Source organism: Eleutherodactylus coqui, chromosome 1 (genome assembly GCF_035609145.1).
Source record: "Eleutherodactylus coqui strain aEleCoq1 chromosome 1, aEleCoq1.hap1, whole genome shotgun sequence".
NCBI classification, from domain to species: Eukaryota; Metazoa; Chordata; class Amphibia; order Anura; family Eleutherodactylidae; genus Eleutherodactylus; species Eleutherodactylus coqui.
In genome coordinates, this window is record NC_089837.1 from 298,591,923 (window position 1) to 298,736,101 (window position 144,179).

General features: G+C 44.2%; 1 protein-coding gene across 1 annotated transcript; it reads left to right on the plus strand.

Moving 5' to 3' along the window:
- The first annotated feature begins 53,104 nt into the window (after positions 1-53,104).
- On the plus strand, positions 53,105-114,742 carry YPEL2 (yippee like 2). Its single transcript, XM_066591855.1, has 5 exons — positions 53,105-53,187; positions 70,289-70,605; positions 104,726-104,769; positions 105,836-105,944; positions 114,653-114,742. Exons 2-5 carry the CDS (start codon positions 70,489-70,491, stop codon positions 114,740-114,742), a joined length of 360 nt encoding a protein of 119 aa, XP_066447952.1. The 5' UTR covers positions 53,105-53,187; positions 70,289-70,488.
- The last annotated feature ends 29,437 nt before the right edge of the window (positions 114,743-144,179 follow it).

Consider the following 144,179-nt stretch of genomic DNA (forward strand, 5'->3'; position numbering starts at 1 on the left):
CCCCTATTTAGCCCCAGTAGTAATAGTGTCCCCTACATTGGCCCCAGTAGTAATAGTGACCCCAATTGCGGCCCCAATAGTAGTAGGCTCCCTTATTGTGGCCCCAGTAGTGATAGCGCCCGCCATTGCAGCCCCAGTAGTAATAGGGTCCCATATTGCCACCCCTGTAGTGATAGGATTCCCCATTGCAGCTATGCTCTTCAGATTCAGGGAGAAGTTTAGCAGTACAGCTTACATATGAGGCGATTGGGAAAGCTGTGGGCCCCCTTGGAGTCTCAGGCCTGGAGTGGTCACCCCAATCGCCCCTATTGTAATCCACCATTGGCCCCTGCTCTACTCACCCCTGTAGCGATGTCGGGAAAGCCTGTACTGAGGAAATAAGCGTGCAGGAGCTGTGATCGGCATAGCAACGCAAATCACATGACCGGAGCTGGCTTATATGATCTGGGTTGCTATGCCGACCACAGGTCCTGCATGTTCATTTCTTCATTACCAGCTGTCCAGACTCTGGTACAGCAATGAGTAGAGCAGGGACCTAGAACCTCCGTCGGAGCCCCTGACAATCACTCGCAAAGCCCCAAAGGCTCTGCGGAGCACATTTTGGGACACTGTGATCTAAGCAATCATTAATTTGCGTGTCCCACCGAGGACATAGAAAAAAAAAAGAGTAAAACAAAATTGTGAAAAAAGTATCCAAGTAAAATAAGAATAAAAAAAAAATCTTTTCCTTACTCATTCAGTTCTGTTAAAAAAAAAATTGATATTTTATATTGTCGCATTCATAAGGACAAAACTGCGGAATGCTGGTGCGGCGCTGTGCGCGCGCACCTGTGAGTGCAGCTGCTGTGTACGAGCTCCCTTTTGTTGTGTTCTGTTGGGAGTTGGCTGTCTCCCTCTCTCCGCCCCTGTATAATATGGGGAAGACAGTGCCTTGATTGGATATCTCCTTCCTCTTTTCTTCTCTTCAATCCTCTCAATATCCACCCAAGATAGAGAGCCGCATGTACAATATGAAAACAAAAACCCCCAATAGATCGGGGGTGAAATGAAATTAGAATCTGTGATTGTATGCGCTCGTTGAGAGGACAGGATAAGAAAGTGAGTACCCACATTTCTTATTCTATCCTCTCCATGAGCGCATACAATCACAGATTCCAATTTCTCCGCCCCTGGGCGGTGGCTTTTGTTTAAAGGTCGGGCAGAGACTTGCAATCACTGCCATTTATTGGTTTCCCTCAGTGTGCTAGCTAGTCTGCCTCTGTTGGTCTCCTGCTCCTGTCAGCTTGTCTGCTATACTTCCTATTATTCGCCAGGTTTTTCCATCTGCCTCAGTTCAGCTTTATATTGTTCATGTTGGCTATTTTCATCTGCTTATTCTGTTGGTATGCTACGCTTTCCATCCAGGTACACCAGCATCCCTTTTTCGGTTCCTAGTGAGAGTAGGGACCGACGCCCAGTTGCCCACCTGGGGTTAGCCAGGAGTGGAGGCAAGTAGGCAGGGAGAGGGGTTTTGGGTGAGATCTAGGGCACCCAGGCTGGCGTATATAGGGTAGTATACTGTAACACCTGCGTGGTGCAGATTTGGATGGACTGTGTCATACGGACCTTTTGTGTGGCTGTACAGCCTGACAGCCTGAGGAGAGGCATACAGCCTGACAGCCTGAGGAGAGGCATACAACCTGAGCACCCTGCATGGTGCAGAAATTGCATGTTTTATGTGGACTTTGTATCGCTTTTGTTGGAGTGTGCCGTGCCAAATAAAACTGAAGTGAGTTTTACCCACAACTTGGAGTGCAGTGCTTCGCTGCTGCCCCTCCCCTGGAGGACAAACTACCACAGTATATATATATATATATATATATATATATATATATATATATATATATATATATATAATCATCATCATAATTGATACCAATAAGAAGAAAATTACAGTTAACGGTGTAGCAAGTAAATCCTAAAAGAAAAGGAAGAAACACAAAAACTCACGGTGTCCTTACTAAGCCACGTTCTTAAGGAGGTAAACATGACTAATATTCTGTTCCCACAGAAGGTAATCCCATGTTAGAGGGGTCCACTAACAATTTATTCTTCTCTCCCTATTAAAATAAACATGCATATACAGCACTCTTCTATCCAGTGTAAATTTAGAAAAGTGTATATACATACGTTGTTGATTTTCTATGGATTTTGGTGCAGTTCTGCAGCAGATTTGACCCCTTCAGTTGAATGGATGAATTCTGCTCCAGATCCACAACAAAATCTACAGCAAATCAGTGATGTGTAAATGCACCCTAAAAGACTGACAGGGACGATAGTATATGAGATGGAGACTATATTTGTCCTTACATATTCACTCTCATGGTCCCATGTAGGTTGCTTAGTGGTTTTCATCTCCATGCAGGATGGAATCAGTGCTATACTCTGCGCAGAGGTCTGACACATAAAATACCATCATTATTCTAAACAAAAGAGAATACTTACAAACTGTCTATTCAAAGTAAATGTACTAAGTGTAACAGAAGGAAAAGGATAGACCCTATAGCAGATTATAACAGAGTTTGTTTTAACACTTATTTGTTATGGAATACACTTTCCGCAAACAGAGAAAAACTTTCATTAATGGCAATACAAGGGCTGATAACTAGACTGTGTAGAGGACAAATGTAATAGTCCTGATGATCCAGCAAACATCTAACAAAATTCTTTTCACATGTTAAAAAATCTACTTGCAATCATATGATATTGTACTACTGAGTGATTGTCCTTGTCATTTCCAGTATATAATCATCATTAGAAAGGGATGGGATCATGCAATAGACTTTTGTTCCCTCACTCAAAAATTGTCTCCACTGATTAGGCATTATGGCAATCAGCAAGATGCATGGGAGGCATTTCCACTTTTTTTTATTAATGAAAAACATCATACTACCACGCACATATAGCAAAACGTCTTTGATATTGTCCCGACAGAAAAAGAACATTAAACATTTACTGCAGAACAAAATGAATTTCATATAAGCATGATTTCAACTCACATGTGATGTAGTCATGCAGTAAAATCAATTTAAAAACAACTGAAGGGTATTTGTAACGAATTGTAAGACTTAAAGTTACAATTTATATGGTGCCTTATTCAGTTTAATGTAAGTGACTTTGACAATAACTGAAGAAGACAATTTTCAACAAATCTGAGAAAATGCTTTCATTATTTAAAAACAAAAATGCAATTTTCTGGGTAGTCCAAATAAAGTTGAGCACTGTCTAGGACCTTTGAGATCTTAAATTTACTTCTATTGTGATATGTTGTGGCATATTTAGCCATTTCCAAAAGTCTGAGCAGAAATTTGATTGCTTGTTCGGCACCTGCACAAGACAAAACTATTGTTCACTTTTTCCAATCTGAGAGAATATATAATAGGGTTTCCTAATGAATTTAATGTAATCATCATAGCACTGATGTTCCGAAACACAAACATACTTGACTTCAACTCTTCTGGGCAAACTGTGTAGATTGCATCCCACATAACGCCAGCAAAGAAAGGGGCATAAGACACCACAGCAAGGATCCAGATATAAATACATGTTTTGGCAACTTGCATTTCAGCAGCTTTATAGGTCCCATCATGCTGTCCGTGTGATTGCATACAAAGCTTCTGCTTTCTTAGTATTAAAATAATTCCAATATAGGATATAAGAGGGGAAAAAAATGCAACAATGCAATTAGGTATAGTGACGAAAGCCAAATAGTCAATGCAGAAGGGTCCATAGAGAGTAGAAACATTTCCATCCTTTTGCAGACAGTCCCATCCTAATAAAGGCAGGCAGCCAAGAATAATTGCTACTGTCCAAATAATGAACACTGTTGACAAAATCTGGTTTCTGTAAACATTGTATTTAAATTTGGTGCTTCCAGATACGGTCAAATAGCGCTCAATGCCAATACTTACTAAGTTGTATACTGTAGATAAAATGGAAATGGTGTAAGAGACATAGGCAATGAGGATCTTCGAAGTACCCCTTATAGTACTATCAGGCTCTGTTAAAAATTGTAGTGCGATCCAGAAGCCAGATAAACTTACCAGCAAATCTGAGACAGCGAGGTTGCAAAAAAGTATAAAAATACTTTTCGTATGGTCTTTTGAAAATGTTATAGTAATAATCACAGCACAGTTAAACATGGCAGACAATATATTTGTGAGCATTTGAGAAATTCCTAATGCTAGAACCACATTTGGACTCCATATATCTGCGTTAGTCTGGTTTCCAGCAGTGCAGTTTAGAATGTCATTCATGGTCTTTCTGCAATGTGCATACTGCTGCAATATGCTTTAGTCCATTGAAATCATGGCCATTCTCTATGTAAAATGAGTCAACTCAATGCGATTCCCTCATCTTAAACATCCTACTTTGCACAAATTAAAGATTAACCTGTTGTATTTTAAAAGCTATCTACTAAATGGCTCTGCAATTCAGAGTTGCTAAGCTGAGTGCAGACACTATCTTCTAGTAATTTTCCACATTTGACTTTATCTAGGTTATGAGTCTGCCTGGTACATAATAGCAGGAAATTACTGTTTGCTAAGTATCAGACTTGATAATAATAATAACAGGACTAATTAAAAGTACACATTCAAAAAGGAAATCTACAACAAACTAGATGCATCAGTGTATCCATCTCTCCTCTTTCAGCCATCTTAGGGCTCTTGCAGACGTCTGGGTCAGATCCCGCTGCGAGAATTCTTGCCGTGACCACCGCGGCTCACCTCCTCCTGGCGTCTTCTCCGCTCTGCTATGCGCCGGTTGCCGCCCAGCCGGCACATGCGTAGAGCAGAGCCGGCTCATCAGCTGTGACGCTTCTGTGCAGGCCTCTGCAAGGCTTGTACAGAAATAGAACATGCCGCAATTTGTTTACCACGCAAGTTTTCATGCGGTCAAATCGCGGTTGTCTGCATAAGATTGTATTGTCTAATGCAATCCTATGGCAGCGGGCACGGGCGGAAAATTTTGCGGAAAGTCCCGCTGTGGAATTTTCAGCGTGTGCAGGAGGCCTAAGTAATATTCAGTTTGCCTGCTCCCATCTCCACTACCAATTAGAGTAACATACAAATCAAACACTGGGACCCCTGGCGACCAGACATTTATCACCTATCTTGTGGATAGATGAAAAAATATAGATACCCCTTTAAATGTGGTGTGTTTTTCTTTCAGTCTTCTTGGGGTTGTAATGTCACAACCCCAGGAAGACTCAAGTGGAGGTGTGGAGGGCAGAGTTAAGACCTCCTCTACATACATTGTGCAGTAGTACTAAACATAGTGAGTGAGCGTGAATGGGCTTGTCCCTAGAACGACTGGAGTCCCAGCAGTCTGGCCTAAATTAGCCTGCTCTTGCTTGCGCAAGTGGGGATTACAGATTAAATCAGGCACAGCTAATTGTAATGCTGGACCTGCTGCAAACTTCAGCCCCTAGCCTCCAATTAATAGACAGGTACACAGAATTTGTCAGAGCATTTTCCCTATGCGTTGTGAGACACACAAATCTCGCAGAAATATAAACTCAATTCTTTTGAATGGACTCATATACATGAGCGTTGCGGTGCAGGAAAAAAATTGTGGCATGCTCTATCTTTGCAAGTTCTTCGGAACACATCGCCCAATGTTTTCAGTGTAACAGAAAAACACATTACTTGGCATACAATGTGCATGCAACTGCGATGTGAGGTTTCCCATTGAAAATAATGGGAAACACTTGCCAATCCTCCAATGCGGCTATAAGCCATGCTGGAGGATCGCTACCTCACAGGAATGATGGGAGATGTTTTTGACAGTAAACACCTTGAATGCATGGATACATTGCACATGTGCTGGGGCGATATTGGGCCTACTTTCACGGCCCGATATCGCTCTCAGCCGTGTGTAGGAAGCCTTAGCCTTAGGCCTCCCGCTCCCTCTCCGCCCTCGCCACTGTTTGGAATGGGAGGCGGAGCTAAGTTTCCCCCCGTCCCACCCCCTCCCATTGCAAAAAGTGGCAAGGGCCGGAGAGAGGGTGGGAGCTCAGTGCACTGCTCCCGGCCCAGCCCGCCTCCTCCCCCTGAAGAGAGACAGCGTACATTGGCCGGGCGTAAAAACCTGGCCGTTATACGCACGTCGGAATAAGCCCATAGTCAGGAGCCTACAAGGAATTTATAGAGCCCATAGCAAGACTCAGAATTGGAATCCCTGCCCCTCTTAAAAAAAGAAAAAAAATGTTTCAGTATATATAGATTTCATAAGACAACTTTTATGTTTAATCACTTTTTATTAAAGTTTGTGTATATATCAAAATAATCTCTCAGGACGGTATTAGTGCAGTATATCTCCACCGGAAGTATAAAGAAATAGATTAGTTTGGACAGCACCTCAAAATATGTTAATTGGCATATATAAAGAAATCATAAAAGCAGACTTACCCGGTGTCCAGTGAGCTAATTAGCAATGTTTTTTTATTATTATTTCCATTAAAAAATTGTGTGCAATGCGTTTCCACGCATAAATGCGTCTTTCTCAAGCATAAATACATTAATACATGACATACATTTATATTAAATCATAATCACTCATGTGTCAGAAGAGACGCAGGTCGCCGACTCCCACTGTGACGCCATCTTCCGGGTTCGATTGTCAGACGCTGGTGACGTTGAGCGTTTCATTAGGCGCATGTTGCATTGAGTATATTAGATTATTAGGTGGAACGCAGTGTGTGTTCCATTTCTTGCGTGGTGATGTCACTCCGAGGTGTCGACCGTTTCATTATGTGCATGTTGCATTAGGTATATTAGATTATTATTACCTAATAATCTAATATAGATAATGCAACATGCGCATTTGGAAGATGGCGTTACAGTGGGAGCCCGGCGACCTGCGTCTCTTTTGACACATGAGTGATTATGATTTAATATAAATGTATGTCATGTATTAATTCAACGGAAGTATGGGTTGGCCGGGCTGACCTATAGGTAACAGCTAGGTCACGCCTAAAGCTGACAAAAGCTCCCGAGTGGAGACATAGTACACTAAAGGGCCATTTACACTGGACGAATGTCAGGCAAATGATGCCTGACACTCGTCCCTGTGTGTACTCGCTACCCATGCTGCGGCACAGGAGCAAGTATCGCTGGCTCACTCAGCAGGGAGGCGAGGCGGCTGGAGGAGATTTCTCTCCTCACTCTCCCCTGCCCCTTTCCATTCACTTTAACAGCGGCCGTTCAGTACTGAACATCTGCTGTTTACACTGAACAATCATCGTTCAGGATTTTTAAGATGGAGGACCACCTGCAAAACCTACACCAGACTATCAGCATGGCAGCAATCCCAGAACCGCTGAAACAGTACCTCCCCTTTTAGAAGGAGCCCCAGGACTCAAAGTCGATTTGGATTCAATCTGTGAAAATTTTTCACAAGTTGATCTGCATGGACATCGGCAGGACCCATGTCCTCTCCTCAGGACCATAACCACACCAATGTACTAAATACTGTAGGGATCTCCTAACTTGAGGAGAGTCCACTATGCGACTTATCTCAAATTGAATAGCTCCATCCACCAGAACCGGGGCTGGTGCAGATGAACTATTTCCTGAATCAAGAAACTTCTTTAAGAGAGATTTGAGAAAAACATTAGTTATTTTCATAGAATTAGGAATCTCCAAACGAAACAATACAGGATTAATTTTTTCAGTGATTCTGAAAGGGCCAATAAATCAAGGGCCTAACTTGAAGGACTGTTGTTTGAGTTTTATGTTCTTAGTTTACAACCACCTCAAGTCTCCCACCAAGAAATGAGTCCCCTCAGAACGCCTATTATCTGCTACCCGCTTGAAATTTAAACTGTCCTCTGAAGCTTCTTCTGAATAACTTCCCACACTGCCTTGATATTAGAGGAGAACTCATTCTCACCTGGTACTTCCAACACCTTCTTGGAAAAGGGACCAAAACATGGATGAAACCAATAATTACAAAAGAAAGGCAACGTCCCTGTAGATTCCAAAGATCTTATGTTGAGAGCAAACTCAGCTAAAGGCAAAAACACCGACCAATCCTTCTGATTCTCTGAGACAACACCACAAGTATTGTTTCAGACTCTGGTTACATCTCTCAGTTTGTCCATTAGTCTCTGGGTGAGGTTCCCATTCTATGTTGTATGCATTACCTGGTTTGTTGGTGTGAACAGTGACGTGTTTTGTATGTCTATGCAAGTGGCCAGACATGTGCTCTATGTGCAGTCCTGTTCTTTGTCTAGTGTGTGCGAAGAGTGTCGTGTCCTGTGTTTTGTGCATATCTCCAGGTTTCTAATCAGAGATAGCCAGGTACCAGATGAAGACAGTGGGGCTGTCCTTATCAGGACGATTACCCTGCTTTTAGGCATTGTTCTCCACTTTCACTGATTAGCAAGGGACAGGGGTCCTTCCATCTTTACCTGGAGAGGTGTAATTTGTCAGTGCAATGCTGTGTGAGTGTTTGCAGTTTTAAATGGACGCAATCTTGCATCCGTACAGAGCCGTGGCACTTTAGTGCGCCGGATGGATGTAGCACCTATATTGAAAAGAGAAGCCTTATGGGCCCATTAAGGATCATGGGCCCGGGTGTAACCGCATCCTCTGTATCACCTATAGTTACGCCTGATGCCCTTGAGATTGGTACAAAGTGATACTCTGGCCCTTGAATTAGATAAGGTTGTGTAGCCCTGGTCTACTGTCTAGGTTTGCCCATGGCCTTGATAGCTTGCCTGATGCACCACTAGGATTAAGAAACCCCCACTAAGTTGTGTCTTGAAGCACTATCCTAAATGAGCTTACCATAACCTGTTCTACTTTACACATCAACTCACTATCATGGATACGCAGTGCACTCTACTGTGTCAATCAGCAAAAGAAAAACACTAGCTTTCCAGAGCTTACTCTCATCCAAAGTGTTGTTGTTAAAGGGAATCTAATTTTGGAGCAGTGAGGAATTCTAATAATAACATTTTCCTTGTTGATTCTATAAATGATGACTAAACACTAACAAACACTTTTAAAATTTGATGCCATTTAGAAAATCAGGTGATATTCAAGAATAAATCACATTGGACACAGGAGCTAGCATGATTGAATGACATCAGTGTGACTAATGCTAACTTGTTTCTTAATATTTGCTTCTCAAAGATATCAGTTACTGATGGAGACATACATGTTCAGTCATGAGTTTCGCCCACATGCAATTTTTCTGCATGGAGGATGGTAACCAGTAGTGATGAGCAATTTGTGGAATATTTAGTTTGTGTCAGTATCAGGCCGATTTTTTGAAAATCATTGTGAATTGAGACGGCTGATTCCAACTCCCATTAAAATCAATGGGAATAAAAATTTGCGCTACAGAAGGTCGCCAATGCAGCCAATGTCCCTCAAATTGCATAGGGATACAACCACAGATCTGGGGGACACTGTGCTTCAAGTTAGTTAAAATGGTGTACATTAGTGTGGGGGGCAGTTGCACAACAGGAGTGTCACTGAAAACAAAAGAAGGCACACGTAGAATCTCATAGATGAAAAATTGCACCAAGGAAGGTAGCAGTTTTGCTGCTTGTTGTCTTATGCTTTAGAAGATTTTCATTTCGGTTGAAGGAGGAGGAGGAAACATGGCAGAAGCAGGAGAAGGGGAGCAGCACCACCACCAACAGCAACAGCATCTTGAGGGCACAGTGTGGTCGTTGATATAAATTTATGTTCAGTCATATGTGAGTAAAAATCGCCAATGTGCTAATTATTCAGTGGAATCTCTAAGGGAGGTGCAGAAGTCAGGTGAAGTCCATGCCTGGTTCATCTTTATAAGCATTAGATGATTATCACACCTCCAGCTGTGCTGAACACCCTTTCTGATAGTAGACTGGCAGCGGGGCAGGCAAGCACCTCTAAAGCATGTTGTGCAAGCTCTGTCAGCTTAGACACCTAGAAATTTTAAGGGGCCAACACCATATGTGAGTACATCCACATGGAAGCTGACATACTCCTGGACCATCATGGATAAGTGCTGCATAAGACTGTCAGGCTCTGAAAGGCTGAAAAACTATGCCACACCTCTGTTACACTTCCCCCGCCACCAGAGATAGTGGTGCTGCTGCGGCAGCTTCTGGCTCATCCGCCATGAACTGCTGAGCTGCGATCCATTGCAGATGTATCCCCTCAGCCATGGGAAAATACTGTACTCAAGCTGCTTAATAGTCTAAGTCGGTCCTGACAGTGCTGCATCTTGTGATCCCTCTCCACTGCTGGAATAAGATTTGTCACTTTTGTGTTGTAGCAGGAATCAAGAAGGATGGCCACCCAGTAATGATCTGATGTTTTGCTGTGAGCTATGCGGCAGTCCTTCTGCAAGCACTGCAGCAGAAAAGCACTCATATGCCTCAAAGTACCAAAGGGTGATGGCCTACATTCCTCGGGGGCAGACCTAAGAATGTCCTTTGGCTGGTTCCACTATCCATGTATAATAGCTAAAGTTAACGATGGATGGAAGGAATGATGTGTGTGTCCCCCCCCCCCCTCTTGCCTCTGGAGCTGTATTTTCCCCTCTTCTTCCTCCTCTATACTTCTACCATGGATGGAGAAACATGTCAGAAAAGATGACGCCCTTTCATGCCCAAAGCCACCCTCCCTGCTTTCTTAAGTAATATTAGACTATAATAGTAACAATACTCCATGATTGCTCTCTGCTGTTGGGTTAGCCTCTACAACAAATGCAACATGAAATTCTACCTTGAAGGTATGTTAGAGATGAGATGGTTGGGTGGTAGCCCGAACTGTCGCTGCGCCTCTCCCAGATGAGAGGTGGCTGGGTGTTAACGCCGAAGGTGTGAGCAGTTTTGTGGCCTTTTCCAGCACTAGAGATAAATCTGTATAATTGTTTAGGAAGCCCTGCACTATTAGGCTTATTACATGCATCAGGCAAGGAACATGTGTGAATTTGCCGAGGTGAAGGCCTGCCATCAGGTTGACCCAATTGGCCATGCAGATCAATCAACAGCTCTTCAGCTGTGTGGATGCACTGCCCTAGATATATGAGTTTTAGGACAGCATTTTGGTGTTTACCATGTGCACCGCTGTATGAAGATCAGATTTGGTCATGTATGGATATGTCTGTCAATGTGGATGGCGTATGAAGAAGCAGAAGCGACAGATAATGGTGAATGTACCCCAACTCTTGGGGGTACCATGAAACGTGATCCACCACTTTCGGTTTCACAACAGTGTCTGTGTCCACTAGCCTGAAGGGCATTGTAAGAAGCTGTGCAATGCTTGCGTTCAAGCTCTATGCTCGTGGATGGTTGGGTTGTTTCCTTTTTTATGGTCCCATAGCTGTGGCTGGCTGCTGAACTGGGACATGCTGGAATATGGGGTAGATGTTAATGTTCGTAAAAATGGTGGTGATGGTGGCAGCTCAACCTCTTCTCTTCATTTCTCACTCTTGGCTCTGAAGCCTGCAGCCCAATATTCAATTGTGGAGGGGAGGCCTGAAGTAGGTGTGTTACTGCCCCTATACAAAACTGCCTCTCTGTGCTCAGAGGCTACTAGATGAACAGAGAGGAAGACAGAGGAAGAGGCAGCAGAAAAGGGAGCAGGATATGTCTAGGTCATGTGATGCGGACGTCCAATGAAACTGCTGCTCATTTGCAAGATGAAGGACATATTTAGTGATATCAGCAAGGCGTCCTAGCTGCTGATTGGCTGCATGCTGACCACTGCAGCAGGCATCATGGAAAATTTGATTTTCCCTCAATTTTCACCAAAAATCGGTCCAGACTAACAATTCGATTTTGCGAAAATCAGGATGATTTTATAGCTCGGGTGATCAAGATGAGCAACACTAGTTACAGTGGTGGTGAACTTATGGCACGCGTGCCAGAGGTGGCACGCAGAGCCCTCCCTGCTGGCACGCGTTGCTGTCGGCTGCTCACCACGTTAGTGAATACTGGCAGGGGCCGCGGCTCCCTTGCTGGCATTCACTAAGCAGCGCTGCTATGTGCGTTGATCCCTGCCGCATATTAACTTTTTCTTCCCCACTTCTGCCCTAATCAGCAATTCCAGCAACCTGATTGGTTCTTTGGTGAATCAGTCAACCCAAACAACCAATCAGGTTGCTGGAATTGCTGATTAGGCCAGGAGTGGGGAAGAAAAAGTTAATATGCATCCCGGCTACACTGTGACGTTAGTGTGCAGCCAGGATCCTCCTACCCCCTCCTCCGACGTCTCCTACTTGGTTCCGCGAGAGCAGGGGGAGGAGGCGTCCGGCAGCACACTGACATCAGTGTGCACCTGCTATCAGTGCTGCTGGGGGGTGCGCCAGGCAGAGCAGAAGCGGATAAGTATGTGGGTCTCGGAGGGTAATGTGAGCCACTGTGGGGTGTCATGTGCTACTGGGGGCCGCTGTGGGGTGTCACTGTGCTATTGGGGGGCCGCTGCGGTTGGTCACTGTGTTACTGGGGGCTGCTGCGGGGGGTCACTGTGATACTGGGGGCTGCTTTGGGGGGGAGGATTCACTGTGATACTGGGGGCTGCTGTGGGGGGGTCACTGTGATACTGGGGGCCGCAGTGGGGGGTCACTATTACCGCTAGTGGGGTCACTATTATACTGAGGCTGCTGGAGGTGGTCACTATTATCGCTGTGGCTGCTGGGGGTGGTCCCTATTATTGCTGGGGCCTCTTGGGGGGGCACTTATCGCTTGGGCCACTGGGTCACTATTATTGCTGGGACTGCTGGAGGTGGTCACTATAATCGCTGGGTGCGCTTGGGGTGGTCACTAATATCGCTGGGGCCGCTGGGGGTGGTTACTATTATTGCTGGGGCCGCGATGGGGGGATCACTATTACCGCCGGGGTATGTTTACATGTGGCGAAAATGGGCAGGGATGTTTCAAAATAGACAGGGTGCAGATTTTGACAGCTTTTTGGATGCAGAGATGCTCCACAGAAATTTCCACTGAGGACATTCTGGGGTATTTCTGCGTCCAAAAAGCAGTCAAAATCTTCACCCCGTCTATTTTGAAGCGGCCCTGTCCTTTTTAGAACGACGAAGGTAAAATCCTACATCGTGATAAGCCCCGCCCCCTGACGTGTTGGCACTTTGCAGTAAATAAGTGGGTTTTGGGTTGCAGTTTGGGCACTCGGTCTCTAAAAGGTTCGCCATCACTAACTAGTTAGCAGAACAGAACCAGCGCTGGTTTCACTAAAACATGGCATGAAAACAGCATAATAAGGAATACATACTTTTTCTCAGTGCATGTATGAAAAGTCTGATATAACAGCACAGGAATCAAAGCTCTCCACTGCTAGCACTGCTGTACCAGTCTCCAATTGAATGCATGGCATGACATTAATTTTGCTTACTTTTAGAGGGACACTGTTTCATACATATATTCACTTATTAATTATTTATATTTTTATGTATTTCGAATAAGGGCTCCGTTTTAGGATTTACGTACTATAATAGCACTACATGGAGGACCATATTGGTTTTTCATCTGCTCACATAGTGGTAATTTTTTTTTTAACTTTGTTTTCTTTATTAAAGGAAAATTTGCACAGTACATAATAAACATTTTTTCGTCAAATGCAAGTTCAATATTACATATGTATCATGCTGTGCTTAAACTTGCTTGGTAATAATAATAACATTTTTTTATTTTTCCCCTATATGATTTATCCATGTATATGACAATAAACTTTTAACAGTTAAACATGAACTGTCTATGCCGATTATTTAAATTATTGTGTTGTGGGGCTCCGTGTACAGTGGTAATTTTTGCTAGAATTTTTTTCTGCATGCACTTCACTGCACAGTATAAGCCAATTGAGGTTAATAATACAGTATATAATGCCATTTAACTGGTTTGTTAAGTTTGCCAACTCAAACTCTTCCTTATTTGTAAGTTGACAAATTTAACAGGATAATAAATGCTAAAAATAACCTTGCATCTGACAAGAGATCATATGAGCTTGTGGGATGTAAGACTACTATTATCCTTTTTGTCAAGTTAGCAATTCTAAACTAAAAGACTGAACTATGACGGATGCACACCAGTCTCTTCCTTTCCTGTGTTATTCTTAAAGAGTAAGTAAACTTTCTTTCATAAATCAATAGTACAAGCAAATATAAAAAAACTTTGCAACTTATCTTATTAGAGAAAAATGTTCTTCTCTGCACTTATCAGACACTTCTTCCCCTACATATTATCAGTATGTGCATGAGAGTTCAGTACAGGATGGGGGGGGGGGGGGGGGAGAAGTGGCTGATAAGAAGAGAAAGAAGTGTTTTTCTCTAATTAGATACATTACAAAATTTCTTATTTGCTTGTAGCATTGATGTATGAAAAAAAAACATTTAGGCCTCATGTCCACGGGGAAAATCAGGCCCGCTACGGATTCTCCATGGAGAATCCGTAGCGGGTCCCTCCTGCCCCGCGGACATGAGGCATAAAAATAAGAATTAACTCACCATTCGCCCGCTCCGGATCTTCTTTACGCCGCGGCTTCATCTTCTCTCCGTTGCGGCCGGATCTTCTTTCTTCGGCCCGGCGGATGCGCAGGGCACGTCGGTTGCGTGCCCCGCACATGCGCCGGCCCGAAGAAAACAGATCCGCCCGCGACGGAGAGAAGATGAAGCCGCGGCGAAGGGAAGATCCGGAGCAGGTGAGTAAATTCCGATTTTGGTGTCCCGCGGATCCGGACGGCTTCCATAGGCTTCAATAGAAGCCCGCGGGAGCCGTCCCCGCAGGAGACCCGCACGAAAATGGAGCATGGTCCAGATTTTTTCATGCTCCATTTTTTTTAAAATCACTTTTATTGACCATCCGTGGGTATTTATCTATCCGCGGGTGGTCAATGCATCCCTATGGATGCGGATCCGCGGGTAGGAGAAGAGTTAAAATCCGCTGCGGATTTTAATTCTTCTTTTGCCCGTGGACATGAGGCCTTAAGAGTTTGGGTACTCTTTAAGATGCATATTTGGTGTCTTTGTTGATTCTCATCCAAATGTTACCCATAAAAGGTAATCTACCGGAAAACATTGAGGCAGGTTTATTATTAATGTATTTAATTAAGACAGCTAAAAACTAAAGCCCCATTTACACAGGACGACTGTCGGCAAACGATTGCTGACACTCGTCCCTGCATGTACTAGCTCCCGTGCTGTTGCACAGGAGCGAGTATCGTTGGCTTGCAGTAGCGTGGCTGGAGGAGATTTCTCTCCCCACTCTCCTCCGCCCCACTTAACACGGCACCCATTGAGCACTGAACAGCTGCTGCTTACACTGAACAATCATCTTCCATTGTTTAGGCTACATAAAATCCTGAACGATGATCGTTCAGTATAAACAGCAGCCGTTCAGTACTGAACGACTGCTGTGTAAGTGAATGGAGAGGGGCAGGGGAGAGTGAGGAGAGAAATCGCCTCCAGCCATCCTGGCCCCCTGGTGACCGCTCTGTTAGCGATCCAACGATACTTACTCCTGTGTAATAGCGTGGGAGCGAGTACACACAGGGACAAGTGTCGGACGTCGTTTGCCTGACATTCATCCTCTGTAAATGGGGCTTTACAGAGTCAGTAAAATTTATCATAGTAATGCACACTGTGCAATAGATTTGGTGCATCTTCATAAACATGTTAGACATTTTCCTCATCTTTAAACCATGGTTGGCTTACTTTAGACCAGCATTTTGCACCACAATTGTGGCACACACCAGAACGCTATGTACTAACCTACCTAACCTGATATTTCCATTTCAGTGGGTGGTGCTGTCATAACTCCCATGCAGCACACCCGCTGTATTGTGGTCATATCTGACTCCCTCTTCAATCCATCCTGAATGTGGCAGCCAGGCTCATCTTCCTGTCCAGCTGCTACTCGGACGCTTCTGCCCTGTGAATTCGATTCAAACTTACTATCCTCATCCACAAACCTCTCCCCACCACCCTACATTGCTTCCCCCATCTCAATCCACCACCCATCCCGCACCCTTCGCTCCGCTAACTAAATCAGATTAAGTGCCCCTTTACTCGAATCTCTCATTCCTGCCTCCAAGACTTCTCCAGAGCAGCACCAGTCCTCTGGAATATGCTACCCAAAACTATATGGGCAATTCCTGACACACACAATGTAATGCGTGCTCTAAAAATGCAGCTCTTCAGGGAGGCATACCATATCTCCTAAACTAGACCCCTCTTTGAACCTCAGGATAGGTCATCAATAGTTAATACGCTGGCTTCCCCTCCGACCTCTGTGTATGTGTGTGCTAACAGCATGCGCCCACTCAGCTGATCAGTCGGGGTCCTGAGCGACTGACCCCAGCTGATCAACTATTGATGACCTATCCTGAGGATAGGTCATCAATAGCATTCTCCTTAGAAAACCCCTTTAACACTTTCACCTCAACAACTTTCTCACGCAAGTCCTTACAAGTTCCATAGAGAATCTGACCTGTCCATGTAGGCCCTTACAAGAACAAATAAATAAAGGTATAGACAGTCACACAGAGGAAACACTATGACTTGGGGTGGGGCAAAAGAGAATAGAGGGGAAAAAGTACTAGAAATGGTTGTCCTGGACCTAGGGGTGATCTATGCACTCCATAACAACAAAATAAACTACTAATTACCATTTAATTGGATACTCAAGCCAGTTTGAGTGACTTCTGAAATTATGTGTGCCAGCATTAAATGCTCAACAGGTAAAGTCTAGTAGAAATGTTTATGCTTGGCCAAGGCATAAAGTATAAATTCCAAGACAACGGTATCTTATTTGCCTAATATTTTTAAGCACGTAATCTCCTGTTGAAGCAGTTGATTGAAGTACTTGGAAGTGGATGCTATTTGTATGGTCTGGCACCTAGAATGAAAAAAATGTACTGGAGATGCCTGGTTTAACACCAAGAATGGGCTATAAATGTCATAACTGTGTTTGACCCACAAAACATGTCTATATAGTTCACTCATGTAGAGATGTCAACCTGGGAGAGCATTTCACTGTATTATGGTAGTGGCCTTTTGATGGTGTGGCTAATCTATAGCAGGAGAGGGAGGGAGAGAACAAGAGAGAGAAAATAGAGAGAGAGGGAAAGAGAAAAAGAGAAGGAGAAGAGGGAAAAATCATGAGAGGGAGAAAATGAGGGAGAAACAGAGAGGAAAAACAAGAGAGAGGGAGAAAGAGAAAACAAGAGATAAAGCAAAGGAGAAATCAGAGAGAGAGGGAGAAAACAAGAGCTAGAGAGAGGGAGAAGACACAGAGAGAAAAAAAAAATAGCAGGGAAAGGGAGAAAACAAGAGAGAAAGAGGGGGGAAATGAGAGAGAGGCAAAAAATGAGCGAGAGAAAGCAAAAGAGAGGGAGAGAGAGAAAGAGAAAGAAAATGGGAGAGAAAGTGAGAAAGACGAGAGAAAAGGAGAGAGCGAGAAAATAAGAGAGAAAATGAGAGAGAGAGTGAAAGAAAAGCACAAACAGAGAAAATGACAGCAAGAAAGATGGAGAAAACGAGAGAGAAAATCAGAGACAGAGGAGGGGAACAAGAGAGGGAGAAAACGAGAAAGAGAACACAAAAAAGAGTAAGAGGTAGAATAACAGAGAAATAAAGATGGTGTGGTCAAGTCATGTTGCATGCTTGTGTTGCCAAAAATACTTTGGTATGCTTGGCACACGAGAGCATTGTTGACAACCCATTGTGTGATATAGACGATTTTCCAATGTGAAACTACACCTCCCAGTGTGACCTTAACAATGGTAAGGACCTGCTGAGAGGTGTAGTACATCAAACTGGAAAGTAGTGGACCTTACATGTGACGCAATCAAAGCCAGAATACACAATGACACTGAGTGACACGCAGGTGACTTTCTCTGGTCTCCTTTGTTTGTTTTTTTTACCTGCTCCAAACTTTCATGACTTGTCCAGCGAGTTCTTGTCTCTGCGGAGTCTGTGACCCAGACATGTTTGGCTGCATTGAAGACAATAGCATCAGACACTGAGTCACCCCAAAATAGCACCACTCAGTGTGTCCTAGAAGTAGCATAGTACACTGTACCCTCAGAAATAAATAATAATCCCCCTCTCCCCTTTATACATTATACTGCAGACTTTGCCCTCAGAAATTACTTATACTACATATTATGCCCCAGATGTTATGGCTTCCAGAGCAATTAGTTATTCCCCATGTAGCCCTTTCGGTATTTAGGAATCCCCCATTGAGGACCCAATGCAGTAAAATAATATAAAAATTACTATACTCACCTCTTGGCCCCACATTTCGGCTACTTCTATCAGCATTCCAATAGTTTCTGCAGACTTCCCCGCAGCCGGTCACATGGTAAGTTCCAGGAAGTGATCGGAGACCAGTTGGGACGGTTGGGTCTAGACTTGAGTGGGCTAAAGTGCACCCCTAAAGCGTCTTACACACCCCCATGTGCTTTTCAAATCACTGCCACCACAAAAGCACACAGTGCACCTCTACAACCATGCCACCACCCCGTCATGTGCTTTTCACATCACGTCCCCAGAAACACCCTAGGCCTCTTGTGAACCCCAAGAGCCTATACAGTTCCCCTATGATCTTTTCAAATGCTTTCTATCCCAGAAGTTTTCCCTGTACCTCCAGACCTGCTCTCTACCAGCTGCTTCTAATACACGTCTTTAAGCCCAGCAAAGTCATGTGACATAAGACCTCCTGGAGCCCACTCCACTCTACATTCTCCCTTGCAAAGATAGTGTCTGCAGCAGCTAAGAAGGGTGAGAGGTTAGTATAGTACTTTTTTTATTTTTCTGACAGCTGACTGGGGGGTTGTGCTGAAATGCAGCACAAAAAAATATATACTAGAAATGCCCATTCTGTTTGCCAGCACAAGCTTCTAATACTGGCAAATTCTATTTATTAATTACAAGTACACCTGGTCTCATGCTTGTGTATAGAGAGAGCTGTCACTCTGCTTACTGCAGGTGAGGAGAGGTCGGTGTGGCCCATCCCCGTGACTCAGGGGTGCAGTATTTCAGATGAAAACACCCATGGGGCAACAGGCATGCCTGTCCCGGATTCATACTGCCTGTGTATAGGCATCTATAGAGAGGGGAGGGGGAAAGAGACTCCTACAGACGTGGCTGCAACTACCCTGTTTCCCCGAAAATAAGACGCATCTTATATTAATTTTTGCTCTCAAATATGCGCTACGTCTTATTTTCAGGGGGTGTCTTATTTCGCCGCGGCAAATCTGTCTGTGGCCGCTAATCCCTCAATTGGCCAGCTTTGTGGACGAAATTTCTCAGAAATCTCGTCCAAATGCGACAGCAAATCTGTCACGGCAAAGCTGGGAGAAGCCGGTGTTGTGGTGCGGATTCACCGGCCACAGAAACGGAAAAGCGTGCAGCCAGGTCGCTTCAAAACAAGTGGCTGAGTGCCGTGGGTTTTGAAGCAGCGCTTTCCCGGCAGAAATCTCGCTGTTTATCGCTGTGGCCAAACTGCGAGATTTCTGCTGGAAATACGCTCTGTGAGAACCCAGCCTTAAGAATCACACACAGGTTGCCTGACTCACACACAGAGCCATAAAAAAATAAGGGCTGTAAAGTAACGTACCTGTCTGCAGACAGAATTTCCTGTACCACTTGTAAGCAGGGATGGTATTGCAGTTTCCGGCCACCAGGGGGAGCTCATCACAGCAGACATGTACAGCAGGAACAGAATGTACAGTATGGACTTTTCCAGCCAGCAAGGGGAGCTCACAACAGCACACTCGTACAGCACTTCAGGGACAGGATAACAGCAGACTGTCTGCAGATCTACCTATACATCTGGAGGTAGGAGACAACGGGGATGGCAGCAGGAGACAGGCCTCTTGATTTGCTTGCACACTTTACTATGCCTTACTATCGGGGGTGCCTTATATTTGGGACTTCTGCTAATTTCAGGGGGTGCCTTATTTTCAGGGGTGCCTTATTTTCGGGGAAACACGGTAATAGTAAATGTTTTACAAATACTGAAATCACATCTACATTGCTCAGTACTTTTGTAAGGTCATAAATAGGGATGAGCGAGTATACTCGCTAAAGCACTACTCGCTCGAGTAATGTGCTTTAGCCGAGTATCTCCCTGCTCGTCCCTGAAGATTCGGGAGCCGGCGCGGGGCGGGGAGCTGCGGGGGAGAGCGGGGGGGAACGGAGGGGTGATCTCTCTTTCCCTCTCTCCCGCCCGCTCTCCCCTGCTCCCCGCCGCGACTCACCTGTCAGCTGCAGTGGCTCACGAATCTTCAGGGACGAGCAGGGAGATACTTGGCTAAGGCACATTACTCGAGCGAGTAGTGCCTTAGCGAGTATACTCGCTCATCCCTAGTCCTAAATAATGATGCTATTTTCCTGTGTGAGCTATAGCAAGTTAAGGGACAGAATCTACTGTTTTCTATGTGCAGTGTATTAAAGACATTATAACAGCAGTATCCAACCACCAGCTTAGAGACAACTGAAAATCAGAGATACAGCTTGCACAGGGGAAAACTCGTGAGAATGTAGGATTCATGTCATATAATGGCCAGAAATAATGTTATTCTTCATGTACACACAAGGCAGTTTATTCTGAGAAGTCATCTAAAAATGCGGGTAATGCTTTTGTAATGACTGCGAACGTGGAACCACTGTGTCAACCAACCTGATAGGTGATGACCCAGTCCAACATGGCTAACAGCTGACTCTGGTGTACGGAGGTAAGATACTGCATGTATGTGGACGTAGGAAAGAACTAGGGAAGGTACCTTGCCCATAGCTAGTAAAAGGGAGAGGGAAGACCCTAGCTTTAAGCAGGGCTGGCATCCCCATAAGGACGACCCTGCGGTCTTTCTCTAGGTGCTGACTGATCCTGACAGGACAGAACACCTATACAACCAAGACAAACCTATACAGGGAGGAGTACAGAAACAGAAGGATGAACAGGCTGACAAGGGTAAAACAGAGGATGAGATATAAAGGAACTACAAACAGCAGGATACAAGGACGGAAAAAAGAATAAAGCACAGAGAACAGAATGATCACAAGATAACTGCAGAAGCAGAGGTTAAGCAAGAAGTTAGAGAGCTGAACTCACAACATCACTACAGCACTGAAAGAAAATCCAAGGTCAGCTATATAGAGCGGTAATTAGAAAAGGTCCTACAGCTGAGCTGGAAGCCCTGAAGCCATTAACCCTAACAAAGAGAGCAAGACGACGCCCGCATCTGCCAGACACAGGGGAAGAGAGGTTATGCTGTTCTCACACATGAATGCGGCAAAGTGACGCAATTTCAAATGCTGCGCTTTGCTGCGATTTTGCTTTCAGCTGAAGCTCTCTGTGGCTGACAGCATGTTTTAGCACACAAATGGACAAATATAGTGCTCAAAAATCACGGTGCTGGAAATTGCTGTCCAGCGTCGCGATCGAGTGCATGCCTGTGGGGTCCTATTGATTTTAATGGGAGTGTTATACCGTGATTAAGGCAGCATTCAAAACGCTGTGTTAATCACGGTAAAAAGCGCTTGTATGAGAGAGGCCTTAGTCTGAATAGTGGACCTAACAGCTTTAAGGGAACCTATCAGAAGATTCATGCTGTCTGAATCATTAGCAGCAGTGATTCAGGATGGGTACCCATATTGCAGGCGTGTATACTTTATTTTGAAATGCTATGGTGTTCCAGGAAAAAAAGAAAAAAAAAGCCTTTCTTTGAAAATATGCCTGAAACTGTCCTGACTGTATGCTGATCGTGTTATGGACAGCATGAAATGGGTGACAGGTTCATTTTAGGCGTTACAGCGTCCATTCCAATTTGTGGCTTATCTGTGTAATGCAGGCCAGCACATGTCTTCTAGAATGAGACACTCTTTGTAACCACTTTACACTTTGTAACCACTCTAACCACACCCCCCATTGCCTCCCCTGTAGTAATGGTGACTCCTATATTGGCCCCAGTATTAATAGTGACCCCCTATATTGGCCCCAATAGTAATAGTGACTCCTATTGTGGCCCCAGTGGTAATAGTGACCCCTATATTTGCCCCAGTAGTAATAGTAACTCCTATTGTGGCTGCAGTAGTAATAGTGACCCCTATGTTGTCCCCAGTAATAAAAGTGACCTCTATTGCCACCCTAATAGTGATGGAGTCCCCTATTGTGGCCACAATAGTAATAGGGTCCCCCACTGAAGCTGGAGGTTTAGCAGTGTGGATTACAATAGGAATGATTAGGACAGCTGTGGGCCCCTTCGAGTCTCAGGCCCAGGGCGATTGCCCCTATTGTAATCCGCAATAGGTCCCCTCTCTAGTCACCTCTGGAGCGGTGTCTGGACAGCCTGTAAATCATAGAATGGTAGAGTTGGAAGGGACCTCCAGGGTCATCTGCTCCAATCCCCTGCTCAGTGCAGGATTCACTAAATAATCCGAGACAGATATTTGTCCAGCCTTTGTTTAAACACTTACATTGAAGGAAAACTCACCACCTCCTGTGGTAACCTGTTCCACTCATTGATCACCCTCACTGTCAGAAAGTTTTTTCTAATATCTAATCTGTGTCTCCTCACTTTTAGTTTCATCCCATTGCTTCTAATTTTTCCTTGTGCAAATGAGAAGGGCTGATCCCTCTGCACTGTTACAATCCTTCAAATATTTGTAGACAGCTATTAAGTCTCCTCTCAGCCTTCTTTTTTGCAAGCTAAACATTTCCAGATCCTTTAACCATTCCTTATAGGACATGATTTGCAGACTGCTCACCATGTTGGTAACTCTTCTGTGAACTTGCTCCAGTTTGTCTCTGTCTTTCTTAAAGTGGGGTGCCCAGCACTGGACACAGTATTCCAGATGAGGTCTGACCAAGGAAAAGTAGAGGGGGATAATTACCTCATGTGATCTAGATTCTATGCTTCTCTTAATACATCCCAGAATTGTGTTTGCCTTTTTGGCTGCTGCATCACATTGTTGACTCATTTTCAGTCTATGATCTATTCGTATACCCAAGTCTTTTTCACATGTGCTGCTGCTTAGCCCAATTCCTCCCATTCTGTATGTGCTTTCTTCATTTTTCTTGCCCAGATGTAGGACTTTGCATTTCTCCTTGTTAAATACCATTATGTTAGTCGCTGCCCACTGTGCAAGCTTTTTTTAAAATCTTTTTAAATACTCTCCCTCTCTTCCCTAGTGTTAGCTATCCCTCCTAGCTTTGTGTCATCGGCAAATTTGATCAGTTTCCCATTAATTCCCTCCTCCAGATCATTTATATAAATATTGAACAACACTGGGCCTAGGACAGAGCCTTGTAGTACCCCACTTGATACATTTTTCCACTTGGATGTGCAGCCATTTATGACCACTCTTTGAGTACAATCACTCAGCCAGCTGTGAGTCCACCTAACAGTTGCCTTGTCAATCCCATATTTGGTCATTTTTTCAATAAGTATATTCTCCTGTTCTCCAGGAATTTTCAAAGATTATGGCAAGTGGTTCAGCAATTACCTCCGCTGCTTCCTTTAGTATCCTAGGATGTAATTCATCTGGACCTTCACCTGTAAATGAAAGTCCAGGACCTGTAGCCGGTATAGCAACGTGGATGACATGACTGGAGCCGGCTCATGTGATCTGCATTGCTATGCTGACGTTCATTTACAGGCTAGGCACAAATAGATGTAAGGAGCAGCACAAATAGGAATCTTTTCAAGCAGTGGTCGAAACGTTGCAGAATGTTTTGTCAGTGGATTGTTCAATAAAGAAGTTTATTTTGCATTTTAGAAGCGCTTGAAAAGATTCCTGTTTGTGCTGCTCCTTGCATCTATTTCTGCCTGGACTCTTTGGATTTAATGAAGTCCGAATCCATGTACTGCTGGTAATTTCTATATTTCTGTTCATTTACAGGCTGTCTGGAAACCGCTACAGGGGTGAGTAGAGAGGGGACCTAGACCCTCCGTCAAAAGGCTCGAGCCTCTGGTAATTGCTCGCCTCTGGGCCCCTCAGCGCAGGGGTCCAGTCGCAATTGCGACCCTTCCGACCCCTCGCGGTATGCCACTGGGTCTGACAATGATTTGCAGGAATGCTGCCATCCATTAGGTGGCGCTGCAGAGGTATTGTTCCATCTTCCTTATTTGTATATATTTCCCAGAGGAGTTTGCATGGCCTTATAAGTCTCCGCACTCACCTCCTAGGTGTCTCCACACACACCTTCTAGATACTTTCCTTAGGCCGGTTTCACACAGCCAAGAAAATTGCGCGGCGATTTGTGCGTTTTGAGAGGCACAAATATGAACCCCATTCATTTGAATGGAGTCATAATACATGAGCGATATTTTCCCGCATGGCCCCACTCTGCGGCATCTTCTTGCGTGCTGTCGCATTGCAGCCCCATTGCTTTGATTGGAGCGGGTGGTAGCAGCGCCGGCCCAGTTGAAAACAATGGGAGGAACTCTGTGATCATCGGCCAGGGTTGTGACAGGGGATTTTTCGGCACCGCAGTAAAGCAAGGCTGTTTTCACATGTAAATGCCTTGCATCCACGGGGCTTTCGCATGGCGGCAAGTGTGATATTGGGCCATGAATCACACAGCAGTGTGTGGCTAGCCTTAAGGAGAGATGATACCTTCCCAACCTACTTTGCGTTACAAATGCTTTACTCTTAATTTGGATACCACTTGTAAACTTTTTTATACTGTATGTAAATTTCTAAAGCTCCATTATTTTCCAAAGAACTTTCATTTGCTGAAGAATACACAGTATATTTCTTTTTTGCTGTAATGTCTCAGTCAGCGGCTCCTATCAGTGCCTGCAAGAACATGATCAGCCAGCAGAGGGCAGCTCTTTGTTTTGGTATTCTATCTCTCCAGCAAAGTTTGTTTTCCAGAAAAGTTTAGACATGTGATTCACATAGCATCAAGTAGAAATGCTGCATAAGGCCGGGCTCACACAAACATAAGATTACTGCATATTTTGTGTGCGATGTACGCACATGTGATACACAGTAAAATGAAAACAAAGATCTGGTACCATGTTAGCCAGTAGAGCAAAATGTGATTGTTCTCAGCAAGAGAAACGACGTAATCTTGTAGATATGATACCTTTTAATGGCTAACAAAAATACATGATGTAATAATAGCGAGCTTGCGAACCAACACAGGGTTCTTCTTCAGGCTTATGGATTGGATCTGAAGAGGCATGCATATTTATACATACTTATAACATACATACTTATGACAAGGCACAGATATGGATGTGATTGATTCGCACTTAAAAGGAATTCTGCAACAGCAAACAAACTTTTTTTGTCTAGGCACTGATAGCGGAGTGAAAGTTTTATGGTCCCTAAATTACTGTTGGAGGGGGGGGGGAGGTCAGCATGCTACAAGAGGTACACTGACATTTTTAGCTAAACACTGATAAGGGAGTGAAAGTTTATGGTCCCTGAATTACTGTTGATGGGGGTCTTATCTGTATAATAAATGTCTCACACTTCCCATTCACGCATAAATCTTGGGGAATAATTTAACCCAGTATTCAGCGTGTCAAAGGTTGTTATCAATTTATATTCCCAAATTCTTCTGTGGTTTTGTGACTTGAAACCACCCTTCAATATCAAAACTCTCATATCTCCTATGTTATGTTCATGGTTAGAGAAGTGCTCAGCCACAGGCAATTCTCTTTTTCTGTGTTCAATCGTGTGGCGATGAGATCTCATCCTGGCTTTCAGTTTCTGTCCTGTTTCTCCAACATAAAGACCCCCAAGAGGACATTTACTGCACATGATCAGGTACACAACATTGGACGTGGAACATGTGAATGTCCCCGGGATCTTATAGTCCTGCTGTGTGTTGGGGATCCGTATCCTGTCCGCAGTCAGTATATGTGAGCAGGTCTTACAGCTCCTTACATTACAGGGATAAGTTCCTTTTTGTGTGTCAGAGGGTAATGCACTCCTGATTATAAGGTTCCTCAAGTTAGGAGGTTGCCTGTAACACAGAAGCGGAGGGTCCGGGAATATGGTTTTCAGACGGTCATCCTTGTGCAGGGTATGGTGGAGTTTTCTTGCGGTTTTCCTTAGTACCTCTAGTTGCGGATTGTAGGTCACTACTAGAGGCACACGATTGGTTCTTTCCTTCTTGTATTGGAGTAGTTGATTTCTGGGTATCCTGGTGGCTCTGGTGATTTGGTCATCAATTGAGGTGGGATGGTAGCCCTGATTTATAAATGTTCTTTTAAGATGGTACAAATGTTCCTCTCTGTCTGTTGGGTTGGAGCAGATCTGGTTATACCTGATGGCCTGGCTGTAGACCATGGACCTTTTGATGTGTTTAGGATGGAAACTGTCCCATCTGAGGTATGTGGGCCGATCAATCGGTTTCCGGTATAGGGATGTCTGTATTGAGTTGTTTGAAATCTTTATGGTGGTGTCCAAAAAGTTGATTTCTGTATGCGAGTAGCTTAATGTCAGTTTTATGGTGGGGTGGAATGCATTGAATCTTTCATGGAATTTTATTCATTCTTGTTTGGTGTGGGTCCAGATGATGATGATGTCATCAATGTAGCGGAAGTAGGCCAATGGTTTGCTGGGGCAAGAGGCCAGAAAGTCACTCTCCAGTTTTGCCATAAAAAGGTTGGCATATTGCGGTGCCATTTTACTGCCCATGGCAGTCCCCGTGAGTTGCAGGAATTTCTCTTTGCCAAAGGAGAAATAATTGTGTGTGAGAATGAATCTTGTGAGTTGTAGCACTGCATCAGAGGCGACCCCATTGGCCTCAAGGTGTGCCTGGCAGGCAGTCAGTCCATCCTCGTGTGGGATGTTGGAATACAAGGATTCCACATCCATAGTGGCCAGGATGGTGCCATTGGGGAGGGGACCTACGGTTGACAGTTTGTTCAGTAGGTCCGTGGTGTCTTGCAGGTAGCTGGTTGTGTTTCTCACCAGTGGTTTGATGATGCCTTCCACCCATCCTGAGATTCCTTCAGTGAGGGTTCCCACACCTGAGATAATCGGCCTTCCTGGGTTGCCAGCTTTGTGTAGTTTTGGAAGCATGTAGAATGTTCCCACCTTGGGGTTCTCCGGTATCAAGTCCAGAAGTTTTGTGGAGCCCACAGACAGGCTTCTGATGACCCTTCTCAATTTCCTCACATATTTCTGAGTCGGGTCTTGATTCAGTTTGGTGTAGTATCTGGTGTCCGTCAGCTGTCAACGGTAATTCGCAAGCAATCAAATACATTGCCTTATGCTGGTTCGCTCACATTTGCGTGTAAGCATTGTATAATACACGAGCGCAAAACTAGAACGCAGCATGCTCTATTTTGCCACATATGCATAAGAGATGCCATTGTTCTCTAATAGTGCATAATCAATGTCACCCATACGCATATAAATTGCGTACAGGGGCGAAAGCGAGGGATATTTAAACAAACAAAAAAAAAACAGGAAGACTGCGCCTGATAGTGTGTGTGAGATATGTTGTCTTGCGAAGTAAAATATCGCTGCCATACATGGCGACAGACCGGCACACACAGCCGTAAAACTCTGCGTGACTCACACAGGGTTTTACGCATACAGCTGTGGATACCACGTGTGAACATTTTTTATACTGTATGGAAATTTTAAAAGCTCCACTATTTTCCATAGAACTTTCATTTGCTGAAAAATATCCAGTATATTTCTTTTTTGCTGTAATGTGTCAGTTAGAGGCTCCTATCAGTGCCTGCAAGAACATGATCTGCCAGCAGAGGGCAGCTCTTACAGACTAGTTCTTTGTTTTGGTGTTCAATCTTTCCGCAAAGAAGTTTGTCTACACGGGACGAAAGTCATCTAAACAACTGCATGAGCACTGACGACACCGCTAAGGTCGTTAACGCTCGTGCAGAGCATTTAGACAGGCAACGCTTACCACTCGATCACAGACTTCTCGCTCAGCGCTTCACATTCAATTTTTTTTGCATTTAAACTGGATGATTATTGCTCAATTTTGATTTCTGAGCGATAATCTTGCTGTGTAAATGGCCCTTTGGACATGTAATTTGAGTAGCAATAAATAGAAATGCTGCCTATGTAATACAAGTCTTGGTTTGTGTCAATTTTTGTATTTTTTGTTTTAGCTAGTCCCAATTGTATATTATAGTGTCATTCCTCTCTAAAACATGTAGCATATTTTATATGTTGCATGAAAATACTTTCACAGGCCTGTAAGATTGCAGGTGGATATGTGGATGGTGCAGCAGCGCACATACAGAAGTGAACACAATTTTATGCAGCAACTCAAAGAAACATGTATATAAATTCTCGCTCCATAGGAGGGCACAATACGTCAAATGTTGGAAACTCACAGTCTACAATCTCGAACACTTACATCTGGATACAACAGCTGTTCACTGCAGTCTCTAATAAATGGGAAAGATACAGTCTTCAAATTATTTAGCCCCACAGGGTAAATCCCTGATACTGGGGCGTTCATGTTGGTGGCAACAGTGTATGGCACTAAGTCTGCTTGTCTCATACATGGGTGGGCGGCTCAACACTTTAAAGGGATAACACCACAGTGCTTCCTTTCAAGCAGGCACTCGCGGGAGAATGGTCAGCAGCTCATCTGCGTCTCTCCTCCCCGTCATCTTCCACTGGAGCCCTGGATATTCTGGGCCTCTACATTACAAGCCACCTGCTGTGGTAGTAGCAGACTTTTTCTCATACCCCTTGTGGCTCCAACTACAGTGTTCTGATGACTATACATTTTACCTGCTGTTGAGGTAGCCATAGCAGCCCTTTTACCTAGCTCCTCTTGGCTCATTCTTTGGGGCCCCCTGGCCACTCTTTTAGCAGGGAGATACGGCCTATGCCACTTCTATTTTTGGAAACCTCCGCTACTTGCTCCCTCTACAACTGCACAACAACCATCCTTCACTTTAATAACACCCCCCCTACTAGTCGATGTCACTAACAATGCAATAGCCACATCACCAAGGTGGGCAGGTCCTTTTCTTTTGGTCACCTTATTCTTCTAGGTCAATACAGACTATCCTTGTCATTGAAGGGGTGGAGCTCACTGGCATCCATGTCATTGACAGAAGGCAGGGCTTAGAATCCGGTGCTCCATGTACCTGTCAGAGCAGCTCATTCTCTCAAGTCTTCAGCGTTGAATTGAGCAAGTGCCTTCAACACATTTCAGACCTAACCAGTCAGTTTCCACTTCACGGCCGTTTTCCCTACAGCTGCTTCCAGAATAATCTAGGACTACACAGAGACTTTTTGTACTATGCCCTTTTTTCTATAAAGTAATCCAAACCTTAAAAACACTATTTTTTCTCCTACAGGAGAGCACCTAGACGGTGAGGGAGGAGACTCAAATGGCTATGCATGCTCCTCTGGGTAATATGCAAATAAGGGAGATGGAATAAAACCTCTACAGTACCACCTATTGGAAGGCAGCATTCCTTCAAGCGAAAGTCAGACATTTTATACAAGCCCTGTAACAATGACTGGGAATTAAAAGCAAAGCCAGACTCCATGTACATACAGCTGTTTCAGGGTTTTTGCCCTTCATCAGTGGACAGTAGGAGAGTGGCTTTGCTAGTGAGAGGCCTTGTATGGGAGTCAGAAACGCTATCTTTTCTCCTTAGGGAGAGCACCTAGACGGTGAGTGAGGAGACTCAAATGGCCATGCACGCTCCTCTGGGTAATATGCAAATAAGGGAGATGGAATAAAACCTCTACAGTGCCACCTATTGGAAGGCAGCATTCCTTCAAGCCAAAGTCAGACTTTATGCAAGCCTTGTAACAATGAAGATATTAGAAAAAACTTTCTGACAGTGAGGGTGATCAATGAGTGGAACAGGTTACCATGGAAGGTGGTGAGTTCTCCTTCAATTGAAGTGTTCAAACAAAGGCTGGACAGACATCTGTCTGGGATGATTTAGTGAATCCTGCACTGAGCATGGGGTTGGACTTGATGACCCTGGAGGTCCCTTCCAACTCTACCATTCTATGATCGGAAATAAAGCAAAGCCAGACTCCATATACATAGAGCTATTTCAGGGTTTTTGCCCTTCATCAGTATACAGTAGAAGTCCGGCTGTGCTAGTGAGAGACCTGGGATGGGGGGCAGAAACAATATAATTTCTCCTTAGGGAGAGCACCTAGACGGTGAGTGAGGAGACTCAAATGGCTATGCACACTCCTCTGTGTAATATGCAAATAAGGGAGATAAAATAAAACCTCTATCCATGCGTATTGCCCATACAAAGGATGATCTCATGTGATTATCAGCAAAAGCACAAATTCATGCGATATTTAAGCCTCGTTCACACGAGCACTGCGTTCAGTATAGGCGCGCACAGAAAGCGCTTCTATTGGAACCAATGGTTTCCTATAAAAGCGTTCACATGAAAGAATATTAGACGCGCTAAATTCGTGCACCTAACAAAGATAGGACATGCAACTGCAAAGTCGCATCTAAGTTCCGTGGTGCGCGCAAAGATAGGAACTGACCTATCTCTGGTGCGTGCTTTCCATAGATTCCTATGGGAGTTGGATAACATGCACCATCAGTCGTGTGAACGGGCTACTTCAAGTAGCTGGAATTAACCTGTTCACAAGATCTATGCATGCGCAGACTGCTCTCGTCTAAACAAGCCCTTAGCCTGATTTCTCGGTTTATTATTCCTATCAGCAGAAAAAAATGCATTTTGAGGCAACAATGTCTCCTCAGTATTGCTGGAGACACACTGCAGTGTGTGGTACAAAGAGAAAGAACAATGTGTGTGGAAATTGTACCAAAGATACTAAAGTTAATAAAAGTAAAGCAAAGAGAAGGGAGAGTGAGAAATCTCCTGCAGCCACCCAGCCCCCCTGCTGGCCACTCTGTGAGCGAACCAGCGATACTAGCTCCTGTGCAGTAGCACGGGAGCGAGTATGTGCGGGGACAAGTATCAGCCATTGTTTGCCCGACATTCATCCTGTCTAAATGGGCCTTAAAACTATATAACAAACTATTAGGCTGTGCTAAATGCTTATCCTAATAGTTATACAGCTGTGGCACGCCTGGAGCACTTTCCTGTGCCTCTGACTAATATGGTTACCCATCATTATCCCATGATTGCATCTGTGTGGATCTGATGTGCACAGAGGGAGTCTGCAATCTCTGTATAACCACCTAGATGTCGTGGTCGCTATTGACTGTAGCATCTAGGAAGTTAAAGTGGTTTTCCAGGGAAAATAAATTGATTTTAGTAGTTACAAGTACAGTTACAAGCGCCAGCCACTGCACAAGTGTTGAAGCAGTGGCATCCGCGCTGACCCCTATGTATTTGCGGTGCTGTTAGTGGTGATCATGCAGCCACAGGACCCATCCCATGAAATGTCCATCATAGAGGCTTAAGACAAGCCAATTTATGATGTTCATTAATGTTATAGAGGCTTAAAGGGCAAAAAAAGTAAGGTGGCACCTTCCTTAATGTAAACCTCTAGTTTTAACATGTTTTGTGCTTTGTAAAAAATATGGTGGGGTAAGCTATGCACATCGCATAGGCTTCTCCCCTTCTACCGTCAACTTGGCTGTAGCTGGCAGTTTGCTTTCCCCTACCTACTTGTGTTCATACCACTTACTGCCATTTTTGACTCTCCTACAAATTAGTCCTATTTGGACCACTTTGTAATTTTCTTCCAGCACCACTTTGGGTTCCCAATTCACCCCCTGGAAGGAAAGGTAGGTGTAGTTATTCAGCCATCACATGTTTAAACCCACAAGAGAGTGTTCAGTTTGAAAATCCAGAACTTTTTTCTTTTTAGGCTTTTGGAATCTATCCGTGGCATCTGGTGGTATTTAGTCTAGGGGTCCAACCCAAGTCCTGAAGCTGGCAGGAGCATTCTGGCATATACATTACAGAACTTGAACAATTAATGAAGGGTCTTATCTGGAAACTTTCTTTCAAAGTATAGCTGGTAAAGCTGGTTTACCTATTTGCAATGTTGTGGCAACACTTGCAGTTCTTCTTGCACTTGAAGCAGCCCACTATGTTTGGGAATAGCTTCTAATGGCAATTTTCATTCACTTTAGCTCTTTTTAACCTGCTGGGTGCTAGACTACTTTTAAACAATGTGCTCTTGTGAATATTATATGTGCTTGGGGTAGGATGTAAAATAGGGGTCTTGTAACAGAATCAGTCAATATTTACTCAAAATCGCCCAGACCATGCAAGGGATTGTACATTGTAATGAAACTGAAACTAAATTTGTGGGGATCTTGTGTATCTTTTTTACTTTTATTCAAGACTTGGATGTGGGGCTTGTCTCTGGCTCTGTTAAATGCTGACATAATTAGACTATACAGATACTGCTATTCTTAAAGGGGTTGTCCCGCGAAACAAACTGGGGGTATACACTTCTGTATGGCCATATTAATGCACTTTGTAATGTACATTGTGCATTAATTATGAGCCATACAGAAGTTATTCACTTACCTGTTCCGTTGCTAGCGTCCTCGTTTCCATGGAGCCGTCTAATTTTCAGCGTCTAATCTCCCGATTAGACGCGCTTGCGCAGTCCGGTCTTCTCTGTGTTGAATGGGGCGCTCGTGCTGGAGAGCTGCTCCTCGTAGCTCCGCCCCGTCACGTGTGCCGATTCCAGCCAATCAGGAGGCTGGAATCGGCAATGGAACGCACAGAAGACCTGCGGTCCACCGAGGGTGAAGATCCCGGCGGCCATCTTCGCAAGGTAAGTAAGAAGTCACCGGAGCGCGGGGATTCGGTAAGTACTACCCGTTTTTTTTTTTTTTTTATCCCTGCATCGGGTTTGTCTCGCGCCGAACGGGGGGGCTATTGACAAAAAAAAAAAACGTTTCGGCGCGGGACAACCCCTTTAAATGCTGTGTTTAGACTGAACGATTACACTGATCTGCAATTTTGCAACTTTTGCCTGTTGTTTTTAAATAAAGAGGTGTATCAGAATGGATTTTTTTTTGCAGATTCCAAAAATGACCTTCAAAATTTCGTATCATGTCAAGTTTTTTCACAAATGACGAAAATGTGAAAATTAAAAAAAACAACATAATTTAGTTTAATGACTGATATATGACGTTTGTAATGTGTGAAAATGTTCTCTGGAGGGATGGAATGAATGTGCAAAGAATAGATAAACATAAATACATAGCTGATTACGAAAATGAAACTGATTTATCTACATCGCGTAAAGATTTGCTGCCCTTACAAAGCCTAACATAAGAGAAAGTAATCTTGGCACACCTGCATGACTTATACCTCACGCCACGTCTCTCTTCTTTTTTTATAGTGACCGTTCAGATATTTCTTCGCGGCATGTACAGTGGCTTCACGTGGTTGTGTCAATCATCCAGACATATTTTGCTACATATGTGGCTGTTATGCAACAGGAAAACAGAGGCAAAATATTATGCCTTTTTTGAAAAATGCTTATTTTCAATACTTTGGGATTAAACTAGCAGATCAGAACAAAGCGTGGGCTCCTCACAAAGTGTGCCATCCATGTGTGGAGGGGTTGAGGAACTGGAAAAGTGGAAAAAGGGAATCAATGCCATTCAGTGTACACATGGTGTGGCGTAAACCAAGAAATCACATTGACAACCGCTACTTCTGCACAGTGAAGTTCGTAGGCCGTACTAGTACCAGTAAGTGTAACATTGTGTATTCCAATATGCCATCTGCCATGAGACCAGTGCTCCATAGTGAATTCATCCCTGTACCATCCCCGTCCAAAGTCAAGCCCCCAACAGACACCAATTCAGACAGTGATAGAGTGATAAAAGTGATAAGATAAACTAACCAGACAGTATGGAGGATGAAACCCCAGTGCCATTTACCAAGCATCAACTGAATGATTTGGTTCGCGATCTGAATTTACCTAAAGATGCATCAGAGTTGTTAGGATCACAACTTCATGAATTTACTGTGTCCTAATACGAGATTCTCCAGGTACAGACACCGAGAAGCAGAATTGTTTCAGTTTTTTGCTGAGGAAGGCGGTTTGGTATATTATCGAGACATTTCAGCAGTCATTAAATACTTCAACATTAATTACAATTCAGGAGAGAGGAGGTTGTTCATTAGAGATGCGTGAACGTACTCGTTTAATGCAATTACTCGATCGAGCATCGCTTTTTTCGAGTAACTGCCTTATCGGGCGAAAAGATTCGGGAGGCGCCGGGGGTGAGCGGGGGGTTGCAGAGGGGAGTGGGGGGGGGGGGGACAGGGAGAGAGCTACCCCTTGTTCCCCACTGCTACCCCCCACTCCACCACGCCGCCCCCCGGTGCCCCCCGAATCTTTTCACCCGAGTAGGCAGTTACTCGAAAAGAGTTACTCGATCGAGTAATTGCCCTAAACGAGTACTTCACTTATCTCTATTGTTCATAGATGCCTGCAAATCCAGTTTAAAAGGTATTTTATTACACAATACTAACATCCATCCATCCATTCCAGTAGCACATTCTGTAATTATGTACAAAAACCTTACATTTCTGCTGGAAAGTGTGCAGTACAAGCTTCATGAATGGTCTGTATGCGGGGATTTCAAGGTGATTGCAATATTGCTCGGCCAACAAGCAGGCTATACCAAATTTCCTTGCTTTTTGTGTGAAAGGAACTCCAGAGCAAGGATTGAACATTGGGTTCGGAAGCAGTGGCCAGTCAGAAGTACCTTCACACCTGGTGAAAAAAACATTGTTTCACTTCCACTGTTAATCCCTCGAAAATACTATTGCCACCGTTACACATAAAACTAGGCTTAATGAAGCAATTTGTGACAGCTTTAAGCAGGGACAGTAAATGCTTTCAGTACCTTGGTGTTAAGTTTCCATCAATCTCTTCTAAAAAAATCAAAGCTGGCATTTTTATAAGACCCACAAATATGAAAATGGCGGACAGCATATTCGAGAAAACTGTGAGTGAGTGCGAATTGTGACCATGGACTGCATTCAGAAAACTTTTTGGGGAACAAGAAGGCTGCAAATTAAACCATTTTAGTCGACGAGATATTGGAATCCTATAAACTGCTTGGTTGCAACATGAGTATCAAAGTTCTTCATGCTCATCCAAATTACTTTCCTGACAATCTTGGTAATTTTACGGAGGAACATGGTGAGCGCTTTCATCAGGATATTAAAGTGATGGAAAAGAAATATCAGGGAAAGTGGACTGCACATATGATGGATGACTATTGTTGCATGTTAAAAAGAGACTGTACAGACAAACACCGAAGAAAATCCAAAAAGAGGAAATTTCAAGGGGAGCCAAGTGGTAAATGTTAGGAATGTTTGCATTTTCACTCGTTACAAACGTTGTCATATATGAATGTCATTAAAAAATGACGTTTTTGTCATTTTCACATTTTCGAGATTTGTGAAAAAAAACTGACATGATACGGAATTTTGAAGGTCATTTTTGGAATCTGTGGAAAAAATCCATTGCGATACATCTTTTCACTTCAGAACAACAAAATATTGTATATCTGTGTTATCATTCAGACTCATTCAAATGAGTAAAACTGAACGATAATTGTTCAGTTTAAAAGTTGCCAACGACGGAATGACAGACGAGAATCGTGAACTTTTTGCATGTTGTTCTGTTTCAGCCGGCATAAAAACAGCGCTGGCCCGTGCACTGATCGTGCAATTTAAAAACACTGATCGTTCAGTGTTCATCATAGGAATGTGAAACACTGAATGATACGTGAACGAGAATCGTGGAGTCTAAACCAGATGCCCAAGCGTGGATGATCTGGTGATGACGTCACCAGCTTGTTCACTCGGGCAAATGAGAGTTGTCCCATGTAAAAACGGCATTAGTCTTTCTTCAAAGGGAATGTGTCATCAGAAAATGACCTTTTATGTAAATTTAGAGATGAGCGAGCACCAAAATGCTCAGGTCCTCGTTATTCGAGTCGAGTTTTTCGTAAAATTCGAGAGCTCTTTTTGAGTAACGAACCCCATTGACTTCAATGGGAGACTCGAGAATTTTTGCATGGGACCCGCCGGTTGCCGAGCTTTTTTGTTTTCCTGCGTACATGTTCTCTCTCGCTCTCCTCCGCCAAGCCAGCCACAAACTACCGTTGACTTGTGCAGCGTCGCAGCGGGGAGGGGTCAAATCTGACACGTCATTGGTGGGGAGGGGCCAAAACTGGGGCAGGGTCGAACGCGGCGTGATGCTCGCTCAAGTAGCGAGCACCATCGAGTATGCTAATACTCGAGCGAGCATCAAGCTCGGAAGAGTACGTTCGCTCAACTCTATGTAAATCACATTTTTGTGTTAAAATATATTTTTCAACTAATTTTGGTGATTTTCTTTTTAACTTTCAGTGACAGTCTATATTAAAAGCGAAACTAAAATCTTGCATTTTTCACACTGAGCATAGAGCCTAATATTATTCTGTCACTTTTTGTTCAGCAGTCCTCTCACTAACATCACAGGCAGGATTACACTGAAAGGTAATACCTATGTGTAGATAACACAGGATTCACTATTCATAATAGGTATAAGCTGTGACTACCTTCTCCCCTTCCTTGCAAAACTACCTCTTAACAGGTCACAGGACATGTCTAGAACAGTCTCCCTTCTTTCCACTGTGTGAATTGCCCATGAGGCTGCCATAAGGCAAATCTGTTAGAATGAACAAAGAGGACACAATCTCAGATCTCTTGTAGAAGCATGGGCCCCTGGGAGAAATACAAATCATACCAGCCTGATGCGGTATCAAATGATTTCTAATGTATTCAAAGTTGCATGTGGTTTATATATCATAAATGACACCACAGAAAAAGTATATACCTCCAAAACTTATAAGAATACATGATAAGCTATAACTAAAATGATTAACATAAGTTTGTCTCACCCAGTACTACTCACTGATATATAGAAATGGATACATTTAACCCCTTCACTACTTAAACTATAAGCATGCTATATCTTCCTAGTCTACAATCTAATAGCAAAAACAATTAACTGATACATCAATCTACAATTTTCTTAACAATATCTCTGAATTTTCTTAATGCTTTTGAATGTGGCTCAGGAAAGATGACCACCCCCAGAATCATGTAGACAAGAGAATAAATGCTACACACAGAAAATAAAAACAGATTAGAAAACTGGAAAATGAAAATGAAAAACTTGAAAAACAAAGTCTTTAGTGTAATTGCACAAAATAGGAGTCTTCTTGATTGTACATACGGTATATTCTTTTCACACTTCTTATCATGTGCACTTTTGTAGTCTACTGTAAAAGGCTATTGGTATCTGTAGATTTAAAATATGTCTTAGTAGTGATTATATTGTTCTTGTGGCTTAGTACAAGATCTAGATATTTATTAAAATCTGTTGAATTTGGCCCGGAAAAAAAAAGATGTGTGTTCAGGGTGTGTATGAAAGTGGATTCAGGGGCTGATCCAGCTCCATACAATGTGGGTGGTGGCTGTTTCTTACAGCTGACACCCACCCGCAACAGCTGTGATCAGCACTCCTGCTGATCACAGCTGTTAACCCTTTAAATTCTGCCAACTCTGACAGTGGCATTTAAATGCCACGATCGGACTTCAGGAGTCCTGAACTTGCCCCCACAATGAGATCACAAGGTGCCATTTGATTGCCATAGCAGCTGGGGGCCTTTTGAAAACTCCCAGGGCTGCCATTGCAGATTGCCTATCAAGCTATGCGTGTGGTGTGGCTTGATAGATTGCCTGCGAGATAGTGGTATAATGTAATACTATGGTCAGTGTAAAAAGGTTTTATTAAATATTTTAAAAAAGGTACGAAAAGTTAAAAAGAAAAACTTTTCCCAAGACATATTTGGTATCGCTGTGTCCATAAAAGTCTGATCTATCAAAGTATTGCATTATTTACCTCGCATGTTTTGAACATCACCAGGAAAAAAAATACACATCAGAATTGTGGGGTTTTTTTGGTCACTCTATCTCCAAGAAAAAATCTAATAAAAAGCGATGAAATGTCATATCCACTACAAAATGGTACTAATAGAAGCTACAGTATTGTCCGCAAAAAATGAGCCCTCACACAACTATGTTGATGAAAAATGTAAAAAGTTATGGCTGTCAGAAGATGGCGGCAGAAAATATATATTTTTCTTTTTTTATATATATATATATATATATATATATATATATACACACAGTGGGGGAAAAAGTATTTAGCCAGATACCAATTGTACAAGTTCTCCCATTTAAAAAGATGAGAGAGGCCTGTAATTGACATCATAGGTAGACCTCAACTATGAGAGACAACACGAGAAAACACATCCAGAAAATCATATTGTCTGATTTTTAATGAATTTATTTGCGAATTATGGTGGAAAATAAGTATTTGGTCACCTACAAACAAGCAAGATTTCTGGGTCTCACACACCTGTAACTTCTTCTTTAAGAGGCTCCTCTGTCCTCCACTCATTACCTGTAGTAATGGCATCTGCTTGAACTTGTTATCAGTATAAAAGACACCTGCCCACAGCCTCAAGCAGTCACACTCCATACTCCACTATGGTGAAGGCCAAAGAGCTGTCGAAGGACACCAGAAACAAAATTGTAGCTCTGCACTAGACTGGGAAGAGTGAATCTGCAATAGGCAAGCAGTTTGGTGTGAAGAAATCAACTGTGGGAGCAATAATTAGAAAATGGAAGCGATACAAGACCGCTGATAATCTCCTTCGATCTGGGGCTCCACGCAAGACCTCACCCCGTGGGGTCAAAATGATCACAAGAACGGTGAGCAAATATCCCAGAACCACACGGGGGACCCTAGTGAATGACCTGCAGAGAGCTGGGACCAACGTAACAAAGGCTACCATCAGTAACACACTACGCCGCCAGGGACTCACATCCTGCAGTGCCAGACGTGTCCCCCTGCTTAAGCCAGTACATGTCCGGGACCGACTGAAGTTTGCCAGAGAGCATTTGGATGATCCAGAAGAGTATTGGGAGAATGTCATATGGTCAGATGAAACCAAAATAGAACTGTTTGGCTGAAACACAACTTGTCGTGTTTGGAGGAGAAAGAATGCTGAGTTGCATCCAAAGAACACCATACCTACTGCGAAGCATGGGGGTGGCAACATCATGCTTTGGGGCTGTTTCTCTACAAAGGGACCAAGACGACTTATCCGTATAAATGAAAGAATGAATGGGGCCATGTATCGTAAGATTTTGAGTGCAAACCTCCTTCCATCAGCAAGGGCACTGAAGATAAAACGTGGCTGGGTCTTTCAGCATGACAATGTGTGAGGGTATATATATATATTGCCATATGTTCTTTATACTTTTATACCTATATGCAAGTTTTATTCAATTCCAAATGAGAAAAAACGTATATGTCGCCTTACATCAGATATTCCAAGGCTTTGCAAGGCTGAGAGATGTTCTAGAAATTCAGAGATGATACCGAACCAGACATGAAGGACGCGTGTACTTGGCCGTTTTCGCAGAAGCCCATATCAAGATGTTCCACTATGTACATAATTTTCACTGTCTTAGGCCGGAAATCCGGACTTCCCATATATGGAGAATGCATGCTTGGCCGCTTTCTTAGAATTGAGTGGGTGATTCTTTGCACTGGAGTTAATTGAATACGTGATTTTCTGTACATAAGCCAGAGGCGCCAGTATCAAGATAATGACTGTTATATGATTTTCAGTGTCTCAGGCCGGAAATCCGGACTGCCCATATATGGTTATGAGCCCATCACCCCCTGATGGTGATGGGACAAAGGGTATAAGATCTCATGTAATCTGTAATAAAGCACAGCCGAGAGCCATGTCCCGTGTGAGAAACTATACCAGACCTCCGTGTGGTGTTTTCTTCTTATCGCCGGCAGCGGGCAAGTGGGGTGGGCCTGATTGGTGCTGTACTTAGAATTATATTACCCTGACAAATGGCGCAACCAACTGGGGCGACAAAGCCAGAGCCTACAACGCATTCCACCCGGATCCACGCCGCAGAGAAGCCGTCCTGCTGCAAACCGAGCCTGATCAACTCACAGAACTTCAGGGGTAAGGCCGGCATATATTTATGTTGTGTTTTACGCTGAGAGTCTTGCAGCAGGACTGACTATCTGTGGTTTGTGACCGGACGGGTTGGGTTAAGAGTTCTACACGGTAACTCGTGTGGGCTCCGGGTTTGCCGTCATGGACCACTGACCGTGATATGCGCACCAATCGGTCACCCAGAAACTAGTCTGTAGTCTATTTGTTGTTGAAGTCCGTAGCGTTTTAGCGATAGTGGAGATTGTTTGATTGTTTGTTGTATCTGCAGAATTTTTTTTTCTCTTTCTTTTCATTTAGTCTCACAAGAGAAGGGACCCTCAGTTTAGTTTAGTTTAGTTGTTGATGGTTTAGCTGAGGAGAGGGATGCACTCTTTGGGACTGGTTCCATGGAAGAAGATGCCTTCGGTTGTCTTGCCGGTATATAAGGGGCTGACAATTCGGGTCAGAAGGATGCACTCTATGGAGCGTGTTATTATTATTATTGTTGTTGTTGTAATATGCGTAAGACCTAATTAAAGAAGATAGAGCCCCTCAAGGGCTGCCGCCGTGTGGATGAATTTGTAGAATGTAAGAAAACTCTAATGAAAATGTGTGACACCGACCCGCACGGCAGATTACAAAATGGTGTCTGGGAGGAGGTCTTTAGGACCGAGAGGTGCCTTGGAAGATCAAGGTTTGCTAGAAAGTACAGGGAGGAAGAGAGAGAGACAGTCAGAGAAAGTATGTACACATTATTTGTTTAAGAAAGTATCCGTAAGTGAAATGTTGAAAAGTACAGTAAGTGATCAAGAGGGCGTCAGGAGAGTGTCTATTGAAGGTTATATTGGCAGCTAGGTAAGGGAGAGAAGTATGAGAAACAAGCAAGTCGATAAGAAAGTTACAATGCATGTGATTTGTTGGCAAAGAAAGGAGAAAAATGTGTATAATACAAGATGGATAATAGATATAGATATATATGTGTGTGTGTATATATATGTATATACTGTATGTGCAAATAGTTAACTGAGCTTGCTTTTAGATGAGAAGGCTTGTTGACATGTAGCTGCAGTCTTCAAGGTCAAGAAGATAACAGCGAGAGAGAAAATGCAATAACAACCTTGGTTAATGTCTCTGCTTGCTTAAAATGAATTGAAATGAATTTAATTAATTATACTGTCTTAGTAGACAGGAAATATAGCAATTTCTAAAACATATATTCTTACTTATACAGGGGTTGAAAATGAATGTTGCAAGGTCCCAACATATGTGTTAATTATGAGTTCAAATGCAGGGAATAGTTAAGCTAACACAACTTATTCAGTCTGTGTTTCATATTCGTAGAGAGATAACAGTTTGTTTTAAAAAGGTGGGGGCTTTCAGAATTCACTCCAAATTCAGGGTCACAGATTCTAAAATACTTCAGCGTTTAATACAGCATATAATAGCTTCAGTAAATAAGAAATATAGAATATTTCAGTCACTCAGCAAACTTTTTCACATAATTTGTCAAAGATAGCGCTCATTCACAATCTCATCTCAATAGAATTATGTACTTTATAAGAAGATAGCACTCACCTCGGTGTTTTTCAGCTGATGTATGTTTGTTTGTCAAACTTTTTTTGTCTGTGAATCTGTATGTACTGGGACACCTTCAATAGGGGGTGACGGAGCAGACTTGAGAGCATGGATGGATGAGAGTTAGTGACCCGTGTTCGGGCTGTGTGGAATGTGTGATGCAGATAATTAACTGGGGATAAAAGTCCTCCCCATGCATGGGACTTTGCTTGGTTGAGATGTGGACGTGTGGACTGTTACGCTGAAATGGAGCTGAGAAGACGGACACACGGAGCCAATATCGAAGGGGTGGAGCTAGATGATGTAATAGTACGTAATGTTTCATCCCTCTTCTCCACAAGGGAGGGGGTGAGGAGCTTGAGCAGCTAGTAAAAGTTTTTGTTTTGTTTTGTTTTTTTTTCTCCTGTCTCAAATTTTCATAAGATATTGCAGGCAGGATCAGACTAATAATGAATTCACTTAAAGGGATATCACATTTCCAATATTAGTAGATGTTTTGTAGATTATTCTGCCCCGGTGTAACTCATGTTTCTGTTATACATGCTAACATCTTACAGGCCTTATCTGCATCCATCAAATCTTTTTACAATGTTATAATAACTTAAACCCGGCTACTATTTCTTCCAATTGAGTACCCTGGTTTAAAGGGGGGGAGGAGAAGGCATAGGTGATCTAGGTATTGCAAGTCAGCCATTTTTAAATTTTTTGCAAGCCATTTTTAAATTTTTAAATTTTTTGCAACAAGGTTCTGATCTTTTTCAAATAAAATACCAGCCTGATTGTCTAGCAGTGATGCAACAAGAAAATTTAAGTTTTAAAAAAGTTACTGAAAGCCCTTGTTAATAATGCATATTTTGAGTTGTTTTTTATAGATGGTACCCAGGGTGATTGACGACTCCACACTGGATATGCAGTGGTTACACAACAAGATGTCCTAAAAGCAGAATGCCTCCGCATGTCGCAGTACAAGAAGCGGAACTAAAAGCCCTCGCTGAGGCGTGTAGAGTGGAGGAAGGTAAGACGGTAAACATTTACACTGACTCCCGGTATGCATTTGGCATAGCTCATGATTACGGCCCAACATGGAAGGCCAGACAGTTTTTTACCACAGCAGGACAGCCAATTAAAAATGTTGCAGCGGTGCAGTCTCATGGAGACCCTACTTCTACCTGACAAGGTGGAAAGCTCACACCAATTCCTACACCAGAGAAGCAAGAGGCAACGCCATCACAGACCACACAGCAAAAGCAGCGGCCCTCAAGCCGTGGAAGAAAGAAGAAAAGAAGAATTTGATAATAACTTTGGACTTTGACTACTTTGATATGAACTTGGACTTTGACTACACTTGGACTTTGATAAAAACTTGGACTTTGATAAAAACTTGGACTTTGATAAAAACATTGGACTTTGATATGCTAATGACTTTACAGTTACAAGCCAGCAAGGAAGAAAAAGACAAATGGACTAAAAAGGGACGGCGTATGGTGAACAGTCAACAGCACTTGCCTACCACGATCCCTGTGCCCCATGATGGCCCAGCTGACGCACGGAAAGACGCACCTCTCAAAGCAGCAATGATGACGACGCTTGAACAAGGACGGGTGGCTCCTTGGTTTTCTGTAGCTGCTGCATCATTTGTCCAATTTTGCATGATCTTTGCCGTAAGCAACAGGGCAGAAGTAAATGTGCCACATCACACTTGCCTAGACCACTCTACCCATTTCAGGGATTGCAAATTGGCTACACTCAGCTCCCACTTGTTGGGAAGCATGAATATGTGCTTGTTGTTGATTTCTTTTCAGGTTGGAGACCTACCCTGTTACCAAAGTAAATAAGCAGGTAATAGCACAGAAGCTCATGAATGAGGTAATCTGCAGATATGGGGTACCGGAAGTGATTGAGTCAAACAAAGGTACACACTTCACAGGTGAAATAATGCAACACATCATGTCTGTTTTGGGTATATTCCAGGTTTTTCACACACCCTACCATCCGCGGAGTAGTGGGAAAGTAGATACAAAAGACAATGGAGGAAATGGGTAAATTTTGAATTGAGTGTCTTCTATTAGTTTTTCTTTTTCTCCAGGAGGGTACATGCCTCAGTAGCTGAGTTTGGGAAATGATTTTCTTGTTAATGTTGTCCTAGGTTTCTCCAAGGAATTGTCAATAATGCATTCTGCAGTCTCTGCTTTTCTCCCAGGTCCTACAGATGAGTGTCACAATCTAAAACCAGGTGACAGGGTCTATGCAAAAAGTTTGAGAGAGAAACCCGGTTTGAATGTCCTTACCAGATGTTGCTCACCACCCCAACTGCAGTCAAGCTCGAAGGAAAGCCCACTTGGATCCACACTTCGCACTGAAAAAAACTAATGATCCTGCATATCCTTTACATGCTATAATGTGGTACAATTCCTCTAACACACACCTTTGACTACTGTACAGTAGCCCCCTGTTTCAGAGATCAGAACAAAATACAATCAAATGTGCAATATGAATCCTACACTGAGGGTGAGAATCCAACACCGCATCGTGCTAAGAGAGAAGTTGACGCTCCAGGTGGTAACTTTGATCCACATGTACACATAGATACAATAGGAGTGCCAAGGGGGGTGCGAGATTAATTTAATTCTAGAGATCAGGTTAAAGCAGGTTTTGAGTCCTTATTTGCTTTTATCACTGTTAATAATAATGTAGATTGGATGAATTATATCTATTACAATCAGCAGAGGTTTGTAAACTACACCAGAGATGCTTTACAAGGGTTAGCTAACCAGTTAGGGCCCACTGCATCCATGTCGTTCCAAAATAGAGTAGCCCTGGATATGGTTTTAGCAGAAAGAGGTGGGGTATGTAATTTCCTGTTTGTGTATTATCCCTTTGCTCAAAAAGAGTATGAGTAAGGGACTGGACAATGTGACACCAAAATTTCCCTTGTTTGAAAAAGATGAAGAGCCAGTTCCGATAATGCCAACCAGATACGTTACCAGAAGAATGGAGATATGTACTAGTACTGCGCCGCCCCGGTCTCATAAGATGGATTGTCAGTGGACTTCCCATTTGCCTAAGGAAAGTGCAGAAGACCTTAGGTTCCGGCGAGGGCACACCCTGCGGGGTGTTAACTCGTACAGATAGAGGGTATGGATGCCCGGAAATAAGCCCAGGGAATCCATGGCCTCCTTCTGAGGTGAGGTAGGGATCCCTCCCCTTTAGGAGTAGGGACTTACGGGCAGTGGAGAAACCCTGACGCAAGGAAGAGACGACCGAGGAAGAGTGCAAAGTCTGATGCTTGATCTCCATATTAAGTTTTTTAGGGGGGTTTGTGAGGGTATATATATATATTGCCATATGTTCTTTATACTTTTATACCTATATGCAAGTTTTATTCAATTCCAAATGAGAAAAAACTTATATGTCGCCTTACATCAGATATTCCAAGGCTTTGCAAGGCTAAGAGATGTTCTAGAAATTCAGAGATGATACCGAACCAGACATGAAGGACACGTGTACTTGGCCGTTTTCCCAGAAGCCCATATCAAGATGTTCCACTATGTACATAATTTTCACTGTCTTAGGCCGGAAATCCGGACTTCCCATATATGGAGAATGCATGCTTGGCCGCTTTCTTAGAATTGAGTGGGTGATTCTTTGCACTGGAGTTAATTGAATACGTGATTTTCTGTACATAAGCCAGAGGCGCCAGTATCAAGATAATGACTGTTATATGATTTTCAGTGTCTCAGGCCGGAAATCCGGACTGCCCATATATGGTTATGAGCCCATCACCCCCTGATGGTGATGGGACAAAGGGTATAAGATCTCATGTAATCTGTAATAAAGCACAGCCGAGAGCCATGTCCCGTGTGAGAAACTATACCAGACCTCCGTGTGGTGTTTTCTTCTTATCGCTGGCAGCGGGCAAGTGGGGTGGGCCTGATTGGTGCTGTACTTAGAATTATATTACCCTGACAAATGACCGCCAGGGCAACGAAGGAGTGGCTTCGTAAGAAGCATTTCAAGCTCCTGGAGTGGCCTAGCCAGTCTCCAGATCTCAACCCTATAGAAAACCTTTGGAGGAAGTTGAAAGTCCGTGTTGCTCAGTGACAGCCCCAAAACATCATTGCTCTTGAGGAGATCTGAATGGAGGAAAGGGCCAACATACCAGCAACAGTGTGTGCCAACCTTGTGAGGACTTATAGAAAACGTTTGACCTCTGTCATTGCCAATAAAGGATATATAACAAAGTATTGAGATAAGCTTTTGTTATTGACCAAATACTTATTTTCCACCATAATTTGCAAATAAATTCGTTAAAAATCAGGCAATGTGATTTTCTGGATGTGTTTTCTCATGTTGTCTCTCATAGTTGAGGTCTACCTATGATGTCAATTACAGGCCTCTCTCATCTTTTTAAGTGGGAGAACTTGTACAATTGGTATCTGACTAAATACTTTTTCCCCCACTGTATATATATATATATATATATATATATACACACACACACACTTTCTTATATATACTTTTTATTCTGACCCAGAAAAAGTTATCATGTTATTTTTTTAGCAGTGTGTACACCATGTAAACAAGGACCCCCCCCCCATCCTCAAAAATAAAGGCTAAATTGCACCTTTTTTCATTTCACTCCACTTAGAATTTTTTAAAAGTTTTTCTGTACATTACTGTATATGGTACATTACATAGTACAATTGAAAAATACAGCTCATTCACCCAAAAACAATCCCTTAGACATCTACAATAATGAACAAATAAAAAGTTATGATTTTTTTGTAAGTTAGGGGGAAAAAACAAAAATGAAAAAGGAGCAGTCCTTAAGGGGTTAAAATGATTCAGATTTAAAAAGCATCAAACTCTCCGAGTCCTCTCATATAAAAATCAAATCATCTATATAATATTTGTATAATTTAATATTCTCAGACCATCTGTGTTTTGACATGATGTGTTGTTTTTCAAGTTCGCCTTTGTATAAATTCACAGAATTTGGTGCAAACCTCATTCCCATTGTCGTTTTATTTTAGGATAAAATGAATGACTTCTGTAATGAAAGTCTTGTGTTTAGTTTGTATAGTAGGGTTCAGTTCTATGATGAAAGCAATGGCTGCCATTGTATACATGCTATAATATAAGGTAGGATTCAAGGTTAAGGCTGGATTCACACGAGTGTTTTATTGCGGCAATTTAGCGGCTCTGCTAAACTCCCTCCCCCTCTCCGCTGCCGGAGATTAGCACACTAGCTCTGCTTAAGCTACCGCCCCCTCCCCTTGCCGGCAGTCGGCATGGGGCGGATGTTTAACACACTAGCTCCCGCCCCCTCTCTTCCCCAGCAGCCGGAAAGGGACAGAGAGTGGGAGGGAGTTTAGCAGAGCTACACTCTCTCCCCCTGCATGATGGTATTCCGGGCTGCGGCCATCTGAATGGGCGTTAAAACATTCATGTGATTTACGGTCGTGCCATGGGCGGCCGAAAATTGCAGTGCCCATGTGAAGAAGCCCTTATAATGTATCTCTGTAGTAGGATATCAATATAATGGCAGAGGATACTAATTACAGAATTGATGCCTGATATAATTGGTCCACTTGGTGGGTTTTTTCATCTGTATGGAAAAAATAGGTAATCTTGGATTATCTGTTACCCTTTTCCAATCCACAGTCTGACGTCTAAAGACATTCTCATTGAAGGTTGTACAGCTCCGATGTCGAAAGACATCCAGCAGGGTACTCTTACTGTAGAATACTGGCCGCTCTGTTGTCCGGGGCCTCTCCAGCATGTTCCATACTGCAGTACTGGCTCTAGCCAGCAGATGGTGCCATTGTATAATGGCAGAACGAGAAAGCCCCCTAGGAAACCCTGAATCCAAAATTGGATTGCAAAGGGTTAATAAAAGTATCTCTCTTTTTATACATGATAACCTGATTGAACTGGATTGATAAGAGCTCTTTTTCTATCTTCAGTTGGACCTGTTGGAATTAGAATATAGTATTTGGTGTCAGAAAATATCCTCATGGCTTCACCTACATAAACAGAGCAGTCTTGTAGTATTATGCCACCCCCTTATATCCGCGAATTATAATGTCTGGATTATTCAGCAGCATTGTGGCTTAGTGGTTAGCACTGGAGTCCTGGGTTCAACCCCCACCAAGGAGTTTGTATGTTCTCCCCATGTTTGCATGGGTTTCCTCTCACACTCCAAAAAAATACAAATAGGTGACAATAGATTGTGAGCCCCAATGGGGACAGAGCCCAATACCATGTGATATAATATACATGCACTATATAAATAAAGGGGATTATTAGAGCTCAAGTTGTGTTTACGTTGGCACTGTTTCTTGAGGTCTCTACATTCAGTAGTAACCAATATGGCGATAGTTTCAATGTAGTTACCTCTGTGGTGGGTAAGGAGGTGGTAATAGCAGCCGTGTTGGCTCCCTCTAAACCACACATATCAAACACAAGGTTCATGGCCCGCCGACTGTGCATCAAACCTAGCAGGAATTCCACTTACCCAGCCTGCAGCTCCAATCCGGCTGTGGCAGTGCAGAGTCTGTGACTGCTAATTCCACCCCCTCCTGCTATATATTTTTCAATAGGACCATAAATTTTTCAAAAGGACAAAACCAAATGCCTTTACTTAAGAGCCCATGTTCTGCTTGAGAAAGGATATGGCTGGAAAGGGTGAAAATCTTCATTGCATTGTTTTATTTCTTTTTGGAGTTGGGTCGTTTTCTCTTTGGCTTTCCTTTTATATGTAACTTTAAAGAAAGTTACATATAAGGCTACCTGTCCACGTCCCGTGATGGATTGATTCCGCCGCAGGGAAGGAGGGGGGAGCACTGACAAGTCTCCATGATGAGCCTAATAGATAGGCTCACCGCGGAGAATCACAGCATGCCGCGATTTTAATCCCGCGAGTGGAGAATCGCTATGATTCTTTGCTCGTGGATGTCGGGCTATGCTTTCCATAGTTAGCCTGTGGAAAGCTTTTCATAGCGTGATCCATGGGCGATTTATCGCCGTGGATCACGCTATGACTATCGCCCGTGGACAGGCAGCCTAAAAGAAATAGTATTGAAGACTGTTGTGTTTTGGGCGATTTGGGGACTCATTTTGGTCTGTTGCATAGGGGTTGGGATTACTGATGGAGGAAGTTCTGAAAAAAGAAAAGGAATGGTTGGGCTGACTGGATGTGGACGGGTCAGGTGGACACAATGTGCAATTGTTTTCTTGTGTCGGTGGGATTGTACTGTACTGGGATGTGTTGCAAATGATAATAAAAGAGTCTTCTACAGTAGATGTTGTCAGGATGGTGGCTAGATCTAGTTGATGTGCCTCTAATTTAGAGATAATCATGTTATGTGCTCTAGGGGTGGGTGTCTTCCCTTGAATTGTTGCCATCGGTGACATCACAGTCTACAGCTTAGTGGTGGGAATTCTGGCTGTTTTCGGTGAGTCGGGTCTATTGGCTCCAAAATGGCACTTTTAAACCTTCGTTTACTCCTAATGCTTTTCTGCCCTCCTCTCTGCTGCACGTCCCCTTCTACCGATGGCCGTAACAAACCCTCCAGGCAGGAATCCTGACCTTGTCGTGTACACACCATCATTAGTTATGTTGTCAGGACCTCTATCTATACAGCCCTGTTGGAGTTGTAGACGGTGATGTCACCAATGACAACGCGTTATTCTTCATCTGGTGACCGCAGAGAGGGTGGACAGAATGCCGCCGGGTTACATAGGGCGGTCCTTCTGTGAACTACATTTTGCACTGAATTAAGACACTCGCCAACAACTCCCTTAAAGGGGTTGTCAAGTTTTGAGCCTCCCTGCTTAAGAATGTATTTTATTAATATACTTACCATGGCATAGGAGAGCCATTTGGTGCCACACAATCTGTCCCGCGACATTACCTGGTCTTCTTGTAAATACGTCATATGTGCTTCTAATATAGAAGCCTTGGCCTATTAAGGGGACATAACTGATGACATCCAGTGTCGGGGCTTCCTATTGGCTGCAGTGGTCACGTGGGTAAATTACCACAGGACTGCTGCAGAGAAAGTAAGCAGAATGACTGGAGCAGCAGCAGAGTAGTTTTTTTTCTTTTTTTAAATATACATTGTATCCCCCTACACTGCATCTACTAATTGGAAAACTCCTTTGGTGTGACTTTCCTTACAATTTCTGCGCTCACTCCACACACATCGCAGGGTTTTTTTATCCTCTTATGACTGGGAGTATAATAAACAAGGGCATATCAGCACTCCACAGACTGCACTTCCCTGTGTGAAAGACTCACATCAACCTACAGATGCCGTGGTGCTGCTTCTTCCATCACTGCAGAAGGTCCCTGAGCGGTTGTCTGTCAGGAATCCCTCAGTGTGCTCGGTGTATAATGTGCCCCCCTCATTGCTTTAGGTGCTATACCAGCTACAGGGGCAGTGGAATGTGTACATCAATAACCCTAATCACTTCATTATCCTGAAGAGCACAGGTCACCTTTCCAGCTGGGAGGCAATACCCGCAAAGGAACCTGTACCTGGGAGGGGGGGGACACCTGTAGCTAGAGGTGCGACACCGCACAGGGACCTGTAGCTGGAGGGGCGACACCGCACAGGGGCCTGTAGCTGGAGGGGCGACACCGCACAGGGACCTGTAGCTGGAGGGGCGACACCGCACAGGGGCCTGTAGCTGGAGGGGCGACACCGCACAGGGACCTGTAGCTGGAGGGGCGACACCGCACAGGGACCTGTAGCTGGAGGGGCGACACCGCACAGGGACCTGTAGCTGGAGGGGCGACACCGCACAGGGGCCTGTAGCTGGAGGGGCGACACCGCACAGGGGCCTGTAGCTGGAGGGGCGACACCGCACAGAGGCCTGTAGCTGGAGGGGCGACACCGCACAGGGACCTGTAGCTGGAGGGGCGACACCGCACAGGGACCTGTAGCTAGAGGGGCGACACCGCACAGGGACCTGTAGCTGAAGGGGCGACATCCCACAGGGACCTGTTTCTGGGGGGGCCACACCACACAGGACCTGTTTCTGGGGGGTGACATCGCACAGTGACCTGTAGCTGGGGGGGGGGGGGCACACCACACAGGGACCTGTAGCTAGGGGGAGCGACACCGCACAGGGATCTGTAGCTGGAGGGGCGACACCGCACGGGACCTGTTTCTGGGGGGTGACACAGCACAGGGACCTGTAGCTGGGGGGGCCACACCACACAGGACCTGTTTCTGGGGGGTGACACCGCACAGTGACCTGTAGCTGGGGGGGGGGGCGACACCACACAGGGACCTGTAGCTGGGGGGGGGGAGGGTGACACCACCCAGGCACCTGTTGCTGGGGGGTGTGACACCGCACAGGGACTTGTAGCTGGGGGGGGGGGGGGGGGACACCGCACAGGGACCTGTAGCTGGGGGGGGGGGGGGGCGACACCACACAGGGACCTGTAGCTGAAGGAGCGACATCCCACAGGGACCTGTTTCTGGGGGGGCCACACCACACAGGACCTGTTTCTGGGGGGTGACATCGCACAGTGACCTGTAGCTGGGGAGGGGGGGGGCGACACCACACAGGGACCTGTAGTTGGGGGGGGGGGGGTGACACCGCACAGGGACCTGTTGCTGGGGGGTGACACCGCACAGGGATCTGTAGCTGGAGGGGCGACACCGCACGGGACCTGTTTCTGGGGGGTGACACAGCACAGGGACCTGTAGCTGGGGGGCCACACCACACAGGACCTGTTTCTGGGGGGTGACACCGCACAGTGACCTGTAGCTGGGGGGGGGGGGGGCGACACCACACAGGGACCTGTAGCTGGGGGGGGGGGGGAGGGTGACACCGCCCAGGCACCTGTTGCTGGGGGGGGGGGGGTGACACCGCACAGGGACTTGTAGCTGGGGGGGGGGGGGGGGGGGAACACCGCACAGGGACCTGTAGCTGGGGGGGGGCGACACCACACAGGGACCTGTAGCTGAAGGGGCGACATCCCACAGGGACCTGTTTCTGGGGGGGCCACACCACACAGGACCTGTTTCTGGGGGGTGACATCGCACAGTGACCTGTAGCTGGGGAGGGGGGGCGACACCACACAGGGACCTGTAGTTGGGGGGGGGGTGACACCGCACAGGGACCTGTTTCTGGGGGGTGACACAGCACAGGGACCTGTAGCTGGGGGGCCACACCACACAGGACCTGTTTCTGGGGGGTGACACCGCACAGTGACCTGTAGCTGGGGGGGGGGGGGGGCGACACCACACAGGGACCTGTAGCTGGGGGGGGGGGGGGGAGGGTGACACCGCACAGGGACTTGTAGCTGGGGGGGGGGGGGGGGGGGAACACCGCACAGGGACCTGTAGCTGGGGGGGGGGCGACACCACACAGGGACCTGTAGCTGAAGGGGCGACATCCCACAGGGACCTGTTTCTGGGGGGGCCACACCACACAGGACCTGTTTCTGGGGGGTGACATCGCACAGTGACCTGTAGCTGGGGAGGGGGGGGCGACACCACACAGGGACCTGTAGTTGGGGGGGGGGGGGTGACACCGCACAGGGACCTGTAGCTGGGGGGGGGGGCACACCACACAGGGACCTGTAGCTAGGGGGAGCGACACCGCACAGGGATCTGTAGCTGGAGGGGCGACAACGCACGGGACCTGTTTCTGGGGGGTGACACAGCACAGGGACCTGTAGCTGGGGGGGCCACACCACACAGGACCTGTTTCTGGGGGGTGACACCGCACAGTGACCTGTAGCTGGGGGGGGGGGGGGGACAACACCACACAGGGACCTGTAGCTGGGGGGGGGGGGGAGGCTGACACCGCCCAGGCACCTGTTGCTGGGGGGGGGGGGGGTGACACCGCACAGGGACTTGTAGCTGGGGGGCGACACCGCACAGCGACCTGTAGCTGGGGGGGGGGGGGGGGAGGGGGGCGACACCACACAGGGACCTGTTGCTGGGGGGGGTGACACCACACAGGGATCTGTAGCTGGGAGGGGGCGACATCCCACAGGGACCTGTAGCTAGAGGGCAACACCACACAGGGACATGTAGCTGGGGGGGAGAGCGATATAGCATGGGACCTGTATCTCTAGGGGGAGGGGCAATATCACATGGGACCTGTAGCTATAGGGCTCTGGGAGTCCCTAGGAAGGGTTCCTGTGCGGTGTCGCCCCCCAGTTACAGGTCCTGTCGTTGCAGTAGTGATCATGTGTACAGACAATCTCAGGGCTGCAGCATTCAGGATCGCATCAGCAGGAGTTACAACTGCGTTTGGAGTCATTGAAGAGTCAGAAGCGCCAGCACCAGGGCTGCCATCAACAGATGTTGTGGTATAAATACCTAGCAGCGGCCTGGCTCCGCCCACGCAGCCCACCTCCCTCTTCTGATTGGTTCTTCAGGAAAAGGGGCTGCGTTGAGCCGCAGCCAATCCCCGCAGTGTTGCTAGCTGCTCGCCGCTACGTATAGGTGGATTCAGGTGCCACTTGTGTGCGAGCTGCTTCGGTTGTTCTGGTGTAGAACTGCATAGAAGCTCAAATGCAGATCTGGCGTGAAAGCGGCTCCAGCTGCCTGACCATTTCCACTCGGGACTGTGTCTAGCGTCTCCTGGGCTCTGTAAGTGGAGGAGGAGCGGGGCTGGTGTGCTTGTCTGTGCGGATGTACCAGCGGACTAGTGCCGACAGGCTGCTCACGGCGGAGTGCAACTTGTCAGCAAAAACATGCGCCAGCAGACTGCGAGCCGTGCAGAGATCGCCGTGGCCTCTGCGGAGGGACCGCTGCAGCAGTGGCCACGGCGATCCTGTGTGCGACGGCTGCAGGTCACCTGGCTGGCAGTCCCTGCGGGCTGCTGTCCTGTGCGGGCGGCCGCCGGGTGACGGGCTGTGCGGGGCTCCACGCGTATATTACACTGCAGATATCAGCTAATTGGCCAGACACCTGCGTAGTGCCGGCCACACTGGGAGAGCGGGCCTAGCCTGCACCGCGTACCTCTGCGGCCGGGGGGCGCTCAGGAGCTGCACGGAAGTGTCCATGTGGCTGCTGTATTTACTAACACACATGGCGGAGGAGGGCCTGCCGTGCTGCTTGTATGGCGCCTCAGGTGGGAGATCCATGACGTGGGGGAGCTGCTCATAACAACCAATTACGACCCCAAGAGATTGCTGTCTACTTGGTTGCTATGGAAACACCACCACTTTCTCCTTTTAGTAGTTTTCTTCTTTTTAGTGAATATCCCAACTGTGAGCCTGAAGAAACTTATGGAATGTGTCTGTCACTTGTCACACTTTACTTGCCGATGATTTATCGGAACTTTATTTGGCGCAGAAGGAAATGATTGTTGCGGTCTGATCGCAGCAGTCCGTGTAATCGCTGGGGCCCTAACATTAGACACGTATAATATTGTAATGGGACGCTATGGCGTTTTTACACTAAATGATGGTTCAAGTGAGCGAAAGCAAATGGTTATCGTTCAGTTTTAACCTAGCCAAGCGATGATTGCTCACTTCTTGTTTGTCTCAGGGCTTCTTCACATGAGCGTATGCGCCAAAGCGCTTGCCACTGCAGAACGTATTTGTGCATGAAGGAGGTTGGAGGAGGTACATATGCATGTGTCTGCGCATGGTACTGTACGTTTTGCGCACGCAGGTCTGGTTCTCACACCTGACACACTTTTTCCCTTGGTTAGAAAGCTGTCTAGCTGAATGAGGTCCAGATGTGCTCTATGTCCCACATTTTGAATAAATCCCTTCCCTTTGTTTACTTGCGCCCCTCCTATAGACTTCTATGGGAGCCTTCACTGCACAAAACATAGAAAGATAGAGCAGGTCCTCCTTTTTTCCGTGCGCTTATGAGAGCGATCCCATTGGAATCAAAGGGTTCTATTCTTTGTATTTTGCGCGTGTGAATACCCATGCAAACACGGTCATCTCAATTAGCCCTTATGCAGGATTAACAATCACCGTTGACTTGTTCCCTTGTATTTCACCTTAAATAGCACCTTTTTTTTCTTCCTCCAGTCATTCTTATTCACTAATACAGTGGATGACTGAACAAATTAGCAAGTGAACGAGCAACGATGTATCTGCCTGTATAAACCGGCTGCCCGAGCCAACTCGGACGTTTGCTCGCTCAAACGAGAAATCAGCTCACCTAGACAGACCCCCAAGTACACATCTGTATGGGGGGCTTCATTAGAGGCCTCCATCGCAGATCCCATCTAGAAAGATAAAGTGGTGTTCGTGGCAATGCAGTGAGTGGATTCTGCAGTCTGCTTGTGGATTTTCTCTACAATGTACTCAAGCTGGAGGCTGTGGGGCAGCCTAAAATTACTCTGTACAGTCCAAGATGGCCATCGGCAGTGCTTGCAAGAGGGGTGAGACTTAGTGCCACAAGCACTTCCCCGTGGTGGGGGACAGTTTCTGAGCACTTTCCTTCTAACTCTGTACTCGGAGCACCCCTTATCACCAGGCTGGCGGTGGGGTCTTCACACAGTACTACAGGCACTGTAAATCCTGGTGCTGACCAGCGCCTCACTTTCTCCCCATCCCCTCCAGCCACTTCTCTGACCGGAGGGGGTCGGGCTTAGTTGCGGCACTCAAGCTCCATGTCAAGAAGTGCTTCAGTTTAGAGAGGGAGCGCAGAGTATTGCTCCTCCTCTATTGATATGCATGGGAGGGTTGGGAGAGATGGCTGCAGGCCAACAGCGTGTGCGTGAGTGCGTGCGTGCGTGGTCAGCCTTCCAACAATTGACCGTTAGGCTATTTGCACACAGCAGTGTTTGTAATCCAAAGCCAGGGATGGGCGCATAACATGGAAGAGGTGCAAATCTTTCCATTGTACTTTGTCTGTTTTGGACCCATTCCTAGTTACCGCTTACAAATACTAATGCAAAACAAGAATACTGGTGAGTGAAAGTGGCCTAAATAAAAAAATAATGATAGAAACGTGACGATCCTTTTAAGTCCATGACAGGCCGGACTTGTGCAACATCGCAAACGCTGTGATCTACCTCTCCGCAAACTGTTGTCCATGTTGCATTAGATATTTCTGTATTGTGCTCACTTGTATTCAGGTTCTGACTGTGAATGGGTTCTTTTGCTGTGCAAGTTCTGTCTGTCCCAGAATCAGACGGAACTTGTACAGGAAAATTCCCCATGTAAAATATACCCTGAAAGCTATAGCAGGCATATGAACAGAAGAAATATGTATGTTCCTGTGGAAGCCAGCAGCTGTCTACCAGTCATCTGACGGTATTAGTGTATCTTGACGCCACTGGAAGTTGTGGTGGAGTCAAACTGAGTGTTTGACAGGGGATTACCGCCCCCTGATTGGCTGTCTCCCCGTCCTGCCCCTCACAGGTCCTGTAGCCAGCGGCGTCCGGTGTGCAGGAGCAGCTGTCTCCCCATCCTGGACCTGACAGCTACTGTAGGCAGCTGCGGGGTCCGCGGCAGTCGGGAGTTTTCAGCTCTGCTGCTGCCAACATCATTCACGAAGCCCAGAGCGGCCGGTCTTCAGTTTACCCCGCTGCTGTTGTCCCACGGAGCAGTGAGCAGCAGCGTCGCTGGGGAGTGGACTGCACTGTTGTGGAAAAGGAGCACTGAGCACAGCCGGCAGTCGGCACTTCAGTGCGATGTATGGGTGAGCGCTGCAGAGTGTCGGAGGGGTCCTGGTTAATTTCCTGGACAGCAATTGCAGCAGCGGTTTAAGCGCTGCACAGCAGCAGAGGAGAGCAGTGGCTTAGCGGATAGCAATGCCGGCAGCAGCAGTGGGGTCAGGCATATATGTACAACAGCCTTAAAGGGGTTGTCCCGCGAAAGCAAGTGGGGTTCAGCACTTCTGTATGGCCATATTAATGCACTTTGTAATGTACATTGTGCACTAATTATGAGCCATACAGAAGTTATTCACTTACCTGTTCCGTTGCTAGCGTCCTCGTCTCCATGGAGCCGTCTAATTTCAGCGTCTAATCGTCCGATTAGACGCGCTTGCGCAGTCCGGTCTTCTCCCTTCTGAATGGGGCCGCTCGTGCCGGAGAGCTGCTCCTCGTAGCTCCGCCCCATCACGTGTGCCGATTCCAGCCAATCAGGAGGCTGGAATCGGCAATGGAACGCACAGAGCCCACGGTGCACCATGGGAGAAGACCTGCGGTCCACCGAGGGTGAAGATCCCGGCGGCCATCTTCGCAAGGTAAGTAAGAAGTCACCGGAGCACGGGGATTTGGGTAAGTACTATCTGGGTTTTTTTTTTAAACCCCTGCATCGGGTTTGTCTCGCGCCGAACGGGGAGGCTATTGAAAAAAAAAAAAACCGTTTCGGCGCGGGACAACCCCTTTAAGCAGTGCACAGCGGCGGAGGGGGCCCACATAAACGAACCGAGCACTTTACTTGCTCCACGGACACACTGTGGGAAATACAGCCGTTCCTGGACGCCGGTGGCTACAGGACCTGTGAGGGGCAGGACGGGGAGACAGCCGGACAGCCAATCGGGAACAGGGGGTGGCAACCCCCTGTCAAACTCCTTGTATCTTGACTCCACCACAACTTCAGGTGGCGTCAAGATACACCAATACCTCATATGACTGCCATCACGCACTTTTGAGGCCTGCTGTAAAGGTGCCCGTACACGTTGGGCTAAAGATGGTTAAAAGGGTCTGTTTTTAATCAAAACAACCGACTGTCAGATGTAATTTACCAGAACAATTGTTTTATCTGACCAACAGTCCTTCATCTGGAAAGAAGTCAGGCCTGCTTACAATTAAATTTTTCTGTCTGATGGTCATTAGTACTTGGCCTGATGTGTCATTCAATGCTTAGATAAACGATGGTCTGTGAAAAAAAAAATGGAGGAATACAGAAGAGGGGTATGCATGTTTAAGGCCGCCTGCACATGAACTCATTTGCATTGCGGAATCCATGGTTGGTGTCCGCAGCAAACACTGTCCATAGCACGCTATGGAAAAACACTTTCTCCTGCACACTTGCGGAAACAAATTGCGGTTTCCGCAAGCAGAGGAAAAATCACAGCATGCTCCATTTTTGTGCTGTGTCTGCACAGATGGCTTCCATTGTAGCGCGGGAGAAAGAAACATTAAAAAAAAAACTGTACTGCACATGTTCGGGCTCCCGCATTGCGTATGGGTTGCAGGTATCTGCTTTGTTGCCAAGCTCTGGTGTGAGAAAGTTTTTAAAAAAGTGTACTTTTTTTTTTTTCATACGCAGTACAATTTTTGCGGCCGTAGACAGGGTCATGGATTCCAAATTCTGTGGATCTCCTATGCAGTAGATTTGGTGTATTAGAACATACTGTTAAGCCACTCTCGCACGCACCGCTTTTTCCTGCAACTAGCGTGCCGTCCCAAGCGCCACACTTACTGTGGTACAACACTCCCATCGATTGATTAGAACACCACGATTTTTCAAGCACTGTCTGCTCTATTTTTCAGTGTTTTTGTGTTTAACGCACCCCACCACAATGATGGGATTGGTTAAAAAAAAAAAGCGCTGTCACGTGTGTTTAAAAAAAAATGCAGCTCGAAATCACGGTAGTATGCCACGGTTCTGAGTGGTGTTTAAACTGAATGCATGTGTGAGAGCGGCCTTGGGGCCCTTTTACACGGGCCAATAACCGAACTACACTCCATTGTGAAGGAGCCCTAAGAGAGGAATTGGGAAAAAACAGGGCTTCTTCACTAAGGGGTTAACTGCTTGGTTTCTACTTTGAATCTGCTCATATGTCTAGGATTTGCCTATGGCAAATCAGACATGTATTTACAAGAGGATCCATGGCACATGAAAGGCAGAAATCCGTGTGTTGGCCTCAGATTTCTGCTGTTGATAAGCCACAGATCACACTTATATTTTTCACAGATTAAATACGTAATATTATTTAAAAATCTGCCCAGGTTATTTTTTGCAGCACAGGAAAGGAGTTACAAAAATCCCATTCACATGCCTAGGGGACCAAAATGTTAGCAGATTTGCTGAGGGGTTTGTGGGCAGCTGCACCTGCAGTACCACCCCAGCCTGCTACTCTATGGATGGAGCTGTCTGCAATGACGGCTAGCCCAGCAAACAAGAAGGTCAGCAGGGAACCTGAGTGACAGACCCTAAGGCCTCCTGCACATGGGCGAATTTGCACTGCAGAATCCGGAGCGGGCGTCCGCCTCCAGATTCTGCAGCAAATCCAGCCCACAGCACGCTATGACAATACACAATTTCCTGCCCATGAGCGGAAATACATTGCGATGTCCTGCTCATGGGGAAGAAATCGCAGCATGCCGCAATTTGGTGTGGGCTACGCACGGCCGGCTTCCATTGAAGTCAATGGAAGCCGCCCATCCCGTGGCCATTTTGCAATCATCATTGCAGAATTGTTGCGGGAGCCACATCATCGCCATAGCAATGGCGCGGAGTTCTCTCTACTATGTATGTGCGCTGGCTGGCACATCCGCAGCAGAGAAGAGAAGATGCCAGAGAGGTATGCTAGGGTCTCCTGCTGGGCACCGGCTCAGATCCTGCATGCGGGGCCCAACCCGCCTATGTGAAATCACAGAGGTGAGGAAAAAGAAAAAAAACACATTCACTGAAAAAGCCAAAAATACAATACCTGAAGGTCTGCAAAGCAGACACGGTCGCCATAGGCACGATCGCCATAAGGCAGGCACAATCGCCGTAGGGCAGGCGCAATGGCCTTAAGCCCTGAAGATATGTAGTCAGCCAGACAATAATGTGTGGAGGAGCAGCTTGTTCCTGGCAGGCTAATATGCAGTCACCCACTCAACCCAGCCCAAATTGGGGAGGAGTGACTGCATATACTAATAGCCTGCGCGCGGAGTCCTCTCTACTATGTATGTGCGCTGGCTGGCACATCCGCAGCAGAGAAGAGAAGATGCCAGAGAGGTATGCTAGGGTCTCCTGCTGGGCACCGGCTCAGATCCTGCATGCGGGGCCCAACCCGCCTATGTGCAGGCAACTAACTGATCTATTGATGACCTAACCCAAGGATAAGTCATCAATGGTAAATTCCCAGACAACCCATATTTAAAGCCATTTTATGCCTTTGCTATTAGATGTAGGTCTGAATGGGGGAACGTCCTCTGGGGCTAGATTCGCACAGATACATCTATTACGTAGAGATTGGAACCCATTGATTTCAATGGATTTTGTTCACATGTCCATGTTTTACGTGTGCATTTTGGTCTCACGAAAAATGCAGCATGCTCTACTTTTCTGTGCACTTGCGCACCAAAGGTATACACAAGGAGCTCATTGGACGAATTGGCCATTTCAGTCAGTGCATCTTTTACCGCCATGCATAAATGAACATGCCCTGTGGGTGGAAAAAGTACAGTAAAATACATTTGTGCATGCACAAAAAAGTATGTGCAAGTGCGCATACACTTGTGTGAAGGGGTCCTATGCAAACTTCCCATGTGTGCAGGTTGCACCTAAGAGGCCTGGGTGCAAGGCTCATCAGGCAGCACACGGACACCCCCAAACACAATGCATGCTTCAGTATTCGTGCAATTTTATTTGGCTATTAAATGTATAGAACTGTTGAGTTAGGAAACCATCCAATAAGGTTTGCCTAGATGTGGCGGATGGGCCCACATGTTGTGATCACAATGTGCGCTGAGAACCTTTTTATGTGCTTGGTATAAACAGTCGTGCAATTTTATTTGGTGTATGAGTTCTGAGGCATGTGTTACTGTATTCGTCCCAGCCATGGCTTACATGCAGCTTCACTTTTATATCAAAAGAAAATGGAAGTGTTGACTTTGTTATTGCAATCACGTGGCGACATATGTCCTATTTCATGTCTGATACATGAAAAAGCACATATAGACTACAACAGGAGTTGCTAATGTTAAACACTCATTGCACGAACATCGCAGTTTTGTGCGTTGCAATGTCCTAAATTGGAGGCTCCATAGCAAAGCATGGGCGAGAAAGAATAGCAAAACGCTGAAAGATGGGGCAGGCAACGATTTTCAAGTCTTGCAACATCACAGGACAGGAAACATCCCAAATGGGAATAAAAATTATGGTTTTATAATTCAGTGTTTTCTCACACTCCCGCTTTGCCCAAAAATCACATGGTTTTCTCGCCTGTGTGAAGGCGGTATTACTCTAGGGGCCTTTACACTGGCAAGCAAATTGTGCGCTGCAAGTTGCACAAATATAAAACCTATTGCTTTGAATGAGGTTATTCAGATTAGGGATGTTTCCCTGCATGGCACTGCGATGCAGGAAATGCATCGCAGCATGTCCTACCTTTCTGCGATATTGCACATTGTCTTCATTGGGGCCAGCGGCAGCTGTGCCGACCCTGTTAAAAGTGACGCGAGGCCGTGAATCACAGATATCCCCCTTGCCAGTGTGAGGGAGCCCATATAATAGTATCCCAAAATGGACTGTGTGGGTTCTTCCCTTCTATGCGCACACATCCATGCAGTGATTCCGTCGACCCACATGTACACTGCAAAGTACTGCAGTGAACTGGCCTGGTTTATTCTCAGATATGGGTGTAAGCATGTATGACCATAAGCATAAATACAAAGCAGATGACCCTTGAGGAACACAAATGGTACACGTTTTTCATGCATAGTTGGCTGAGAACATAACAAAGGTGTGCCAGGACCTGTAAGTTGCTAATTGAAATCTTTGTTTACTAGTTAAAGGTCAGGGCTATAAATACTTGAATGGACACATTACAGCTGATCCCTAAATTGCTAGCTAATCATAGTCCATGTTTTCTTTTGTGTTTAACCTTGCATGTACCTTAATATAATATATGTATAGTATATTGTGAAGTTTCACTTTGCATTTCATCAACACCAGTCATTCATTTAGAGTAAAAGACTGAAAATAAATCCATTCTATTGATACAAGAACTTGTCATGGACTGGAATTTTTGCCTGTGTAGGATTAGCCTGCAACATAATTGCACTGAGGCTCCAACTGGCCACCAGGGGAACAAGTGAATCCCCCTGTGGGCCCTGAACCAGGAGTGGCCCCCATGCACAAGTGGTACACAGTACACCTGCTGCATTATACAGAAATCGGCAGAATCTCAGCCAGCCTATACATCCATATAATCTGTATTTATATAGATCCACAGGCTGGCTGAGAGGACATCTAGGCGCACTCGCACTTCTGTTGCCCCTTCACCAGGCATTTTGCTGCGTTCTAACGCTATATGAGCACGTGTGCCAGACTTGGAGTTATGAGGGCTCCTAGTCAAAGCCAGGCAAGAAGCTATTTAGAGGGCCTCAAAGACAAGCAGCCTAAACCCAGGCAGCAGGCTTCAAGAAACAGTCTGGCATATTTACTTAGACCTAAACTCCAAGGAAAAATAGAATACAATGTGAACAAAGTCATATGTATAGTTTCAATAATTTCCGGCCTCCTTGCAAAAAAAAGTCCTCATAGAGCTGCCTTAACAGTTAAAAAAAAGTGCTGTTGCTATCTCTTTCCCCCTTTTTAAGGGAAAAGACTGCAACAGCGTTTTGGTTTTTTTTTTGTTTGCTTTTATAGTAAATTTGTTAGGCTGAAAAGACTTGTGTCCAACTAGTTCAGCCTATTTCTCCCCTTCTGGGGAAGGTAAAAAACCACAATGAGGTAGAAGCCAATTTCCCTCATAGTAGGTAGTAAAAAAAACTGTATAATTTTGATATTGCTATAATTGGACTTGACCCACAGAATAAGGTCCAATTCCCATGGGTGGATTTCCGCCGCGTATCACGTGGCGGAAATCTGCTGCATAACCCCGCAGCTATTAGGTTCTATTAAACCTAATAGCGCAATGCTCACGGTGCGGAATTCCACTGTGGAATTCTGCCCCGTGAAGTTACCCGTAATCACCCGCGGCATGTTCTATTTGCCGCGGGCGGACGGCTTCCATTGCAGTCAATGGAAACCGTCCGTCACGCTATCTTCCGCTGGCTGGCGCGTCATGCGCTGTACTGCGCATGCACGCTGGCATGGGATGCGGGATGTCGGGCAGCGGATCCGGAAGTTTGAGTATGGGGTATCTGGGGGAGCGCCGTGACAGACTTCGCTACGGAATTCCGTTTGCGGAGCCCGTCACGGCCGTGGGCACTAGGCCTAAAGATGTCAATTTTTAGTGCAACGTGAATGCCATAAAAACTCTTCCTTTATCCTATACATGACAATGGTGGCTGCCATCTTTCCTGGGCTAGATTTAACAGCATTTGGCTGCCTGCAGACGGCCGGGTCGGATCCGCTTGCGAGAATTCTCGCACAATTTTTGTGCGGGCCTCTGCAAGATCCGCAGAGAAATAGAACATGCCGCGATTTGTTTTCCGCGTGAGATTCAATGCGGACAAATCACCGTTGTCTGCCTAGGATTGTGTGGGTTTGTTTTTTTTAAAAATGCAATCCTATGGCAGCTTCCACGGGCGGAAGGTCTGCAGAAAATCCCGCCGCAGAATTTCCACCCGTGTGTAGGGGGCCTTTAGAAATGCTTTTCAGCAGCTTCATAGGCCAGTCAACCATTGGACAGGAGGGGATCCATTGACTGGTATGGGGGACTGTTCTAGACCTGTTCTGTGAGCTGTGCAGAGGGCATTTTGCATGGATTGTGGTAGATAGTCACACTTTCTACGGATAGGGGATCCTATATTGTCTACAGAGGTTACTTTTCAGTCTAAGGCTGGGTTCACACTGGGCGTATTCGCAGCGGAAATCCCGCGGTTTGGCTGCAGCAAAAACCCGCAAGATTTCGCTTTTCCGCTGCGGCCGGCGCTCCCATAGAGGAGAGCCCGGGCGCGGCAGAAAAGATAAATAGACATGCTGCATATTCCGAAACCGCGGCTGCGGCCGCCGCAGCCCCGGTTCCAGCCTGACTTACCGCAGCGGATTGCCCGTCCCGTGTGGACGAGATTTCTGAGAAATCACGTCCACATGGCTGGCTAATCCCGAGATTAGCGGCCGCGAGCGGATTTGCCGCGGCGAAATTCCGCGCGGCAAATCCGCCCTGTGTGAACCCAGCCTAACACTGCCTGTGATGTTAGTCTAGTGTTTCCCAACTCCAGTCATCAGGGTACCCCAGCAGAACGTGCGTGTGTGCGTGTTGTCTTTCTTCCTTCCTCCTACAGAACAGGAAGTATCAGACTATAGGACTCTGTGGGCTGTGTAAAAATGCAGAATTTTAGGATTTTATTTTTTCAGATTGTGACTGAAAATGTAAAGTGTTGTTTTTTTGTTTTGCTTTGTTTTTTAATTTAAAAGAATTGTTGGTAAACACAAATGTGATTTACATAACACATCATTTTCTAATGACACAATCCCTTCAAAGGAATTTTACAAGTAAGGCCGCCTGCAGACGGGCAGAAATTCCGCGGCGGGAATTTCCGCCCGTACACGCCTGCATGGGATTGCATTACAACACGCAATCCTATGCAGACAGCCGCGGTTTCTCTGCACAAAATCCCACGCAGCAAACAAACCGTGGCACGCTCTAATTTTGTGCACAGAAACATCACTTACCGGCCGCCGGCTCCGCTCTGCGCATGCTCTGGCTGCCCGGCAGCCGGCACATGAAAGAGCCGGAGCTGCGGGAGCGGGTGAGTTCCGTGCTGCTCTCTGCAGGCGCTCGGGTTGGGTCCCGCTAGTTACACGTTCGTGAGCGCTCGATATCGCACTAGTTAACCTGTGTTTTATGCGATTGATTTCAATGAGAAATCTCTAATCTCACCCAGATGGCATGCGATGTGTTTAAGGTCCCATGAAATCAATGGGCGAGGCCTTCTGAGGAACGCGAAAATAGGACATGCAGTGTTTTTTGTTTGCTTGTGTATGATTCCATTCAAAAGAATGAAGTTTATATTTGCGTGTCCCGTGACGCACAAAACTTGTGCAAGATTCTCGGCTGTGTGGAACCGGCTTACATTTATTTATTTTTATTTTTTCTTTAGCCTTCTAACTATGCCCCAAAATAATAACCTAGTTTTATACTTTTCCTCTCTGGGACCCTGCAGCTCCAGCACTGCCTCTCCTCTGTGATTGGCTGCAGCCTGTAAGGCCCCCCCTGTCCGGAACAGAGGGATTTCACTGAGGATTATTTAAAGTTTTAAAAAAATTGGGTGTACAAAAAAAAAAAAAAATTTAAAAAGCTTGCGATTCATCTCCCCTTACAGATCATATCCGTGAGGGAGGATGAAATTACGCACCTAAGGCCCCCGGATTTATCCGCGGACCTTACCTCAACTTCTTCGCACGCGCCCATCGCCAAAACGGCAGACGCATGTGCAAAAGTCGAGTATTACCAGGGTAATTTAAAAGCTCCCTGCTCTTGGCTACAAAACTTAGCTGAAAGTGGTTCCTGAGCACGTGGATAATGGCGATCACGTAAAAGTTTTAAAAAAAAAAGTTGAAGTTTCATCTCCCCTCACCGATGCGATCGGTGAGAGGAGATGAAACTTTTTCCCGAGGTCTCCGTATTTGAACCCCGACAGGTTCCTCCTCCGTGGACCTTCCCGACATTCTGCACATGCGACCCCCAGCAAAATGCTGGACACATGCGCAGGAGGCAGGGAGCCCAGGAAACGTAAAGTCTCCTTGCTCCCAGCGACCAATGGGAGCAGTGAGCGGTCCCCGGTCACATGATAAAAAGATAGCGATCTACCTTTTGGCCGGTCTCACATGACCAGATAGGAATTACAGATTACGCATGAGTCTGATCCGCGGTAATACGCAGATCAATTGCATTGGATTACACAATTCCGCTCACATTAGTAAGTTGGAATTGCGTAATCCACTCACAGAAAAGAGAACGCAGCAGGTTCTATTTTACCGTGGATATCCGTAGCATAGAGCCTATTGTGCTCCATGGTCATGGATATACCCGCAGCCCATACGCAACTACGTTGCATACGGGCTGCGGGTACCCGCGTCATCGCTAAGCGACGGGGTGGGAAATACAAACAAAAAAAAGGTACTGCGCATGACTGCCCCTAAGAGAGTTAACAGACCTGGCAGGGTGAACAGAGAGGTGGTGTTGGAGCTGCAGGGACCCAGGAAGGGGGACTATTAGCTAATTAATTATTAATTGTTGGACATAGCTGTGAAGGATTTTAAAAAAACAAAATCAAGTCAAAAGGTTTGCCTAACTTTTTTTTTATTTTTGAAATCCACAAGAGTAAAGCTAGGCATTCATTCCATACCATTTACTGTATGACTTGTGTGAAACAGGAAGTGGGCAACTTGAGAAATATGTACATAGTTGCAAAAGGTTGTAGAATGTGATGTATTCCCCTGACCTCTGGTATAAATGTAGCCATAGAGCAGTCTCTTCTTATCTATCTAACAGCTGCTATCAGCTACTCCACAAGGACAATGAATAAATAAGCATATACATTAATAGCATAAAGATGCTAGATGGATCTTCAAACCATTTCATTAAACATCCCAGTGAGCATTGAGTAAATTACATACAACATCGCTTTGTTCTGTGTGGATTAAAACAGTACTGCTGATATCTCGCACTAAACAATAAAATAATGACTAAACAATAAAATGGATAATGGCTGACGTTGTCTGTGGCTTCAAGCAAAGCAGGAAAATGAGAACAATCATCACAGCAGGTGCTGGCTGGTGAATTAAAACACTTACTAAATGGCGTGCAGTTATTACGTGGGTTTTTATAGTTGGACTCTGTTCTGATGGCTTTTATTAGGCTCTCTTCAGTGTTTCCGTTTTCCTAGTTCATCATGGATGCACAAAACCAAAATCCTTGTTGGGGACAGATCCATCCAATGATGAACCCCACAGACTCATTGGGCTACGGCTAGCTTCTGCATGTGGCACTACTTTGCTCAGAGAGCAGATCCGTTCCAGAATTCTAGGCAGAGTCTCTGATGGAAATGTGAACAGAGCCTTAGATGTACATAAACTTACTGGTTTGATTGGGAAAATATTGCAAATTGGTTGTAATATTGTGTTTGGAGCTGGGCTCACTGGTTCAGGAGTATCTGTTTCATGCTGCCCAAACAGGCCACAGGAACTTGGGATAGGGATGCCTATTGCCCCCTTGTAGGTCTTATTCTGAAATGCTGCAGTGTTTTCAAAATAAACACACTTTGGAGTTTGACTCCTGAATGGAGGCAGGCCTTGCACCTGTAGCATCAACTCTCACTTCCTGTACACACAAGGTAATAGAGCTGTTGGTCGGTATTAGTGTACCATGTATCCAACAGAAGTATGGGTGGAGACATGGGTTTGCGGCCCTGAGTTCCAGGTGACGCCCTAGCATCCACCTGACAGCTGTCGCTGCCGATCTCCGCTCCCGCCGATGCCGGCAGTCTACGGCTTGCAGTGTGCTGCCGCCAGCCTCCTTCTCAGCTAGACACTCTTGCGTCTCCGTTCCTGTGGGCTGCCAGGTGATACACAGCCAAGGCTCACCCGCTGGAAGCGCAACAACTGCTGCCAACAGGAGGATTATGGAGCCTATACAGCACAAGAAGAAGCCCTAGAAGGAGGAGAATGGAGGCTGTACCCCACCACAGCCGCTGCTCTGACGATGGAGGCTGTCCACCACCGGAAATCACATGGGCGATTCCCTGCAACTGAAGCCGGCCAACCCATGTCTCCACCCAGACTTCCAGTGGAGACATTGTACACTAATATGCTGTGGATGGGGAGAGGCTGGTATAACCCAGCTCTGATTCTTAGCTCGGCTCCTGAATCAAAAGTGTGTCTTTTTTTTCTTATTTTCAGAAACTGTGCAGCATCTCAGAATAAAACCTACATGGGGCAAAGAGCGTCCTTGTCCTGGGTTCATGTTGCCCATTGTTTGGTAAACATGTAAACTGTCCTTTCAAGACTACATTTACATGGGCCAGTGCGGTTGGTCCAATATCCCACTATTTAAACTAATCTATATTTTTTTTTTCCCACTGTAAGCACAATGCGCTTTGCGAGAAAATTTCACTGTGCTACCTGCGACTTTGCACGCAACAGTCTCACATTTTTTCCATAAGAAAAATTTTAAAATCGCATCACATGTACATGCGAGTGCAATGTGATTAATTTTTTATTTTTTTGGTCTCCTCTAACTCGCCTATAGGAAATAATGGGAGCGGTTTCTGCAAGTTTGCAGGAAAATAGAGCATGCTGCATTATGGCAAGAGAAAAATCGCATATGCAAATAGGCCAATTTAAAAAATGGGCTGTTTCAGTGCGAGTTTTGTTTCTTGTAACATACAAAGAAAAAAAATGTTTAGTACGGTATTAGCCATTAGAGCAAAATGTGATTATTTTCGGTAAACAAAATAATTTTGTGGACCTCATGCCTTTCAATGGCTAAAAAAAAGGCATTGTTATAGAAAGCTTTAGAACCTACTTGTGGTTCTTCTCTAGGCTTAATGGAATAGATCTGATGGGTAGATGGAGACATACGAAAAGGCACAGATGTGGTGTGCTTTAAGGCAGCTTTCACACTCGCTTACAAAATTGTGCGAGCTTCTGTTGACGCGACAGCACTACAAAACGCATGTTTGTGAAACCCATGCTTTCCAATGGGTTCCTTCACATTAGTGATGTTTTTATTTAACGTTAGAAACTTCCATTGACTTTCATGATAAATTGCATGATTTTTATCGCAGGTGGCAGCGATGCAGGTTTATTCTCAAAAAGCATCACCGACCCTACAAAATGCTGCGATATCGTTGTGATTTTTGTAGCCGCAATATCGCTGTCATCTGTATGAGAGAGGCCTAATTTGCACTTAACACCATACTAGAACAGGATGAAAAGAGGAGTGAATATATAATAAGGTCACTGATGAGGTTTTTGAAAGTTTTATGGTCTTTAAATTGGTGTTAGGGGGTCACCAGGCCAGCGTGTTATCTGTGCTCCAGATTTCTCATTTTCTAGTGATGCATGAAACAACTTCCAATGTTGATTCCGGTCTTGACAGTGTCAAAGATGGTCATAAAAGTGTACTCCCAAATTCTTCAATGACATTGAGATTTGAAGTTGCCACTTAATATAGTAACTTTTATATGTTCTATGTTGTGTTTGTGACTAGAAAAGTGCTCTGCCACAGGTAATTCTGTCTTTCTCTGTTTAAGGGTGACTACCCACTACAGTTCTTTTTCACTGCGAAATTCGGTGATAAATCGCCTGCGGAGCTCGCAAGACACGCTTTCCATAGGATAACTATGGAAAGCGCAGCCTGGCGTCCACGAGTGGAAAATCCTAGTGATTTTCCGCTCGCGTGATTACAATCGCAGCATGCCAGAATTCTCCACGGTGAGCCTATCAATTAGAAAAGGTCATCGCGGAGACGTTACAGTGCTCCTCTCTCCTTACCTCACTGTGGAATATTGCTAGCGATATTCTGTCGCGTCCATGGACAGGTGGCCTAATTGTGTGTCGATGAGGCCTCATCCTCGCTTTACGTTTTTGTTCTGTTTCTCCAACATAAAGGCCCCCAACAGGACATTTACTGCATCAGATCAGATACACAACATTGGACGAGGAACATGTGAATGTCCCTGGGATCTTATAGTCCTGCTGTGTGTTGGGGATTTGTATCCTGTCTGTGGTCAGGACATGTGAGCAGGTCTTACAGATCCTTACATGACAGGGATAAGTTCCTTTTTTTGCATCAGAGGACAATGCACTTCTGATTATAAGGCTCTCAAATTTAGAGGTTGCCTGTAACACAGAAGAAGAGGGTCTGGGAGTATGAATTTCAGACAGTCATCGTTGTGTAGGGTATGATTGAGTTTCTCTGCGGTTTTCCTTAGCACCTCTAGCTGTGGTTTGTAGGTCCCAACTAGAGGTATACGATCATTTCTTTCCTTCTCCTTGTATTAGAGTAGTTGATTCCTGGGTATCCTGGTGGCTCTGATGATTTGGTCATCAATTATGGTGGGATGGTAGCCCTGATTTAAAAATGTCCTTTTAAGATGGTATAGATGTTGCTCTGTCTATTGGGTTGGAGCAGATTGGTTGTATCTGATGGTCTGGCTGTAGACTATGGGCTTTTTGATGCGTTTAGAATGGAAATGGTCCCATCAGGGGTATGAGGGCCAATCAATAGATTTTTGGTATATGGATGTCTGTATTGAGTTGTCACAGCTAAAGGTACTAGGGAAGATTTTGTCTATTTTTGATACTTTATGTGGAAAGTCTAGTTGGGTTCATGATTTGTATTCCATACTGGTGTAATAACTGTTTGGTTTTTTTTTACAATGTACCAATTAAAGGAGCAATTCAGGAAATTTATATATCTATTCTGCACTTCTCTTCCAATCTCCAGGTCACTTGATCAGCACTCTGACAACACTCTGTGTCCTGCAGTTAATGGAGCAGCTTTATGACAACTGTCAAAGGAAAACTGTCTCTTGTCCATAACCAATTACAGTGCAGCTTTCTTTTAAACAAAAGAAGTGAAAGCTTAGCCGTGATCGATTGCTGTGAGCAAGAAAGGCAGCTTTCCTTCTATGACAGTTTTCATATCTGCCCCATTAAGTGCAGGACACGGGGGTATCGGTGCTGGCCATGTGACCTGGGAAAAAGCACAGAATACACAACCTGGAGGAGACGAGCTACAGAATGGGATTCTTCACAATAGAGTTCAGTGATACAGGGATGAATTTCTCAAAAAATAAAATCCCGGAGTGCTTCTTTAACTATGCTCACTACTTTGGCTGTACCATTAAGTTTGCTCCTTTTTTTATATATTTCAGGTCATTGGAAAATTTGTATCCAGTCTGTGGACACATCATAAAACGATTAGTGTTTTCTTCAGCGTGTGGAGCCTGCCCCCACACCCATATCCTGCTAAACCACGGCCTTTACCTGTGTGTTCCGGTGTTTCCCGTGCGATCCTTCCTGCGGGAGCGCCTCGTGGGCCACTCCAGAGTTTACTCAGCGTTCAGTGGCTCCAATGGTGAAAATGACAAGATCCAAAACATTTCAGGCCTACCTGCCATCCTGCCACAGAACATACAGCTGTATTCACTGCAGAGCTCACCTGGCAAATCACGATGAGCTCATTTCAAAGGTAAAATTAGATTTTTTTTTTTTGATAAACTCTTCCCATGGGCTTTACTCACTATTAGGCCGCCTGCAGACGGCCAGGTCGGATCCGGCAGCGAGAATTCTCGCCGCGGGACCCTACCCGAGCGCCTGCAGAGAGCACCGCGTACTCGCCCGCGCCCCGCAGCTCTGGATCTTTCATGTGCCGGCTGCCGGGCTAGCCAGCGCATGCGCAGACCGGGGCCGACGGCGGGTGAGTGCCATTTTATGCCTCGCGAGATTTCGCTCGGTCGTCTGCATAGGATTGCGTTTGTTAACGCAATCCTATGCAGGCTTCCAGCGGCGGAAATCCCGCCTGTCTGAAGGCGGCCTTACTACTAGTTGGTGAGCAGTTACTATATCTAGTATGTCACGGTACTTATGCTGGCTCTTTGTTTATTGGGAAAAACCATGCAATCTTCCTATACTATAATAACGTCTTATAATGGGCCTATGTGTATTTCTAAGAATATTAGATCATCAGTACTCATCATCCCTGTCCCCAGAGGAGCTCACAATCTATATACAGCACTACAAAATATGTCAGTGCTATGCAAATAAAACCTAATTTTTGCTTTTGGATTTTGGGTGCTTGCTGACTGTATGAGCTTTTTAGTCCATGTTTTATATCTTGCCATAAATTTGTTTGTTGTGATCTTATGCGGTGTTTGTATCAGGCTAGTTTCACACGGGCGATCACTATTTTTGCTGTGAGAAAATCGCTGCATATTCCCATCTGTGTTCCTACGACTTGTGAGTCAGCGATGATTTTTCTTGAGAATAATCTCGTGTCGCTGCCACTCACAATAAAATCGCTCAGTTTTTTGTTTAATTCCAAAAGTGAATAGGACTTTCTAATGTTAAAATTGCATTGCACAAAAATCGCAAGTTTGTGTGTTGCGATGTGATAAAAAGGAGGCTCCGTAGGGAAACGTGGGATATTTTAAAAAAATGAGCGTAAGTGGAATCCCCAGTGCAGATGTGGAATTTCCGCCTGGACCCTCCGCATAAACGTTCCACTGCACTTACTGTAGCAGCAAAGTGGACGAGCCCAAATGCCATAGAAAAAAACCCGTCCAGAAACTGACGTGTGGCGTGGAATTCAAATCCACCCCCTGTTAATGGTGAATTTGGCACAGGAATTGGCAATAAAATCTGATTCATACGTGCTGCTGTGTGAACAGAGTGAAGAGAAAAAAAACCCAGAGTGGGGATGAGTATAGAAACGCTGCCAATACACAATGTATTTCTCTTGCATATTGATGCGCAGTGTCCACACATCAGTGTGCATGGATCAATGACAGTCCATTGACTCCACCGCGTATCACATCCGTGCAACAAACGTGTGATATGCAGTGATCACAGTCGTGGACATGAGCCTTAAGGCCGGACTCACATAACCTGTTCGGACTCTGTGGATTCTGATTGTGAGCCCGGCCAGTGACCCTGTGTACCTCACTAAACTGTATTGTGGCTGCGTGTATTTACTGAAAAAATAGAGCAGGCTGCCGTTTTTCTTACACATTCGCGGATTAGGCAATTCTTATCCGGGAATGTAAAGGAAAAATAAAAAATCCATGCCTTTCAATACCTGCGTTTTACCATGGATCGTCCAGACAGTGGTCGCGTTATCTGCAATTCAGATCTGGTCCTTTGAGACCGGCCTAAGTGTGTTGTGGTTTTTTTTGTTTGTTTGTTTGTTTTATTTTTTACAACAAAGGTTCTCATTTGTTGTCCAGTTGCAGCCGGCATAAAAATCGCCACCGACTCGTTAGGCTGGGTTCACACAGGACGGATTCCCGTCGGAAATCTTGCGGTTTGGCCGCAGCAAAAACCGCGAGATTTCCGCCGGGAGAACCGCCGCGGTCTAAGCCGCGGCGGCTTTGAAGCGGCCCGGCCGCATGCTTTTCCGTTGCGGCCGGCTCTCCCATAGAGGAGAGCGCGGCCGTGACATAAATAAACAAAAACACGAAAGTAAACAGACATGCTGCTTCTTCGGGAACCGCAGCCGCGGTTTCAGCGGGTTTACCGCAGCGGATTGGCCGTCCCGTGTGGACGAGGTTTCTGAGAAACCTCGTCCACATGGCTGGCTAATCCCGAGATTAGCGGCCGCGGGCGGATCTGCTGTGGCAGAACCGCGGCAAATCCGCCCTGTGTGAACCTAGGCTTAGGCAGTTTAAGCACTGATTGTTCAGTGTTTTTACATAGAAATGTGAAACTGAATGATCTGTCTGCCTGAGGGAAGCAGCGCCAACGGCAGACGAGAATCGTGAAATTCTCAGCCCCTTGCAGAAGGGCCGTAATTCATGTTACTCTGGGTGGCATATGTCCACTGATGTTGCTAGTTTATCCAAATAGACTCCCTCTAGCAGCAACGCATCAAACAACAAAAAATACAGAAAAAAAGATGGTTTCTATTCCGCAGCAGTTGAATGATCAGGAGAAATGTTTTTTTACGAGGAGGAAGTGGTTGTCGGGAGTTGTGATTACAGGTTTTGATTAGTTGCTCTGCAGGCTAATAGGTCTTGAATGGCTCTTCCTACATCCACTTGGTAGTCCATGTAACATGGTCAACAATTGAACAACGCATAAGAATTCGTTCACTACTTGCTACAAATCGCATACAATGTTCGTTTTTTTTTTCCCCCACCGGTATAAAAATAATCGTTCGCTCATCTGCACGTCGTTACATGTGAGCAGTGATCATTTAGTTGTAAACCATCACTAAAACAGTGAATATGAACACTATGCGACTGTATTTGCAAATGATTTATCTGCCTGTATAGACAGGCTGCACAAGCCAATTCTGTCATCATTCGCTTGTACAAGTGTTTTATCGCTCCGTGAAAAGGGAGCCTGTGTGAATGGTCAGGCTGGGAAGTCAACTTTTTAACCATGCGCTATGGAAAGCCCGACTCCATTCTTCACTAGAGCATGTTAAAAGTATTAATGTGGATTAACCTTTAATAGAAACATGGCAACCATTTTCACATAGCCGTATCGTAAGCCAAAACACAGAAGGGGTGGAAATATTTCTCGTATACTTTTTTTTTTTTTTTTTTTTTTTTTTCCCTCTGTTTATTTTCCACTCCTGGTTTTGGCTTACATATACTAACTAAAGTATTGCTGTGAGAGAGAGGAATTTAGTTTAGGGAAGTGGGGGTTTTCTGCGCTGGTTTGTGTGAAAAATCATGCATGCAAATAGCCGCTTTGACTATAATGTTACTGTATGCTCAAAATACAGCCAAGAGAATTATTTCACTAGGTTACTTGTCATGTATGTAAAATCATTCACTGTCTTCAAGTACTGTGATAAGACTAAAGCATTAAGGCATTTTTTTTGAATGATGATCGCTGTGTCTAAACAGGCAGCCATCATGCACTGTTTGTTCGTCGTTGACTTTTAGCAAGCTAAAAGTCAGTGATGAGCCTTATTAGCGCTGCGCTAAGTTCTAAGCAGGATACCAGTTTATAGCATTCTTTCAGCTGGTATCCCGCACGGAGCTCTCAGCGAGAGCTCAGAGAACAAGGCAGCGGTCAACGCTCCTGCTGTTCTCGGGGGTATCAGCTCAGCAGGATACCAGCTGACAGCTCCGATAACAAAGCAGCTGCTGTTTTCTGAAACAGTCAGCAGTGCCCTGCTCCCCCTGTGCTTAACTCTCAAGTAGCTAATTAGCTACTTTAAAAATTTATGCAAGGATGATTGTTCAAAACTGTCACTCTAACAGCGATTTTTGAGCGTTCATCTTTCAGTGTAAATAGGCCTTTAAAGGGGTTTTCGGAGTACATAAGAGGGGAAAAAAAACCTCTTCCTCTCCTGCTGCCTCAATGCTCCCGCACTGCACTGTGTCAGTTCTTTGGTGTTTTGTTGCCAAGCGCTGCAGCGGTCAAATGGGTTTACCCACATGACTGCTGCAGACAATAAAAAGCCCGACTGGGGATGTTAGTGATGTGTCTTTAAGCTTGCCGGGGCATCTACATTAAAAGCCCATGTAACAGGTTAAAGCAACGTCACCAGGTCTTCTGGTCAGATTCTGTGGTGTCGGCCTGCCGTTTATTTTATATAGTTTTGGGCATGAGTGGCCTCAAACTACTTAAAATAGCTCAGGAAACCCCTTCAATTGAAGAGGGAGCCTCTTCACATTTTAGGCTCACATCACCGTTTTCTTTTTAATTTTCCTGTTCTGTCCAAAGAGCAGAAAAACTGGTAAAAATAGATCCAGTAATATACCCATTGATTGTCTCAGTTTAATGTCTCCTTCTCACAGGCGACAGTCCGCGGTTTTCATGCGATGCAACTTTGACAGTAGGATTTTTCTACTGTCAAAGCCCTAAACTAAGCCCTAGTCGCAGGAAAAAAAATACATTAGTCACCCAGAAGCGCTGTCCAGCTCCGCTGCATCTTCTTCCCGGCACTAGCCTTTAGCATCTCTTCTGGACGGAGATTGGAAAATCCCCGCCTCCAGGAAGCGCTGGGTGTGATTGACTAAGCTAAGGCCCTCAGCTAATCAGAGCCAGCACTCGTTGAACCAATCACAGCCATTCAATGAATACAATGAATGTCTTTGACTGGTTTAGCGAGTGCTGGCTCAGATTGGCTGAGGGCCTCAGCCAATCACAGCCAGCACTTTCTGGAGGCGGCAAGACCGTGTGGAGACCCAATTCTGTTCCCAGGAGCAGATTCATTCCATCCTTAAAGGGGTGGTCTCGCGAAACCAAGTGGGGTTATACACTTCCGTATGGCCATATTAATGCACTTTGTAATATACATCATGCATTAAATATGAGCCATACAGAAGTTATTCCACTTACCTGCTCCGTTGCTAGCGTCCTCGTCTCCATGGTTCCGTCTAAATTCGCTGGCAGCTTGCTTTTTTAGACGCGCTTGCGCAGTCCGGTCTTCTCCATTCAGCACGAGCCGCTTCAGTGTGCTCCCCGCTACAGCTCTTCTGCGCATGCGCAGACGAGCTGTCACTGCTCGGGAGCGCGCTGAAGCGGCCATTCTGCACCATCCTCTGTTAGAGGAAGGTGCAGAAACTGGAGCTGCCCAGCGGAGAAGACCAGCCCAGCCCAGCAGCCCCGAGAAGCCTCCCAGGTAAGTGATGGGTCGGGGGGGGCTGTCGCTAGGCCGGGGGGGCTGTCGCTGCGATGGGGGGGGCTGTCGCTAGGCCGGGGGGGCTGTCGCTAGGCCGGGGGAGCTGTCGCTAGGCCGGGGGGGCTGTCGCTAGGCCGGGGGAGCTGTCGCTAGGCCGGGGGGAGCTGTCGCTAGGCCGGGGGGAGCTGTCGCTAGGCCGGGGGGAGCTGTCGCTAGGCCGGGGGGAGCTGTCGCTAGGCCGGGGGGAGCTGTCGCTAGGCCGGGGGGAGCTGTCGCTAGGCCGGGGGGAGCTGTCGCTAGGCCGGGGGGGGCTGTCGCTAGGCCGGGGGGAGCTGTCGCTAGGCCGGGGGGGGCTGTCGCTAGGCCGGGGGGGGCTGTCGCTAGGCCGGGGGGGGGCTGTCGCTAGGCCGGGGGAGCTAGCGCTAGGCCGGGGGGGGGCTGTCGCTAGGCCGGGGGAGCTAGCGCTAGGCCGGGGGGGCTGTCGCTGCGCCGGGGGGGCTGTCGCTGCGCCGGGGGGGCTGTCGCTAGGCCGGGGGGGCTGTCGCTGCGCCGGGGGAGCTAGCGCTAGGCCGGGGGGGCTGTCGCTGCGATGGGGGGGGGGCTGTCGCTGCGCCGGGGGAACTAGCGCTGGGGAGCCGGGGGCTAGCGCCGGTTACCTGCTGTCTGGTCGGCGGCTGCGGGGCGTCTGGTCGGCGGCTGCGATGCGTCCGGTTGCCATGGAGACACAGCTGGCGGCGTCTCGGGAGCGCGCACGTCGGGCTGCAGCGAGCGACTGGGAAAGAGCCGGCGGCCATCTTGAGGAAACTTTTATAACTTGCTGAAACGCTGGAACGGTAAGTACGAACCAGCTAGAAATGTAATTTACAGGGGGGCTTTGTAATGTATGTTTAATGGGGGGGACTGGGCAAAAAAAAAAATTAACTGCTTCCTCGAGACATCTCCTTTAATAATGGAAACCAGATTGAATTTACCTTGCCAGATTGTGCACAGGGTTTTTCTGGCTACATTGGACTCAATGAAGGATGGACACAGTCATCAGTTCCATTCCTACCTGTTTGGGCTTCAGTTTAATCACATTAAGTATGTGCAGTTGTAAACTACAGCTGCATTTCAAACAAAAATGGATCTGTAAAAAAACTAAGTGGAACGAATGTCTTAAGGGCTTTTTCACATCAGCATTATGTCCCATGTTGGGGATTTCCATTTTTTCCCCTCCCAATCTGATTTTTAATGGGCTTTTAAAATAATTAAATAGAAATGTGTTTTTTTTTTTTCTGTTCCATTTTGGTTTGCTTTTTTTTTTTTTTTTTTTTGAAAAACCCATTAAAATCAATTGGGCTGGGAGTGAGAGAGGCAAATTATTATTTTTTTTTCTTTTCTTTTCTTGTTCTGCTTTACTGCTCCAAAAAACAGAACAGAGATATTGAATTGCCTAACTGGGGCTGTAATGCTGGTGTGAATAATCCCTTAGTGTCTCTTAATCTTAGTGTCTGCATACGTTTTCTCTGTCTGTCTTTGGAGCAGAAGAGGTCCTTAAAACAGAATTGAGTTTAATGGATTTTCAAAAAAATGTAAGGCCCCTGTCCACAGCAGTGATGAATCACGCAGTCTAAAGCTTTCCATAGCGTTGCTATGGAAAGCGCTGGCCCCCTGTCCACAAGCAGAGAATCATTGTGACTCTCCGCTCGCGGCCGGTAACTCGCAGCATGCTGCGAATTGCCCCGATTCTCCGCGGTCAGCCCATCTATCAGATTAGGCTGACCGGCGGAGATTCGTCTGCCACACCTGAAAGATTGAAAGATTGATAGCTCTAGTGATCATTTTGCATAAAGTACTAATGGGCACTAATGCCCATTAAGCAATTTATCAGGTTCATTTGCATGTAAATGAGCCTTCAGCAGCTGTTTGCAAATCCCAACATGTGGTCTGAACTTTGCACTCAGCTGCATTGTCTTCGCACAGGCTGTCAGTTGAATACAATGTAAACAGCTGCTCCCGTGGAGAACAGTGTGCAGTCCCTGCTATCTCTCTCTGGCTGAATGATAGATTTTATGATGTCCTAAAAATCATCGTTCAGCCAAAGAGTGAAAGATGGAAGTGTTTACACGCAACGATTATCACTCAAACGCCATAATTTGAACAAATTTTGAGCGATAATCGTTGCGTGTACATGGTGCTTTAGGCTTGGGGTGCTTTCACACGGGGGTATTGTACGTTTTGGTCACGTAAACATGCTGCACAAAACGCAGCATATATACGCAAGTATGTACATTATTGCACAACGTATTTACTCGCTTCATATACTTTGTGTGTATTTATGCCCCGAAATATTGTATAAAGATAGGACAAACCCCTTTTTTGTGTCTGAAATACACTGTAAAAATGTGCGAATGTGAATGAACCCCTTGAAAGCAATGGGTTCTGTTCACATGAATTACATGCGTGCATAAACATGTGGCATATATCCGCTCGCGTGTGTGGGTTATTTGCTTGCTTTGTTTGTTACAACATTTACTCATGCTAAGTCTGGGTAATTGGCTCACAAGGATCAGTCTGCTGGGTTATTAGACAGAATGCCACAGAGGAAGGTTCATGCCAAATACAGGCTTTTCTGTTTAAAAGTAGCACGACTTTATTCTGCTGCAAATAAAATCTGTTATCGCAGCCATCAAAGTACATCCTTGTCGCAGTGTTTCCCAAACTCCAGTCCCCAAGTAGCCCCACAGGTCATGTTTTCTGGATTTTCTAAGTATTGCACAGGTGATGTAATTGTTGATGCCTCAGACATTGCCACAGGTGTTGAGGATATCCTGAAAACATGACCTGTGGGCTCCATGAGGACTGGGGAACACGGAGTAGCCATTAACACAGTAGCACCCTGGCTAACAGGCTCAGAGCCTACCACCCAGCCACTCAAAGCTTGTGGTGACTTATCACACTGGCTCCTTCCAACAGGCAGACTTCACCTTGGAGCTGTGGTTTTCAATGCAGTTAAATTCTTTGTGACTGCCATGTCAGTTACTTTAGATCACCAGTCACAACATGACACAATTGACCATGGTTAGATGGCTTCTCTAGACTTCTGTTCATCTCACCCAGCTTGTCTTGGATGGGATGCAGACGTCGCAACAAAAACCTGCTTGAAATGTCATTTAGTAGCTGCATTGCTATAATATGATCTACTGAAATGTGGTTTTACACCTCCAGGGTTCATACGCGTCATAGAAATCCTGGAGTACCTGGAATTTGATGAAAGTCATGGAATACCTGAAAATGTCACAAAATTCTCTGATTTGTCATGGATTTTTGTTTTTTGTCATGGAAATTATTATTACTCAAAAAAATAATTCCGAGATTCTTGTGTGTTTTTAGTTATGCTTGTCCAAAACAATTTCTTTATTCCATTACGATCCAGTATTGTGTTTAACACTATAGGCCAAAGGAATACAAATTCATTTTTTTATTTTTTTTGTATAAACAGAGCTTAAAACACACAAAAATTCCAATACTCAGTCTTCAAAATCTGAAATATTTTTTGTATTAAGTGCATTGAAGTTTTTGTTCTCAGCCGGCCTCAAATCCCCAATCATGAGATGGTTGAGGATTTCGTTATTTAAAAAAATATGTATTTACTGAAAATAGCTGGACTTAGCAGGGTGTGTCTTTTTTATTTTGTGTATAAAAAAAATCAATAAGGTTGCCTTCACACTTGTGAGAAAATTATGCATTTTTTGAGCGATGTGAGTGAAAGTGCATGATTATGAAACCACTGGTTTCCTTCACATTTGCAAAGTTGCGAGGGGGGGGGGGGGGGTTGGGGGAATAACGGTATGCCCTATTTTTCAGCTTTTTTTTTTTTTTTTTTTTTTTTCTCCTTTCTCCCATGTTTCCCTACCGAGCCTCCTTTTATCACATCGCAAAGCAGGAACTTGCTATTTTAGTGCGATGTGTTTTTATTATCAGGAAGTCATATTGACCTTCGCACTAAAAAATTGCGGCAAAATCGCATCTGGCAGCCATGTTTTTGCAAGAAAAAGCAGTTTTGATGCTCAAAAATCGTGGGGAAAAAGTTGCGATCTTGCTACAATATTCATGCAGCGATATTGTGATCGCCAGTGTGAAGGATCCCTAAACTTTTGATTCCGTGTATTTGGAGTTCCACGAGTGTCATGGAAAAATCTTTTCGAAAACCCGTATGAACTCTGCACCTGCGTTTGGAGTCCTTTTTTAAACGTGATCAGTTTTCAATTGAATGTGGACTGACTACATATTGAAGCAGAACTCATGCATGTATTGCACACTCCACAAGCTTTACCCTGGGAAGTCTGCCAGAGTTCTTCCTCCAAGCCAGCACAACACATAGAATGCACACTCCTGGCTGGTGGGTGGTGGCTGGGCTTTTCCCTCCACCTCCCTGTCCTTATCAGTTCACCTATTTTGCTTTGCAGTGTACTGATAAAACGGTCCCTTCAATATTGAAGGCAGTCAGAAGCTCTTCAGTTTGCTGCCCTCTGTCATTGACTTTAATGCAAAAAATAAAACAAATAAAATGGGTGCTTTTGAGGGATTTTTGGAGAACAATAACGCTGAAAGCTGCACTACTTTTTTATTTTTTTTCAACCATTCAGGAAAACCGATGGCCAACGGAACTCTGTAAAACTGAACCTAATAAAATGTATTGCTCTCTATGGCTAATTTGACACGGGTGAGTGATTTCCCCCTCTCTCACCCCCTCCCCTTTTCCCCCGGCAGATTTGAGGCATTTTGCATCAAAAATGTCTTGCATCACTGCAGAGAAACAACGGACCTCCAGCGCAGCTGCTGCAGAGAATCACTGAGCATTTCCAATTGTTTTCAATGGGAAACCTTGCATCGTACGTGAGCACCTAGTACTGGGTATGATGCTGTGCCAGCCACATTGAAAACAATGGGCAATGTGAGGGCACACCCAAAGAGAAGACATGCAGGGATAAAAAAAAAGTGTGTGTATATGTATGTGTATATATATATATATATATATATATAAATATATATATATTATAAATCCCCCCCCCCACAACACATAGGGAAAATAGAAAGGGACTTGTTATTTGTATAGTGCCACCTTATTCCACAGCGCTCTCAGGTAATTTATTTATTACCCCCACCACCACCAAGCTGGGTGCTCCTTTCACCGACCTCGGAAGGATGGAAGGCCGAGTCAACCTTTTGTGGGAGGAAATAATTGCTCATGTGTATGGCCCCATTCTAAAGAATGTGATTCATATTTGTGCGTCTCATAACACAAATAAATCACACACGCGATTCTCGGCCGTGTGAAGCCAGCCTGTGGGTCCAGTTTGCTTCAGGTGTGTTTTTTTTATTTTTTTTAAATGATGGAAAAAACGGACTGAGAAACAAACACAGCTAGGAAACCACCCTTAGTATAATAAGTACACATTTGCACCACAGTATATGCTAAGTTGCTTGTGGAGTGTCACACTGTACAGACCCCAACACTGAGGCTCTGACAGCAATGGGTTCAGCAGCGACCTGCACACGATGGTGGTATTGCTGTGATCTTACACCACTTAGCTGTAGCCTATGCCATCCTTCATCCCAACTTGCTTTGGCAGTGGTAATGTGATAGTGTGTGCAGGCTCCCTAGGAAGTGCGGGCTAGCCACAACCCTTTGAGTCATGTACATGATCATGTGGACAGTCAGCTAGTTGAACCAGATGATATAGTAGAGGCTTTGATGGTGTATTTAGTTTCAGATCAGTCCAGAGGACAGGAATAAGAGATAAGCAGGAATGCCCTCCCCATCACAGATGATGATTAATATCAGTTTGTCTCTGCAGTTCTTGTTGCAACCAAATCTCCTGTGCGAGCCTGCTTTATAGAGGCTAAAAATAGAGCTGAAATGAAATGCGCAACAGAGCCAGCAGAAATGGGGAGAAAGCACGGAAAGTTTGACTTCTGCTAAATAAAGTCTAGGCTTATTCTCTGGAAAATATGAGCCGCTGATCTGTAGAAAGATGTCCGTTTAGTTGGCTAACCTTTACAAATTAGTGAAGAAAATAGTTATGTGGAATGTCTGAAATGCCGTGTAAATCCCTTAAAGTACTCCGGTGTATTAGAAACTGGTATGTATGTAAATTATACACAGCAGGTTTTAAGCTACCGAACAGTTCCCACCATTTAAGAGTCGCTCACAAAGGCATGTTGTGGGCACTCCTTCCAAGAAAGGATATGTTGACTTTGGGTGAAGTTGGGACAACCATGTTCTGACTTATACATTCTAAGGCCTCCTGCAAATGGCCGTGTCGGATCCCGCTGCGCGAATTCTCGCAATGGGATGCGAGCCGTGCCCCTGCAGTGACCGGCGGCTCACCTCCTCCCTGCGCCTCCTGCTCTACGTGCCAGCTGCCGCCCAGCTGGCACATGCGCAGAGTGGAGCCGACGGGTCAGCTGTGACGTTTCTGTGCGGGCCTCTGCGAGGCTCGCACAGTAATAGGACATGTCGCAATTTGTTTATAGTGCGAGTTTTCACGCGGTCAAATCGCAGCTGTCTGCATAGGATTGCATTATCTAATGCAATCCTATGGCAGCGTGCATGGGTGGAAATTCTGCGGGAAATCTCGCCGCGGAATTTCTGCCCGTGTGCAGGAGGCCTAAAGCAGTGTTTCCCAACTCCAGTCCTCAGGGACCCCCAACAGATCAGGTTTTCAGGATATCCTATAGTAAGAACACCTGTGGTAATGTCTGAAGCACCGACGATAATTACATCACCTGTGCAATACTGAGGGATCCTGCAATCAAGTGGTGCCGCCCTCCAAAAATTGTGTGTTGCTAGGAATTTTAAAAAAAATAAAAATCAGTCGTGTGTGTGTGTAGACTTGCACAGGGCAAATATGGGGCTGCTGCCCTGAAAAGGGCAACCCGTCTGAGGTCTTCCTATAGGTAATTCAGTAAAACTGCCACAACACATTCCTAACTTGGTGGTTTGAGCATTGTTGTTGGGTTGTCAGTCTTTTTGCACATTGGATGCTCTTCCCACTTTGGAGATTGCAAAGTTCTTATTTCATAGAAGTGTTTTTTTTTTTATTTTGATGAATGATTTTGGAAAATGTGTGGGAAAAAAAAAACCGCGCACATATGGGGTGTCTGGGAAATTGGGGAGATTGAAGTAACTTTGTGAGACATACCGGTAGTTACTGAATCAAATGGACATCCTACTGACAGGAGCTGTTCTTTTGGGTGGTGTACGGTAGAAGCGTCTCCACACAAATAAAAAATATTTGTATGCCAAAACCTTTAACAATAGCCTAGAAATTCAAATTTACCAAATTATGCATTTCAACTGAAGGAAAATCTAGCTCATCAGAGGACAATACAATATAGCAAACCAAAGTAGCAGTGCATACCTTAACCCTTTCCAATCCAATTTGTATCCTGGTTTTCCTAGGGGGCTTCCGCCTTTTTTTTTTTTTTCTTTGCCGTTATACAATGGCGCAGTACTGCATGAGGTGACACATTTGGATAGGCTCCGACAGCAGAGAGGCTGGCAATGTACAGTAAGAGAACCCCCGACAGATATCATCCAACATCAGAGCTATACCACCTTAAATAATGTCTTCAGAGGCCAGACAGTGGATTGGAGAGGGTTAATGAGTACGGTGTCATCGAGTGCCTACCTGACTTGTGATTTTTGTGAACTGCTCTAAGGCGTTAGTCTACAAGGCCATATGTGACTCTTATCTCCAGTATGTTGGGAAGACCTTCCATCAGTTCAGATGGAGGTTTTGTGAGCACTTCAATGATATCAAGAGGGAAAGGAATACTGCTTGCAATTAAATTAATGCTTCTATGAAATCAGCAAAGACTCTGTTTTCGATTTCCTCTTTTTTGAGATTGCAAGGCACAAAACTGCAAGCCCAACAACAATTCTTGAACAACCAAACTGGGAATGGGGTTTGTGGCATTTATACTGAATTCTGTAACTTTAATTAGGGTTTTGTGGGGCTGGATTGAAGACTTTGTCGCCCTTTGCACACCAGGACCCCATGTTTGGACCTTTAGGTTTGACTAGTGCTTAGTGTGTTACAAGGTTAATATGTGCATATATCATCACTTTTCCTACTAAAGACAGCTGTCACGTCTGGTGTGATCAGTTACGAAACAGAAAGTGATTAGTAAAACGTGAACCGGATATAGCTAGAAGCTGAGAACTACAATGACTAGAATGCAATTCAACAGGACTCTCAAGCAGAGCACACACACCGAAAAGGATAACCCTACTCTGGGAGAGAGACCAGAACCGCTTCAAACTATCTGATTACGATCAACTACAAGGCAACACTAAAACCCTAAATCTGAATAACCAAGCCAAAGCTGTCTGAAATACTCCTAATACAGAGTACAACACAGGCTTTGTGTAGCATATGGCCAGTAAACCAATGGTATAAGCAGCAGGGATTGTCCCTGCTAGCTTGGACTAAATACGGTAGCCCTAGAAAGAAGCTGGCTAAACTATCAATCATCCCAGCTAGTCTAGCAGCTAAACGGCAGAGCAGGAAGTTAAGGGACCTTTCACACGGGACGGAATAGACCGTGTGACGCACCGCAAGGCTCAATAAAGTCTGCAGTAAGACCTCTGGATTTTGGTGTGGAATTCCGCACCTGTGTATCTGGCTGCGCCCTGCGGCGTAACTCTATCCTGTGTGAAATGTCCCTTATCCTTTCCAGCCCAGGCAGAGTGAAACCGATCAGTGCCAATAGGTGCAATTTGAATCCAGAATTCACAGCGCAATTGATGCTGTGACAGCAGCCCTACGCTGAATGGATCTGCACACTTCAACTAGTGTGGCACTACTGTGACCATCATACTGCTGTGGTGCCCACTTTAAGGATTTTCGTCCTTTGCAGCAAGACTGTTTTATGTGATGGCTATAATTTTGGCGGGTCCTTTTATTTGTTTGGACATTGTAGATTGTGTAGTCATTTGACCTTTATATGTGCCTGCAAGGATCTTTTTGAGGTTCAGGGTTTTTTTTTTCTCCCGTCCCGTAAATTCCGTCAAAATGCCGGACTGCTAGCTGGAAATTTATCTGAACCCATTTATAGCTAATAGGGGTCATTGCAGTGCCGTCCGCTTCCGTAATAAGACAGAACCATTTGGCCAGGGAGGTGCTGTTTTCTGCTCTTGTAAAGAGCAACAAAACGGTAATCCCTAACGCTGCTTTGAATGAGCCCTAAGATATGATTTTATAAGGGTTTTTGTTTTTGTTTGTTTTTTTTTTTTGTTTTTTTTATAGTGTTGCATTTGCGGAGCGCAGGTATCCAGCAGGGGACTTCATGTCTCCCTGTCTGCGCTTTCTGTGACATTTGCTTACCTCATAGTTGATCACTGCATTTCTACAGTTTCTATGGAGATCACAAGTAGAAGCGTTGGTAAGACACAGAGAGGCATCATCATATCAAAGGAAAATGTGCTTCCCATTAAATTACAGCTTTTGAAAAGCTGTTTAAATGTTGTTTTACTTGGCAAGCAATACATACATTGAATAAATTATTTTGGATGCTGGAACAAGTGTTTCATAACCTATTTCTGTCTTGCTTAGAATGATTCATTATTCTTAGTGTTTTTCACTGTTGTAGAACAAATAACCACATAATACATACATGTCTATGTAGATGGTAGGAGGTATGACATGGAAAAGATAGCTTCTATAGGCATCTTAAATTGCACAAAAATCATAACCTTTCAATAGCCCAAACGTGGTTACTATTGGTGATGGCTGTGGCTAAGTGCAACTCTCTTCCATATATAGACACTATATTGCGTATAAATATATACTCTGTGATATACAAATTGACACAATGTATTGCCATCTGCATTTGTTAGTGGATGTATAATGACTAGCCAAAAAGCATTCAATCCGTTTGAGGATTTGATGGTGTGCCAACAGACCATTGGAAATGCATAGTAAAGACCTATGGTAGAGCTTCTATGGATTGCATGGTTTTGCCTTATGTTAAATCTTCTTGCATTATTGGCAGCATGATGGTATGTACTGTCCATAAACGGATAACTTGCAGCCAGACCCATTTTTGTTGGAGGACCTCACAGATATCTTTACAGTTCCTCTCACGCCAAGTCTGGGGGTGTACATTTGCAGCATAGTAGTGTAACGTGTAGAATACATTTTTCAGACTATTTTATAATGCAGATACACAAACGTAGTTTTATCTGTCAAACGTATATAAGAACACTGCTTTGATCTATGACTGGCCCGTAACATAGTAACATAGTATGTAAGGCCGAATGAAGACATTGTCCATCTAGTCCAGCCTGTCTATCCTACTGTGTTGATCCAGGGGAAGGCAAAAAACCCCAAGGCCAGAAGTCAATTAGCCCTTTTGGGGAAAAAATTCCTTCCCGACTCCCTAATGGCAATCAGACTGTTCCCTGGATCAACCCCTAATAGTTCCTACCTGCCTATATACCAGGATTGACACTTAACCTAAAATTTATATCCTGTAATATCCTTCTTCAGAAAGACATCAAGTCCCCTTTTAAACTCCTCTATGGATTTTGCCATCACCACTTCCTCCGGTAGAGAGTTCCACAGTCTAACTGCTCTTACAGTAAAGAACCCCTTTCTGTGTTGGTGATGAAACCTACTTTCCTCTAATCGTAGAAATCTTTTTTTTTTTTTTTAAAGGGATTGTATCAGTTGACCTGATGCCTATCAACCAGAGGGTTGATAAGGTCTCTCCCCTGTAACCCTCCACTGATCCTGAGAACTGAGGTCCCTTGTCCTTGGAGTGGTAACTGAGCATATGTGCTGCAGATCCATTCATTTCAGTGCAACTGCCAGAAAATAGCCAAGTGCTGTAGAGGTTGAAATGTCTGAATTCGTTAGAATTAGGCCTCTTTCACACAGGCTACAAAATCACCACTACAAAACGCATGTATGTGAAGCCCATGGTGTCCAAGAGGTTCTCTCAGGCTACAAAGCATCTCATGTGAAAGAACCCATTGGACACCACGGGCTTCACATACATGCCTTTTGTAGCAATGAGTTTGTAGCCTGTGTGAAAGAGGCCTAACAGACCAACAAATAGTAACTAGCCTAGAACAAAAAAAGTTAGTTAAGTGAAGTCCAGGAAAGTCCGTAGCTGATCTTATATGAATGGGTGGTCTGAACAAGAATTGCTCAAACTGGATGTAACAGAAGAAGAGGGGGGGGGGGGGGGGAGCCTGATCTCTTGTGTGGTGGGCAGCATAGTAGCTCAGAAGTTAGCATTGTTGCCTTGCAGTGCTGGGTCCAAGCAAGGACTATATTTGCAAGGGGTTTGTATGTTACCTGTCCTTGCTGTGCTTGTCTGAGGGCATGCTGATGCATACTAAATTTATACTGAGAAGCAACTTTGCTTCCTATGAAATTCAACTTCGTGAATGCTGGGGAATGAGTGCCTATATGACATCTACTGACTTCACTGCTCCACAATCCTCAACATAAAGGCTCATTCACATTAATGTCAGAGGTTCTGTTTGGAACTCATTCGCTGAATTCCGTAAAATAAAAGAACAGGATGAAATGGTGCAGAATGCTGCGCAATTTCATCCTGTAAAATACTAGAAGCACATCTGGAAGCTGAACGGACCCCGGTGGTCTATGGGTCCATTCGACTCCTTTCAGTTCCATCATATGGTTACATATACAGAGCAGGAAAAGTTAACTTAAAAGCGCCGATGTAAACAAGCTCCAATATCTCTGAGCTAGGTACGGAGTCCCTTTATGTCAGAAAAGTGCATTGCAAATACTTGTTGTAAATACAGGGGGTCAAATAGAAATTAAACGTTTTGCTGTGTTTAAAAGGAAATCCATGGCTTATCCACAGGGTCCAAACTCTCAATTTGTGATGAGTCTGCCACAAATAGATGTCCAAGTTTTAATTGATCATGTATCAATGAAGTCGCCTCTTTCCCTCTGAAGAAGTCTTTTATCGTTCACTTAGTTTAGTGTTCCTTTATGTAGTGAAGATACGTAGGTCTTATAAACCATATTTAGTTTGTTTTCAGAGTCCAAATAATTCTATATTGAGAAACTTGATTGTTTCATAAAAGCCAGTTGTTGTCTGCCTAGTGGTTCAGTGTGTCAGTATGTTGCTGATAATTGATTTTACAAGGCGCAGTTGACAGCCTTGTGATAAGTTCTGTATTTGTTTCACTAGTACAGTTTGATAAGTGCTGACGTGCAGAAGTAAACTGGGATGACTGACTCAAAATGATTCCTTGTATGCTATTTTTTGGATGTTCTACTGTAATTTTCTGCATCCAGCAGCAATGACGCAACACCCTAACCTCTACACGCACTTCATTCTACAGGCTAAATTTAGTACATTTTCAGAACAATCTTTGTATAACAGAACTGCCAATAAGGACCTGAAGAACATTTTTAAAGGGTTTTTCTTCAAGCAAGAGAAACTTGCAGGCTTAGAAGAATGCATAATAAAGAAAGACGTAGTGTCCTACTGCTGCGGCTCTTGGTCTGGCACTAGAGCCTCTGTGCCCACCACTCAGAAACTGGAAAAGGCAGACTGGTGGCTACTTGCTGTTCATTGTGCACATGACTTCTAAGGCAATAACAAGCTACAGTGGTGATTCTTCCATGGCTGCTGAAGCCTGTGATTGGTTGAACAGCATGTGACCATTAGCCACCTTCAGGGTTCCAAGCAGCGGGCACCAGGATTATGCCAGACAGTAGGTGGAGGTGGGAGGGCCTACTTGCCATAGAAATGGATCTTGTAGCTACTATGGTGCCCAGACACGGTGGTACCATCCCCTTTGCTCTTGGGTGGCAAAAACCTATTAACCCTCTTGCAATACAATTTTGGATTCAGGGTTTCCTAGGGGGCTTTCACTTTCTGCCATTTCACAATGGTGCCATCTGTTGGCTAGAGCCAGTACTGCAGCATGGGACATGCTGGAGAGGCCCCCCGGAGCGGCCAGTATTATACAGTAAGAATTCCCTGACGGACGTCTTCCAACATCGGAGCTGTACAGCCTTCAAACAGAATGTCTTCAGATGTCAGACAGTGGATTGGAAAGGGTTAATGGCTTTCCTCTCCTTCTGGGAACTGCATTGTTGGCAAACAAGGGATTGGTGTGTAGGCCCAAGGGTCATGGAAAGGGAGTAGAGGAGGAAGCAGTCATCAGGCACTTCTTTTCTTTCTGGCAAATCAGAACTTCTCCGAAGCCGCTCTCACACTAGACTCTTCCTACTGCGACTAGCGCGGTGTTCAGAACACCGTGGTACAACGCTCCCATTGATTTTAATGGGACTTCGCAGACCTGCGCTCGAACATGGTGTTTTTAATACCATGATTTTCTGGCGCTGTCTGTTCTGTTTTCGCACGTTTTATCACTTTTTAACGCACCTAATCACAATGATGGGGTGCGTTTTTAAAAAGCACTGTCAAACGCTATACAATATGTACAGAGAACGCCGCTTATTGCTGTTAGGCCACGATTTCGAGTAGTGGGGGTTTTTTTTTTTTTTGGTTTTTTTTTTTTACGTGCGAGAGCAGCCTAAGTGAAAGACTCCTCCTATCAATGATAAAATTATATCTGTGATATTTCTTCACTAGACTTCAAACTTGCATGGTCAAGATATTTACTGTGCTAATTCACCAGAATCTCCTTATGCACCTACTACTCTCGGCTACAATGTTAGTCTATGTCATTATCGGCCTTGAAGTTTTTGAAATGATGTAGACTGATCTATTGGTTGAATAGTGTCACACTATTACGGGTACGTCTACCCTTTTATAAGCCTTATCTTGGTAGCTGATAGCAGCTGAACTTACAAATTGTAAAGAACATCTGTCCTATTGATCATATTGCCCAGACTGCAGGCACCATGTTATAGAGCAGGATAAGCTGAACAGATTGACATCTAGTTTGTGGGAAAAAGATTCAGTATAACTTCTTTATTCATTTACTTCTCTGCTCATTTTCAGAAGTCCAGTGGGCGGTCCTATCAGTGAGCGGCAGCAATTTCTATGCATTCTCACACAGCTGTCAATCACTGATAGGACCGCCCACTGGACCTCTGAGTCCATCTGCTCAGATCCTCCTGCTCTATAACATGCTGACTACAGTTTATGTAACTTGTTTTTAAATAGTCAAGTTCCCTTTTTTAAAGAGCTTTTCCAAGTTATTGAATAATTGGGGTGAGGATGGGAGCAGCAATTCTGGAATGGTGGGGGGAATCACAGCAGTGAGTATAACTTGTGGGATTTTTCTTTTCCTCTCCTAAATGTTTTAATGACTTGGGAAAACCCCTTCAAGCAATTATTAAAGTGATATTCTGGGGCGCTTTAAAATTTTTAATGAAAGCTGCATTGCAGTATCAACCTGAGCTGCTACACGTATTGGCTGCTTCCTGTGAATCAGCTGATTGGCAGGGATCTGGTCATCTATTGATGACCCGTCAGTCAGAGAAAACTTGTAAAGTCAACCAATACCCCTTTTTAAAGTCTAAACCCAGTATAAGTAATATAAATAGACCTATGGACTTGCCCACGGTCTATGTAAACTATTTACCCTGTACTTTTCAACAAATCCAATTGGGATTTCCATGTCTCCTGTAACCACTATCCTAGGCTGGGGTCACACAGGGCAGGTTTGCGTGGTTTTGCCACGGATTGCTGTTGCATATCTGCACTGCGGAAAAACCGCTGCGTTTGCAGGGCAATGCAGCACAAATGAGATTTGCCATAAAGCTGTTCTCACAGTGCAGATTTATTCCGCACAGCCGCAGTGCGGAAATGCAACTGCGACGCGGTTTTTAAAAATGCAGCATGTTCATTCTACGATCTTTTCCGCAGCACTTTTTTGTCCATAGACCTCTATGGACGCAGCCAAATCCGCACCAAATACCCGGCAAAAAGTAAAAAAGCGCTGCGGAAAAAAAAACGCTTGCGGATTTTTCCACACAAAAATCCGCAAGCCCAAATTAACCTTTGAAGCGGTTTTGCCGCAGAAGCAGTTCTTCTGTGGCAAAACCGCAACGGACAAACCGCGGCAAATCCGCCCTGTGTGAACCCAGCCATAAGTTTGCAGCTGTATATAAAGAAAGGGGCTGTGACTGAAGTTCACCAAATCCATAGGTTGTGATGCTGCATGTACATTTGCAGCAGCCACATTTTGTACAATTCTTAGAAAAACTATAGAATTCATAGTGGTAGGACAAGTCTATGCAACTAACAAACTAGCCCTTCACAGGTATAGACTAAAACTAAATACTTTATTATATATTAAAATCCTGGACTAACGAACCAACAAACGTAAATGAAGACAAGAAGAAATTAATAGACAGTGCTGGTCTCACAGTCTATAAGGTAAGCGGGACCATCAGTTGCTCATATCCCAAGTATAATATATAATTAGAAAAACCATGGTGCAGATTTATGAAAACTAAAGCAAAATCTAAAAAGGAAAGCTTTGTTGCCCATAACAACCAATTAAAGAGCATCTTGCATTATGAGAAATGAAAGCTGAGCTGTGATTGGTTATTATGGCAACAAAGACTGTTTTTGTTTTAGACATGATAGCCAATATGGTGCTGCACAAATGATTAATCAATATCACTATCGAAGCCAGCAACTGGCTTGCTGTGGTTACATGTTGGGCAACATGTCATTGAATCAACCCTGTAAACAAAGACCGACACTTGCTTTTGAACAGGATGCAAATCCCCCCTCCATATGAGATGTAATATGTAACTATAACAAGAAGGTGAGGGAACAAGAAATATGACCCTAATCCACTAATATGGCAGCAAACCTAAATTCAGCGCACTCGCCCTGATGAGGGCGACCCTTCGTCAGGATCCTGGGGTGACTCTTGCTCGCCGTAGCTGAAACGATGATTTGTTACTACAATAAATATGTATACTATAGATGTTAACCAAGCATGTAACGAATTGCACACGAGCAAGTGATGTCACCGCTAGTTGCTTGTGCAGAATGTTTAGATTCTGAGAATTGTTCAGGTGTGTGTGTGTGTGTGTGTGTGTGTGTGTTTTGATTTAAAAAAAAAAAAAAATTATACAGGCTCTTGTTTAGACATAACTATTAGTGTGCAAGTGACTTTTGCGCAACAATCATTCTGTGCAAATGGGTCTTTATACCAATGTAGTATAAGCAATAAATCAGACTTGACACCCCAAATACCTTTAACACCAAACAGATTTATCTGACAGTGGAACAGGACCGGAGCCTCCAACTAGACCAAAGCCCCCCTCAGACTAGAAGTATAACTGGCATCTTACATGAGGTGCCCAAATAAAATGTATACAGACAAGTACTAATTGGTTGCCAGGGGCACACCTCTTCCAGCCGACCAACCCATCCACACACAGCAGAGAAGTGCTGATGTGGATCACGTGGGCTGGGCTGACGCCACGCCGGTGCCCTGGTCCTAATCCAACGTGTCCGGCAAGCCATGACACTGAAAAGGGGACCAGTCTCAGCTGATATCCGTGCCGTGGGCCCAGCACTGCCACAGGGATTGTATGAATTCTCTTTTGGAGGAAACCACTAGTGATTCATTGCTTTTGTCTTCCCTTGCCTTCATTAACCCCCCTCCCAAGCTTGTGCTCCCTGTTGTGTTTGGACAGCTTAGGCTGGTCTCACATGAGCGTATGCTACTGTGTATTGCAAGCACAGTTTTGGCACACGTAATATGAAGTACCAATCACTCATAGACGTTTAATTGTGCTGCGTGTGAAATACACTTGCAAAAAATCTTTCTATGTAGGGATTGGTGGCACGCAGCAAGTACGCGTGTCATTGGGTGCTTGTTGCATGCTCGCAGGGCACACTGACAATGTTGTGTGAGTCAAGCCTGTCTCGTATGTTTTTGGAGCTTTTGTATTTGTAAATATATTCATTATTGTGAAGATAAGTGAGTGAATGATTACTTAAAACAGGGTTGCCATGGTAACACTAGAGATGGCAGATCGGAACAGGAAATTATCTCCGGACAAAAATAGACTTTTCAGAAAACCATTTCGTGTGTGTGTGTGTGTGTGTGTGTGTAATATATAAAAACCAGGTTTAGACTGAATGGAATAACCAGGGGTCTGTAGTCCTGCAATGTGGAATGGGGTATTAAAATCCTATCTGGATGTAGTCTAGAAATATGGGCCTACTGCAGAATTGTGGAAAAAGTCCACAATGTGTGAACGTTGGCTAAAGGTTTGTTTGGCAGGTGTCTTTAAGTACGAGCTATTCTAACAGCAATAAGAATTGCATTTATTTTAATTGGCTTCATTCTGTATTCAGAATTGCTGAGTAGGCTTCTTACCTGCAGCTATTTTAATCCCTCACCAGCTGACTGTCATGACTCTTCTAGGCGTATAGGGAGATGAGGGTGTGGTGTAATGGCAATGCAGGTGAAATGAGGGTATGAAGAGCAATGATCTAAACTAGGTTCTGTATCAGCAAGCAGTAGGCTCCTATACCTGGAAGTGTAGATTTATTAAAAGTTCCCAAAATATGAAAATCTTAAAGAAATGGATAAAAGTTCAGGTAATACAGCCAGGACCAGGTAACTAGATTAGCAAGTCCTTGGGCCATTGCATGGGGAAAACAAAAGGAAGAAGAGGCTACAATGTTGAGAAAGCACAGATCTTAAAGGACATGATAAATCAGTATGAGATGCCATCTATAGAGGGCTTGCTAAGGCTTGGGTTTCTCGACAGGTTGAGCTCATACGAAGTCTTTTGGATGGACAGTCTAGATATCTCAGTCATAATATGATAAGTGGTCCAAAATTTCAACAGTCCAGACAAATAAAATCATTGGTAATTTGAGATGTCCTTTTCTTTGAGATTGCAGGAGTTTAACTACAAAATCTTATCTCTATGCCATAGAGCCCTCACCAAGTTAGATAAAATGTGCAGGTTGGCTTCTGATGGTGTCCTGCTGCATCGGGTACAATTATTCATATTTTGTGAGACTGCCCATAAGTATTGTATCTGGTCACCACTGGAAGCTAGAGGTTTGACAGCTTGGATGGAGGAACGCCCCTTGCTCCTGATTGGCTGAATTCAGTAAGGTCCTAGCAGTAGTGTGTGTATTGATGTTTGCCTGCCTTGGAAGACTAGGGATTGCTAAATCCTTTCATGTACAGCTGTAACATGGAAGCATTTACAACAAATAATCTAAGCCTAACAGAAAAACTAATCCCTAACCCTCCAGCCCAGCCAAAAATCAATACAGCGTTTGCCCGGGGGACATTCACCCACACCGCTGGCAACAGTGTCCTCACTCGGCGGCTCTCAACTCCCTCCACGGCGGGGCAGGTTATGGCAACGGAGGTGGGAGAAGACAGGCAGCAGGGAGAGTCACAGCGGGGTTGCTAAAGGGGAGCGGAGGTGATCAGCTTCCTCCACACCGGGGACAGTCACAGCAAGGCCACTAAAGGGGAACACAGGTGTGACACTACAACCGCCGGGGAGAGTACCGCTGGGAAGACTGACAGCGACCCCAGTAAAGGGAGATGGGAGCCCACAGTGACAGCAGCACTGCTAGGAGACTGCCAGCGTCTACAGTCACAGCGGCGACCGGAGCAGACGCTCTACACTCGCATCAGGAGACTGCAGTGCTGAGTGCCAGGACCTTGAGCCCCAGGAAGGGGAGGCAGCTGTGCAGCCAATCGCTAATGGGACGTCACTGCCCTGTCAAGCACCCTGTATCTTGTCTCCACCACAGCTTCCGGTGGTGACAAGCTACAATATCCTGCCCATCTATAGTCTCATTGTGGTAGGCCATGTATCCATGCTATATAAAGCTGTGTAGAACTCGGTGGATGTTACCCCAGAGATGATCCTCTTCATTGTGTTTCCTGGCCCTATCCTTAGACTGTGGAAACTGACTACCCATCCCTTTAATGGTGATGAGGCTTTGGACTCTTTAGACCACTCTCACACAGGCTCTCGAAAAAATGCAGGGTTTTTTCAATGCAGCGTTTACTGTGTTTTCAGCTGCGCTGACAGGTGTTGTTTTTTTGTGGTTTTTATTTTTATTTTTTTCTCTTTAAAGCGCTTTCAGCACCGCTATAAACCCATCCAAGCAAGCTGAAATGTCAGAACTGAAAAAAACGCAGTAACCACATGCTACGGCGTTTTCAGCAGTGCTGAAAACGCATCCCATTCATCTCAGTGGGCAAAGCATTGCTTTTTAAAACGCAGAAACGCATGCAAATAGAAGAGAACGCGTTAAAAACGCTGCATTTTAACGCTTGTCTGAGAGTCCCAATGAAATCAATGGTGGTGATAGCGTTTAGCACTGTGCTGAAACCGCAGCATTAGGCTGGGGTCACACAGGGCGGTTTTGCCGCGGATTGCTTTTGCATATCCGCACTGCGGCAAAACCGCTGCGTTTGCAGTGCAATGCAGCACAAATAAGATTTGCCAAAAAGCTGTTCTCACAGGACGGATTTTTTCCGCACAGCCGCAGTGTGGAAATGCAACTGCGTCGCGGTTTTAAAAGATGCAGCATGTTCATTCTTTGGTCGTTTCCTCAGCGCTTTTTTTGTCCATAGACCTCTATGGACGCAGCCAAAACTGCACCAAATACGTGACAAAAGTAAAAAAGCGCTGCGGAAAAAACCGCTTGCGGATTTTTCCGCACGAAAATCCGCAGCAAAATCCGCAAGCCCAAATTAACCTTTTGAAGCGGTTTTGCCGCAGAAGCAGTTCTTCTGCGTCAGAACCGCAACGGAAAAACCGCAGCAAAACCGCAACAAATCCGCCCTGTGTGACCCTAGCCTAAAACACAGAAAGACACCTGTGAGAGTGAGTGGCCTAAGGTGCATGCATGAACTTGGGTCTGTAGACAATAATTCTTCCTCTAATTTATTTTAACATAACATTCCTTACTGAATGGCGGCTGTTTAAACTGCACGATGAGCTTCTTCGCTGATCTTTCATGCTGCCTAAACGATGAGCAATGAAGCTCATCGTGCAGTTTAAACAGCGGCCGTTCAGTAGTAAACGGTGGCTGTGTTATGTGAATGGAGAGGGGTGGGGGAGCGAGAGGAGAGAAATCTCCTGCACTGCCCCGCCCCCCTGCTGGCTGCTATATGACCCACCCTGTTCTGCTAGCTCCTGGGGAGCGCAGAGACACAGGGATGAGTGTCGGGCATTGTTTGCCCAACACTCATCCTGCGTAAATGGGGCTTAACAGTGTTGGTTGCTGAACACAGTCACAAGCACCATACCATTCTCCTCCCCTCCCCTTCTGTCTCCTTTATCTCTTCGGCCCCTTGCACACGGGCGGAAATTCCGCCGCGGGATTTCCCACAGAATTTCCACCTGTGCCTGCTACTATAGAATTGCATTAGAAAATGCAATCCTTTGCACAGAGCTGCGTGTAAAACAAATCACGCCATGTTCTATTTACAGAACCGTCAGCGACGGGCCGGCTCTGCGCATGCGCCGGCACATAGCAGAGATGGAAGACGCCGGGAGCTGGTGAGCCGCAGATCTCTGCAGGGGCACGGGTCCGCATCCTGCTGCGAGAATTCTCACAGCGGGATCCGACCCGGCCGCCTGCAGGTGGCCTTCGGCCTCACGTCCACTAGCAAAATTGAATTGCGGAATCCGCATTCAATTTTGCCCATAGGGAGTTATTGGCCATCCGCAGTCAATTAAATTGAATTTTGCACCCGCTGATAGGATTTTAATAGATTTGCGTTTTTCACGCATGGGAGAAAAAACTCGGCATGCTCCATTTTTACCGCGGATCGGCCACATTGCTATCACATTGATAGCAATAGGTGCGGATATCCACATGAAAAAAAATACCATTTAAAGCAAATCCGCAGCAGATTCTGCGCAGATTGTATTTTTCTAGTGGACATGAGGCCTTCCTCTTTTACTTACTATGTTTTAGTCTTGGCAATAAATCAAACTTAAAAAAAAAAATGCAATTTCACTACCACAAACTGTTTTATGTGACATATACTGTGTTATCAGGTAAAGTAAACCCCTCTGCAGTTACAATGCTGAATGCTATCTGAAAATCTCACATCCATGGAAATTACAAACTTTTTGGACCATAATTTAAGATGCGGAAGGACTCCTTACCATCTGAATGCCATATTAAAACTTGTTTCCTAGGCCTTGCTTGATGGCTTTCTAGGAAAGGGCAAAAATCGACCCATTGAGCCTCTAAGAATGAATTCTTTCCATCTCTACTAGGCACTGCATATGGAGGACAGACCACGGGAACCGGAGTGCGCGTAGGTGTGCAATATAGACTCGGCCTGTTGGCCTTGGAACATTTTCTATGATTGTGAATATTTATCATATAGGGGAAATTTTCATAGAGCAGGGTTTTACCTGCTGGACTAATTAAAGTGTATCCTGGGATGAGGTGCGCCAAATTCATTAGGGGCATGTACCTATTAATAAACTTGGTGCATGTCTGGCCAGCCTGTGCTTCAAAATGTGAAATCTACACATCAGCTATGAGCTGGTGAAGACGACTTCTACAATTATTCTGCCAGGTTCTGGCATAATTTTAGCACTTCTGGCAAGCCATGGGAAGCCGTAGCCGCTTTAGCCAAGCCACACCTACAGTTATAAGAAGTAGAGCACTGTTTAATATTGTTGCTAATTTTGGCACAACTTTTTTTTTTTTTTTATTTTAGTTGTCTCAAGATATTGGAATCTTGGTAAACTGTCGTAACACACCAGTTTCTTCTGTACACCTTGGCATTGTGTCCTATTTAATATAGCAGTGAATTTAGTGTATGGTGCTATGGCTTTTTCTTCTAGTAAGTGGATATATGTAATATTTCTTTTCTTAACTTTTTATTTAAAAAAAAAAAAGAAAGTTCTGGGTAACACCAGTATTCATTACCGCCTCCTTGATGCAGACAATATGTATCACATTTCTGTGTCTGCATTAAACAAGGCCTGCTCCTGATTTTAAAATGTTAGCATTTCTAAGGCTTTAGTGCTATTAGTGCAGTTTATGTTGGCGTCACAAAGTGTGTCCTTGTGTTAGATCCACTGTGAAACCCCATCCTCCACTTTCCACCCCCAGATTATGAAATTGCCTAAATAGACAATGGTTACATTTTACAGTTGCCTGTTGGTTGTGCAGAAGGTCTATCTAAAATGCAAATTTAATGTATCTGCTGGAAGGAATGTAATAAAGTGTGAACAGCATAAAAATGTAGCCTTTTTGGATTGTCAAACAGTATGTAGTAGTAATTTGTGTTCATGAGACATTTTAGGCACAAGTGCCAGTGTGTACGTGAGAAATGCTATGACAGCATACGCTGACCCAGATATAAAAGGATTTATTTAGCAGTTTGTCTGCATGTTTGGGATGTGGCATTTATACATACCAGTCAGTATATGGCCACTTTCTGGGATTGGTCTAGAAAAAAAAAAGAGCTACGGTAGATATATATAATATATACTTATTTGGTTGTTTTAGCTTGTACTGGCTTTTTTAACCATTTGCAATCCCAACTGAAACGGGATGTACCAACATGTAAAGCTATCCCCTTCTCACACGATAGGGAATGACTTTCTGATCGGTGGGGTCTGACACCACTGCAGCCCCCATCAATCTTAGAACACTGTCCAGAAATTGCTTACAGTAGTGATATGGCATTTGAGCATGTACATTGCTGCTCCTTTTACCTCAATGGGACAGCCAGAGGGAACAGAAATCAAATGCTCAGCTATTTCCAGAAGTTTGATTGAAATGAATGGAGCATAACCATGCATTTCTCAGTGTTAAACCTCATTTGCCCCTCTTTTGTGCACTTAACCATTTTATTAAAGACGTCCATGCAGTGGCATGTTGGAACTGCTTCAGTTTTCAAAATGCAGCAATTCTTTTGTGGTATTCACTAGGTGTTGAAATCATTCTGCAGGATTATTGGCCCATGCGGACAGGAAAGTTCCATTGAATTCATAGTGGCTGTGCTTGCAGTACCAACCCAGGCCACTGCACTATGGTCAGTGTGATCTGCTTCCTGTGCTTTCCCCAGTGACAGCGCTACTGGTAATCAGCTGATCAGTGGGAATCTGAGCAGCAGACCCCTGCCAATCATTCTGAGGACAGGTAATCTATAGAAAGTTAAAATCCCAGACAATTACTGTTTTTATAATTTTTTTTTAATTCTTTGTAACTGAGTGCTTGTGAGGCTGTTAGAGAGGAGTACAGAGCTGCACGCTGATAGAATGGTTCTACAATAAACCTTATTTGCCTGTGTATTCTGCCTTGTAATGAATGGTGATAATGCCTAGAACACTTACTGAGCTTCTCAGGGCAGGTTCAGATGTGCTTGCAGGTAATAGAAAGCCCTACGCAGGTATCAGGAGATAATAACAGAGAGATTTTTTCATTGGCGTCAGGGTAACCTAAAAATACAATTGCTGACACACTTGTCGTCATTCATAATTAATAGACTGGACGTACCATTGAGCTGTGTAGGCAGATTAAACCATAGAAGGTTTATAGCAAGGACACATACACTTTAGCTTGCCTGTTGCTAATCTGTCTGAGTAGGTATAAGTCTGAGCAATATAGCAGGGTAATAGGTTTTAAAATGCACTTCCAAGTTTAGTATGTCTCTAACGTTAGAGAGGAGGAAGACAATACCATTAGACTGCTGCTGTGCGTTGTGATATTGAAATGCTGCCTTATACCATCCGCTTCATTTCTCTGGTTTTACTTCATAAAGAAGGGATGATTTATTGACTGTATAGAATATGATGTAGGTTCTGCAACAGATTGCTACATATGTTTTAACTGGATCCGATTTATCACCACACCGTAATAAAGGCGACAGCGCAGTCCCGGCATCATTGGAGTGTCTCAGAGATACCACTAGTCCTCAGTGGTTGGGGTGTAGTTAAAACGGCATCAAGAACCACACCTGAAGAACAATAATTAGGGGTTTTGCGGAGGTTTTCAATGCAACTTTCTTTCAACTGCAACTGCATCAAAATCCATTTGCAGGTTTTCCTTCACCTCAACAGCTTCATGTGATGTGTGGGGTTTTATTTTCATACACCCTATTTAGGATTTCTGAGTTAATGGATGAGGCCCTCTGTTCAGGATACTCATCTCTGGTTACAAAGATCGTCAATCGACCACAGGCAACCCATTAATTTGAATTGACACCGTGTGTACTTCAGTTTTCCTACAGGAACACTTGTTGCCAAGTTTTCTTATAGATTACAGGTGATTTCTAGTGGCCCAGTAGGGGGACACATTGGGATAGGCATACTATCAAAGAACACTTCAAGCAAAAGGGGGACACATTGGGATAGGCATACTATCAAAGAACACTTCAAGCAAATATGTATTGTCCAAAGCGGATAAATCTCTTAAAGGGCCACTGCAGCAAAAGCACTCTTTCATCACTGCCCGCCTCACCTGATTGCCTGTCACACTCCAGATGACTCCTATGCATATTGCAGTTACTTCCATGCAGTGCAGCCTCATTTCTCATACTTACCAGGCAGTAGCTTGATTTTTAGCTTTCTCTTCCTCTATACAATGCAAGCAATCTCATGATGCATCACTTGACCATCTCTAGCTGTTGGGAGGATGCTGCAGTAACCATTACCTTCTATAATCACATAAGCTAAAAAAAATCTCCTTTTCATGATAGTTATGTGACATGAGCCTCTAATCATCAATAACTAACTGTGAAAAGGCTACACCCTGTGAAGAGCCTGTGTGGTACAGTCCACGTAACTTCATTGTACAGGGGGCCCAGGTAACTCAAAACAACTTCAAGAGAACATAAAACCAAGTAAATCCTAGATGGTCACAAGATCATCACATGACCCAACTGAAGAGAAACACTCCAGGTAGTCATGTTTGCAGTACAATGGATGAGGCGGGAAGCTTAGTCAGATGGGAATCCAGGAGTCCCTAGCAGGTAGTCGCTTATGCAGGGGAGGAGCAGGTGAGGAGAGAAAGCTTGATACAGATAATGGAGCACAATAATCATGCAATGCAGGGGTGTCAGGCCCAGGCTTTTATAGGATGTTCTAATCTGGAACAGTGATGGATAGTAGGATCTGGAAAACAATGTCAAGTATGTGGAGGGATAGCTCAATATGTAGGGCTACTGCTTGGAGTACAGGAGGTTCCTGGGTCCAGTCCTGACAGTGGGATTGCATAAGCGCCTATGGCACAGCAGCTTGCACATCTTGAAAGGCTTTATCAATGATGAGCAGTATATAGATATTTCAGAACAAATGCTCTAACATATATCCATTGTTTGCACCATTTCAGGGTTGTTTCTAGACTCTGTGTAGCACTGGTTTTATAGGTGGCTGGGGATAGAGAACTACATAAAGTTCCAACATCAGTTAAAGCAGAAGAAAAATCCACCGTAAATATGTAGTAGTAACCCAATATGTCTAACCCACGCTTAACAAACTGGCACAGAAAATCTGCAGCACTTTCAATACACGTATGGCTGTACTCAAAGGTTGCAGCTACTTACTTGGTACATGGGGCACTGGGCTCTGTGATTAGCTGCTGCAGCCTGTAAACAATACATCATGGTGGATACCTGGACCTGTCAGTGGGGTAGAAGCGGAGAGCCAGGAGAAGTGAATATTAGCTTGCTTGTAATTTTTACAGCAGCATTTTTTTCCAGAAAGCCTCCTTTTAAGGCTACATTCACATGTTGCGTAAATGCTATGATTTTGTTGCGAAATTTCCACAGCAAATCCGCACGTAAGGCCGCCTGCAGACGAGCGGGTCGGATCCGGCAGCGAGAATTCTCGCCGCGCAATCCGACCCGAGCGCCTGCAGGGACGAGCGCGTACTCACCCGCGCCTGGCGGCCCCGGCTCTTTCATGTGCCGGCTGCCGCGCAGCCGGCGGCCAGGTGAGTGCGTGCCCCGCAGAAAATTAGGACATGCCGCGGTTTGTTTGCCGCGCGAGATTTCGCGCGGCCAAACCGCGGCCGTCTGCATAGGAGTGCGTATTTTAATGCACTCCTATGCAAACTTTCAGCGGCGGAAATCCCGCGGGAAATCCCGCGGCGGGATTTCCGCTCGTGTGCAGGCGGCCTAAGAGTTATAGTACAGTGATAGAAAATCTGCAGCGTTTCTGCAACGTGTTAATGCACCAAAGGCTATAGACCCCCTTTTTTGTTTGTTTTTCTGTAGCTTTTACAAATGACTGTATAGATGCCACAGCCAATAGCACATCTACCTATGAAGCTGGACTGATGGTTTTAGGGCCCTTTTTCACGGGACAATTGGTGCCTAATCACCCCTGTGCTTTAACACAGAAGCGTGGATTGCTCAGTGAATGGAGGTGGAGCAAGACTAAGATCATTCTGGCCGCTCCATTCACAATAATCAGGCAGTCGTTTGTAGATGAACTGCCTGTTTACACACGCAAAAGGTGGGAAACTTAACATTGAACAAATTATCATTTTGTCATTCAGCCTTCTGGCATTTTACACTGAACGGTTATTCAGAATCCAGTGATCCAGCGAAAATCTGAATAATTATCGTTCAGTGTAAAAGGGCCCTTAGTTTCCCTTTGCTCTCTTCACTCTTCACATACTTATTAGCTAATTTATGGCCACAAGAAAATTTATGACCGCAACAAAAAAAATCTGATAAAAAGTGCAGTTGAGAAGGACTGAAAACTAAGGTTGCTTTTAGACTGATGACCATTCAGAAAAATCATTCAACTGAGCAAAAGATAATTGTTCAGTCTAAACAAGAATAGTTTTTACTTGTCCGTTTTTTTTCAGGCATAAAAACCATCATTGGCTCGTTAGCTTGTCGGGCGGTTTAAATAGCGCTTGTTCAGTCTTTCTCATTCACTTTTTATACAGCGAACAAGCCAACGATGTGTCTGCCTGTCTAAACGGGCTGCACAAGAGCGAATGAGGTAGCGGTGACGTCACTTGTTTAAAAGAGAATCTGCTAGTGTGTAAGGACTTGGTCAACAGATCTCCTGCTGAGAATAAGGCCACTCTCCCAGGCATTCTTGTGATTTTGGTTTTTTTTCAGTTTTTGGTTTTTTTTATTGTTGTATTACAGTGTTTTTAGCAGGCGTTTCATAACAGCCAGTAAGAGCTGCTGGAAGCTGTAAATCCCTCTTAAGGCCTCCTGCACACGAGCAGAAATTCTGCGGCGGGATTTCCCGCAGAAGTTCCGCCCGTGCCCGCTTGCATAGGATTGCATTAGATAATGCAATCCTATGCACATAGCCACGATTTGTCCACATGAAAACGCGTGCAGAAGACAAATCACGACATGTCCTATTTCTGTGCGGGTCTCGCAGAGGCCCACACTGAAACTTTCAGTGGTGATGCGCCAGCTGATGCATCGCAGAGGAGACGCCGGGAGCAGTATGAAACATGTAGTACTTATTATACTGTTGAGAAACTGTACTGGACAGCCAATCGGGGCATGTACTTCTGTTATGCAGATGTTTTGTCAGTGAAATGGCCATTCTGATTGGCTGGATCTTACAGCCAATTGTATGTTTCGCAGATCAGCAGTGTCTGTGGCATTGTATGTTGAACATTAGTTTATCGTTACTGGTGCACAAATAATGAAAAGCTTGTACTATGTCTATACTTTCAAATGCAGTGGAGCTGTTGAATGGCATCAGATTTGCCCAGTCTCTCCATTAACATACACATCACAGGACTCCAAGCTCTGGCACCTTTTGGCTTAGTTTTTAAAAATTTAGGAGGCAAATTATCTTTTTAAATGCATTTGTGACTGTTTGTTTTTTAACAGGTATATGAACCATGATGATCCTTCACCAACAGCTTCCCCCATTGCTCCACTTATTACCAGTAACACAAAGCTTACTTTGTTTGACACAACCCTCTTGTCTAGTTTTCATGCTACATCATAATTTCTGTATTGACTTCACATTTTGAACTGTTGTTCCACACTCTGCATTGTTCTAAATGCTTTTTTTGGTACTCAGCCTACTTCCTTTTGTATTTGTCATAATTTACTTGAGTGTTAGGCCTCCATCCCACGAACGGATTTTCCGCAAAAATCCGCTGCGTTGCCCGCTGCTATTAGGTTCTATTGAACCTTATAGCTCAATGCTCATGGTGCGGAATTCCATCGCGGAATTCTGCACCGTGAAATCTCCCGTCCTCACCCGCAGCATGCTCTATTTGCCGCGGGTGTACGCGCGGACGGCTTCCATTGCAGTCAATGGAAGCCATCCGTTCACGCTATCTCTCGCTGTAACACAGCGGAAGATAGCGTGAAAACGCGGTGGGCGTGTCACATGACGCGGCGGCGGTGGGCGGGGAAGCGTCTTCACGCTATCTTCTGCTGGTAAGTATGGGGTCTCTGGGGGGCGCCGCCTGTCACGCCCGTGTGAAGCCGGCCTTAAGGCAGCAGAATGCAGTCCTAAACTCTCACTCACGACCTGAAGGCTGTGGGTTCAATCCACGCATGGTTCAAGTAGCTGGCTCAAGGTTGACTCAGCCTTCCATCCTTCCGAGGCCGGTAAAATGAGTACCCAGCTTGGTGGCGGGGTAATAAATTACCTGAAAGTGCTGCGCAATAAGTTGGCGCTATACAAATAAGTCCTTTCTTTTTTCTTTTCTTTACAAGCACAATATATTGAATGTTATTGGAAGCACAATATGTAGTACACATAGGTTGATGCCTACTGTTTGTTTATAGTTACTGTACACTGCATCTGGGTGCAAATTCTTATGTTGCTAGCCTCTTGAGTGTCTAATGTGACTTTTGTATCAAACTTAACATTCTAATGTTGCCTTATTTTATAAGACCCTATTATATTAGTGTTTTTTTTTTTTTTACTCCTTTCTATCGAACATCCACCTTTTATTCTACATACAGGTAAAAACATCCAAAGCCTAGATAAGAAGTGTAACATTTAACTTTACAATGACTTTTTTTTTTTTTTCTTTTCCCCCCCCACCCCTCTGGCAGTCATTTCAAGGAAGTCAAGGTCGCGCTTATCTATTCAATTCTGTGTGAGTATCACTTGAAACAGAAGATTCTATTGTATTGCCTGTGGTACCTACTAATTTAAATTGTGTGTGTATGTGTATGCAAAAGACAAGATGTGTTGATGACTCTCTTAAAGGAGTTTTCACACAAGTTAGAATTGCTTCACAATCATTCTGTCCTTCCTGGTTGCTGCTAAACAGGATGTGTAACTGATGCAGCGAATCACTGGTCACAATAGTGAACTTCCATAGCCAGTGATTGACTGGAGCAGTCGCACATAGAAAAAACCCTTTAAGGAAGCTGGTTTAATGCAACCGACTCTTCACCCATCCCGATTGAGTCCTCTACTTAAAACCCCTCTTCCCTCCTCCACTCCGCTGTATAGTCAACATTCACCCAAACTCTACTCAACTTGCCAGTAGAAGAACAAGCCTCTGTTCGCTCTCCCTCTCTCTCATCGTACATAAACATACATGATAAAAAGTTTTCCGACTCTGACAATCTTTTGAAAAACAGAGCTTATTTATGATTTTCACCAAAACACAATCAAATTTTCAAACTGTGTCAGAAAGCTATCAAACATGTTTTTGTTGCAACACTTACTATGTGTTTTAGTGACCATGGGACGCCCCTTTTTTTTTTTTTTTGCAATGTCCATCAAAGAGCTCCTTCGTGAAAGGTGGTGTCGTCTATATTGCACCAACATTTTTTTAAACTAGACCGTCAACAGTCCTAGCATTCAGCAGAGCTACTATGATAAATCTGGTGCATTTTAAGACTCTCTAGTCTAAGGGCCCTTTTACATGGGCTGAGAAATTGTTCAGATTTCCTCAATCGGCGATAATCTGAACGATTATTGTTCAGTGTAAATGCATGCACAACAGAACAGACGATAAATTTGTTCAGTTTTTGAAAGCGTAAAGACTGAACAACTGTATAACTTAGCGCAATTCCAGAAGAGTTTCAGGATGGCACGGGGCTTTTTAATTACCATTGTGAACCATTCCTGCCATAAGGGCATAATTGTATTTTCTGCATCATCTAGATCTGCAATTCACTGTTATACCTTTTTTTTTTTTTTTACTGTAGTGTTAATGTTGGTTGTGGACCTGCAGAAGAGCGTGTGTTACTTACAGGACTCCATGCTGTAGCAGACATCTACTGTGAAAATTGCAAAACAACATTGGGCTGGAAATATGTAAGTAGTCGTGCATGACATCTGTTGTAGTTAGAACATTGCAAATATCTCAGCCTATAAAGATGTTTGCAGTAGATCTCCATTATTATCTAACAGCAATGACCTTTGCATAATACATGATGATGATTATGATGAATCAGCAACCTGTTTGTTCCTTTTATTTAACCCTGTAACCACTTCCCATACGGCTTTTGGTGGCGGCCGTTCAGGGGCTTTAACCCCTTAACGACCAGCCCATAGTGTTTTTACATCCTCCTGAAGTGGGCTTTATTCTCTGAGGACGTAAAAACATGTGTCCTGCAGAGAATAAAGCCCCTCGGGCTCTGGACGTGACAGCTCCATGCTGTCGGTGTCCGCAGGTAGCTGACAGCATGGAGCTGTCATCCCGGGCTGTTCTGACCCACCCCGGGCATTGTGATCGGCGCTATGCAATGGATAGCGCCGATCGCAAAAAAATAAATAAAACTGCAAAAAAAGTGACATTCAGCTGCTCTGATGGATCGGATCCATCGGAGCAGCTGAAATTACTCAGAGGTCCGCCGCACGACTCCCCGCTGTCCCGATGCTCCGGGAGCTGTCCTTCTGCGCATGCGCGCCAGGCGGCATTACGTCAGCCGCATGCGCAGAAGGCCCGGCGGCGTGGGAGACTTAAAATGTCAGCAGGGATCGCGGTTAGCGGTCCCCGGTACCGCGATCGCCATTATCCAATGGATAACAACGATCGCGGAAAAGTGAAAAAAGTGTAAAAAAAAGTTTCACCTCCCCTCATGGATCCGATCCATGAGGGGAGGTGAAAATACTCACCTCAGGTCCGCCGATGTCCTCCGGCCGGTGTCGGGACCCCCCGCTTGCTTCTGCGATGTGCCGATGTGGCGCGCATGCGCAGAAGGCCGGCGAGCCCGGCAAATTCAAAATCTCCCTGCACCCGGCTGTCACAGTTAGCCGAGTGCAGGGAGATATGACTGGGGACCGCTGTATGCGGTTTCCAGTCATATGATCATATAAAGTTAAAAAGTCAAAAAAAAAAGTTAAAAGTTAAAAAAAGTTAAAGTTTCATCTCCCCTTACGGATCGTATCCGTAAGGGGGGATGAAATTACATACCCAAGGTCCCAGATTTGTTCCCTGATGGGATGTTGATCCGTGGACCTTACCCCAGCTTCGGGGCATGCGCCCGTCAGCATGATGGCGGAAGCATGCGCAAAAGTGAAATATTGCCCAAGAAATGTAAAATCTCCCTGCTGCTGGCTAGCAAAGGTAGCCAAGAGCCTGGAGATGTCACGGGGAGCCACGGTATGCGGTTACTGGTCACGTGATCGCCGTTATCCAATGGATAAAGGCGATCACGTAAAAGTTCTTTAAAAAGTGGCAGTTTCATCTCCCCTCACCGACGCGCTCGGTGGGGGGAGATGAAACATCTTCTCGGAGGCTTCCGCATTTGAATTCAGATGCGCTTTATCCTCCATGGACCCTTCTGGCAGCATGCTATATTTTACCGCGGATATCCGCGACCTAGAGCCCATTGTGCTCTATGACGGCGGATATACCCGCAGCCCATGTGCAAATACATTATGTATGAGCTGCGGGTACCCGGGTCATCTCTAAGCGACGGCGTGGGAAATATAAACAAAAAACGGTGTACTGCGCATGACCGCCTGTGTGAGTAGGCAGTTGTGCGCAGTACATTACGCGGCCGTACGCAGGGTCACGGCCGGCTCACAGATGGGATCCGCTGCGGGCCTCCACAACCGGATTCCACCTACGGCCGTGTGAGCCCGGCGTTATTCAGACCGCTACCTGTAATCCGTAATTTACAAGAAGCCCCGGGAATGCTCGCCTTCATGCAGTTCCAGGAGCACCTTGTTGAGCGCCTTCTGTGTGAGACTGCTGCACCACAACAACATTACAAAGCCTCACAGAGCGCCACTTTTTACACCCCATCCCCGCCGCTGAGGTTACGAAATACCCCCAAAAATACATGAGAAGAGGGGGGATACACGGTTTTCTTGCCCCATGTGCCCAACCCAACCAGCCTCCGTAATTACCCGTCTTCGGACATAAAACGCAGTTTATATTACCTTTATCTAATATTTAGGGAATGCCAAAAAATGAGGATGGCGGGGGGGGGGGGGGGGGGTTATTTTTAGGAAGTCAATTTTTTTTTTCCCCGTATAAGTGGGCAATGGGGCCTGGAATTTATTCAGTTCTGCCCTGAAATCCAGCGGGCATTCCCTCCATTATGGGACTAGCCATGTGTCCTGTAAGTAGATTAGGGCCACAATGGGTATGTTTCTGAACATGGGACAAACGGGGGGATCCATTTTGGGGTGAACGTCTTCATTCCTATGTACCCTGTACAAAAAAACCTGTTTTTAAATTGACAAAATTGCCAAAAAAATGAAAATCGTAATTTTTTGCTTTGCTTAGATTCATTCAAATACTGTGGGGTCAAAATACGCAGTACACCCCTAGATGAATTTGTTAAGGGGTCTAGTTTTCAAAATGGGGTCATTTGTGGGGGTTCTCTATCGTTTTGGCCACTCAATGGCTCTACAAGTGGTGGGCAATGGGGACTGGAATTTATTCCGTTGTACCCTGAAATCCAACGGGTGCTCCTTCCATTATAGGCCTAGCCATGTTTCCTTTAAGTAGATTAGGGCCACAATAGGTATGTTTCTGAACACGGGACAAACGGGGGTATCCATTTTGGGGTGAACGTCTTCATTCCTATGTACACTGTACAAAAAAAACCTGTTTTTAAATTGACACAATTGCCAAAAAAATGAAAATCGTAATTTTTTTTCCTTCGGCTTGGCTTAGATTCATTCAAAAGCTGTGAAGTCAAAAAAGTCATCGCACCCCTAGATAAATTCGTTAAGGGGTCTACTTTTCAAAATGGGGTCACTTGTGGGCGTTCTCCGTCGTTTTGCTTACTCAATGGCTCTACAAGTGTGCAATAGGGCCTAAATCTCCTTCAAGCAAAATTTCTGTTCCGAAAGCCACCGGTTGCTCCTTTCATTTTGGGCCCCATTGTGCATCCAGACGTAAGATTAGGGCCACAATGGCTATGTTTCTGCGCACGGGACAAACGGGTATCCATTCTGGGGTGCAAATCCTAATTTTCATGTGTACTATAGAAAAAAGTCCTGTCTTTAAAATGACATATTTGCAAAAATATGAAATTTTAGTTTTTCTCTTCTAAATTGCATTGACTCCTAAAAAAAAACTGTGGGGTTAAAATACTCATGACACCCCTCAGTGACTACCTTAAAGGGTGTAGTTTTTAAAATGGGGTCACTTGTGGGGGTATCTATAATTTTGACTCTTTCCAATCTTGGTTTGGTGTAGGGAAAACACAGTGTTCCTCAAAATGCTGAAAAGTAATGTTAAATTTGTACGTCTCCTAAATGGTTAAAAAAAACACGAAAGTTTTTCCAATGTGCGCCCAAAATAAAGTAAACGGATGGAAATATATATCTTACCAAAAATTTCTATACTATGTTTGCACATATTTGAGATATTGCAGTTGGAAATGTGAAAAAATGACGATTTTTTTCAAAATTTTCCCAATTTTGGCGCTTTTAATAAATAAACACAAATTCTATCGGTCTTTTTTTTTCCGCCTAGATGAAGTACAACATGTGGCGAAAAAACAATGTCAGAATCGCTTGGATATGCAAAACCTTTCTGGTGTTTTTCCATGCTAAAGTGACACGTGTCAGATTTGCAAAATTTGACCTGGTCATTAAGGCGCAAACAGGCTTGGTCACTAAGGGGTTAATCTGCAGCGTAGTCTTGACAGCCTTGCAGTAAAAGCCTGTGCGTGGGTCTCTTGTTTCGGGAGGAGCGAATGCTCTGTTGTCAGATGACAGCCAGACACTTGCTCTAACATCGGAGACCAAAGAAACTTTGGATCCCCAATGTTTAACTCTTCACACGCTGTGGTCAGTGCAATCACAGCATGTAAAAGACATAGAGGGAGGGGGCTCTCTTGGTCTGCCATTGGGCCCCCGCAGTGTGATCGCAGGGTCCCGATGGGTTGCTATGGTGCTCAAAGGCTTGATTATAGCCTCCCGGGTCTCCAAGAAACTGTGGCTTATGAAGCTTAGCCTCTGGCTGACCTTATAGGCTTTCTAATGCACTAATATACTGCTATATATCAGTATAATTAGAAGAAGAATAAAAGAAGCTGATAAAGTTCCCCAGTGAGCCAAAAATAAAAAGTATTTTAAAAAATGGTAAAAAAAAATATAAAAACTTCAAAACCCCACTTTACCTCTTTACTATGTAAAAAAAAAATATATACCAAAAAAAATCACTTGGTATCACAAAAGCAAATCTTTAAAAAAGAAAGTGTTTGGGGGTTTGCTATTTTTGTACAAGACTATATAAATTTGGTATCACCAGAATCGTGCTGACCTAGAGAATGTTGTCATGTTGTTTATTTTGCCCACTGAACGCAGTAAAAATGAAGTCTAAAAAAAACAAGTAGCAACATTTTTTTTTGTCCTAATCCCCCTTAAAAGACAAAAAGTAATACAGTACTTTATATGTACCAAAAAATGATGTAATTAAAAAATACTCCTTGTCCCACAAAAGAAGCCCTTCTGGAATGCGACCATGAAAAAAAAACCCTGCGCCTTTTTAATTAGTTTTTCAAAGAGGCTTCGTCACTAAGGGGTTAACTATTGTTAGTGTATACAGTTGCTGTTTTTTCTTTTGTTTTTAGTAAAAGCTTGGGCACTATGGTGACAAAGGGTCACCCAGAAATCCTAGTAAAAATTCAGCATTACAATGTCTCAAACTACCTCCGTGTTTGTCTCTGAGGGGAAAATAGTTGTAAGACAACTTGAGACGATTGTCAGAATTCTTGTGATTTGTTGTTCACCTTTTCTACTCCTACAGGAAAATTGTTTGCAGGCAAATAGTGACCATGCAATTTTAACTCCACTCTGTGGAGACCTAGCTGTAATGTTGAGCCTGGTGTCCCCAGTTTTTGGTTTTGTTGCACATAATTCTTCCATCAAATACATACATTTTGAGAAATCCATTATGCCAGTGTAGGGTCACCCACTCCGTGCTCTGTCCGTGAACAGAAAAAGGATTTAGACCAAATTCATATCCTCAGTTCAAGCCCTCTTCTTTGCTGCTAATACATTTCAGAATAGTCTGTTTCAATTCCCAATCTGACCGGCATAACCTTCAAACACCAAGTATGTTAGCCATGCTTTCAGCTGCGAATTCCAGCAATATCTGTCTGTTATTGCTGATAAAGGCTGGGCTTGTTTCCACTGATTCGTGCGGGGCATATTGGATGCCTACAGTCTCCCAGCAAGGTTAAATATAGTTTATTTGTCAGCACACCGCCGTTGCACATGACTCTGAAGAGAATACAATTTCAAGTTTGACTTCTGATCTTTAACTTTGGCAGAAATGGTAGGTTTTGTATTGTATTGTTTTTTTCTTAGCAATATATTTGATTTTTATTAATAGAAGTCAGAGAACTAATAATGAAGGGAGTAAAAAAATGTTTGTTTAGTTCTTAGCCTGTGTAGGAAGTGTTTTTATTTCTTCAGCTCTACAATATATACTTTGTAAAGAAGAAAAAGTTAATTTCATATCATGCAGATCTTAACTATTTTTTTTTCTATGATAATGATCTACAAATATGTACAGTCAGCGGGACTGGTGGAGGGGGATATGCCCTATCTATAGTCTGTATGCCAAGCAGTGCAACTCATATGTGTAAACCATATTGGTAACATAGTCTGTAAGGCTGAAAATCGACATGCGTCCATCCAGGTCAGCCTCTGCTTCTGTAAAAGATCTTGCTGACATCCAAATGCGGTACGCAAATTGGGCAACACATCTAGTTTTAAGCACCTTCCGAAACAAAGTTTATTTTCATTTCGGGTGACCAAATCTGTCTGCCCACGTGGTTTGTTTTTACAGGTCTTTACATATTGAATAGCTGGCTTTTAAAGGTCTCTCCTGTGATTTGAAGGAACTAATGAGGGCAAGTAGCATCGCCTCTGTCATATTGGAAAAATGACATGTTGGGTCTAGCGTGTCAATTTCCCCACAAAATCAGTAACAATAGCTCGATTAAAAAACAAAGTGAAATCTATTCTCAGTGGGAAAAAGGCAAAATGTTAAAATTGTGCAGAAAATGGATTTCGAAAATGGGAAACTGAGCATTAGTAAGTGTCCTTTAAAAAAAAAAAAACTGGACATTTTTATTTTAATTTTTTAGTATCATTTGCACTGTGCACTTTCAAATCAAAATTTGTTCCCTAATGAGCTTATGATGGGTGAAAGTTGATACTTCTCTATTGTAGACAAATGCTTTAATCTGTAGCGCAGTATACAACATTGGCCATCTTGACCTAATTAGAAGATATCGTTCTAAAATTGTCTAAGGGCTCTTTTACGCAACACTATTATTGTGTGAATAATAGATCAAATAAATTGCGCGATAATTGTATTAGTGTTTTTTGTGAACTACCAGTTTTGTTCGCACTGATTCTGACCAGACCAATTTTTTTGGGGTCAAAGCTCGGCAAACCAGCCTAACTGAATCTTCAAAAGTTCATTTATCACTACACTTTACTTGTAAGAGGTTTATATATGATCCACCTTTCTCCTTCTGTTTTATATTACACTTGACAAATATTGATTTTGCTGGATATTTGTATATAACCATGCCCCTCATGGTTCCACTGAGCTTTGAGATTCTATGCAATCTGGCTAAGTGTTCCAGGAAGACATTGGTGCCAACAGCTGACACTTTTATGATGGGGAACCTGATTTCATCCTGGTCAAAAAAATGCTTGGCATGTGGTAAGCCAAATAGTCAGGATCAGACAGGACATGGCGCTGGCTTGAAATAATGAAATACTATACAGTAAGTGTTCCACAGGTTGGGAAATGTTTTGTTAGGTGTTTTCTGTGATAGAGATATAAAATGGAATATAGTCTGTGCAACCCTATAGATGGAACTGTATACATGTGGTACACTCCTGTTCCGAGAAGAGATGTCAGGAAGACCTCATTCACACTTGCATATTAAGGCTGCCTGTCCACGGGCAAGGCGGAATATGGCTAGCAATATTCTGCCATGGGGGAGCAGGGGCAGAAATGACAGGTCTCTGCGGTGAGCCTATCTGATAGGCTCACTGCAGAAAATCGCGGAAAATCACAGCATGCAGGGATTTGAATCCTGCAAGCAGAGAATCGCTATGATTCTCCGCTTGTGGACGTCGGGTTGCGCTTTGCATAGTTAAGCCTATAGAAATGCGTTCACTGCATTACCCGCAGCCGGATAATGCGGTGAAATATCGCCCGTGGACAGGAGGCCTTAGGTTAGTATTTTGCATCCGTATTTGTAAACCAAAACCAGGGGTGGAACCAACACTGAAGAGGTACAAATGTTTCCATTTATAACCCTCTATTTGTTTTGTCTTAAAAATGGTGATGCAAAATACTGGCATTCTGATAGTAGCCTTAGGCCGCCTGCAGACGGGCGGAAATTCCGCGGCGGGATTTCCTGCGGAATTTCCGCTCGTGGAAGCTGCCATAGGATTGCGTTTGTTAACGCAATCCTTGGCAGACAGATGTGATTGCCGCGCAAGATTTCGCGCAAACAAAATCGCGGCATGCTCTATTTCTGTGCGGGGCTCGCAAAGCCCCGCACAGAAATCTCACTCCCTGGCTCTGGTCTGCGCATGCGTCGGCAGCTGGCACCTCAAACAGCCGGAGCTGCGGGAGCAGGTGAGTACGCGCTACTCTCTGCAGGTGGCCTTACTGACGGCACAGAAGAAAACTGGAGGTGTACATGTGGTCTGTGTTAAGCTAGTTTCACATCTTCGGCGGGGATTTAATTTTCCTGCTCCATCTTTCGTGTTTTTCGCAAGTTGTCAGATTTTCAGAAGCTATACAAAGTTAGGTTTATAGTTGTGGTTGTTTTTTTTTTTTTTTCAAATACCCAAGCTTGTTTCTAGCCATATTTGTAACCTTGGCATGAGCATTTAGTTGAATAAAGGTGAACTTGTCCTCTTGTCAAATATGTCAGGATTGTTGTAGGATGAGAACTAAAAAGAAGGCATTCTTGAAGGATTTCACAATGTTGATCAGGCTTTGTTTCATAGTCGCACAGTGCTCCATATTAAAATACAAAACCTGCAATTACACCAGACCCCCTTTTGCCCGTGGAACCTTCTATAGAGGTCAGTGGTGCTTGATGCTGTACACGTATGGACTGTTAAAGAATTGGACTGTTCACTATTTTTGTACATTTTGTATTTTTTAATGTTAAATGCTGAGTACTATAGTGTCTGGTATTTTATGTTTGAGTAGCTAGAATGTACATTCACTGTCATGTGTACTTTGATTAAAAACCTAATAACCTGTCCATGTAGTGCAGTCCATATATGTGGGCTCAGAATACATTTTCAAGGGAATTTAAATGTCCTGTAGTAATTCAGCTCCAAGGATACTCCTTAATATTACTAGGTGCAGCTCTGAGGCTTTTAGTATAAATTTGGCTTTTCCAAGTAGTGTTCTGGTTATAAGATTGATCGATTTTTTTTTTTTTTTTTTTTTTTTTGTTTTTTTTGTTTTATTTTATTTTTTTAACTGGATGCTAAAACATCCATATTGTGCGCAGATTCTACATTGTCATTAACTCTCTGCTTTTCTCGGTCTATTCTAGGAACATGCGTTTGAAAGCAGCCAGAAGTATAAAGAAGGAAAATACATCATTGAATTAGCTCACATGATCAAGGATAATGGCTGGGATTGAAGAGATGATGAGAAATCTAAAGACCATCCAACTGAACATGTTATCCTTAGAATGAGCGAGTAACTGAGTGCTTGGTTTCATATGATTCAGAGGCTGTGCCGCATGGAGCATCCTCTCACCCTTAATCCATCATTCTTGGTGAATGGCCTCTAAATTTCTGACACTCTGTCTCTTTGCTTTGTATCCCTTTTGTGAGTTGCCCTCGGCCTCATGCTCTTTTGTAGAGTTGGCTAAAGAAAGCATCAGAAGCCTCATAGCCCAGTCACTTTTTACTATTAGAGTTGATTTAAAGCTGTGCGCAACATGATGTCTAAAAGAGGCACACGAGGGGTCACGTTGTACCGCAGGAAGCGGGTGTAGTTAATGAATAGAGGGAGGGACGTATGATGGAGATGATGTCCTGCATTTAAAGGTCTGAAACCTGGTTCCTGCTAGAGGAAAATACCTCGCTGTTTTCTTTTGAAGAATATCTGGGGTAAATTTAAGCAAAGTGTGTTAGTAGTTCATACCTTGAACAAACCAAAAAGACACAGAATAGACAAGTCCTGAAGCTGAATGTCCTGTTTCGGTAGTGGGTGAACTTCAACCCCTCCATCAATCGGTCTACTATCATGCGTTTCTTGAAGTTATGATGATGGTTCATTGGGCCTATATACTTAAAGTGAATTTACCAAGAAAATAGTATAACCCCTATTACATATTGACGACCTATTGTACTTTGCACTATGAATCTTGTACATTACAGCATATGTACAGAACTTGAATTTGATAACATTGTCTTTATCTATGCTAACACGGTCATGAAAGTGTTAGACAGGGACTAACAGGGAATAGCTCACAAACTCATATTGCCACCAATTGTTCTGTAGGATGCTGAAAAAGAACATCTTCTCTTCCCTTATGATGATGATAAAGAAGGGAGTCTTCAGTTCTAATATCATCCCATATATGCCATTTCCAAATAGTCCAATTCTGTTACTGGAGTATTGAAAATGAATCTTAGTCCTTCATGTTATACGATTTGTAATTTGTATTTTTTACATTGCTGTCACAATTTGACTATTGGGGTTAAAAACAATAGTTTTCCTTATTGAGAATATATTGTAATGATTAGGCGTATACAGAACATTGCATTATTTTACTTTAATTTAGTAATGTGGTATTAATTGTCAACACCAGAATGGGAAAAAAATGGCTGAAGGGAGATTTTCGGCAGCTTTATGGCTTTTTTTTTTGTCTTTTTGGTTATTTCTCAGCCTAAATACAGGGCAATCAGTGATTTGTATAGACACTGCATTGATCCTCTCCCCCTTCCCCTCCCTTTTAATTTGTTTCAATGTGTAGCTTGGGAGAGTCTTTTTTAAGTCTCCAAATTGTTTTCCTGCTAGTATTCTACCAGACTTTGATATCTAAAAATGCCTTTAGGAAAGCATCCTGAAACTTTATGGCTAGAAATGCTAATACTTTTGGCATACTTTTTTTTTCCTTTTTTTTTTTTTTTTTTGTTAGATGCACTTTGCAATCGTAGTAAAGTTGCGAAGGTAAACCAAAGGATATGTATTTTTCATTTTATTACTGCACTAGCTGTCAATGTATCAAAATGGACTTTGTATTAGGAAAGTGCTGTAGCATAATTTTTACATCTGTATTCCTACATGCAGGTACACTTGTGCCGAATGTACACATTTCACTGTCCTTTAAACCATAAGCTTTAATATAATGTCACATCACAGCTTTCTGGTCAAATACCTGTAGGTGTGCTGTCACTTTCTCTACATAGACTTCTCAATGTATTGTATTCATACCAAGCTGGTCAGGCGGTCTAAGAAATCAATCATTTAATTGTCATATTGCACATAACATCACCATTCCCCATGACTCTTCTATATGGAGTAATGATGAACTTGCCCATATGATACTGTATCCATGATCTGAATGTCCTGATAAATCAGACAGTTTGAATGATCCTGTGGCCTGAGGTAATTGGAGCAATAAATAATGGTCAAGTAGCTATACTTTCCCAAAGTAGTTTGACTTGACCGACTTTCTGTGAAGCCCATATATTTAAATGTGATCTTACAGAAAGTGATATATTTACAAGTTTGTTTTTTTTTGGAGATGGCAGAAATTGCATGTTACAGAGATTGTTACTGGAAGCCAATTCTCAGCAGTACTCTGCCATCATAGTTTTCGTAAGAGTGTCACTTGGGGGTTATATCCGCCAGAGGAGCAAAGATTATGATTACAGTCACTTGCAGTGTTCTGTGCTTTTGTATACAGACTTCAAATTATCAATTTTGCTTCTTTAGGTTCATGGTAAAAATATTGAGGTGAGCGTGGCCGGTCTGTGACGCTCAATACAGGTTTCATTCTTGCATTCCTTATCTGCCAAAAAATTTTGGATGTCCACTTGTAGCATCACTGTGAGGATCTAAATCCAGAACAGTTCATTCTTTTATTGAAAATCGGAGGAAACTAAATCTCTCAACTGCAGTGATATTGCTCCAGACTAATCCTACCCTTAGGCTGGCACATATTGATGCTCTATTTGTAGGGTTAAGTGTGGTTGGTTGGTGAAGTTGGACAGGTTTTTTTGCTTTGTTTCTATTGATTAACTCATATTGGGGTTGCGTTTCACAATAGTGTCCAGTAATGACGGACTCTTAAGGCCCATTTACACTGGACAAGTGTCGGGCATAGTTTGCCCGACACTTGTCCCTGTGTGTCTGCGCTCCCGTGCTCCTGTACAGGAGCTCGTACAGGGAGCGGCCAGCAGGGGGGCGGGGCAGTGCAGAAGATTTCTCTCCGCTCGCTCCCCCGCCCCTCTCCATTGAGATATACAGCAGCTGTTTGCTGCCCCACCCCCATGCTAGCCGCTCAGGAGCACAGAGACACAGGGACGAGGGTTGGGCATTGTTTGCCCGACACTCGTCCAGTGTAAATGGACCTTTAGTTTGGAAAGATCAGATAAGGAGTTTTACATTGGATCTGTGCAAATTGCAATATTGAGTTGATTTGCCTGATATTTGTTGCAGCATTACTGTGTATGGACCATGTGGGTGATAACAGTCATATGAATGATAATGCATCCTTTTTTTTTCTATAGGTGCAGCCATCCGGAAAATGGAGTGAGGGGAATTTGTAAAAGCTCCATGCAAATTGTCTGCAATCCATCTGATGAGCGGTCTTGCAGCTCGTTCTGGTCCGGGATGTCTGTTGCTCAGTAGTCCTCAGCCCCTCTTCTATTGAATGATTTGAGCTGTAGATGTCAATTGATTGGCTGAGGAGAACCAAGTGTTAGACAGTCTGAGCTGCAAGACCGGCCGTCAGAAGGATTGCAACTGATTTACATAGAGTGCGGAGAACCTGTAAAAGCTCTCCTCTTTCAGACAGCTGCACATACAGAAATGGAGACTATACAATTAAGCATATGACTTCATTGCTGGTGTACTTTTCTGTGGCTTTTTTTTTTTTTTTGGCTGTTTTTCCTGTGACTACCCTTTAAATGACTATTCAATTCTCCACACTGTTTTTCTTTGTTTTCAATTTAAATTGTCCAAAATTCTTTTGCTATTCCTTTAAAAAAAAAAAAAATTTGAAGGCTAAACTATTAACGACCTTGAGGCAGTGGATTCGCCACTCGAGACCCCTCCCTCGCATATCAGCTGATTGAAGTGACAGCAGTACTCGGGTGATTATAGTTGCCACTTCAGTCCATGCCAGACATGGCACCATACCTTTTTATAGTGGCTGTGCCTGGCTGGTACAGCAACTCCCTTTCATTCACTTGAATGGGACTGAGCTGCTCTCCGGCCATGTGATTGATGAATGTGATCTGGCATTTAAACGAGCGCTGCAGCCTCTTCAGTCAGCTAATCGTCAGGGATCCCATCCGGCAGACTCCACCGATCAACTATTGCTTACCAATCCTGAGGACGGGTCATCAATAGTTAAGTCCCTTTTAATCTTTTATAGTGGTTTCAATAGTGCTTTTCTGAAAAGCAACTCTTAAAGGGGTTGTCCCACGGCAGCAAGTGGGGTTATACACTTCTGTATGGCCATATTATTGCACTTTGTAATATACATCGTGCATTAAATATGAGCCATACAGAAGTTATACACTTACCCCTCCGGTGCTGGCGTCCCTGTCTCCATGGCGCCGACTAACGCTGCCTTCTCCTTCCATTAGACCCGCTTGCGCTGTGCGGTCTTCTGCTCTGTTAAATGGGGCAGCTCCGGCGTGCTCGCGCCGCTGAGGGCTTCTGCGCATGCGCAGACCAGCTCTCCGGCGCAAGCACGCCAGAGCGGCCCCATTGAACAGAGCAGAAGACCGCACAGCGCAAGCGCGTCTAATGGAAGGAGAAGGCAGTGTTCGTCGGCGCCATGGAGACGGGGACGCCAGCACCGGGGGGGTAAGTGTATAACTTCTGTATGGCTCATATTTAATGCACGATGTATATTACAAAGTGCAATAATATGGCCATACAGAAGTGTATAACCCCACTTGCTGCCGCGGGACAGCCCCTTTAAATCCACTGCATATTGAATTGAGCAAACGTCTGTCTGCCTACAGTCATTAATAGGGAGAGCATTGCATTTGATTTAAACCGTATTGACTATAATAAAGTGGTATACTATACGCTTCTATGTTCCCCTCAGTAGTGGCTGCAAACAGACAGTTTCTGGCTCTGTAAAGAGAAACAAGGGATTTGAGTGTTACGGTAGTGTAGAATAAAGCTATCGGTATGATACTCTAGAAGATGCTCTATTATACTAGTGGATACAATGACACCCATTCAACAGCCTTCCTAAAGTTGAAAACAAGCTGAAAAAGCAATTTATTCTTTGACTGCTGCTGATTGGCTTAAGGCACTGGTCAAGTGACCTTTTTTTTTTTTTTTTAAAGTGCCCTTAGCGAAGACGCTAAACATGCGTGAAGAAAAGTTATGCAATGTAACGCATGCATGTACCTTTTTTTATTTTTGTGTATCCTTTAAACATATAGCCATATTTTCATGCCTTTGTATCTATTTTTTTAACAAAGTGTGAAGTGTGTATTTAAAGTATTCACATACAAAACTTTTAAATTTTAAAGTTTTGTATTTGTACTTCTATGCTTAAACACATGGAAAAGTCAAGCATACCTTTTTTTTTTTTTGTGGGACAGATTAGTACGCTACACTTTTTTTCTATCCTCCTAAATGAAACGGATACAATAGTAAGGGAGATCAAATGTCGTCAAAAGTATGCAGTTTTTTACTACATTTGACCAAGTATGGTCCATGGGCTCGTCAAGCAATACATTTAATGTGTGGGCTTCTGTTTTTTTGGGTTGTTTTTTTTTTATTTATATGATGGATGGCTAAAACGGGATGTGAACGATCCACAAATGGGGTTGCTTTCTTAGTTCTGATTGTAAAATCCACTTGAAACCTATTTTATTTAGAAGCACTCTACTTCTGAATGGATAAAACTATTTCACCATTCTGGTAACTTTTACATTAGAGAAGCATTTATGTTATCCAATTGTGAGACCCTCATAATCCTATTTACATTTTAAGTAGTTCCCACTGGCATCAGGAACTTTGCCCTTTTGACATTCTAATTTGTAGGACTATTTAATTCTATTTAGCTTTCCTGGCATCTTATAACTGGTGCAAACATGAAGATCTGAGGTATGACTGTATTGAACGTTATTACACACAATACAAGCAGGAAGGAAAAGACATATGCTACAATTCTGTCCTCAATTGTACCTAGTCACTGTTTGGACTCTAAAACATAACTTTTAGGCTGGGTTCACACAGGGCTGATTTGTCGCGGTTTTGCCGCGGTTTCTCCGTTGCGGTTTTGGCGCAGAAGAACTGCTTCTGCGGCAAAATCGCTTCAAAGGTTAATTTGGGCTTGCGGATTTTGCTGTGGATTTTTGTGTGGAAAAATCCGCAAGCATTTTTTTTCTGCAGCGCTTTTTTACTTTTTGTCGCGTATTTGATGCGGTTTTGACTGCGTCCATAGAGATCTATGGATAAAAAAGCGCTGCGGAAAAGACCAAAGAATGAACATCCTGCATCTTTTAAAACCGCGACGCAGTTGTATTTCGGCACTGCGGCTGTGCAGAAAAAATCCGTCCTGTGAGAACAGCTTTTTGGCAAATCTCATTTGTGTTGCATTGTACTGCAAACGCAGCAGTTTTGCCGCAGTGTGGATATGCAACGGCAATCCGCGGCAAATCTGCCCGGTGTGAACCCAGCCTTAATAGTAAATGCTTGTTTTAATTTTAATCACTCTAACACACATAGTACATAAAATAAAACATGAGGTGTATAGATATAGGATGCTTCTCACGTTTATTCCATGAGTTATTTTAATAAGTAATTTCCACTCAGTTTAATTATGGACTGTTATTCAATATCTTGGATTTTTTGCTTCTATTCAGATGCCACTGTAGGTTATGCTAGGTATCAGTTAATTGTGATAACTCCCAGAGGCGTAAGGGAGTTTTTCTTCAACAGAAGGAAATGAGTCCCCTCTATGAAGTGTTAATCACATAAAGGTCTTAATAGTCAACGGCAGAAAATATTTCTGCCCCAATATTAGGTCAATTCTGGTCAGTTAATTAGGTCTAATCGGATCCAACGCGTTTCGCTCCTCATTGGAGCTCCTCGGGGACCTAAATATGCCTCTCTGATTATTAATCAGCAAATTATACTATATTTGCACCAGTGAAATTCATTTTGTCCTGAATTGTAAATGCCAAAATTTAACAGCTAGTTTGCATCTTTTTTAGGAGACTCGAACCTTCAGTATACAGCCAGTCTAATTTGTAATAACTGTTTTACTAAAGCTCTAGGAGTCTGTGTCTCTTGAAACTCCCAAAGTACGATTACAGGTATCCTTAATAGCTCTAATTCTTCACAACTTGTGATCGTATTTCATGTCATTTTAAGGATACATTTCTCAAGTCTTGACTTGGAGGCTCGCATTGTCCTGTGACACCTTCCATGGACAAGACTTTTGTCCTCTGTGTAAAACAGATGAAGTAGAGAATCAAACTGTATATCGACTATTTTTTTCACTGCCAACAAGACCGAGTAGGTGGTAGTCATGGACCTTCAATTTCAGTGCGTTGTATGGAATTTGTAAAGGTTATATACTGTAAATCGCATATCCTTTTTTGGTTTGCATTTTTTGAACGCCCAAAGAGCTTTGTCAGTTTTACCTTTTTAAATATAAGAGGTTGTTTGAGTAAGTCTGAGTAGTGTTTAAGCTCACCAACCAAAGTGGAGTACGACCTGAGCCTAAAGATTCATTGCCTACATGAAACTATCTTATATGAATATATCCTACTATAATTTTCTGTCTACAATATCTTAATAACTTACACATCAAAATGTCTATTTTAATTTAGGGCTTAATGAGTCTTTCATAAATGTCTCTTAGGAACTTTCTAGATACTCAAAAAAAAAATAAAAAATTGCCTGTATGCAGATCCTTATTTGAACTAAAAATCCTACATAGAATATACAGGCATCTGTAAGCAAACCTCTTATATTTCCAAAGATGTACAGTCCCTTAAAGTATTGGGCGAATTATCCCCTATACACAGGGCATGGGACAGCTTTCTGATCCGTGTGGGGCTGACATCTGGGATGCCCACCAATTCCTAGAATGGGGATCCATTTATTTCAGTGGGAAAACTGGATAATGCAGAGTGCTTGAACTCTGCAATGTCCAGCACTTGCATTGAAGTGGATGGAGTTGCAGTGTGAATGCACAACTGCTACTCCATTTATATGGGGAGCTTTGGGACCCCCGTGCTCAAAACCTTGCCAATCAGAAAGCGATCTCCTATCTTGGCACAACCCCTTTTAAGGATAGACCATCCTAGTGCTACTAAGTATTCTGCTGGTGGATGTAGACCAGGATATATGTTTGAACTATGGGTCATTGATTTATAATTAGAGAAATTCTTGGAATTTAAATATTCATTGGACCAATAGGATTAATGGAAGCTTCAGTTGGATTAGGAGCTAAAGACCTATGGCCCGAGTGAGAAATGTGACGCTCTCTCCTTTTATCTCAGATTGGGTTTCCTGCACTGCAGATTGTGCTTGGTTATGTTGTTCTTTCATGTAACTAGGTGACTTTGCCCTCTTTATTTTTTTATTCTTTGGTCATTGTGGATGTCCTAACCAAAGTTACATTTTGTCAATTCAGAGCTTTAGGGGAGAGGAGATCTTTATTTACTGTGTTACCATGTAATGCTGCTAAGACAACATATTACACACAACAGGTGTAACTTTCAACCCATATTGTAGTGAATTATGTATAGCTCATATTGTATATTTGTAGAGGAGAATTCATCTTGCACAGTTTATTCTGAGCAATGCGTATGTGTAAAGCGAGGCATACACAGTAGACGTATGTCAGCCCATTTCGATGAGTCGATCCACATGACTCTCTCCCAAAGGCAAAAATAAGTATAGGGCCCTTGGATTTCAACATGTCTGATCTTTATCTTCTTTGGGAGATAAGCTGCTGTCTGGCATCCACTTTCTCACTTCCCCTACTAACACATTGATGCTCAGCCAAGCATGTATATGTATGGGGAGGATCAAAAGAGATGGTTTTCAGCCAAACAAGTGTTTGATCAACTGCTATCTTGTATATGGCTAGTTTTAATTCTCTTGAATTGTGAGGATGTGGTAATTTTCCTTTCACTGCCAGCATGCAGCACTAAACAAGTGTAACATTTTTATTAAGACTAATCCTCATCTGGTGAAGCCGACTGAAAAACTGCATAAACAGTAGTTTCTAAATATTTTAAAGCGACCCTTGGGCCCTGGCCGAACAAAGATGGACGAACCACTTCCCCCCCAGCTACCTGATTCAGGCTGTGCATTAGTATGTATTAGTGGTCTAAGACACTACATGCTGCTCTGCCTGGCCAGTACTGCTTATATGTGCAGTACGGGTCAATCAATATAGTGATTTAGACTAATGATGCATATAAAGGTGCAGGGTGCATCAGGTAGTCAGAAGCTGGTGTGGCCATCTTTGTTTACCAGGACCAGAGGGTCGGGGTTTTTTGTATTTTTTTTTTTTTTTTAAATGCAGTGGATCCCTTTAGCTATGGGAGAGTATCGATTTTTGGATCTGCAGTACATTTAAAACTCCCTACAGAGCAGTCAGCAGACTGTATGCTGTCCTTTGCAGAATGCTGCAGACGACATACATCTTTTGAAAGTAAGAAACATATTACATGGTGTATTTACATTGAAAAGCCCTTCACAAGTCAGCAGAGTATTGATAACCCATAATATGTAATATCAGGCTTAAGAGATTATATATCTAGGAAAATATCTGCTTGCATATGTTCAAGGAGTGTACCCACCAATGGGTTAGCTGTTTGAAAATATACCATATCTGAGCACCTTGATACTTTCTTTCAGCTGGTTTGAAGAAATACTTATTTATGGTCCTATGAATTGTATACGTATGGTAGCTATGCTGGGTTTGCACACAGGTTTTGGGCAGTGAGGCTAATACACCTTTTTACTGACCTCACTAAAGGGCTTTACCCTGCACATACATCTTTTAAGGTGTTGGCTTAGCTGACTGATAGCCGACTGACAGCTAGGCTCCTGCTCCAGATGTGGAGAAAGCCACAATCAATAGCATCTACAGAATTTAAGCAGATGACTAGATAAGGGCTCTTTCTGACACTGGTCCGCATCCCGCACTGTGATTTTTGCAAGGTATAAATGGATTCCCATGATATCTATGACCTGGCAAAGGCCCCCATGACTGCCATGTAACTTTGCCAGAGGCAGGGTCTAACAGGCAGCTGGCATTGACTTAGTAGAATGCACTACTTAAAGATGCATTTGTTCGATTGCTAGAATAGTACCAATACATTACTTAAGTCCCCTGTTGAAGGACTACAAACTAGTCAAAAGTTCAATAAAGTATTGAGTTGCAGTTGCTTTTTTTTTTTTTTTTTTTTTTTTTCGTTCACCTCCCAAAAACAATAGAAGCAATCGAGAAGTCATAAGTACATCAAAATGATACCAATAAAAACTACAACTCTTCCCACAAAAAAACAAGACCTCACACAGCTATTGCTGGAAAAATACAAATGCTATCAATCTTAGAATGCGGTGATACAGATTCAATTGTTTTTTCCTTAAAGTAGTTTAAAAAAAAAACTATATAAACTCTCAGTTATTGTGCCGATCCAGGTAAAGTTATTATTAATTTTAACGAACACATCTGTAGGAGTTAGGCTGCCTTCACATCTGCGGTGGAGATTCCATTTCTTTCCCCCGCTCCACTCAGGGTGTCTTATAATGGGGTCTGCTCGATTTCCAATCAGCTGCTCGCCAAATTACTGGAAGAAAATGCACTGCATGCAACTTTATTTTTATTTTTATTTTTTTCTATGTGGTATTTTGTGCCAGATCTGTGACCGAACCTCTGACTTGAGGTTAAAACACAGATGTGAACCCTTAAACTAACAATACACAATAGTTGGCTTAAATGGCTAACTTTGACCATCATTTAAACGTCCCATGTGAACAGTAGTTCGTAATGGCTAGCAACAGATTTCTGCTAAAATGTGATCTGTTGGGTTGGATTTTTTTTCAGCCACTGTTGACGGAAACTACACATGAATTAATCTATGTTCCTTTTATTTGCCAATTTAATACTGGCTGATCCTTATCTCGTGCATGGCCACCACTAGCCCACACAACCATTTCAGTCCTGTGTGTAAACCCATCGTTCTACAGCAGCAAGAGGATGGTCGATGTCATTGGCTTTTCAAATGTGGTTAAGTGGAGGACTTGAGAAATCAGACGGCTGTAAATGGGTTATTTCCAATGCATCTATTTTGTTCTGTATATCATGTTTCTCAGATCTGTACTGCTCTCCTGTAATGTCATGGAGATTTACTAGGTTTGCTGTGAATGGCCATTAGCTTGAGGAAGCAAAGTTAAAACGAATGTTTCTATAAGCATTGTGAGGTTTCTGAAATCTGCTCTAGAGGGGATTTGTGAGGCTCTGCATTGCATGTAGCAACTTAATGTGGAATCTATCTTCCCTGTAAAACTTCTTTTACAAATGTAATTCAGTTGTGAGGTAAGAGAAATCCATATTCTATCTTACACGACATAAGTTGAATACCTGTGTGTATTGCTTTTTGTGTTTACAAAATGTCTCATTCTTATTTTTGGCTTTTGAGTTTCAGGTCATTTTTTTTTTTTTTTTCTAAATGTAATTGTTTGTCTTCATATTTTGTGTAAATGTACATAGTTATTCAGTATTAGCGGAAAGTGCATTATTTCTGTCATTTACAATGTGTTGGTGCTCATTTGAAGAAAAAAAATAAAGTTTTCAAATATTAAACCTTTTGTCATTCGACCACCTTTTGAATACAGCATTCACATTGTCAGTTTGAAACTCTTGTAAGGAAATTCGTATTGTTTGAACTGCATAAGGCACCTTTTACACAGGACAAAGTTGGTCTGCACAGATATTTCTACATCACAATGTTATCCCCATTGTGCTTTTAATTTCTCACCTTTTTAAAATCCTGCACCTTTTACTTCAAAGCCGCAAGATTAAATTCCACAGCTCAAAAACTGTCTGCTGTAGAATTAATAACTTGCAGAATAGTTGTTGCGGATTTCTAACATACGGGAGATGTAACTTCACAGTTAGGCCTCATGTCCACAGGGAAAATCAGGCCCGCCGCGGATTCTCCATGCAGAATCCCACAGCGGGTCCCTCCTTTCCCAGGGACATGAGGCTAAAAGAAAAAAAAAATTAAAGTTGCCTGTCTGGACGCTGCGGATCTTCCCTCCGTCGCGGCCGGATCTGCTTTCTTCGGCCAGGCGGATGTGTTCGGCACGCCGGCAGCGTGCCGCGCGCATGCGCCGGGCACTCCATTTTCTTTTTGAACTCCTGCTCTACCGCACCGGAGAGCAGAAATTCAGGTACGGGTGTTCCGTGGATCCGGACGGCCTCCATAGGCTGCAACAGAAGCCTGCGGGAGCCGTCCCCGCGGAAGACCCACACTAAAAATGGATCATGCCGCGGGTATTTTCCCGCAGACGCAATCCGCGCCTGAAGGGAAACTGACATCCGCAGGTATTTAACTACCTGCGGGTGTCCAATGCATCCCTATGGGGTGCGGATCACGCTGCAGAAAAAACACTGCGGATTGAAAATCTTATTTTACCAGTGGACATGAGGCTTTAGTCTCCTAGGGAAAAAAAACAATAAATTCCGCAAGACATTCAGTAAAACTCTTTTCGCAGTTAGGCCGCCTGCAGACGGCCGGGTCAGATCCTGCTGTGAGAATTCTGGCAGCAGGACCCAACCCGCGCCCTGCAGCGACCAGTGCGGGTCTCTCCTTCTCCCACGGCTCTGGCTCTCATGTGCCGGCGCATGCACAGAGCGGAGGCGGGGACCCAGGAGTGACATTTCTGTGCGAGCCTCTGCGAGACCCGCACAGAAATAGAACATGTCGTGATTTGTTTTCCATGTGTAATTACGTTTTTTAATGCAATTCTATGGCCGCTTCCACGGGCGAAAATTCTGCGGGAAATCCCGCCGCAGAATTTCCACCCGTGTGCAGGGGGCCTTAACTGCTATCTGTGCAAAAATCTGTGACTGTCAAGCTTTTTGCACCGGTTCTGCCGCTTTTTTAAAATGTTGCCAGGCTTGTCTGGGAAGGGACATAGTCGCCCTAGACTGAAAAGTCTGACATGGCGTATATTTCTGAGGAGGCACGTAGAGCTGCCAGGTTGTGCGGAATACATAAAGAGGACTGTGCCACCTCATGTTTTAATCACATCATGTACCAGGGGAAATCATACTAAGCCACATAAGAACATGGCAATTCAGCCAGTGGTTAACCAGTAGCTACAACTTAAAGGGATTATCTGCCCTCTCTTCCACTGATCACCTACTGATAACCTATCCAAAGGATAGTCAATGGATGGGGGTCCACCATTCAGGACCCCTTTTTCATCATCTGATCTTCTGGTCTAATGTCCAGTGCAGCAGGCTGGACATTGTCATCAGTGGCAGAGGTGCAGGTACTGGCTTCACTCCTTTTGAAATCAATGGGAGAGTTACACTGCTCCTCCTCTGGTCAGAACTGGTTAGGATTTCCTAAACAGGAGAGAAGCAAAAAGTTGATTTCAATGAGCAAAGTTGGCATTTACACTTACTGTGCTGACCACCGATGACCATGTCCAAACTGCTGCACTGAACAGAAGGCTGCATGATCAGCTGATGGATGGGGATCCCAAGAGACAGGTCTCCTCACATCCATTAACTACTCATCTTGTATCCAGAGGACAAATCAATGCAGAAGAGGGCAGACCACCCCTTTTTTTTTTTTTATTTAAAGGCACCTCAACATAGGACAGCTGTTGGGCGCATAAGTGTTCGACAGCCATCCCACCGACTAGCTCTCCTGTGCTTTCACACAGGAGTGATAGTCCATTCAAAGAATGGAGGCAGAGCGACTCAGATCTCTCCTGGCCGCCTGCCTCCATTCACAGCAAACGGACCATTAAATAGGCAGCTGTTCATTTACCAGGCTGATCTAATCGCTTGGTTTTTAGGTGAGCTAAAAACCAAGCAACTCTGAACAGTGAGCAATTTTCTTGCTCTGTGCCCTGTTGGCCACATGTACACAGGATGACCATCACCCAAATTCCACTGCTTTCCAGTGATTATTTGGGCAATAGCAGCACTCTGTATCTTAAGAAATGGACAGTGGGAGGGGGGGGGGGGAGGACCTAAAGCACTATTAAAAGGGTTGTCCGGGTCTTTTTTTTTTTTTTCCCTTTGTATTGATGTCCTCAAAATAGGTCCAGGAACTGCATTACCCAACCCTGCCACTGCGTAGTCTGCTTCCTGTGCTTTCCATAGGGACAGCAGTGCTGGTAATCAGCTGGTCATTTGGGGATCTGAGAGGCGGACATCCACCGATTTTATTGACTTGTCCTGAGGACAAGCCATCAATTGACAAAATCAAAAAAAAAAACGTCCCGAACCCTGTTTTTTGGTTTAGTTTTTTTTTTTGTTCTAAACTTTAATAATGTGCTAATTACCATGATGTCTCACTACAGACATCCGTTTGCTGATTCTTTTATACCTGAAAATGTTAATTCTAAACATTTGTTTACTGAAAATGCTTGGCTGAACTGATATCTGTAAATGAAATGTCAGGGACGCTCACTGTTATGTCACTAGGCAGTAGTTTCCTCCACCAGCTGTACCTGCATGTGAAGAAGCCATGGTTGGGGAAGATGGTGAGGGCTCCCGCAATGGGTGATACGCCATGGGCTCTTAAGCTGGACATCCCTCTTGGACCTAGGATCAGGTGAGCCTCTCCTATCCCTCTCTATTTCCTTCAGGTGTCTGCAGCGTATTGGCTGAGCCAAGGCTTCCCTCTCCAGATATTCAAAACTGGCTGGCCTCCTTGATGTAACACATTTATTTAACACAATGGCTTAGTTCAGTCTCCGGGATACAGAAGTTGAACTGTAGTAAACAGTTACACAAACCAGTGATAAAAGCATGTTCCCTAATTGGGATCCCTCTGTTGGTAACGGGAATATGGAAGTCAGTCCCAGGGCACTTTCTTCCTCCAATGTGGGTCACTGGAAGTAATCCTGCCTTGTCCGTTTGTGGAAGCTGTCACCACACAAATGCGCACATGACTGCTCAATAAGAGTACAAAACTCTACTTCTTGAGCTTCTTGAAGTGACAATCCACAGTTCTGCTCCCCTGTGAGAGGAACACAAAGCACATCTGACTTGCTCAGTATCTGGACTCCACTGGTGAAGAGACATGTGACCATCCGGTTTGCGCCCACAGCTCTAACCCACCTCCTAATGTGCCAGTTTATTTTATAATAGGTGTGTTGACACTTTAACACTGTGCTATAGCCAAGAAACCCCAATCCCTGTTACACGTGCACAGACAGCACAGCTCTGTTTGCTGCTTCTCCTGTCCTCTCCATGTAGAAGCAGACTGATCTCCTCCAATAGCTGGTGCTGGAGAGGTATTGATTTGAAGGAATGCTGCCATCCAATAGGTGGCACTGTAGAGGTATTGTTTAATCTTCCTTATTTGCATAAATTACCCAGAAGAGCGTTCATGGCCGTACAAAGGTCCCTTTACGCGGGACAACTGATGCCTAACAGTTGTCCTTGTGTCTCCACCCTCCCATGCTTCTGCACGGGAGCTAGCAGAGCTGTCTCGCTCACGGAGCAGCCAGCAGGGGGGTAGGGCAGTGCAGGAGATTTCTCTCCTCTCGCTCCCCCCGTCCCCCTCCATTAAGATAACACAGCAGCCGTTCACTACTGAACGGCCACTGTTTAAACTGAGCGATTGAGCTTCATCGCTCATCTTAAAGGGACCTTAAGTCTCCTCACCTCTCGGGTGTCTTCACACACCCCTTCTGTAGGTGCTCTCCTTGTGAAGAGCCTATGCCATTCCCAGAACCACTCACCCCCTAGGTGTCCCTACACACTTTTTGGGTGCTCTCCTTAGGTCGAGAGGTGTCATCTCTCCTTATGTCACAGGCCTCTCACCAGCCAAGCCAGAAAGCTATTGCACACTATTGAGAGGCAAACGCCCCAAAACAGCTGTCTGTGTATGGTTTTCTGGTTTAGTTTCCCATTCCCATCATTGTTTTACAGACTTGTTAAAAAGTTTCACATTGATGTGAAGGAATGCTGCCATCCACTAGGGGGTGCTGCAAAAGTATTGTTCCATCTTTCTTATGTGCATCTCATTCACTGTCATGCTACCCTCTTCGCCTGCTTGTAATATAACAGGGATGGCTCAGAGATGTCCTGCTGCAGTGCAACCTGTTGCTGTATGGTTAGAGATAGGAGCAGGACACTGCTGGATTTGAGAGACTCCATTTTTTTTTTTTAACATTTAGGGCTTTTTCAGATGACCGTATATCGGCAGCGTATTCACGCCGGCCGATATACGTCGTCTTTCTCTGCAGGGGGAGGACGCTGGAAGAGCCGGAAGCAGTGCTCTGAGCTCCCGCTCCCTCTCCGCCCCTCTGCACTATTTGCAACGAGAGGAGGCAGGACAGGGATGGGGCTAAGTTCCATGAATTAGCTTCGCCCCACCTCCCCTCATTGCAAATAGGGCAGAGGGGGGGAGAAGGTGGAGAGGAGGCAGAGAGGGGGCGGGAGCTCAGAGCACTGCTCCCGGCTCTTCCAGCCTCCTCCCCCTGCAGAGAGGGACGCCGTATATCGGCCGGCGTGAATACGCGACTTCTGACGCCCGCACTGTATAAAGAGGTCACCCCGCGACCTCTCTTCATACATACCCCGACACTCCAGGACGTAAATGTAAGTCCTGGAGCTGGAAGGGGTTAGGGTACAAAACAGTCTGGTCCTTAAGGGGTTAATTGTATACGATGATGCAAATGAAGCACAATGAGTTACAATATACATTATGGATTTTTTTTGTTGCATCCCATTACAATAAAGCTGATTTATTTTCTCTCTATGGTGTGAGCAGCCTTGGGCTTTGTTCACATCAGCGTTGCTGCATTCAATTTTCTTGTTCCATCGTAACAGAATAGCAGCTGAGGACAGATGCTATTAACGAGAATGGACCCCATTAACTAGAATGTGGTACATGGCATTTTACTGGACCAGCTTGTGCAAGCATGCTGTGTGATTTGGTACTAGATCTGTGCCAAAAGCTCTGAATACAGCCTCCACAACGGATCTGAGCAAAACATTTAAAGGTGCATGCACACTGGTGGATAAGGCCTGCTTAGTTCCATGAAGGACCTAAGCAGGTCTTATCTGTTACTGCATCTGGGACAGACCAGCAAACGATTTTTTTTCCTGGATAACCTACAAATTTAGCCAGAAGGGGTGCAATAGTAGAGAGCCCCACTTAGCAACACTTGAAGACCAAATTACAGAACCTCTTAAGCTTTGCCCTATTTCAACCAGGAACACCTCCCAAAACAGGTGCAACTACCCATTTTAAGACAAATAAGTATAAACCACACCACAGAACGTCCCACAAAAATCAGGACTGCTGTCCACTAGGAAAACTGTAGTAGTGTGAACGAGCCCTTACAAGTATGTCAATTCTGATACCATAGTTATCTTTTTGTCTATTTAATAAACCTAAATACTAGATTACTCTCCAGGAAGAGAACATTTTCACATGTTCTTAACAGCATGTTCCTGCTATTCATAGTAGATGCAGTTCCCTTTATCCGAGATGTAGCTAGTAGTTCCTGGGCATCAATGAGCCCTCTGTATACGTACAGTACACTATACAACGAAAGCATTAGTTTGCATAAAAGTTTATTCTAGTAAGGTCATATCATGGTACATTGAACTTGTGTCACTGTACCTTTAGTCTATGGTGCCACTATTCTTAAGCGCTAGTGGGGTGTATTAACTTGCAAGGAATTGGGTATCGGTGGTGACTGTTTCCACTGCAAGCCCCTACTACACCACTGATCTTTTCTATAACCTTGCTTCAAATGAGTATGACAAATTATAGCATAATCAAGGACGAGAGCTGAATAATTGATAAGCCTATTGACTATGCCAGTAGCAAGCTAGCAGGAAGAGGTTATGTCAGCTGTACATGTACAGTGATTACAGAGGCTGCGGCTAATAATAACCGCTAATGGATGTTGGTATTCTATAAATGGTTCAAACCTTTTATCCAAATCCAGAAATGCATGTAATGATGACAATTAGGAAGGGCACTGATATATAATATGCTACAGTAGAGGTTTTAACAGTAAGAAACAAAAAAAATCAATTGCTTTTGCCAATACAGAACAATTTAACTGCTTTTTATGTTTGTCTAGCATCAAAAATGTCATCTCGTATGAAGAAATTGAGAAAGAAGCATTCTACTTCACAGGGGATCGAAGAGTGACAGTTTTCCCATACCTTCTTATTCTTACAGACAACCTCAGTGAAAACAATGATTTGCTTACATAGACCTTCTCTGAGTAGGAATAGTTTGCTTGGGCTCAGTCCGCAGACAGGACAACTCAGGAAACGACACACTGGGGAAGTTGCAACATAACTTTCCTGAACACTTCAGGAACACCCAGGCAAGGTGGTCAAACCAAGGTTGGAAATATTGACCACTCCTGAGCCCCACCCGAGAATAATAGTGAAACCTGTTTGCCAATCACAATGGGAGCTACTCACTTCTGTGTAAAATGTGCAACAGTAAAGGCTATAGCGTGAGGGTGTGCTGTAAGGATCAGATGAACAATACATGACCCAAAATACCTTCACCAGTCACTATGGTTGCTGACCTTTTGCGGAAAGCACCCACTCAGTCCCTCAACAGTTGACTTGCCTATTGCTGCAGTTGGGATAGCAGTATGACAATTCCATGCAAAAATGCATAACAATGTTCACTGCTTCCCCATAGCTACCCCTAGGGGGGAACTAAATTAGCTCTTTGCAATCTTTGCCAATGTAAGGTGCAGGTGAAATGGTGTCAAATGGACATGGACATACTGTGCAATTATTTGGTGACCGTAACTAGCCACAATATAATTTACAAACATACTTAAAGGGATTCTCCAAAAGTGTACTATTGTTCACCAATCCTCAGAATATATGGTCAACATCAGAGGGGTCTGATGCCTGGGACCTGCGCCAATCAGCTGACATCCAGAAATAGCACTCCTCTGTGCGTTGTGCAACAGCCAAGAATGGTAGTGCAAGCGCTCTCCTATTCTACTGAAGGTTACATCAACAATACACTACTTTCAGAGTAAGAACACAAATTTCTAGAGCGGTGCACTGTAAATTTGCTTACTGCACAGAAAAGCAGGATAGTGATAACAGAATACTCCAAGAATCAAGCGTTTTATTGAAGCCCCTTCCTCATTATTGCATTTGAAAACATTTGTAAATGCTAATAACCCTTTATGGAAGGGCAGAGTACAGGGATGCAAAACTGTGGGCCCATTTTTCACTTCCTAAGTAGCAAGAACTGCTGCTTCATAATTGGCTTCCTTATGACACTATCCCTCTTATTCCTTTGGCCTCTCCCAAAGCACACAATGATCCTATGTAAACCCTTTAAGCAAAAGGTCTTTGCTCCACCATATGACTCTCTTCCCAGCAGAAAGTAGCACCAGTGACCGTCAGGATGTGGAGGTAAAAGGCTAAGCGTTTATGTAGGTCAACCCCCCAACCTACAGAATTTATATAACATGTAGTACATTTAGATCCCTTCAGTACACCCTGTGGCGACCTGGGGGTTACTCGCTTACAGGATTGCCATCTTTTCCATTCAGAATGATTTGGCGCCATGTGCATGAAGGCTTTGGAGACCCAGATCACTTTATACTTTGGCTTCCACCACCTTTATTTCACATCATAGCACAATGTTTTCAGTATTTAACATGCTGGAGCATACAAGGAGCTCATGGTTCACAACCCACAGGGTCACCATCACTATCCTCCACCCGGGGCATCTAGAGGGCATCCTTCTCTGTCAGACCTTGTGACAGGTCTAGACTAGTCCATGCCCAATCTCAGGTTCCTAGTACCGGATACGGTTGCTGCAGCCTCTCGCTCTCTGGCTGGCAGCCAGCATCCCCTTGAGTGTGGCAGGAATTGATACTTTTATCTTAATTCCTGCTATACCCACAGGTGTTTTCTCTCATTTCAGGTACAAGAATGTCTGTCTATAGCCCCTTACAGGCCATTTTGTACACTGCTTTCTACATTTCTCCCACTCTCTGTGATAAAGGCTATAGACCTTATCACAGCTTTTGCCCCTCTGGGGGTCAAAACTCCAGTCTCGGGGGTGTAGGGGGGGGGTCTCTCTTTAACTGGCACTTTCCTACCTGCCACCTCATCTGGCTCATGCTCAATTTCCTGTGTGGAGTCTGCCTCTACTGCCCTCTGCTTTGCCACTCTTCAATGTGTTTTACATAGTTTTTCTTCACCTGCAACTTCTGAGGCCTCTTTTCCAGTCTCTGCTTCTTTAGTGGCTTTCTCAGCTCTTGCTGCTTCACCTTCTTCTCTCTTTGGTCTCGTGTACTTCAGAGTATTTCTTACCCTCCATCTGTTGCTCAGCCCTCACCTTTTCAGTGTCTTTACTATCATTTACAGAGGTGATTTCTTCCTTCAAGACTTTTCCAGTTTTCACAAATTGTTCACCTTCTAAGCATAATTTGACATGCTTTACTGCTTGTATATCATTTTTAAGATTCTCTTTAAGGTTTTCATTCTTTCTACCGGTTGTTGGAACACGCTCTTGAGCTTTTCTTTTACCAGAGTTCTCTTTTCAGCATCCATCTGAGGGCTAATCCAGTCTTGTACTTTAGTGCGCACGCGCTTGTTGAGCCATTCTTCTACATATTTAGCAGACATGGTTTTCTCCTCAGTAAGCCACTGTTCACACATCTTCTGTTTCTTCTCCCAGTTGTACACCATCTGACTTCGGTAACCAAGCTCCACACTAATATCTTCCAATTCCTGCTGAACACTCATTTTAAACATTTCCAGTTTATCATAGACATCTGCTTTTTCTTCATAACCTTGATTTATAGCTTCTAATTTCTAGGATTTCGCTCTTGCTCTTCAACAAAGACCCAGCATGTAGGGCTCTCCTCCAGTTTTTTTGGCATATCTGTAGCCATAATCTGAAGTATTGAAATCTTCTATAACAGGTTTCTCTAACTGCTTAAAAAAAAACATTTCTCATCTGCCATTCTCTTCAGGTATGCACTAAGGCTAAACCTCTGGCGTGTCTCTCCTCACACCAGCTTTTGAGACTCTCCAATCTAAGCTTCAATTTCCACCTGCAGTCTGTTCACCTTCGAAAACAGCTCTGCCTGTATCCTGTCACTTTCAGCGATTTTTGCGTGTAGCTCCCAAAGTTACCCTTTTTCTCTTGCATTCAGAATCATACTGGTCTTCCAATAGCACCTTCATCTTATGGGTTAGACCAATACACTCACTTTCCAAAGACTGTTTGACCTTTTTAAGGTTTCTCCCATTAATTAAGCATGTTTCTGTTTAAGCTCCTGGACTTGAGATTCATTGAAGCTTATCTGTACCTGGCTCACTGCTTGCTCATAGAGTGCTTCCTGGCCTCCCTTTAAGTCCAGTATATCTTCCAAGATCTTTGTTTGCTTCTCTGCCTGGCTACATGCAGCTTTCTCAGTTTCTAGGCTTTCTTTGAGTTCACTTATCTGAGCCTCCAGTTCACCACTTTTCTTAGCTAATTGCATTTTCAACTCTACAATTTGATCATACAAATCTGTAGACTCTCCTTCTGACTTGCAATGCATCAGCTTTAACTCATGCGCTCTTATTTGCCCTTTCTTAAAGTCCTGTTTGCAGATTATGCACAGTGTGATCAGCTTCATCTTTGGCTACATTTCTGGAGTCTTGTATTTCTTCATGGGCTTTTGAAAGATATCCCTCATATTTCTTTTTCTTACTTCCTAATTCTTACAAGTCTTGTTCACACTGAGCGGTTTGTTCTTGCAGCAGCAACCTGAGATCAGCTTTAGCTAATCTTCTAAAACACTCATTCTCTTCTTCTACTAATAGCCTTGGCCTCATCGCGAAGTAGACCCAAGTTGGCAATTTCCTTTCTAAACTGCGCGTCATATCTTCTATTTGCGGCTTGACAGGTTTCTCAAAGAAAACTTACACAATGTTGCATCTGTACAAGTTCCTCCTGAACTCTGAGCAACTGTTCACTGTCTTTCACTTTGCACCACAGGGTCTGCGCTGACTGCTTCTAGTAAGACAGAAGATGTAGTCTTCCTTCTCTTTTTCTTTGTAGTTTTACTATCTGTAGTCCCAATGGACATTTGGTTGCTACTAACAACTACTTCAGTTACCCAGGAAACTACAGCAGCAATACCTCTCTAGTATGCCTTCAGTCTAATAGTGAAAAGGATGCATGTAGTACTACCACTAGAGGCATATTTGCACTAACTCACACATCCACGGTGGCTAAACTCTCTGTAATAGCCTGTACAGACTCTGCCTTCACCTGTATAAATTGGGAAACACTTCTGCACATTCTAGACACATCATAGACAGACCCGAACATTCCACAATCCTTCTCACATGAGACTTGTCAATGGAATACTTTTTCTGAAACACCACACTTGGCATTTTTGATCCGCAATCCACACAGCCTGGACCTCTGCTTTGACTTCCGTTGCCCCATAACAACCGCACTTTTGGCTTCCTGGCCCTTTAAATGCAACTTGCAGCAATGCTCTTAGCAGACACATCCAGTCGCCGTCAACCTTCAGCCACACTGGCTCTTTACTGCAAATTGTGGCAACCTAGGGATAACGCTCAGGATCTCCATCTTTTCCATTCAGAATGGTTGGCGCCACATGCTTAAAGACTCAGGATACCCAGATCACTTTATGCTCTGGCTTTCACCAGCTTTATTTCACATTACAGCACAATCTTTTTAGTATTTAACACGCTGGAGCATACAACAATCTCTGGGTGCACAACCCACTGGGTCTCTGTTACTATCCCTCACCGGGGGCATTCAGAGGGTGTCCTCATCTGTCAGATCTTGTGATGGGCCCAGCCTGTTCCATGCCGAATGTTCCATCTTCTTACACATTCACACGGTGTGCAGTCCGACATTCAGTTTAACCATTTCTGTCTTCCAAATAAACTGTTCTTAATCTGACAGGTTTATTGGTTAACAGATCGTAGAATACGAGTGTGCATTCGTTGATTGTGATTGGTAAAACTATAAGAATACAGAAAATTGACATAAGTATGATGCATAGGAAGCACGCATAACATTACATAACAGTGAAATGAAGGCACATGGTAAAATGGCTGCTTTACATAGTATTGCATAGCTAACTAAACAGTTATAACTCCCTGAGTAACAACAGAACTGACCACTGATCAGCTCTGTATAACATACTGTCTCAGAAACAAAGGTAGCTTTCTCACCAGGTATACTTTTACAAGGATAGTGGAATTTGAAGAGGAGGGTGCAGAAGGCAAGTCTGTCTTGAAGCTGGAAGTTCCTCCTTCCCACCATGCCTTGCAAACTACCCAGAATACATTAGTCTCTAAAATGTATTAGACCTTGTTTTTCTGTCTTAAACACCGCTAGATGGTGCTGTAACCACTCTACACCTAAAATGGGCTGCTATGTTACTTCGATTTCTGCTGGGCAGAACACTGAACCTCAGGCTCCTAGTTCCTGATACTGCTGCTGCAGCTTCTCTTTCTCCTTCTGGCTGTTAGCCAGCTCCTGCCTGAGTATGGCAGGAACAGATCCTTTAATTCTACGTCCTGCCACCCCCACGGGTGTTCTCATTTCAGGTACAAGAATGCCTGTCTACACCCTCCTACAGGCCATTCTGTGTCCTGCCCTTCTACAACCCCAAAATCCTCTGAACCAGCCCTTCCTAAAGAAATACCAGCCCTGGTGTTCCTCCTGGGGACGCCACAAGGCGAAACATGTCTGGGTGGCTATAGATTAGGTTTTAGTGGTGTTGATTTACTAATCTGTACGTAGGATTTTGGAAGCTGGCCATCCAGGCTTATGTTTTAATGTGTATATGCACAATTATACAAATGTTACTACCCGATGACTACTAGTCACATTTCATTTGCTACCGCTATATGCACCTTTTATTTTAAATACTTGATTTTGTCTTTTTGAATAATATTTAGATTATATTTTAGGGGATATTACCTATGGGGTTTTTTTGCCTTTGGAAATTAGAATTGTGTTTGTAGTACCCAAAGTATTCCTAGGGCAATTTCATTATATATTCTGTAAAATATCATTTCTGCCAAGAGAAGTATAACTTTGGCATACCTGCTTCACTAGCTAGATAACATGTCTACCAGGTATCTATGACAACCCACTACAACAGGCTTTACAAAGTAATCACTGTGTGAAGGTGCAATGACTGAAGGATACTTATACTGATGTGGTTGCTAAGAGAGCCATGGCGATCCTCTGCCACTGAAAGTAATTGAAAGTGAAAGTGTCACCAAACATGCCTTCACACACACACACGCCCCCCCTCACAGTGCCCCCCTCCACAACACCCCTCCCAGTGCCCCCCCCCCACAGTGCCCACACACAGCGCCCACACAAGTACACTAACGGCACCCCCCCGCCCCTCCCCCCACAAGTACAGTGATACCTGTATATTAATAACACAGGATCCACCATTCACAATAGACGCAGCTCACCTCCTCCCCTCCCTGCACAGGCAGGATTACACAGTGTGGGATAAATTACTGTGACAGACCCCGCCCCCCCCCCCAGCATGACAAATCACTGTCACAGCGCCCCTCCCACCCCACGCGACAAATTACTGTGACAACCACACACACACACACACACACACACACACACTCTTCCCCCAGTGGCAAATCAAGTCTGTGTACCCCACCCCCCCACCCCACACACACACACACGCACCCAGCAAGAAGCCACCTGGCCCCATTTCTAAATGTCCAGCCACTGGTGGAGCTGAGAGTACCTACTTCACACACACAAATAAAAACCAGTGGAAAAACAGCTACTGACAGCACATATACTTGGTGCAATTACACAAAATAACCACATGCCCAGCAGGGCGCTAATTAGGCAGTAGTTTCTCACCTACTCCTAATATGCAGCAATTGTCAGTGAATCAACAGAAATTCACAATGTATATGTGCTCCCTCCAGACTCAGAGTGATTGCCTGGACTTGCATCCTTTTGTCCCAAAGATGAGCTTAGTGGACCCAGCTGATCTCACTTAGAGACCCAAGCAGAAGTTTTGTACAAGAGTTTTATCTCACCCAGGCTAAGCATCTGGGTAAAATGTACACTCCCTCCAGTACTCTTCCTTCCACATGTTCACAAAACATACTGTATATCTTTATCATGTTGCGAGTCTGAGTTTTTTGTCAGTAGACCCACAGTCGAGCTGGGACAATTGATTTGTAAAATGCATCCTTAATATGCTTACCTGAAACTGGCCATATACCATATAGAGAAGAAATCTAGTTCCTGGTTCATGTGCTGTATTTATGTTATAAACTTGGTTCTGGTGCTGTATTTAAGTAACGAATTTTGGGTGCTGTGTTCATGTTATGAGCTTTGTTTTGGTGCTGTATCTATGTACAAAGGTTGGTTCTAGTGTTGTATTTATGTTAAATAGATATAAAAGTTAAGGATGAAAGGACACAGTGCGGATGGCCGCACATAGCCAGACTACGCCCACCCATGGCCGCCAATAGGCACTCAATTTTGCCAATAATATGTATGACCGTGGTTTGGCTAGGTGTGGCCAGTCGCACTATGAGTTTCCACAGTTTGGGTGGATCGCACAGTTTCTTCCATTGTTTTCAATGGGGAATCCTAGCACATGGTGTGATGCTGCCATCGGCCCACTGAAAACAATGGGAGATGCAATGCGAGGGCACAGTCAAAATCGCTCATGTGTATGACCCCATTCAAAGGAATGGGGTTCGTATTCATGCACAATTTGTTTGTCTCGCAATGCACAAAGTTTGCGTGAGAATTTCGGCCATGTGAAACCGGCCTGACAGCTCCTGATGCTGTAGCATAGCTTTACTCCTTTCCAGGCTCTGAACTCTCACTGATCTTGAGAACAGGAGCTGGCAAAGGGAAGAGGGGGTGACAAAGCTATGTGGCTCATAGGAGCAGGCAGCACAGAGCTCACCTACATGAGCACACTGGTGAAAGAATGGGAGAGAGGATTTTACCTAGGACTGTATGCTAGATGGGGCAGAAGAGAGGATGAGATGTGTTTGACGTGGGACTCATACTTTTATATGATATCTTCTGAAAGGAGGGGGAGAAATGTTTTATATGGAACTGTAAGTTGGGGGGGGGTATGTTGAGGGGTTGAAGGTAGAGGGGTTGTGAAGTTTTTTTTACATGGGACAGTAAAAGGAAATGATGCGAGAGAGTGTGGTGTTTACATGGGACTGCATGTTGGGGTTGAAGGGAGGGGAGCGATCTTTCTATGCATGGGGCTGTGTGAGAGTAGATGAAGGGAGAGAGTGTGTGGTATTTACATGGTATTGGATAGTGGAGGATTTAGTTGAGGTGGGCACTATAACCAAAGGGGCCACCATAACTAAGAAGGGCCACAGTGGGGTCAGCATAACTAAGAGGAGCCACGAGGGGAGGGGGGTATTATTTACTATAAGGGGGAGTAACAGAGCATTGGGAGTAGTGGTAGGAAGAGAAGAGTGTGCAGAGATGAGTCGTAGATAGTTATGGTGGTTTGGGCCAAGGTAGAGAAGTAAAACAAAAAATGGACGTCACCAATCAGAGAAGATGTCACTTGTGATCACTGGAGGTAACCGTGTTTTAATCACTGTCACTGTGTAGAACAGGTATCTTGGTGCATAAGCGTTCAAAAACCTGTATGCACCCCCAAAATAGTAAGAATGAAAACGTTAACCCATTCTGAAAAAACAAGCCCTCACACAGCACTGTTGATGGGAAAATAAAAAAGTTATGGCTCTCAGAATATAGTGACCAAAGTATCCAATAGTGAGAGAAAACACACAAACACACATATATTATATACATATACACACACATTTATTATCGTCATAACTGTATTGTAATTATATTTACATGCCTTATTTTAACCCTCATTACCTGGGTTTGCTGGACCTTCACCTGATGGCAAACCCAGCTAAGTGGACCTTTATAAAAAAAATAGTTGAGTACCCCTGGCCTACAAGGTGTTCTGTTCATTCTGACAAATGATGGATTGTACTTCGCATTGGATGAAGAAAAAACTCAGAGTTTTGGGCTTCGTTTATAAAACCTATCTAATAGTAAAACAGTCTTTGTTGTCCATAGCAACCAATCCCACTTCAGCTTTCATTTTACCAGAGCAGTATAAGAAATGAGAAGCTGTGCTGTGATTAGTTGTTATGGGCAATAAATACAGTTTTGCTGCTAGATACGTAGTTTTGATAAATGAGGCCTTTTGTAATATACTGAAGTTCTCTATGCAGCATGACTTGTGCAGCCAGTGGGGATTTGGGGAATTAGCTTGGGTTCACGATAGTTATAAATCCGCTCCGCTACAAGGTTATAGCTTGTGACGCCAATCCACAGCAAGCTGGAGTGAAGGACAGCTGAATAGTTGCAGTCCCACCCAGTCATGCTACAAATAAAGTTTTTGGTTGTTGGGGTTATGGTCCCCTGGAGGGCGGTGTAGTGTGCGGCATAATGCAGCTGTTCCTTAGTGAAAAGGAGCTTCAGTAAACAGGGTAAGGGTGGAAAGGCAAAACTCACTTTTATTCATAGTGCCAGACAAAACAAGGGAACATTCTATACAGTCCAATTCCCATCCACAAGAATCCGGAGTTTGGTGACAGGAGATACCGCCCTTGGAACAATGAATCGTATCTAGCACTGGAGATACCGCTCTATATAATATGTCGTATCTGGCAACTTCTTTCAGACGAAGGGAATGGATCTGTCTGACTATCCTGTTTCACAGCTTTCTCTTTAATTTACTTACTTTCTCTAGCTTTCCTTATTCTAATCTTTTCTGTTTTTTACTACAACTTTCCTTCTCACTGCACTATTACTCTCTAACTAGACTGATCTTTCTAGAACTGGGTGGAGGTATTTATAGAGCTTGGGTCGTCCCATGAGCACAGAGCTCAGGGGTTGCACAGAAGTCTAATCTGCCCACTGATTGGGACATGTTGGTTCCTCCAATCACCAAATCAATTCTAGAACCTGTATAATTAAAGGGAGACCCATTTTAATAACATATATACATAATTTAAAGAAACCTATTTAAATAAATGATGTACACTCTTTATGTAGTGACAACTCTGGGTCACTACAGTTGCGCGAAACAAAATGATGACTCTGCAACAGCATGCTCAAACAGTAATGTAGTGTACCAATACAAAATAAATAATTTCAGTGCAGAGAAATTATGGAGTATAATAAGAAGATGCACCCGATGGTGCAACAATTAAGGTGTGGTCCCAGAAGTTTCACACGAATGGAAGTATTCCTACCGTCTGGAGGAGCTCATCTAAGGGTTTCCAAAGAGAAAATGGAAGAAATTCAATTGGTATTTCAGGAATGTCTAGGGAAATAAAGCATTAAGACAATGTAATGTACAGGGAACAGTGCCTTGAATACTACATAAGCAACTTCCTATGTATCCTTCCAAAGTACAAATTTTCTAACAAATGAAGCCAGATGACAAGCCACGTAGACAGGAATTTGATACCAAAATGTTAGATCGTATCAACACTGACAATTACTTTGTGTGAAACATCTTGTTTTCAGACGGTGCCACATTTCATCATTCAGGATATGTCAATCAGCATAATGTGCAGATATGGGGAACTGAAAATCCTCATGCCTATAGTAAACATGTCCGAGATAACCCAAATATACAGTATGACTGTATGGTGTGATGAGCACAGGAATATGCAACTGTTTTTTCAGTAAAAGTACAGTAACTGGCCCTGTATACCTTAATATGTTGGAATAGTTCCTGTATCTCCAAGGTACCAATTTGCAATCTAACATCTTACAGCAAGATGGGGCTCCCCTACATTGGAGTATGAATGCTCAGAGTTCCCTCAATAATGCCTTTCCAAATCACTGAATAGGACGTGGTGGACTAATTTGGTGACCACTCTGTACACCAGATCTTAGGCCGGCTTCACACGAGCATAAGGTTGATTGCACTCATCTTAGTGCAATGTTTTAAGCTATGAACAAGGCTTTTTTTTTTTTTTACACACATTGGCGAATCTTCCTGAACCTTTTCTGACCACAGGGCATGTTCATTTGTGCACGGCGAACTAATGCACCGATTGAAATGACTAATTAGTTCCAGATGTGTTCTTTTTCCATCGGAATTAAGCAGTGTTGCATATTGCGCGCTCATTTGCGTACCCCCAATTGACTTCTTGGGAACCTTTGGTGCGCAAATACGCAGAAAGAGCATATTCTATCGTCTTTTCCGCTACCAAAGTGTGCACGCAAAATGCGTGCATGTGAACAAACCCATTGAAATCAATGGGTCCTGTTTACTGCATTTTGTGCACACAAATACGTCCGTGTGAAACCAGCCTTACGCTGGGGTTACGTGAATGACCTTGTAGTCGTGATTACAGTGAATGATCTACCAGATTTGTGAGTACACATCCATGATGCAATTGCTACTGTAATAGTGGACATGTTGGACAGAATGTGGCAAGAAATTGGGTACAGACTGAATATTGTTTGCACTACCAATGGGGCTCATGTAGAGGCTTATTATTGTGTGCAAAAAAATGCATTGTTCTTACATTTCCTGTAGTTTTATTTTCATTTTCCCACCATTTA

What these genes read in the sequence shown, in the direction of transcription:
- YPEL2 (XM_066591855.1), top strand. Translation starts at nt 70,489, where the DNA reads ATGGTGAAAATGACAAGATCCAAAACATTTCAGGCCTACCTGCCATCC. An exon ending in ACGATGAGCTCATTTCAAAG is followed by an intron (nt 70,606 to 104,725) that starts GTAAAATTAGAT and finishes CCCCTCTGGCAG; the next exon opens with TCATTTCAAGGAAGTCAAGG. An exon ending in GCTTATCTATTCAATTCTGT is followed by an intron (nt 104,770 to 105,835) that starts GTGAGTATCACT and finishes TTTTTACTGTAG; the next exon opens with TGTTAATGTTGGTTGTGGAC.